The sequence below is a fragment of the Oncorhynchus gorbuscha genome, linkage group LG03 (genome assembly GCF_021184085.1).
Source record: "Oncorhynchus gorbuscha isolate QuinsamMale2020 ecotype Even-year linkage group LG03, OgorEven_v1.0, whole genome shotgun sequence".
In the NCBI taxonomy this organism is placed as follows: Eukaryota; Metazoa; Chordata; class Actinopteri; order Salmoniformes; family Salmonidae; genus Oncorhynchus; species Oncorhynchus gorbuscha.
In genome coordinates this window covers 99,089,472-99,230,628 of record NC_060175.1, presented here as the reverse complement: position 1 = coordinate 99,230,628, position 141,157 = coordinate 99,089,472, and the positions used below count along the sequence as shown (strand labels likewise).

The following is a 141,157-nucleotide window of genomic DNA, read 5'->3' as shown; positions in this document are numbered from 1 at the left end:
ATCCTTCTCACCCCCCTTAAAAGATTTAGATGCACTATTGTAAAGTGGCTGTTCCACTGGATGTCATAAGGTGAATGCACCAATTTGTAAGTCGCTCTGGATAAGAGCGTCTGCTAAATGACTTAAATGTAAATGTAATCGAGGCAAAGGGTGGCTACTTCAAAGAATATGAAATAAAATCTATTCGATTTATATAACACTTTTTTGGTTACTACATGATTCCATGTGTTATTTCATAGTTTTGATGTCTTCACTATTATTCTACAATCTAGAAAATGGTAAAAATAAAGAAAAACCCTTGAATGAGTAGGTATGTCCAAACCTTTGACTGGTACTGTAGGTATTCAGACCCTTTACTCAGTACTTTGTTGAAGCACCTTTGACAGTGATTACAGCCTCGAGTCTTCTTGGGTATGAAGCAACTACTCCTGGAATGTTCAGCCTAAGATATTGACATAGCCAATCAGTGTCTTTGTCCTGCTACTGTATGGAGTAGCCTAGTAACATGTTCCTAGGTAACAGCTGAAGACCAATCATAATAAATAGGGAGCAAATGTCTCTTACAAAATTGGATCAATATAACTTTGGAAAATGTTATTCAAAGAAATTCATTGAAAAATGTAACATGTCAAAAGCGAGAGTATGCATTAACTGGTTTCATTCAAGGCTACAGACATGTATTCAACAGTGAAGCCTGAATCTTCTCCATTTATCTAACCGAGGAAGCTCAGTCATCACATTTTAGGGTTAATTTGCATAAATGTCATGTTCCCAGTCATTTTCATCACAGAGCAGTAATACAACTAGCTAGCAGGTACAACTCTTCAAAAATATTAGAAACCGATTACAAAAGCTGATACAGTAATCATTTACATACGTACATTAGAAAAATGTAGGAGGACTGTCAACCTCCCCTTTATAACTAGTATCTGCAGGATCAGTTACTACACTCCTGAGAGGGATATTTCCCACCCTCATCCACCAGGTCACCTTTACATCGTATTAAAGAAGGATAGGAGGGAGGGAGAGCAACACGTAAGAGCTGGATCACAGGATCAGACAGGGACATTACACTGGAAGTCTTACCCACCCAGGGTCCTACAGGGTGATCTGAGCTCCTGCTAACTTGGTTGCTATGCAAATTGAGACATATGTAGCTGTGGCTATAGAACGTATTGTGTAAATTGAACACCCTCTTGATGCTCTGAAGAGTTATGTAATAGTGTAACTGATTGTTTAATAGCAGTGGTGTACTAGAGGCTAAACCCAAGGAAACGCAGTTTACGCAACTTTTTTATTTTTTACCTACCTTTTGCAGGAAACATGCATTGAAAGTGTTACTTTATTCACAGCGAACGGCGATCTGAGCCCCCCCCCCCCCCCTAAAAAAGTAAGTATTACAACACCACTGTGTAATATGAGGATGGAGTAGATCACATTCCCACAATGCACTGTCCAAGTCCTCATCCAAGATTGAAAAGCCATTTGTCATCTTTCTTCAGAATGGACGACCCAGAAACGGAAAATCTTCACAGCTCCTGTTTCTTGTACATTTTTCCAGCGTGGTCCATTCCGAAGAAAGACGACGGACGGGAATGGACATCCCGGTCTCGTTTGACAAAAGCAGAGAACGAGGACACACAATTCCCAACGAAGTGGTCAGCTTGGCTTAGGATGTACAGGTCCAACTGGGCAGAGTCCGGCTTGAGGCTCACCACCTTCACCTGGGCATGGACAGACAAACAGACGACACACTGAACATGCAGTAGACAAACAAAGCATGTTTACCAACAGTGTAACACGTGCAAAAACAGATGTCCTGTGTGCATCCGGAAAGTACTCAGAAGCCTTGACTTTTACCAGTTACGTTACAGCCTTATTCTAAAATTGATTACATAGTTACCTACACACAATACCCCATATTGACAAAGCAAAAACAGTTGGTTTTTTTTGCACATAAAAAATAAATAAAAAATACTGAAATATTACATTTACATACATGTTAATTGAAATGCATTCCAGGTGACTACCTCATGAAGCTAGTTGAGAGAATGTATGTATGTATGTATGTATGTATGTATGTATGTATGTATGTATGTATGTATGTATGTATGTATGTATGTATGTATGTATGATTGCATGTATGTATGATTGCATGTATGTATGTATGTATGATTGCATGTATGTATGTATGTATGATTGCATGTATGTATGATTGCATGTATGTATGTATGTATGTATGTATGTATGTATGTATGTATGTATGTATGTATGTATGTATGTATGTATGCATGCATGCATGTATGATTGCATGTATGTATGTATGTATGTATGTATGTATGTATGTATGTATGTATGTATGTATGTATGTATGTATGTATGTATGTATGTATGTATGTATGTATGTATGTATGATTGTATGTATGTATGTATGTATGTATGTATGTATGTATGTATGTATGTATGTATGTATGTATGTATGTACGTATGTATGCATGTATGTATGTATGTATGATTGCATGTATGATTGCATGTATGTATGTATGTATGTATGTATGTATGTATGTATGTATGTATGTATGTATGTATGTATGTATGTATGTATGTATGTATGTATGTATGTATGTATGTATGCATGCATGCATGCATGCATGCATGTATGTATGTATGTATGTATGTATGTATGTATGTATGTATGTATGCATGCATGTATGTATGTATGTATGTATGTATGTATGTATGTATGTATGTATGTATGTATGTATGTATGTATGTATGTATGTATGTATGTACGTATGTATGCATATATATATATATATAAATATATAAAACTGACAAATAAAATCAATAAATCAAACAAAGCTCACCTTATCCTTGAAGAGTTTTTGGATCTCAGCGAGGTGGGACTCTGAGTCTGTGGCGATGTAAACAGAACGGGCAGAGGTTTTCTTGACCCAGAGCTTGAGGGCCCGGCGGATCTCAGCCAGGTCAGGGAGGCACATGGTCATGGTGAGGGGCAGAGCGGTGTGACGGTTATAACCCACACACTGAGGAGAGGCCATGAAGTGAGGCCCAGTATCCCCACTCTGGAGCAGCTTACAGGCATTAACCTACAAGGACAATTAAATCAGGGAATAGAACAGGGAAACAGAATGGGTCTGGGCAGCCAAAAAAAAGTATTGAAAATGTCAATAAATAATCATTTTTTATTCTGTCGACTATGTGTGTGTGTGGCTCTATCCATGTGTGTATGTGTGTGTTCCCTGCTCACCCAATCAGAGCCGATCCTCAGATGTATGGCCACGTATGGCCTGGGCAGCAGAGCAGCAATGTGTTCCTGTCCCTCCTGCACCATCCTCTCCGTCCAAACTACATACCGCTGTAGACCCACATATTCCTCTATGACAGGGAACTGGGCCGGGGCACCAGGCAGGGCCAGGACAGGGTGCTCTGACGGAGGAAACCTGCACAGGGGAAACCACAGAGCCAAGGAATTTGGGACTGCAGATTCAAATTAGCTGGCTGGCTAAAACTTGCACTTCTACAGTGATGTTCATTAATGGGCACTGTTCCTGCAAAACTACATTCAATGTAATAGATTGGTTATGGTAATATGAGGTGTAATTATTCTGTTATATCACCAGTAAGTTGAGCAAAAAAACATGCTTATGTTTCACTCCCAGTAAAACACAAAGACTTACTTGTTGAGCCAATGAGGTTGGTGGTAGGAACTGAAGGACAGGCCGTCAAACAGGACAGACCTGTCAAACTCCACTCCTACGTGGTCCCAAAACGGACCAAAAGGATTCCCGTCCTGATAATGACAGCATGTGATGGTTCATAACACCCCATGAGCAAGGCTTGACATGACATTTATACCAGATCTTATGATTTTTCACCACTAAGGTGGTAAACATGAGAAATAGATGATATGGAAGAGATTTTAATGTAAAATACAGATATATAGTAATATTCCAGCAGGGGGCAGTGTTCTGCTCTGCCATGGCATTCTTTTCATTAACATTAACAACACTAAATCAATTAATTTCTTATAAGTAATTTAACTATATAAAAGACAATAGAGCCAAAGCTATGGCCTCTGTTCCAGGACCTGGCTTTTATATAATCTTTCTTGACTAGTTTCAACATTTTTTTTCTTCTTTCACTAACCAGGCTCAATACCTGAGCAACTGGCTCAGTTATCTCTGACTCTCTGAACCTCAATCACAACACTCACCTTCATGGGGCAGGACTTCTTGTCCACGCTCCTCTGGGCAGCTGACTCAAAGCAGTAGGCTGCCCTCTGTCCCTTAGGCCAGTGTGTTGGGGCAAGCTGCTCAATGAAATCCTCCAGGCTTACCACACGGTGGTAGTGGGTCAGGGCTTCCAGCTGGAAGAACTCACTGTAGGGGACATGTACCTGTTGAGGGGGAGACACAGCTGTGAGTGTGAGATGTGATCATCTCTGCATCACAATTCTCTGTCCTTTCTCCCAAAGTGTGCTCGTGTTCACTTCGTGGATTTAAAAAAGGGACTGGTGAGATCAACACCAGGAAACATGATTCATACACTTACATTTGAGTATGGTGGCGCGTGGTGCCGGTACACTATGAAGGGGGGAACTGCCAGTGTGCGATTCAGGATTTTTGCAAATGCCAAAGAACCCAGAAAGTGGTCGGCTTGGTTTCCAAATCGACCTGAGTAACGAAAATTGGTCCCATTAGCAACGAACTTTAAACACTACATTTATATTTGGAAAATACAAATCTAGATAGATAAATACATAACACCTGCGTTAATAAATTAACTGCAAGGAAAACAAAGCCGGGCTAGTTACACATCAGACATCAAGGACACCAGAGTATCTAACGTTACAATGTTTCCGATTAAAGTTGATCAAATTACCCATGCAAGGACAATATAAAATGTAGCCATTGTCGTCCCACGTTAACTCTGTAGCACACGTTAGACTAATTTGTAGCAATATTGCTATAAGCGAATAATAAACCACAAAAAGTTGCAAATGATTGAGTTTCGCCGCCATTGTGTTTCATGCTACATCCCAGAATGCATTGGATGTTGAAAAACGTTTAACCCCCGAGGTGCTGCTTCCGCTTGTATACGCGGGTCTGCTACATCACTCTGAAACCTCCAAGGAATTTGGAAATGGAACTTCATATGATCTTGGAAAATGTATGGAATATTTAGACATAAATCTATTTCATTGAATCTTTAGACATGTGTTTGAGGAAAGTGAGGGGGTTGGGAGAGAGAGAGAGAGAGAGAGAGAGAGAGAGAGAGAGAGAGAGAGAGAGAGAGAGAGAGAGAGAGAGAGAGAGAGAGAGAGAAAGAGAGAGAGAGAGAGGAGAGAAAGAGAGAGAGAGAAATAAAATAATATATGATCTGTTCTTTTAATTTCAGATTCATATGTGAGGCAATTAGTCTTCATGAAATGTGAATTTATTAGCCAAAGAAATGTGTGGTTCTCTATTTTTAGTAGTCACAGAATTGACTCATTTGTCTGGCATGAACTGCTTTTATCCTAAAACTTTTGGGAATAGACTATATCACAAAACTGCGATGTGTAAACGACAGACAGAAGCTGATGACAGAAGTATTGTACTTTTTTCTTTTTAAATCAGAGTATTCTGATGAAAAGTTAAATGAAAGAGTGTGAACAGATTCAAATAGTCATCCAATATGCCTATACAAATCCCACAAATCAAATCCCACAAATCAAATCTCACAAATCAAATCTCACAAATCAAATCCCACAAATCAAATCTCACAAATCAAATCTCACAAATCAAATCTCACAAATCAAATCCCACAAATCAAATCCCACAAATCAAATCCCACAAATCAAATCTCACAAATCAAATCCCACAAATCAAATCTCACAAATCAAATCCCACAAATCAAATCCCACAAATCAAATCCCACAAATCAAATCCCACAAATCAAATCCCACAAATCAAATCTCACAAAACCCACGCATATTGCTCACACACATCTTGTAGTTTAGTTTGGGGGGGGAAAAAACAACAACATCATGCTTCTAAACCAAACCGCAAGTGATTTCATCATCATAGATGTAGTAGTATTTGATTGTGTTTCTTCATTAATTAACAACAGGGTCCTCATGAAATCTTCAGCCGTGCAGAGAGGACCATGAGTATCTGGCTTCCTGACCATAGTGCCTTGAACTGGAATGGAGTCAATCAAAATGGAGTCAATGTTATTTTCACTGATAAAGACCCAGAAGAAACAAGTACTAAGATTGAACCCAGAGTTCTGTGATTAAACTCTTCAATAAAAGCTAAATCTGTGTGCAACATGCCTCAACCCAAAAAACACTTTATTTGGGTGTGGCCTCACCCCATATAAACACTTGGTTTGGGTGTGACCTCACCCCATATAAACACTTGGTTTGGGTGTGGCCTCAACCCATATTAACACTGGGTTTAGGTGTGGCCTCAACCCATATAAACACTGGGTTTAGGTGTGGCCTCACCCCATATAAACACTTGGTTTGGCCTCAACCCATATAAACACTTGGTTTGGGTGTGGCCTCACCCCATATAAACACTTGGTTTAGGTGTGGCCTCAACCCATATAAACACTGGGTTTGGGTGTGGCCTCACCCCATATAAACACTTGGTTTGGCCTCAACCCATATAAACACTTGGTTTGGGTGTGGCCTCAACCCATATAAACACTTGGTTTGACCTCAGCCCATATAAACACTGGGTTTGGGTGTGGCCTCAACCCATATAAACACTTGGTTTGACCTCAGCCCATATAAACACTGGGTTTGGGTGTGGCCTCAACCCATATAAACACTTGGTTTGGGTGTGGCCTCAACCCATATAAACACTGGGTTTGGGTGTGGCTTGAACCCATATAGGTGTGGCCTTAACCCATATAAACACTTGCTTTGGGTGTGGCTTGAACTCATATAGGTGTGGCCTCAACCCATATAAACAGTTGGTTTGGGTGTGGCCTCAACCCATATAAACACTTGGTTTGACCTCAGCCCATATAAACACTAGGTTTGGGTGTGGCCTCAACCCATATAAACACTGGGCTTGGGTGTGGCCTCAACCCATATAAACACTGGGCTTGGGTGTGGCCTCAACCCATATAAACACTGGGTTTGGGTGTGGCCTCAACCCATATAAACACTGGGTTTAGGTGTGGCCTCAACCCATATAAACACTGGGTTTGGGTGTGGCCTCAACCCATATAAACACTGGGTTTAGGTGTGGCCTCAACCCATATAAACACTGGGTTTGGGTGTGGCCTCAACCCATATAAACACTGGGTTTAGGTGTGGCCTCAACCCATATAAACACTGGGTTTGGGTGTGGCCTCACCCCATATAAACACTTGGTTTGGCCTCAACCCATATAAACACTTGGTTTGGCCTCAACCCATATAAACACTTGGTTTGGCCTCAACCCATATAAACACTGGGTTTGGGTGTGGCCTCAACCCATATAAACACTTGGTTTGGCCTCAACCCATATAAACACTTGGTTTGGCCTCAACCCATATAAACACTGGGTTTGGCCTCAACCCAATTTGTCATAATTAATTGATAGGTCATTTTATCATGTCTTATAACAATTTTAGTTTAGACAGCAGAAAGGTCGATTGGGCAAGTTCCTGAGGTGGCTTGAGCTTCCTGGCTTGAGGTTCCTGAGGTGGCTTGAGCTTTAGAATGCTAATTGTAGGTTGACAGACCCATCATGAGCGGTTGATATCTTCATAGGGTAACTCTCCCATTCCCCTCCTCCCATAACCACGTACTGGCACACACACACACACACACACACACACACACACACGCACGCACGCACGCACACACACACACACACACGCACGCACGCACGCACGCACGCACGCACGCACGCACGCACGCACGCACACACACACACACACACACACACACACACGCACGCACGCACGCACGCACGCACGCACGCACACACACACACACACACACACACACACACACACACACACACACACACAAGTACAGACATTCCTCAAAATACTACCCCTGTTCTATGTGTGTGTGAACCTTTCTTACTCTGAATGTAGTTCATTCATAGAGGTCCATGACATGCATGTGACTGTGCAGAATACCTCGTGAAGTATGTGCTGTAATGAGCTCTGGTCAGTTACTAGCAGGTTATGGAACTTGATGGATTGGCTGTTCATCCCATTGCCTGAGAGGAAAAGCCCACCGCTCACAGGTTCAAATTCAGTCAATGTAATTTAAGGTGTTTTCTCAGTCTTTATTTCATGTGTTTTCTTCTGTCTCTGCTCAGGCCTCTCTTTCCCTCTTTTCCTGTCTGGCTCTGCTCCGCCCCCATTCACTGTTTTTCATTGTCAGAGGTGACAGCGATGATAACGAAGCAGAGATGACAGCGATGATAACGAAGCAGAGGTGACAGCGATGATAACGAAGCAGAGATGACAGCGATGATAACGAAGCAGAGATGACAGCGATGATAACGAAGCAGAGATGAAGCGATGAAGAGAGAGGTGACAGAGATGACGATGATAACGAAGCAGAGATGACGGCGATGAAGCAGAGATGACAGCGATGATAACGAAGCAGAGGTGACAGCGATGATAACGAAGCAGAGATGACAGCGATGATAACGAAGCAGAGATGACAGCGATGATAACGAAGCAGAGATGACAGCGATGATAACGAAGCAGAGATGACAGCGATGATAACGAAGCAGAGATGACAGCGATGATAACGAAGCAGAGATGACAGCGATGATAACGAAGCAGAGATGACAGCGATGATAACGAAGCAGAGATGACAGCGATGATAACGAAGCAGAGATGACAGCGATGATAACGAAGCAGAGATGACAGCGATGATAACGAAGCAGAGATGACAGCGATGATAGCGATGATAACGAAGCAGAGATGACAGCGATGATAACGAAGCAGAGATGACAGCGATGATAACAGAGATGACAAGCAGAGGTGACAGCGATGATAACGAAGCAGAGGTGACAGCGATGATAACGAAGCAGAGGTGACAGCGATGATAACGAAGCAGAGGTGACAGCGATGATAACGAAGCAGAGATGACAGCGATGATAACGAAGCAGAGGTGACAGCGATGATAACGACAGCGGAGAGCCACAGCTCACCACCCTGAGACTTCCTCCAGGTGGATAACTGAAATAGATTAAGAAAAAGGCGGGTGTAAACAAAAACTAACTGTTCAATATAGTAGGTGAACTTAAAAATAAAGGTGCTTTCTAGAACCTAAAAGGTTTATTTAGCTGTTCTTATATGAGAACCCTTGGAAAACCTATTTTTGGTTCCAAAGTAGAACCCTTTACCCTTCCATGTAGAACTTTTCGGAGTTACGTTGAGAACCCTTTCCATAGTGGGTTCTACATGGAACCCAAAAGAGTTCTACATGGAACCAATAAGGGTTCTACCTGGAACCAAGAAGGGTTCTTCTATGGGGACAGCCAAATAAGCCTTTTGGAACCCTTTTTTCTAAGAGTGTGTATGAGTGTTCCACAGATGAATGTTTTTATATTTATCTCTATTTCCCTGTCTCTTTCCCTCCTTCAGCCTCACTGTTTCTCTCCTTCAGCCTCACTGTATCTCTCTTTCCCTCCTTCAGCCTCACTGTTTCTCTCCTTCAGCCTCACTGTATCTCTCTTTCTCTCCTTCAGCCTCACTGTTTCCCTCCTTCAGCCTCACTGTTTCTCTCCTTCAGCCTCACTGTATCTCTCTTTCTCTCCTTCAGCCTCACTGTTTCTCTCCTTCAGCCTCACTGTTTCTCTCCTTCAGCCTCACTGTTTCTCTCCTTCAGCCTCACTGTTTCTCTCCTTCAGCCTCACTGTATCTCTCTTTCTCTCCTTCAGCCTCACTGTTTCTCTCCTTCAGCCTCACTGTTTCTCTCCTTCAGCCTTAATGTTTCTCTCATTCAGCCTCACTGTATCTCTCTTTCAGCCTCACTGTTTCTCTCCTTCAGCCTTCAGCCTCACTGTATCTCTCTTTCAGTCTCACGGTTTCTCTCTTTTAGCCTTCAGCCTCGCTGTTTCTCCCCTTCAGCCTTCAGCCTCACTGTTTCCTTCCTGCAGTCTCACTGTTTCTCTCCTTCAGCCTCACTGTTTCTCTCCTTCAGCCTCACTGTTTCTCTCCTTCAGCCTCACTGTTTCTCTCTTTCAGCCTCACTGTTTCTCTCCTTCAGCCTCACTGTTTCTCTCCTTCAGCCTTCGGCCTTCAGCCTCACGGTTTCTCTCTTTCAGCCTTCACCCTCGCTGTTTCTATCCTTCAGCCTTCAGCCTCACTGTTTCTCTCCTTCAGCCTCACCGTTTCTCTCTTTCAGCTTCACTGTTTGCCTCCTTCAGCCTTCAGCCTCACGGTTTCTCTCTTTCAGCCTCACTGTTTCTCTCCTTCAGCCTCACTGTTTCTCTCTTTCAGCCTTCAGCCTCACTGTTTCTCTCCTTCAGCCTCACTGTATCTCTCTTTCAGCCTCACTGTTTCTCTCTTTCAGCCTCACTGTTTCTCTCTTTCAGCCTTCAGCCCCACTGTTTCTCTCTTTCAGCCTTCAGCCCCACTGTTTCTCTCTTTCAGCCTTCAGCCTCACTGTTTCTCTCCTTCAGCCTCACTGTTTCTCTCCTTCAGCCTCACTGTTTCTCTCTTTCAGCCTTCAGCCTCACTGTTTCTCTCCTTCAGCCTCACTGTTTCTCTCCTTCAGCCTCACTGTTTCTCTCCTTCAGCCTCACTGTTTCTCTCCTTCAGCCTCACTGTTTCTCTCCTTCAGCCTCACTGTTTTCTCTTTCAGCCTTCAGCCTCACTGTTTCTCTCTTTCAGCCTTCAGCCCCACTGTTTCTCTCTTTCAGTCTTCAGCCTCACTGTTTCTCTCCTTCAGCCTCACTGTTTCTCTCCTTCAGCCTCACTGTTTCTCTCTTTCAGCCTTCAGCCTCACTGTTTCTCTCTTTCAGCCTTCAGCCTCACTGTTTCTCTCTTTCAGCCTTCAGTCTCACTGTTTCTCTCCTTCAGCCTTCAGCCTCACTGTTTCTCTCTTTCAGCCTCACTGTCCTCTCTTTCAGCCTCACTGTTTCTCTCTTTCAGCCTCACTGTTTCTCTCTTTTAGCTTCATCAAAAGAGATTCACAAATGTTAGGTGCAGGAACTACATTTTTTTGAGGCACAGGAGAGATTGCAGGGCACCAATAAGACAAAAACAATTCCATGAACTGCAAACCTCTATGTATCTATTTACATAGAAACTACACTGTTTATGAGCTCTGTGCATGTTTTGATGTCTTCTCTCTACCTTCTCTTAATGAACCCCCTCTCTCTCTACCTTCTCTTCTTCTAGAAACTACACTGTTTATGAGCTCTGTGCATGTTTTGATGTCTTGTCTTCCCTTTCTATGCTCACAATCGTCTTATCTACCTGCCCCCCTCTACTTTCTCTTAATAAACCCCCCCTCTACTTTCTCTTAATAAACCCCCTCTCTCTCTATCTTCTCTTAATGATACACCCTCTCTCTATCTTCTCTTAATGAGACGCCCTCTCTCTACCTTCTCTTAATGAACCCCCCTCTCTCTACTTTCTAATAATGAAACCCCCTCTCTCTACCTTCTCTTAATGAAACGCCCTCTCTCTACCATCCCTTAATGAAACCCCCTCTCTCTCTACCTTCTCTTAATGAGACGCCCTCTCGCTACCTTCTCTTAATGAAACCCCCTCTCTCTATCTTCTCTTAATGAAACCCCTCTCTCTACCTTCTCTTAATGAAACACCCTCTCTCTACCTTCTCTTAATGAAACCCCCTCCCTCTCTACCTTCTCTTAATGAAACCCCTCTCTCTACCTTCTTTTAATGAAACCCCCCTCTCTCTATCTTCTCTTAATGAAACCCCCTCTCTCTACCTTCTCTTAATGAAACGCCCTCTCTCTACCTTCTCTTAATGAAACCCCTCTCTCTACCTTCTCTTAATGAGACGCCCTCTCTCTACCTTCTCTTAATGAAACCCCCTCTCTCTACCTTCTCGTAATGAAACGCCCTCTCTCTACCTTCTCTTAATGAAACCCCTCTCTCTCTACCTTCTCTTAATGAAACCCCCTCTCTCTCTACCTTCTCTTAATGAACCCCCCTCTCTCTATCTTCTCTTAATGAAACCCCCTCTCTCTACCTTCTCTTAATGAAACGCCCTCTCTCTACCTTCTCTTAATGAAACCCCCCTCTCTCTACCTTCTCTTAATGAACCCCCCTCTCTCTACCTTCTCTCTTAATGAGACGCCCTCTCTCGACCTTCCCTTAATGAGATGCCCTCTCTCTACCTTCTCTTAATGAAACCCCCTCTCTCTACCTTCTCTTAATGAGACGCCCTCTCTCTACCTTCTCTTAATGAAACCCCCTCTCTCTACCTTCTCTTAATGAGACGCCCTCTCTCTACCTTCTCTTAATGAACCCCCCTCTCTCTACCTTCTCTTAATGAAACACCCTCTCTCTACCTTCTCTTAATGAAACCCCTCCCTCTCTACCTTCTCTTAATGAAACCCCCTCTCTCTCTACCTTCTTTTAATGAAACCCCCCTCTCTCTATATTCTCTTAATGAAACCCCTCTCTCTACCTTCTCTTAATGAAACGCCCTCTCTCTACCTTCTCTTAATGAAACCCCCTCTATCTACCTTCTCTTAATGAAACTCCCCCTCTCTCTACCTTCTCTTAATGAGACACCCCCTCTCTCTACCTTCTCTTAATGAACCCCCCTCTCTCTACCTTCTCTTAATGAGACGCCCTCTCTCGACCTTCTCTTAATGAGACGCCCTCTCTCTACCTTCTCTTAATGAGACGCCCTCTCTCTACCTTCTCTTAATGAAACCCCCTCTCTCTACCTTCTCTTAATGAACCCCCTCTCTCTACCTTCTCTTAATGAGACACCCCCTCTCTCTATCTTCTCTTAATGAAACCCCCTCTCTCTACCTTCTCTTAATGAGACGCCCTCTCTCTATCTTCTCTTAATGAAACCCCCTCTCTCTACCTTCTCTTAATGAGACACCCCCTCTCTCTACCTTCTCTTAATGAAACCCCCCTCTCTACCTTCTCTTAATGAGACGCCCCTCTCTCTACCTTCTCTTAATGAGACGCCCTCTCTCTACCTTCTCTTAATGAGACGCCCTCTCTCTACCTTCTCTTAATGAGACGCCCTCTCTCTACCTTCTCTTAACGAGACGCCCTCTCTCTACCTTCTCTTAATGAGACGCCCTCTCTCTACCTTCTCTTAATGAGACGCCCTCTCTCTACCTTCTCTTAATGAGACGCCCTCTCTCTACCTTCTCTTAATGAGACGCCCTCTCTCTACCTTCTCTTAATGAGACGCCCTCTCTCTACCTTCTCTTAATGAGACGCCGTCTCTCTACCTTCTCTTAATGAGACGCCCTCTCTCTACCTTCTCTTAATGAGACGCCCTCTCTCTACCTTCTCTTAATGAGACACCCTCTCTCTACCTTCTCTTAATGAGACGCCCTCTCTCTACCTTCTCTTAATGAGACGCCCTCTCTCTACCTTCTCTTAATGAGACGCCCTCTCTCTACCTTCTCTTAATGAGACACCCTCTCTCTACCTTCCCTTAATGAGACGCCCTTTCTCTACCTTCTCTTAATGAACCCCCCCTCTCTCTACCTTCTCTTAATGAGACGCCCTCTCTCTACCTTCTCTTAATGAAACCTCTCTCTATCCTTTGGTTGAGACAAGAACAGCTCAAGGACTGAACTGCCTATATTTAAAACAAGAACAGCTCAAGGACTGAACTGCCTATATTTAAAACAAGAACAGCACTACCTACTGTCACGGCTGGCTGAAGGACTGGACAAAGGTGCAGCATGGTAAGCGTACATTTTTTAAAATTTTTATTAAAAATGACGCCGACAAAACCCAAACCCAAACCCAAACCCAAACCCAAACCCAAACCCAAACCCAAACCGTGAAGCTTTGGGCTATGTGCCCTGAACAAAGACAAAGTTAACTTCCCACAAAACAGGTAGGGGAAAAGGGTACCTAAGTATGGTTCTCAATCAGAGACAACGATAGACAGCTGCCTCTGATTGAGAACAACACCCGGCCAAACACATAGAAATAGAAAATCATAGAACATAGACTGCCCACCCAAATCACACCTTGACCAAACCAAAATAGAGACATAAAACGCTCTCTACGGTCAGGGCGTGACACCTACATTTAAAACAAGAACAGTAGAACCATTAATGATTCTACACACCTACCTACTGTACGTTGGTACTTACACACATACCTATGAGTTATTTAGGTCAGATAGGGGAGAGGGGTTGTGTTGTGAGGTGTTGTTTTATTTATTTATTTTTTAAAGCAAATTTGACTGCTTGCATTATTTGAGATGGAAGGGAGTGCCGTGTGATCATGGCTCTGTATAATACTGGGATTGTGAAGAGACCCCTGGTGGCATGTCTGGTGGGGTAAAGTATGTCTGTCAGAGCTATGTGTACGTTGATTATACAGACAATTTGAACATTTCAATGCATCAATATTTCTCACAAAAACAAGAATCGATGCAGTTAAGAGAAAGACATTCTGCTCTTTTCTTGACCAGCTGCACCTTTACTAGTGCCTGTGAGGTACACTGTCAGAGGACCAGAAAGGACCACATGTAGACTGAATAAATGTTAAAAGCTATACTTGTGCTCAACAAACGACAAACTACATTATTAGCATGGAAAGAGATCGAGGGACACGGAAACAGAGGAAATCAAAGGTATTTAAGAGAATGTTATTTCAGTGTTGTTCTCTACTGACTGTCAGGGCTGGTATCCCCTCTGGCAACATGACAAGGTTATGATGTATGTCTGGTTTGACGTGCAATACTGTGTCCACCCTTCTGCCTTATCAACCTACTGCAGACTGCTGGTGTCGACTGTCTATTGCTGATACCACACCTCATCAAAAGTACTCAGTCACTGCTAACCTCTCTCAGGACACCTCCCTACCTATGTTAATACCAGCCCAACTCAACAAATAAACGGGTATCTAGGCAGGATTCTGTTTTTATTGCGACTAACTATAACTTGTCACCATACTACCACTATGTTATTAAATCTCCATTCGGTGCTGTCATTTAACGTGCTACACTTCCACAGTGTGTAACATTCATTCAATCTATCATCAAAACAATGTCTCAAAACCTGTTTAAAATTTTTAAATAATAATCCTTTGTTTTATATCTAAATAAACAGGGTCAGTTATGAACATGTGTATCCTGAGTTTAAATGAAGAGACCCTATGATGACAGCACATAATACATGGAACATCCTTGAGTATCAGAAAACCTCCACGGGATTAGAAATTACATCAGAATTTGTACATTTCCATTGAAGCTCTCCTATTTGGGGCATTTGCATTCATTTACAATAGCAGAAAGGCTGTGTTTTAATAGCACCTATTGAAACGTATAGGAAACAGCAAGCTCACGTAGAAAACATCAGACAAGCAGACAGAGTAATGAATACATGTGCTGTAAAACAACATATGGGGGCGTCTCCCACATCGCACCCTATTCCCTCATATAGCGCACTACGCTTGACCATAGCCCTATGGGTCCCGGTCCAAAGTAGTGCAGTGCATAGGGATCATAGGGAGCCATTCAGGACACGCCGTCTTGGGTTAGGAAATTAAAGCTGTATAGTCACACGTATCAAGAGAGGACTGCATCTCAGTCTTAATACGTTTGCTTTTTTAAAATGTGCTGAGAACACACATAACGGTGCTGACGCTCGGCAGTAGCAACACAAACTTCAGGAAGTCTCCACAGAACATGACCGACTGGTTGATGGCTGCCATCATCTTTAATATAGTACTCTAATGGTAAAATGGCATTACTTTCACACACTGTCTGTGAGAAAACTAAATTGGTTAGAAAAATATGATTATAAATGTATATCGTTTAAGCAGGAAATAAAATGTACATGAAATGCCAGAAGAGACCGTTTCCATCAACCGTTGGGTAAAACAGGTCCAGACTGTCTGAGACAGGTCCCAAATGACACCCTATTCTCTATGTAGTGTTCCAAATGACACCCTATTCCCTATGTAGTGTTCCAAATGACACCCTATTCTCTATGTAGTGTTCCAAATGACACCCTATTCTCTATGTAGTGTTCCAAATGACACCCTATTCCCTATGTAGTGTTCCAAATGACACCCTATTCTCTATGTAGTGTTCCAAATGACACCCTATTCTATATCCAGCGCACTACTTTTGACCAGATCCCACTACTTTTGACCAGATCCCATTACTTTTTACCAGATCCAGATACTTTTGACCAGATCCCACTACTTTTGACCAGATCCCACTACTCTTTACCAGATCCCACTACTTTTGACCAGATCCCACTACTTTTGACCAGATCCCACTACTTTTGACCAGATCCCTACAGACACTATAAAGGGTATAAGGTGCTATTTGAGACAGTGTCCCTGTAGAACACAGACAGGTATTCCACAGACAGGTGTCCCACAGACAGGTGTCCCACAGACAGTTGACCAGGTTGTCCCTCTCCTCTATCTGCTTGTCCACTGCTAGGTCCATCAAAACCTGTTTTTTTTAACAGTCACTCCTAAAAGTGACTGAGTAGGTCATTTCACCACCTCTCCTGAGTGTGACCAAGAGGTGCTGTGGAGAGACCTGTAGCTGGGCTGTTATCATTTCAAACGGGTCTTCCCTTTAGCGACTTGCAATGTTTATGTGTCTCTGCTGTATTGGGTAGTGTCACTCAAAGGAGCTGTGTTTGAAGGGAAGGATAAATCCATACGCAAAGCAAAGTTGCTGGCGTTCCACTGCTGGTATTTATAGCTTTTTAACCTAAGTTGTGTGTATGTTGTATATTGTTAAGACTGGGAATTAAAGTGATTTTTGAGCCTGACTTGTTCCCTATAAAATCACAGCCAACATGCTGTCATTCTGCCAATGGAAAACCATTGTCTAAACACGAAGCTGATACTAATGTGTTGATTGGTGGAGGGATGGGAGAGAAGGTTGAAGGGGAAAAGAAACTGCATCAATATCATTCTAAAAGTGTAACACTATGTCTTAATACTTACTGTACATGGTGCAGTGTACATTATCTTACTGTACATTATGTTGTGTACATTATCCTCCTGTACATCACACAGTGTACAATATCTTACTGTACATGGTGCAGTGTACATTATCTTACTGTACATGATGTCGTGTACATTATCCTCCTGTACATGACACAGTGTACATTATCTTACTGTACATGACACAGTGTACATTATCTTCCTGTACATGATCATAAACATGATTATCAAGCACTAGAATTCTACAACCACATCTCTCTCCTAGACGATCAAGTGAAATGTCTTACCAAAACATAGAAATCAAACATACTAATATGAGCTGAGGAAATACATTTCTCCCATCCCGACTAGCAGAAGCAGGGATGGGAACACAGTTACTCAAACTGTGGGATAGAAAAACCAGGGCAATTAGCAGATGATCGGAGCATCCAAACACTTCCCCTCTCACAGTATCCCTCCCAACATCTCTGGCGCTGGCAGGCTGTGATGGCTCTGTTGGGTGGTTTTGCATCTACGTTGTTTATCGCCAGCCTCTGGTAGCATTAACCAGCCATCTGTTTTAAACCAAACACATACAAACTCTATAATCTGTGCCTGGAAGAAGGGATTTCTGAGTGTCCTAGTGGTGAGGAAATACTCTCCAGATGTGAACAAATCGTCCAGTTGTAGTTTATCGTCTGTAACCTGCCCTCCATCAAGGACCTGCACACCTCCAGGACAAGGAAGCAGGTAAGATCATCGCCAACCCCTGCCCACTCTGGACACCCAGCCCACCCAGCCCACTCTGGACACCCTGCTCACTCTGGACACCCAGCCCACTCTGGACACCCTGCCCAGTCTGGACACCCAGCCCACTCTGGACAACCAGCCCACTCTGGATACCCTGCCCACTCTGGACACCCTGCCCACTCTGGACACCCTGCCCACTCTGGACACCCTGCCCACTCTGGACACCCTGCCCACTCTGGACACCTTGCCCACTCTGGACACCCCATATTTTAGAGATCCCATTCCACTGATTCTGCTCCAGTCATTGCCATGAGTCCGTTCTCGTCAATTAAAGTGCCACCAACCTTCTGTGATGTACACCTCCACAAAACACTGTTGATGCCAGTGCTCTCCAACCCTGTTCCTGGAGAGCTACTGTGCTGTAGGTTTTCACTCCAACCCTGTTCCTGGAGAGCTACTGTGCTGTAGGTTTTCACTCCAACCCTGTTCCTGGAGAGCTACTGTGCTGTAGGTTTTCACTCCAACCCTGTTCCTGGAGAGCTACTGTGCTGTAGGTTTTCACTCCAACCCTGTTCCTGGAGAGCTACTGTGCTGTAGGTTTTCACTCCAACCCTGTTCCTGGAGAGCTACTGTGCTGTAGGTTTTCACTCCAACCCTGTTCCTGGAGAGGTACTGTGCTGTAGGTTTTCACTCCGATCCCAATCTAGTGCACCTGATTCTAATAACTAGCTGGTTGAAAAGATTCATCTGGTTAGTTACAACTGCATTTGAAGAGAAATATACAGGAGGGTAGCTCTTAGGAACAGGGTTGGAGAGAGAACCTACAGGAGGGTAACTCTCATGAACAGGGTTGGAGACAGAACCTACAGGAGGGTAGTTCTCAGGAACAGGGTTGGAGACAGAATCTACAGGAGGGTAGCTCTCAGGAACAGGGTTGGAGACAGAACCTACAGGAGGGTAGCTCTCAGGAACAGGGTTGGAGACAGAACCTACAGGAGGGTAGCTCTCAGGAACAGGGTTGGAGACAGAACCTACAGGAGGGTAGCTCTCAGGAACAGGGTTGGAGACAGAATCTACAGGAGGGTAGCTCTCAGGAACAGGGTTGGAGACAGAACCTACAGGAGGGTAGCTCTCAGAACAGGGTTGGAGAGGTGTATCCATTGTATATATTCACCACGGCAGCATCCCTCCCTCTGCTTATATAGCTATAGCTCCTCTGTAAATTGTATATCCTCTCTGTAATCAGCCTATACTCTGTATGGTGTATATGTGGACTGTCTGTATTCTGTTTGTATTGTCTATTGTTGGCAGCACCTTCTCACTGTGGCAAATTCTGGGCATGTGTAAATGTGCTTGGTGAAAAAAAGGTGGTTGGTTTTCTGGCTTTTTAATCTGAGTTGGCAGGGGGAGTGGGTAGAAGGAACTCAAAGTAGAAGGTGAGGAAGAGGTAAAATGAAAATAGAACCAGTTTGGAATTAGAACACTGCATGGCTTCTTATCCATAAACAGACGCAGAGGTTCTCGATGCCCCACAACTCTATTGGGTTTATTTAGGCAAGTCCCTTTCTTCTTTCGTGTCATCATTGCATTTGAAAGCCTAAACTGCTGGCATCCCAGCCCCCAACTTGAATCAGAGTTTTAATTGTGGTATAGGCTGAAACTGGACTGAGACTGGGTTGAGACTGGGCTTAAACTGGGCTGAGACTGGACTGAGACTGGGTTGAGACTGGGCATAAACTGGTCTTAAACTGGGCTGAGACTGGGCTTAAACTGGGCTGAGACTGGGTTGAGACTGGGCTTAAACTGGGCTGAGACTGGGCTGAGACTGGGTTGAGACTGGGCATAAACTGGTCTTAAACTGGGCTGAGACTGGGCTTAAACTGGGCTGAGACTGGGTTGAGACTGGGCTGAAACTGGGCAGAGACTGGATTGAGACTGGGCTTAAACTGGGCTGAGACTGGATTGAGACTGGGCTTAAACTGGGCTGAGACTGAGTTGAGACTGGGCTTAAACTGGGCTGAGACTGGGTTGAGACTTTGCTTAAACTGGGTTGTGACTGGGCTTAAACTGGGCTGAGACTGGGTTGAGACTGGGCTTAAACTGGGCTGAGACTGGGTTGAGACTGGGCTTAAACTGGGTTGAGACTTGGCCTTTCTAGGGAGTTTTTCCTAGCCACCGTGCTTCTACACCTGCATTGCTTGCTGTTTGGGGTTTTAGCCTGGGTTTCTGTACAGCACTTTGAGATATCAGCTGATGTACGAAGGGCTATACAAATCAATTTGATTTGATTTGATTTAAACTGGGGAGTGTCTGCCTGGCTTTGAAACTCACTCTACTCTTGCTGTTCATGGTGGTTTGTATGAGCAGTTTTGGAATGGAGAAAGGAGGGAGGAAGAGGAGCTAGCTACCATGCCAGGCACTATGTGGCGTTCCATAGGGTACTTTAAAATCGATCTACAACTCTAAATGACAGGCCACAACTGCAATCAACCTGAATGTGGCCCAACCACACAGTAATCCAAATAAATAAACAGTTGGCTAATGAAAGTAGACCATTCTGCTGGGAAATCGTTTCCCTCTTCCTCCTTACCCACACTCTCTCGTGTATTCTTGTAGGCTACACTTTCTATTCGGTCTTTAGATTTTTGAAGGGGAAAGTAGCACAAACATTTTCACTAAGTGATGTGGGGATCTTTATATAACACAGCAGCAGCAGCAGCAGATGTTTGATGCAGACCACAGGAGGCTGTTGAGGGGAGGACGGCTCATAATAATGGATGGAAAGGAGCAAATAGAATGGCATCAAACACATGGGAACCATACGTTTGTCGTATTTCATACCATTCCACTCACTCTGCTCCAGCCATTACCACCAGCCCGTCCTCCCCAATTAAGGTGTGCCACCAACCTCCTGTGATACACAGACATAAACTACTTGTTTCTGTCTACACTCTTAGAAAGAAAAGAGTGCTATGTGACAACATTTGTCCCTGTAGGAAAACCCCTGAAAATAAGCTCCAGATTAGAATCCTTTTCATGTCCAGATAGAACCCTTTTCATGTCCAGATAGAACCCTCTTCAGCTCCAGATAGAACCCTTTTCATGTCCAGATAGAACCCTTTTCAGCTCCAGATAGAATCCTTTTGGGTTCCAAATAAAACCCCTTTTGGTTCCACATAGTACCTGTTAAAGGAACTTTTTTTTACCAGAGGGTTCCCCCTTCAAGGACAAAATGAGAGTGTGTTGTGAGTGACACTTTCCCTGTCCTCACTCATCACCCATCGCCAGAACATGTCATTGTCACAGTTGATCAAAATCTAAAAATTGTGCTGAGGGGTTAGATGTGTATTGTCCTTTTTTCATCTACAGTTATCAGAATGTATGAAATGTTGAACCCCTTTAGGGAGATATTAATATCTATATTCATATATGTCTATGGTCCTGAAACAAATGTTTAGGATAAAACCATTTGTGGAATGGAGGAAACTTCCATATGTTTTCCGAACAGTTGCGGATTTCAACCTCTTATCATTTATTTGTTTACGAGACTTTTATTTGTTTTAATTAGAATTGTTTTGTAATAAAAAAAAATCTGTCTTGATGTGGTTTCATATACCATTCCATTACCTTTTTAAGGTTTAAATGGCTAATGGTAGGTTGTGAATTTCTTCATCCACACTATAATCTCACTTTATACTAATCCATAATATAATCTCACTTTATACTAATCCATAATATAATCTCACTTTATACTAATCCATAATATAATCTCACTTTATACTAATCCATAATATAATCTCACTTTAAACTAATTCATAATATAATCCCACTTTAAACTAATGCATAATATAATCTCACTTTAAACTAATCCATAATATAATACCACTTTATACTAATCCATAATATAATCCCACTTTAAACTAATCCATAATATAATCCCACTTTAAACTAATCCATAATATAATCTCACTTTAAAACTAATCCATAATATAATCTCACTTTATACTAATCCATAATATAATCTCACTTTATACTAATCCATAATATAATCTCACTTTAAACTAATTCATAATATAATCCCACTTTAAACTAATGCATAATATAATCTCACTTTATACTAATCCATAATATAATCCCACTTTATACTAATCCATAATATAATCTCACTTTAAACTAATCCATAATATAATCTCACTTTAAAACTAATCCATCATGTTGAAGTTGGTTAACCCCATTTTAAACATTTTATAAGAATCATTAATGACCTATAAGTGTCTGATTATCAAATAAAATCCAAAATGATCATGGGGAACCTCTTAAATGAAGAAAAACTCAATAAATAACCGAAACGTTGATTTTATGCTAATCAAAGTAATCATGCCCTTATGATATTGCAGTTGAATAAATTCACTGAATGACAGGGAATCATAAATAGTTTAAGATACATCCCATGTTTCCATTTTCCTGAAAACATTTAACTACAAATTCTATCCAAACAGTTGAAGCTGGATCCAAACTTTTCTGGGTTAGAAAATCCCAATATTTCAGGTCACGTGAACATATAAATAATAATAGTACTGTAAACACTACATTCCCTGGAGAACTAGATATCCAGCCACAGATCTTATTTCTTAATTTAATCGTCCTTCAAAATATTCACCTCGGTAAAACGTAAATTCTATAAAGACATGAGAAGGTGTGCAGATTGTGCGACACTATTGACTTTCTACTTGTTGAAAGATGATTTAGAATAGGCGATTAATGGGTAGGAAATAAGTAAACAATATTTACTTCAAAAATGTGAATAACAATTATGAGACCTATCAACACTACTCTTCAACAATAAGCATATTTCTCAAAATAACCCCATACTATTCCATGTCCAACTGGCCTACCTGATGTTTTTATCAGTCCAAATGATTAATAGTTTTCATGATACTTTCCATTTGTCTTTGTTACAAAACATTCCAATATATTATCTTACTATCCATATCAGTGAGCAATGTTGCAACAGGCCGGCTAATATGGTTCGGAGGTATTTCCTTAGTATGATACCAACAAAAACGTGTGCCCCCCCCCCCGCCCCACTCCATTGAACACGCCGAAAGGCTTATTTAAGACTCTTGCTCCCCACCCCCTACTCTTTCTCATACACAAACACTTCCATCCGCGGTTTGGAAGCGTATGGAAGGGATGGGGAGGGGGTTGGGGTGACGAGGAAACGGGTTGATACGCCCTGGAAGTAATTCTTTCGCCCAAAAAAACACAAGGTGAAATGGGACCACCAGAGCATCGCATTCGGACGTGGGACCCACAATGCTCCGCATTCCAGATCTGGTGGCGTTTGTGTGAAGAGCTGAATTTGTTGTACTATCAGGACCTCTGTGTGGTGATATTTTGTAACAGTTGAATTTTAAGTCCCCCTAAAATGGAGAGTAAGAGATGTGTTCATATGTAGAAACATTTCATAATTTAGCTACTCATTTTAGTAGAATGTGTTATGGTGTGCAGTTAATTAATAATAGGCAATTCCATAGTTTTCAACATTTTAGTAAGCTTACATTACCATTTAAAACATCTATTGGCCACATGAAAATTAGATTTCGAAGAGTTACCTATAAAATTACATGAATTATGAATAATTACTCAAACTTGAAACTCTATATATATTTCGAAAATATTCGTTCAGTATTATAAAACTCAAACATAAACGAATAAACAAACCAATATGAATAAAGTAATGAGTGGGATTACTTGCAAAAAGCACAAGTTATCAGTTAAACATGGGCTATCTATAGGCCTATAAAGTTACCTCTCAATATAATCAATGTAAAAGTGTTGATTAAGCAATGTAGTACAAATACATGAGATTGCCGTTTTGACATAAATAAACATTTTATTCAATAAATATGCCTCGATTATCATTTTCAGCAACAAACGATGCCAAATCAATAGGATATAATAAAATGTATATCGAAAATAACATTCATATTCTTCAAATATATAGATCTGTTGATCAGAAATATATATAGACTATAATGATTGTATATGTGAATTTGTAATATAAATGTTTATTTATCTGACTTTGTTTACCCTTCTTATTTATTGTTATATTAAATCTGTCTAAAGTTTAAATATCTCCGTTAGTTGTGTATACTGAGAGGGTAGACTGCAGTAGAATCAGTTATATATTGCCATAACCAGTACTGTGAAAACGTCAGTCTAGGCACGACAGAGTAAACTGCATGTCCCGAGTAGAAAAAAAAGTTGGTGAAAGTGGCCTGACGTCACATTCCCACAATGCTCGCGCCCCATAACTCGCTGCAGCCTGAGAGCGAGACAGAGACACGGTCAGGCCCCGAATATAGACACATTATAGAATATTTTAGATTATTATTATTTTTAAATCAAACAACAGATCGAGGGAAGAAAGACCGTGAAAGGTGGCGTGGAGTCTCTCCCACCGTATGTTTGCGAATAGTCGGTGATGGAATGTTACCGGGGTTCCATGAGAAATTGACAAATGCGGCGCTGGAAACTTTTTGGTGGGTAACTGCTCGTTTTTTTGTCAGATCTCATAATGTAGCTGCACGTTCTGATGTGTGCATGTTTAAAAAAAAAAAGATTCAGATTATTACAGCAACTTTCTTCAATGAGTATCGATAGATTGATGTTCACGACATGTCAATTATCAGTGATCTGTTGTAGTTCTGCATTCGGACACGGTTTAATTTATCTTATTTTGTAGAAGTATGTCAGCATCGAGCTATTTAAATCTTAATTACGCGATCGTTTCTTCGCTGGAATTTTTGTCGATAAATGTATCACACATTTAAATAATTGAAGTTGTAAACATTATGCATTGTGTTAATGATGGCTTTGGCAATGATGATTGATGTTCGGTGCGATTTTTCTACAAATTGCAGCATTTAAAATCATTTCCGAATATTTATCATGGTGAACATGCTACTGCAGAAGAGCGAGGGAGATAGAAGAAGGGACGTCCCTGTTGTATTTGAAATAGTAAACTACTCCGATGTTTTAAGTAGGTCTGCCAACTACACATGTGACATTCAATGTTTACATGCACCATATCCTAATTCATGGACGTTGTTGCTTGATTTTCAGGCGTTCAAAATCAGCACACCATAGAAGTGTAACTATTTGAGTGTTTTCCATCGACAGTTCGTCCATACTGTAATGGCTTGTGTCATGTGGTTGTCGCTGATTGAATGTTTCGGGCGGATTGAGAGGCTATGCGACTTTTGCGTCTCCTTGTGTGTGTGTGTGTGTGTGTGTCGTAATGGCTAAATAACACTATAGCAAGGTCATGTTATGGATGCGGGGGGGGGGGTCTCTGCTCATTGCACTGATACACCTTTGCTGTTGTTCCGTTGTTGAACTTTGTAATTTATTTTCATACTGTTTTGTCAAACAACATTTGGCTCTAAGAAACAGATTCTGAGAAGCAACATGTGATTCTGTTGTCTGCACTGGCTGATCTCAATTATTATCTTTAATCATATTTTAGGCATGGGCATCATTTTGTATTTTGCAGTGTTTAGTTTATTTTCATGTTATGATGTAGTCTACATTATACACGCAAAAAGACAACTTCCAATGGCGATCCACATCGTAGCCTAATAGTACGTGCATTTAGGCCTACATTGTAACAGAGGACTTGTGTGTGCAGATACGGCTGTATAGTTAGTCATCATCAATTGTACCAAACCCACATTGCAACGCTACTCCCATTATTGCACCAGAACGGAGCCTGAAACATTGAGCAACATGTCAAAACACCTGTGACGTATTGGCTGTTGGGAGGCTGCAATTGACTTGAAGTAGTTTCAATCTTTTCGTTTTACGTCACTAGACTATTATAGCCTACTCGGCTATCAATGCTATTGCTAAATACTTATTGAATGTTCCACGAAGTACAGGCTATGCTTTCAGTGTGAAAATATGGCTACTTGGCGTAAAGTAGGCCTATAGATACAACGATGCTTTATTTGGCAACAATGTTGCAGGATAAATAAACAATATGCATCACCGAAAAATTGAACCGCCTGTAGACACTCTAGACTACATGTATGAATAGTTGTCTAGGCTTGGCTACCTACTAATCACCACGACATGTTGTGAGGCAACAAATCGCCTCCTCGCCGTTATGGCAGGTCTGACACGAGCAATGCTCCCTCCATCAAGGCCTCATGTCCACTGCCTCGAGCCACATAATAAGGAAATGGAAGTTGAGAACGTCACAAAGACAATGCTTTTTGTTTTTTGACAATTGCAGTGCAAGTTGAGACGCAAATGTTGATGTTTGTTCTTTTCCCTCATTATTTCTGAGTGAGACTTAGGTCAAACTTAAGTTAAATAGAAACTTGACGCATTGTGTAGACTACAACGTCACATCTGGAATAAATAGGCAGTGGATATGGTCTGCTTCTGAAATAGTGGTAACCCCACAAGAAATTAACTGGTTTTATATTCAATATTCAATGAAACTTCTCAAAACAAACCTTTGACTAGGACAATTTAAGATATATATATTTTTTAAATTAACGTAAACATTTCAAAGTTGAATAGTTTTAGAAGCATGCTCTTTGTGGAAAAGACCGTTTGAATTACAAATAACCTGGTAATATCACATTAAACTTGACTAAATATATTTATTTTTCCTCATCCTTGTTTTTGTAGATAACTATGTTTTATTCAGCGGAAGGTACTTTTTCCATGGATAAACAGTTTGAATACTCTTGAAATACTTTTGAAATACTTATACAACATATTTTTATTACCTTATACATGAGCTCAGCCTGTGTGGTGGGGAGCCAACACGCTACATGTTTGCCTTTGATAGAGAAATGTTTTTGTGTGTGGTGGAGGGAGGTCCCCTTGCTTCCTCTGGAAATGTCCCACAATCCCCTTCACCTCCTTGGGTAGGAGGCTGATTTCCATGAGAAAAGAGCATCAGTTGGGTTAATGGGAAGGACAGCTCTCAGGAAGAACACATGGTAGCTAATAACCAGAGAAGAACAGGGACAGCTCTCAGGAAGAACACATGGTAGCTAATAACCAGAGAAGAACAGGGACAGCTCTCAGGAAGAACACATGGTAGCTAATAACCAGAGAAGAACAGGGACAGCTCTCAGGAAGAACACATGGTAGCTAATAACCAGAGAAGAACAGGGACAGCTCTCAGGAAGAACACATGGTAGCTAATAACCAGAGAAGAACAGGGACAGCTCTCAGGAAGAACACATGGTAGCTAATAACCAGAGAAGAACAGGGACAGCTCTAACCAGAGAAGAACAGGGACAGGAAGAACACATGGTAGCTAATAACCAGAGAAGAACAGGGACAGCTCTCAGGAAGAACACATGGTAGCTAATAACCAGAGAAGAACAGGGACAGCTCTCAGGAAGAACACATGGTAGCTAATAACCAGAGAAGAACAGGGACAGCTCTCAGGAAGAACACATGGTAGCTAATAACCAGAGAAGAACAGGGACAGCTCTCAGGAAGAACACATGGTAGCTAATAACCAGAGAAGAACAGGGACAGCTCTCAGGAAGAACACATGGTAGCTAATAACCAGAGAAGAACAGGGACAGCTCTCAGGAAGAACACATGGTAGCTAATAACCAGAGAAGAACAGGGACAGCTCTGATCCTATTTTTTTGTATTTATTCACCTTCTGGGGAGCACGGAGGAGTGGCGAGGCCCGGCGGGGACAGTGGGTTCGCGTAACAATGGATGTTAGCATCAAGGCGGCAACAAGATTGTTCTATTTAGTTATTTTCTCAAGAAAGCATGAGAAAAACAGGCCGATTGGGAGCCTGAGAACTGGATCATGGGCATCAGAGGACGTCTTGTCTCTCAAAGTGTGTGAACCGCACAAGGAGGTTGGTGGCACCTTAATTGGGGAGGACGAGCTCGTGGTAATGACTGGGGCAGAATCAGTGGAATGATATAAAATACATCAAACACATGGTTTCCATGGTTTCCACGTGTTTCCATGGTTTCCACGTGTTTCCATGGTTTCCACGTGTTTCCATGGTTTCCACGTGTTTCCATGGTTTCCACGTGTTTGATGCCATTCCATTTGCTCCGTTCCAGACATTAGTATGAGCCGTCCTCCCCTCAGCACCCTCGTGTGTGTGTGTGTGTGTGTGTGTGTGTGTGTGTGTGTGTGTGTGTGTGTGTGTGTGTGTGTGTGTGTGTGTGTGTGTGTGTGTGTGTGTGTGTGTGTGTGTGTGTGTGTGTGTGTGTGTGTGTGTGTGTGTGTGTGTGTGTGTGTGTGTGTGTGTGTGTGTGTGTGTGTGTGTGTGTGTGTGTGTGTGTGTGTGTGTGTGTGTGTGTGTGCGTGCGTGCGTCAACCGAGAAGGGAACAATTACTTATTTGAGTTATATGATGTAGTGTTTCACACACAGTAGCCCTGCTGACCGTTGAACCCTGTGGTTGCTTTGGTCACTCCAACTCAGAGAGATAACGTCAGAGCCAAGTTCACAGGCCTAATAGCACTCCCAAATCATCGTCATCGCTGCTGAACTGTCCAGCACCATAGAGATAAGTAGATGACTCTTCCAACGGTTGGCTAAGTGGTGATTCACCACACAAAGTTGTTCTGTTTATTTGATGAACATAGTTATCAATTAAACGAAGCAATGGAATTTCACTTATATCTATGGTTTGGTTAAAGTGTTTTTAATGTTTGTTCATTGTTCATCAATACTTATTATTTATATATTTATTTATCATTTTCATTATGGGTATATATTGGGTATATAATGGGTATATATATTTATATATACCAGTATGAAGATCTACCTGTATCCAAAATCCGAATGAATGCTGTTGCTTGCATGCAAACACACACACACACGCACGCACGAACACACACGCACGCACGCACGCACGCGCACGCACACACACACACACATAAGCACGCACGAACACGCACACGCACACAGTTGAACATATGACACACACATTTATGTAGATACATTCAGACTGGTAGACGTTGCACGTTCTGATGGTCCTTGCGGTGTGCAGGTCTGTAGTAGTGAGATGATGCTACATGCTTGAACCACATACTGACACCACTCCTTCTGGATTTTTTCCTGGGAAGAGCGGAGCAGCTGTGGCTTTTCAGGACCTAGTTCCATCCATCACGAAGCACCACTTACACCTCTCCCTCTGTCCCCCCTCCTTTCCCCCTGTCTCCCCCCTCTCTCTGTCTGTCTCCCCCTCTCTCTGTCCCCCCCTCTCTCTGTCCCCCCCCTCTCTCTGTCCCCCCCTCTCTCTGTCCTCCATCCATCTCATCCAAAGACTGGGGCTTACACCCCTCCTTTCCCCCTGTCTCTCTCTCTCTCTCTCTCTCCCTCTCTCTCTCTCTCTCTCTCTCTCTCTCTCTCTCTCTCTCTCTCTCTCTCTCTCTCTCTCTCTCTCTCTCTCTCTCTCTCTCTCTCTCTCTCTCTCCCCCTGTCTCTCTCTCTCCTCTCTCTCTCTCTCTCTCTCTCTCTCTCTCTCTCTCTCCCCTGTCTCTCTCCCCCTGTCTCTCTCTCTCCCCCCTCTCTCTCTCTCTCTCTCTCTCTCTCTCTCTCTCTCTCTCTCTCTCTCTCTCTCTCTCTCTCTCTCTCTCTCTCTCTCTCTCTCTCTCTCTCTCTCTCTCTCTCTCTCTCTCTCTCTCTCTCTCTCTCTCTCTCTCTCTCTCTCTCTCTCTCTCTCTGTCCTCATCCATCCATCTCATCCAGTTTGGTAAAAGATTAAGCTGATGTACAGGAGAAATTAAAACTGGAGGACTATGTGTATATAGATAGACATATGTCAAGGTATCTATCAGAAATGGAGAACTTTTCCCCCTGAAGTCAAATGCATCGATTTAAAAAAATATTTATTTATTTATTCCTGATGTGATTATTATTCAGAAAAACGACCAAGTCAGAGTCTAAATATAAAGGTCAGGTTAAATTGCTCACGCCAATGCTTATTTCGTGGTCCTTCTGTAGCTCAGTTGGTAGAGCATGGCGCTTGTAACGCCAGGGTAGTGGGTTCGATTCCCGGGACCACCCATACGTAGAATGTATGCACACATGACTGTAAGTCGCTTTGGATAAAAGCGTCTGCTAAATGGCATATATTATTATTATTATATTATTATTATATTATATCTTTGTTCATAAACTACTGCCTGCGGAAACACTTTGACCTGTGACATGAGCCTACCTGGCAGTTGTATCATGTTTTACAGTACCCAAAGGGATTCTGTGAGTTTATGACTGTGGGAAATATATTTACTGTGTAAGAACTGCAACGTAGATTCCGTTACGTTGAAGCCTTGAGACAGACTGACAGTTTGTGTATCTTGAACTCCACTAAGCAAAACCTCACCTCGGATCATTCTCTACCATTATTTCTAAAGATGCTACGTTTAGGTAAGTGGCAGGAGAACATGTAGGTTTGCATTAAAGGGTTTGGAAATAATGAAAATAAGATATACCTAAACGTGAGTCATATCCCTGCCTAGGGAGGGAGTTATTCATCTTAGCCCTGTAATGCCTTAAATATGCACCGATCCAGTTATGCCATTTTATGTGTCAGTGAATCAGAGGGGATCTGAGGGGAACTGAGAGGAACTGTAGTACTGAGAGGATCAGAGGGGAACTGTAGTACTGAGAGGAACTGTAGTACTGAGAGGAACTGTAGTACTGAGAGGAACTGTAGTACTGAGAGGATCAGAGGGGAACTGTAGTACTGAGAGGATCAGAGAGGAACTGTAGTACTGAGAGGAACTGTAGTACTGAGAGGAACTGTAGTACTGAGAGGAACTGTAGTACTGAGAGGAACTGTAGTACTGAGAGGATCAGAGGGGAACTGTAGTACTGAGAGGATCAGAGAGGAACTGTAGTACTGAGAGGAACTGTAGTACTGAGAGGAACTGTAGTACTGAGAGGAACTGTAGTACTGAGAGGATCAGAGGGGAACTGTAGTACTGAGAGGATCAGAGGGGAACTGTAGTACTGAGAGGAACTGTAGTACTGAGAGGAACTGTAGTACTGAGAGGAACTGTAGTACTGAGAGGATCAGAGGGGAACTGTAGTACTGAGAGGATCAGAGAGGAACTGTAGTACTGAGAGGAACTGTAGTACTGAGAGAGTACTGAGAGGAACTAGTACTGAGAGGAACTGTAGTACTGAGAGGATCAGAGGGGAACTGTAGTACTGAGAGGATCAGAGAGGAACTGTAGTACTGAGAGGAACTGTAGTACTGAGAGGAACTGTAGTACTGAGAGGAACTGTAGTACTGAGAGGAGAGGAACTGTAGTACTGAGAGGATCAGAGAGGAACTGTAGTACTGAGAGGAACTGTAGTACTGAGAGGAACTGTAGTACTGAGAGGAACTGTAGTACTGAGAGGAACTGTAGTACTGAGAGGAACTGTAGTACTGAGAGGGAGGGGAACTGTAGTACGGAGAGGATCAGAGAGGAACTGTAGTACTGAGAGGATCAGAGAGGAACTGTAGTACTGAGAGGAACTGTAGTACTGAGAGGATCAGAGGGGAACTGTAGTACTGAGAGGATCAGAGGGGAACTGAGAGGAACTGTAGTACTGAGAGGATCAGAGAGGAACTGTAGTACTGAGAGGATCAGAGAGGAACTGTAGTACTGAGAGGATCAGAGAGGAACTGTAGTACTGAGAGGATCAGAGAGGAACTGTAGTACTGAGAGGATCAGAGAGGAACTGTAGTACTGAGAGGATCAGAGAGGAACTGTAGTACTGAGAGGAACTGTAGTACTGAGAGGAACTGTAGTACTGAGAGGAACTGTAGTACTGAGAGGATCAGAGGGGAACTGTAGTACTGAGAGGATCAGAGAGGAACTGTAGTACTGAGAGGAACTGTAGTACTGAGAGGAACTGTAGTACTGAGAGGAACTGTAGTACTGAGAGGATCAGAGGGGAACTGTAGTACTGAGAGGATCAGAGAGGAACTGTAGTACTGAGAGGAACTGTAGTACTGAGAGGAACTGTAGTACTGAGAGGAACTGTAGTACTGAGAGGAACTGTAGTACTGAGAGGAACTGTAGTACTGAGAGGATCAGAGGGGAACTGTAGTACGGAGAGGATCAGAGAGGAACTGTAGTACTGAGAGGATCAGAGAGGAACTGTAGTACTGAGAGGAACTGTAGTACTGAGAGGATCAGAGGGGAACTGTAGTACTGAGAGGATCAGAGGGGAACTGAGAGGAACTGTAGTACTGAGAGGATCAGAGAGGAACTGTAGTACTGAGAGGATCAGAGAGGAACTGTAGTACTGAGAGGATCAGAGAGGAACTGTAGTACTGAGAGGATCAGAGAGGAACTGTAGTACTGAGAGGATCAGAGAGGAACTGTAGTACTGAGAGGATCAGAGAGGAACTGTAGTACTGAGAGGATCAGAGAGGAACTGTAGTACTGAGAGGATCTGAGAGGAACTGAGAGGAACTGTAGTACTGAGAGGATCAGAGAGGAACTGTAGTACTGAGAGGATCAGAGAGGAACTGTAGTACTGAGAGGATCAGAGGGGAACTGAGAGGAACTGAGAGGAACTGTAGTACTGAGAGGAACTGTAGTACTGAGAGGATCAGAGGGGAACTGTAGTACTGAGAGGATCAGAGAGGAACTGTAGTACTGAGAGGAACTGTAGTACTGAGAGGATCAGAGGGGAACTGTAGTACTGAGAGGATCAGAGAGGATCAGAGAGGAACTGTAGTACTGAGAGGAGAGGAACTGTAGTACTGAGAGGATCAGAGGGGGGGAACTGTAGTACTGAGAGGATCAGAGAGGAACTGGAACTGAGAGGATCAGGAACTGTAGTACTGAGAGGATCAGAGAGGAACTGTAGTACTGAGAGGATCAGAGAGGAACTGAGAGGATCAGAGAGGAACTGAGTACTGAGAGGATCAGAGAGGAACTGTAGTACTGAGAGGATCAGAGAGGAACTGAGAGGACTGAGAGGAACTGTAGTACTGAGAGGATCAGAGAGGAACTGTAGTACTGAGAGGATCAGAGAGGAACTGTAGTACTGAGAGGATCAGAGGGGAACTGAGAGGAACTGAGAGGAACTGTAGTACTGAGAGGATCAGAGAGGAACTGTAGTACTGAGAGGATCAGAGAGGAACTGTAGTACTGAGAGGATCCGAGGGGAACTGTAGTACTGAGAGGATCAGAGAGGAACTGTATTACTGAGAGGATCAGAGAGGAACTGTAGTACTGAGAGGAACTGTATTACTGAGAGGATCAGAGAGGAACTGTAGTACTGAGAGGAACTGTAGTACTGAGAGGATCAGAGGGGAACTGTAGTACTGAGAGGATCAGAGGGGAACTGTAGTACTGAGAGGATCAGAGGGGAACTGTAGTACTGAGAGGATCAGAGAGGAACTGTAGTACTGAGAGGATCAGAGGGGAACTGTAGTACTGAGAGGATCAGAGAGGAACTGAGAGGATCAGAGAGGAACTGTAGTACTGAGAGGATCAGAGAGGAACTGTAGTACTGAGAGGATCAGAGAGGAACTGAGAGGAACTGTAGTACTGAGAGAATCAGAGAGGAACTGAGAGGAACTGTAGTACTGAGAGGATCAGAGAGGAACTGTAGTACTGAGAGGATCAGATTGTTCCACAATCCCACCCTGCTCCAGAATCCCACCCTGCTCCACAACCCCACCCTGCTCCACAACCCCGCCCTGCTCCAGAATCCCACCCTGCTCCACAACCCCACCCTGCTCCACAACCCCACCCTGCTCCACAACCCCGCCCTGCTCCACAACCCCACCCTGCTCCACAACCCCACCCTGCTCCACAACCCCACCCTGCTCCACAACCCCGCCCTGCTCCACAACCCCACCCTGCTCCACAACCCCGCCCTGCTCCACAACCCCACCCTGCTCCACAATCCCAACACCTCAAAAATTATGCCAACGAAAGCATCTCTCCCTCCTTAGACGATAAGAAAGCATCTCTCCCTCCTTAGATGACAAGAAAGCATCTCTCCCTCCTTAGATGACAAGAAAGCATCTCTCCATCCTTAGACGATAAGAAAGCATCTCTCCCTCCTTAGATGACAAGAAAGCATCTCTCCATCCTTAGACGATAAGAAAGCATCTCTCCCTCCTTAGATGACAATAAAGCATCTCTCCCTCCTTAGATGACAAGAAAGCATCTCTCCATCCTTAGATGACAAGAAAGCATCTCTCCATCCTTAGATGACAAGAAAGCATCTCTCCCTCCTTAGATGACAAGAAGCATCTCTCCCTCCTTAGACGAAAAGAAGCATCTCTCCCTCCTTAGACAATAAGAAGCATCTCTCCCTCCTTAGACGACAAGAAGCACCTCTCCCTCCTTAGACGACAAGAAAGCATCTCTCCATCCTTAGATGACAAGAAAGCATCTCTCCCTCCTTAGACGACAAGAAGCATCTCTCCCTCCTTAGACGATAAGAAGCATCTCTCCCTCCTTAGACGATAAGAAGCATCTCCCCCTCCTTAGACGACAAGAAAGCATCTCTCCCTCCTTAGACGATAAGAAGCATCTCTCCCTCCTTAGACGATAAGAAGCATCTCTCCCTCCTTAGACGATAAGAAGCATCTCTCCCTCCTTAGACGATAAGAAGCATCTCTCCCTCCTTAGATGACAAGAAATCATCTCTCCATCCTTAGATGACAAGAAAGCATCTCTCCATCCTTAGATGACAAGAAAGCATCTCTCCCTCCTTAGATGACAAGAAAGCATCTCTCCATCCTTAGATGACAAGAAAGCATCTCTCCCTCCTTAGATGACAAGAAAGCATCTCTCCCTCCTTAGACGACAAGAAAGCATCTCTCCCTATTAGAAAGAAGTAGAAAAACATGAAGTTGAGACTGTGTGAAATGATTCCCACTTATTTTGGTAACATTCAAAGCTCACAACATTTGTCCAAAACATTTGAAGAGGGTGGTGAAGGTAAGGATGCATACATTTAGAGATGAGGGAATATGAACATTGTCTGAACATTGGATTTCTGTCACCTTCTGACCTTAGTTCCTTTGTTATGTCTTTGTTTCAGTAGGGTCAGGGCGTGAGTAGGGGTGGGTTGTCTATGTTCAATTTCTATGTTGTGTTTTGCGTTTGGCCTGGTATGGTTCTCAATCAGAGGCAGGTGTCGTTAGTTGTCTCTGATTGAGAATCATACTTAGGCAGCCTTTTCCCTCTTGTGTTTGGTGGGTGTGTATTTTCTGTGTCTGTGTTTGTTCCACACTGAACTGTTTCGGTTGGTTATTTCACGTGTCCTTTATTGTTTAGTTTCAGTTTCACATACTAAATGAACCTACGTTAATCAGTGGCTCATAGTTACAACAGTTTTTCTATAACTGAGAGAGGAAAGAAATGTAGCGCTGTGTGCAGTGATGCTGTTAACTCTGTTAATGCTGTTAACTCTGTTAATGCTGTTAACTCTGTTAATGCTGTTAACTCTGTTAATGCTCTTAACTCTGTTAATACTGTTAACTCTGTTAATGCTGTTAACTCTGTTAATGCTCTTAACTCTGTTAATACTGTTAACTCTGTTAATGCTGTCAACTCTGTTAATGCTGTCAACTCTGTTAATGCTGTTAACCCTGTTAATGCTGTTAACTCTGTTAATGCTGTTAACTCTGTTAATGCTGTCAACTCTGTTAATGCTGTTAACCCTGTTAATGCTGTCAACTCTGTTAATGCTGTCAACTCTGTTAATGCTGTTAACTTTGTTAATGCTGTTAACTCAGCCTAGCTCCTTTCTGGACCAGGAGTCCCGATTGGCTGCTTTATTTCTTCTCTTTATCTCTTGTCTGTTCTCTATTCATCTCTTGTTTGTTACCTTTCTCTCTGACATCCTCCCACGTCTCTCTCATCCTCCCACGTCTCTCTCATCCTCCCACCTCTCTGAAATCCTCCCTCCTCTCTCATCCTCCCTCCACTCTGACATCCTCCCACCTCTCTGACATCCTCCCACGTCTCTGACATCCTCCCACCTCTCTGACATCCTCCCACCTCTCTGACATCCTCCCACCTCTCTCTCATCCTCCCTCCTCTCTGACATCCTCCCACCTCTGACATCCTCCCACCTCTCTGACATCCTCCCACCTCTCTCTCATCCTCCCTCCACTCTGACATCCTCCCACGTCTCTGACATCCTCCCACGTCTCTGACATCCTCCCACCTCTCTGACGTCTCTCTCATCCTCCCACCTCTCTGACATCCATTACATTACATTTACATTTAAGTCATTTAGCAGACACTCTTATCCAGAGCGACTTACAAATTGGTGCATTCACCTTATGACATCCAGTGGAACAGTCACTTTACAATAGTGCATCTAAATCTTAAAGGGGGGGGGTGAGAGGGATTACTTATCCTATCCTAGGTATTCCTTAAAGAGGTGGGGTTTCAGGTGTCTCCGGAAGGTGGTGATTGACTCCGCTGTCCTGGCGTCGTGAGGGAGTTTGTTCCACCATTGGGGGGCCAGAGCAGCGAACAGTTTTGACTGGGCTGAGCGGGAGCTGTACTTCCTCAGTGGTAGGGAGGCGAGCAGGCCAGAGGTGGATGAACGCAGTGCCCTTGTTTGGGTGTAGGGCCTGATCAGAGCCTGGAGGTACTGAGGTGCCGTTCCCCTCACAGCTCCGTAGGCAAGCACCATGGTCTTGTAGCGGATGCGAACTTCAACTGGAAGCCAGTGGAGATCCTCCCACCTCTCTCTCATCCTCCCTCCTCTCTGACATCCTCCCACCTCTCTGACATCCTCCCTCCTCTCTCTCATCCTCCCTCCCCTCTGACATCCTCCCACCTCTCTCTCATCCTCCCTCCCCTCTGACATCCTCCCACCTCTCTGACATCCTCCCACCTCTCTGACATCCTCCCACCTCTCTGACATCCTCCCACCTCTCTCTCATCCTCCCTCCTCTCTGACATCCTCCCACCTCTCTGACATCCTCCCTCCTCTCTGACATCCTCCCACCTCTCTGACATCCTCCCACCTCTCTGACATCCTCCCACCTCTCTGACATCCTCCCACCTCTCTCTCATCCTCCCTCCTCTCTGACATCCTCCCTCCTCTCTGACATCCTCCCACCTCTCTGACATCCTCCCACCTCTCTGACATCCTCCCACCTCTCTCTCATCCTCCCTCCTTTCTGACATCCTCCCTCCTCTCTGACATCCTCCCTCCTCTCTGACATCCTCCCACCTCTCTGACATCCTACCACCTCTGACATCCTCCCACGTCTCTGACATCCTCCCACCACTCTGACATCCTCCCACCTCTCTGACATCCTCCCTCCTCTCTGACATCCTCCCACCCCTCTGACATCCTCCCTCCCCTCTGACATCCTCCCACCTCTCTGACATCCTCCCACCTCTCTGACATCCTCCCACCTCTCTGACATCCTCCCACCTCTCTGACATCCTCCCTCCTCTCTGACATCCTCCCACCTCTCTGACATCCTCCCACCTCTCTGACATCCTCCTCCTCTCTGACATCCTCCCACCTCTCTGACATCCTCCCACCTCTCTGACATCCTCCCACCTCTCTGACATCCTCCCTTCTCTCTGACATCCTCCCACCTCTCTGACATCCTCCCACCTCTCTCTCATCCTCCCTCCTCTCTGACATCCTCTCTCTCTGACATCCTCCCACCTCTCTGACATCCTCCCACCTCTCTGACATCCTCCCACCTCTCTCTCATCCTCCCTCCTCTCTGACATCCTCCCACCTCTCTGACATCTTCCCACCTCTCTGACATCCTCCCACCTTTCTCTCTTCCTCCCTCCTCTCTGACATCCTCCCACCTCTCTGACATCCTCCCACCTCTCTGACATCCTCCCACCTCTCTGACATCCTCCCACCTCTCTGACATCTTCCCACCTCTCTGACATCCTCCCACCTCTCTGACATCCTACCACCTCTGACATCCTCCCACGTCTCTGACATCCTCCCACCTCTCTGACATCCTCCCACCTCTCTGACATCCTCCTCCTCTCTGACATCCTCCCACCCCTCTGACATCCTCCCACCTCTCTGACATCCTCCCACCTCTCTGACATCCTCCCACCTCTGACATCCTCCCACCTCTCTCTCATCCTCCCTCCTCTCTGACATCCTCCCTCCTCTCTGACATCCTCCCACCTCTCTGACATCCTCCCACCTCTCTGACATCCTCCCTCCTCTCTGACATCCTCCCACCTCTCTGACATCCTCCCTCCTCTCTGACATCCTCCCACCCTCTGACATCCTCCCACCTCTCTGACATCCTCCCACCTCTGACATCCTCCCACCCTCTCTCATCCTCCCTCCTCTCTGACATCCTCCCTCCTCTCTGACATCCTCCCTCCTCTCTGACATCCTCCCACCTCTCTGACATCCTCCCACCTCTCTGACATCCTCCCACCTCTCTGACATCCTCCCACCCTCTCTCATCCTCCCCCTCTCTGACATCCTCCCTCCTCTCTGACATCCTCCCACCTCTCTGACATCCTCCCACCTCTCTGACATCCTCCCACCTCTCTCTCATCCTCCCTCCTCTCTGACATCCTCCCTCCTCTCTGACATCCTCCCTCCTCTCTGACATCCTCCCACCTCTCTGACATCCTACCACCTCTGACATCCTCCCACGTCTCTGACATCCTCCCACCTCTCTGACATCCTCCCACCTCTCTGACATCCTCCCTCCTCTCTGACATCCTCCCACCCCTCTGACATCCTCCCTCCCCTCTGACATCCTCCCACCTCTCTGACATCCTCCCACCTCTCTGACATCCTCCCACCTCTCTGACATCCTCCCTCCTCTCTGACATCCTCCCACCTCTCTGACATCCTCCCACCTCTCTCTCATCCTCCCTCCCCTCTGACATCCTCCCACCTCTCTCTCATCCTCCCTCCTCTCTGACATCCTCTCTCTCTGACATCCTCCCACCTCTCTGACATCCTCCCACCTCTCTGACATCCTCCCACCTCTCTCTCATCCTCCCTCCTCTCTGACATCCTCCCACCTCTCTGACATCTTCCCACCTCTCTGACATCCTCCCACCTCTCTCTCTTCCTCCCTCCTCTCTGACATCCTCCCACCTCTCTGACATCCTCCCACCTCTCTGACATCCTCCCACCTCTCTGACATCCTCCCACCTCTCTGACATCTTCCCACCTCTCTGACATCCTCCCACCTCTCTGACATCCTACCACCTCTGACATCCTCCCACGTCTCTGACATCCTCCCACCTCTCTGACATCCTCCCACCTCTCTGACATCCTCCCTCCTCTCTGACATCCTCCCACCCCTCTGACATCCTCCCACCTCTCTGACATCCTCCCACCTCTCTGACATCCTCCCACCTCTGACATCCTCCCACCTCTCTCTCATCCTCCCTCCTCTCTGACATCCTCCCTCCTCTCTGACATCCTCCCACCTCTCTGACATCCTCCCACCTCTCTGACATCCTCCCTCCTCTCTGACATCCTCCCACCTCTCTGACATCCTCCCACCTCTCTGACATCCTCCCTTCTCTCTGACATCCTCCCACCTCTCTGACATCCTCCCACCTCTCTCTCATCCTCCCTCCTCTCTGACATCCTCTCTCTCTGACATCCTCCCACCTCTCTGACATCCTCCCACCTCTCTGACATCCTCCCACCTCTTTCTCATCCTCCCTCCTCTCTGACATCCTCCCACCTCTCTGACATCTTCCCACCTCTCTGACATCCTCCCACCTCTCTCTCTTCCTCCCTCCTCTCTGACATCCTCCCACCTCTCTGACATCCTCCCACCTCTCTGACATCCTCCCACCTCTCTGACATCTTCCCACCTCTCTGACATCCTCCCACCTCTCTGACATCCTACCACCTCTGACATCCTCCCACGTCTCTGACATCCTCCCACCTCTCTGACATCCTCCCACCTCTCTGACATCCTCCCTCCTCTCTGACATCCTCCCACCCCTCTGACATCCTCCCACCTCTCTGACATCCTCCCACCTCTGACATCCTCCCACCTCTCTCTCATCCTCCCTCCTCTCTGACATCCTCCCTCCTCTCTGACATCCTCCCTCCTCTCTGACATCCTCCCTCCTCTCTGACATCCTCCCTCCTCTCTGACATCCTCCCACCTCTCTGACATCCTCCCACCTCTCTGACATCCTCCCACCTCTCTGACATCCTCCCACCTAAATCTCCATGAACATGTGGTTGACTGCCTGTTGTCCCGCCTAAATACTTCCCCTCTCGTTTCCTTCCTGCCACATTTCTTCCTCTTCCTCTCTCTTCCTCTCTCCTCAAAGTCTTGGATGACAACACACCACAGAAAAACATGTAAGTGGAGTGACTTTGAGTCCCTTTCCTGTGTCCACTCCAGCTTTAGTGTGAGTTTTTAGAGTTTGATTGAAGGTCCCCTTTCTCTGGTGTCTGGTGTGAAAGCTGTCCTAATTGAATGATAAAGTGCCCCCTGAGATGGAGTCTGGTGAACAGGCAACAATGCCCAGCCTGTGTGTGGTAGAGGGATTTTGGTTCACATCCAGCCTTTGCCTCTCTTCTCCGAGAGAGGGCCTATTATACAGCTCTCTGCTGGACTCGGTCACGTGACCGTATCTCCCTCTCTCTCTCTCTCTCTCCCCTTCCTCTCTGTATGGTGTCCTCCCCTTCCCCAGTGTGGGCTGGCCAATCACAGGCCAGTGGGTCCTCTTCACACTGGCCATGTGGTTGAATGGCCTCATTTTGCCAGCGAGTGACTTTCTGCACATATCTCTGTGCTCACCGTCTCCGCTGCCTGTTGGACGCCCCAGTGACAGGGGGGGGGGGGGATGGGGGGGGCAGATCTGTATCCAGACATGTTCAGCTCATAGAGATACAGTGTCTTCATCAATGGATGTGACTTTGAAGAGGTAGAGAGCTTTTGAGAGAGACAGTTGGAACTTGGTGTCTATCTAACGTTCCATATGTCTCTGCTGACTTTGACTGTTTTGCTGTTGTGTTGTAGGGCTGCATTCCATTAGCCTATTAGCTATTCTGAGTACATCTGGAATTAGATTTGTCGTATCAGTTTAGTTATTTTTGTCCATATTCACCAAAACAGGAGATACTTCCATACGTGAATATGCTTTGATCGAAACACCAAACCTGTGACGAGAGAGAGAGAGAGAGAGATGTTTATTCAAGGCTCTTCTGTTTAGCACCTTTTAGTACACATATTGAAGGACAGTACTTGCCAGTTTGCTCAGTTGTGCTCTGTGTTTTTGTGGAGAAACACTACAAAAGTATGCAGACACCTTTTCAGATGTAGTGGATTCGTCTGTTTAAACCCGTTGCTGACAGGGGTATAAAATCGAGCACACCGCCATGCAATCTCCATAGACAAACACTGGCAGTAGAATGGCCCGAACTGAACAGCTTGGTGACTTTCAACGTGGCACCGTCATGGGATGCCACCTTTCCAACAAGTCAGTTTGTCAAATATCTGCCCTGCTAGAGCTGCCCTGGTCAACTGTATGTCAAATCTAATCCAATTTTATTGGTCACATGCACATGTTTAGCAGATGGTATTGGTCACATACACATATTTAATAGATGTTATTGGTCACATACACATGTTTAGCAGATGTTATTGCGGGTGTAACAAAATGCTTGTGTTTCTAGCTCCAACAGTGCAGTAATATCTAACAAGTAATATCTAACATTTCACAACAATATACACAATACACACAAATGTAAAGGAATGGAATTAAGAATATAGAAATATTTGGATGAGAAACATTTTAGAATACAGTGTACATATGAGATGAGTAATGCAAAATATGTCAACATTATTAGTGACCTGTGTTCCATTGTTAAAGTGACCAGTGATTCCATGTCTATGTATAAGGGGCAGCAGCCTCTAAGGTGCAGGGTTACGTACCCGGGTTGTAGCCGGCTAGTGATGGCTATTTAACAGTCTGATGGCCTTGAGATAGAAGCTTGTCAGGACCCGGTTACGAACCCGGGTCTCCGGAGTGAGAAAAAGTCACTTAACCAACTGAGCCACGAATAGTTGGCAGAACCCAGAAGATGAGGCAGACACAGCAGTACTTGAGACGGTGTATTTAATGAAGTAAAAAGTGAAGTTCTTCAGGAAAACATGTAACTCCACAACCTCAAAAGGAATTCCACAAGAACAAAGGTAATCCTCCAAGACAAAAAGGTAAATCCACAAGGTGGAAGGTAAAGCACAAAAAGCCTCAAAAGATACTCAAAAACAAACAAGAACAAAAAAACAGAACTCCACAAGAGAGTCCACCGGGATCAACACGAGTTCACAGAGTACTAGGGCTGGGTGCTAACATACAAACACAGAGCAAAGAACAGAGGAAAACAAAGGGTTTAAATACAATCAGGGGAAACGAGGCACAGGTGCAAATAATAATGGGGATCAAGGGAAAACAAAAGGTCAAAAGGCACAATGGGGGCATCTAGTGACCAAAAACCGGAACAACCCTGGCCAAATCCTGACAGAAGCTGTTTTCAGTCTCTCGGTCCCAGCTTTGATGCACCTGTACTGACCTCGTCTTCTGGATGGTAGCGGGGTGAACAGGCAGTGGCTCGGGTGGTTGATGTCCTTGATAAATATTTTGTCCTTCCTGTGTCATCGGGTGCTGTAGGTTTCCTGGAGGGCAGGTAGTTTGCCCCCGGTGATACGTTGGGCAGACCTCACTACCCTCGAGAGAGCTGTTATTGTGAAGTGGAAAAGTCTAGGAGAAACAACGGTAGGTGGTAGGCCACACAAGCTCACCGAACGGGATCCCTGAAATACATAATGCCTCTGGAAGCAACATCAGCACTGTTCACCAGGGGCTTTATGAAATTAAGTTTCCATGGCCAAGGAGCCGCACACAAGCCTAAGATCACCATGTGCAATGTGTCGGCTGGATTGGTGTAGAGCTCACCAGCGTTGGACTCTGGCGCAGTGGAAACACGTTCTCTGGAGTGATGTAGAGCTTGCCACCGTTGGACTCTGGAGCAGTGGAAACACGTTCTCTGGAGTGATGAATCACGCTTCAACATCTGGCCGTTGGACTCTGGCGCAGTGGAAACACGTTCTCTGGAGTGGTGTAGAGCTCGCCACCGTTGGACTCTGGCGCAGTGGAAACACGTTCTCTGGAGTGATGAATCACGCTTCAACATCTGGCCATTGGACTCTGGAGCAGTGGAAACACGTTCTCTGGAGTGATGAATCACGCTTCAACATCTGGCCATTGGACTCTGGAGCAGTGGAAACACGTTCTCTGGAGTGATGAATCACGCTTCAACATCTGGCCGTTGGACTCTGGTGCAGTGGAAACACGTTCTCTGGAGTGATGAATCACGCTTCAACATCTGGCCATTGGACTCTGGAGCAGTGGAAACACGTTCTCTGGAGTGATGAATCACGCTTCAACATCTGGCCATTGGACTCTGGAGCAGTGGAAACACGTTCTCTGGAGTGATGAATCACGCTTCAACATCTGGCCATTGGACTCTGGAGCAGTGGAAACACGTTCTCTGGAGTGATGATGAATGAAGTCTGGAGTCTGATGAATGAATCTGGGTGTTTGGCGGATGCCAGGATAAGGTCATGTCCCATGATTTTGGGATGATGTGTTCAAGGAGCCGGTGTCCACATACCTTTGGCCATGTAGTTTAAGTGACCAGTTGATCTCCCATAGGCCTCAGCTAGATGGCAGCACGCTCACCACTGTGGTGGATGAAGACTCAAAATCAGTCAATCCTTCATTTGTTATTTGTGAAGTGAACTGATCAGTCGTACCGTTTCCTAAATGATTGTTATTGTAATGAATAGTATGGAATGGGGATAATCAATCTTTGGTACGTGTATATGATGATATTATCCTGGCGCTTACTGTGTGTACTATTATGGTAATTACTGAAAACCACATATGTATGTTTAGGGTATAGTGACAAAGAGATGTACTGTAGACTGAGGCTCATCTGGTACTGAGATGTACTGTAGACTGAGGCTCATCTGGTACTGAGATGTACTGTAGACTGAGGCTCATCTGGTACTGAGATGTACTGTAGACTGAGGCTCATCTGGTACTGAGATGTACTGTAGACTGAGGCTCATCTGGTACTGAGATGTACTGTAGACTGAGGCTCATCTGGTACTGAGATGTACTGTAGACTGAGGCTCATCTGGTACTGAGATGTACTGTAGACTGAGGCTCATCTGGTACTGAGATGTACTGTAGACTGAGGCTCATCTGGTACTGAGATGTACTATAGACTGAGGCTCATCTGGTACTGAGATGTACTGTAGACTGAGGCTCATCTGGTACTGAGATGTACTGTAGACTGAGGCTCATCTGGTACTGAGCAGGACCTCTGGTACTGAGATGTACTGTAGACTGAGGCTCATCTGGTACTGAGCAGGACCTCTGGTACTGAGATGTACTGTAGACTGAGGCTCATCTGGTACAGAGCAGGACCTCTGGTACTGAAATGTACTGTAGACTGAGGCTCATCTGGTACTGAGCAGGACCTCTGGTACTGAGATGTACTGTAGACTGAGGCTCATCTGGTACTGAGATGTACTGTAGACTGAGGCTCATCTGGTACTGAGCAGGACCTCTGGTACTGAAATGTACTGTAGACTGGGGCCCATCTGGTACTGAGATGTACTGTAGACTGAGGCTCATCTGGTACTGAGCGGTACTGTAGACTGAGGTTCATCTGGTACTGAGCAGGACCTCTGGTACTGAAATGTACTGTAGACTGAGGATCATCTGGTACTGAGCAGGACCTCTGGTATTGAGATGCACTGTAGACTGAGGAACATCTGGTACTGAGCAGGACCTCTGGTACTGAAATGTACAGTAGACTGAGGCTCATCTGGTACTGAGCGGTACTGTAGACTGAGGCTCATCTGGTACTGAGCAGGACCTCTGGTACTGAGATGTACTGTAGACTGAGGATCATCTGGCACTGAGCAGGACCTCTGGTACTGAGATGTACTGTAGACTGGGGCTCATCTGGTACTGAGCAGGACCTCTGGTACTGAGATGTACTGTAGACTGAGGCTCATCTGGTACTGAGCGGTACTGTAGACTGAGGCTCATCTGGCACTGAGCAGGACCTCTGGTACTGAGATGTACTGTAGACTGAGGCTCATCTGGTACTGAGCAGGACCTCTGGTACTGAGATGTACTGTAGACTGAGGCTCATCTGGTACTGAGCAGGACCTCTGGTACTGAAATGTACTGTAGACTGAGGCTCATCTGGTACTGAGCAGGACCTCTGGTTCTGAGATGTACTGTAGACTGAGGCTCATCTGGTACTGAGCAGGACCTCTGGTACTGAAATGTACTGTAGACTGAGGCTCATCTGGAACTGAAGAGGACCTCTGGTACTGAGATGTACTGTAGACTGAGGCTCATCTGGTACTGAGATGTACTGTAGACTGAGGCCCATCTGGTACTGAGCAGGACCTCTGGTACTGAGATGTACTGTAGACTGAGGCTCATCTGGTACTGAGCAGGACCTCTGGTACTGAGATGTACTGTAGACTGAGGCTCATCTGGTACTGAGATGTACTGTAGACTGAGGCTCATCTGGTACTGAGCAGGACCTCTGGTACTGAGATGTACTGTAGACTGAGGCTCATCTGGTACTGAGCAGGACCTCTGGTACTGAGATGTACTGTAGACTGAGGCTCATCTGGTACTGAGCAGCACCTCTGGTACTGAGATGTACTGTAGACTGAGGCTCATCTGGTACTGAGCAGCACCTCTGGTCCTGAGATGTACTGTGGACTGAGGCTCATCTGGTACTGAGCGGTACTGTAGACTGAGGCTCATCTGGTACTGAGCAGGACCTCTGGTACTGAGATGTACTGTAGACTGAGGCTCATCTGGTACTGAGCAGGACCTCTGGTACTGAGATGTACTGTAGACTGAGGCTCATCTGGTACTGAGCAGGACCTCTGGTACTGAGATGTACTGTAGACTGAGGCTCATCTGGTACTGAGCAGGACCTCTGGTACTGAGATGTACTGTAGACTGAGGCTCATCTGGTACTGAGCAGGACCTCTGGTACTGAGATGTACTGTAGACTGAGGCTCATCTGGTACTGAGCAGGACCTCTGGTACTGAGATGTACTGTAGACTGAGGCTCATCTGGTACTGAGCAGGACCTCTGGTACTGAGATGTACTGTAGACTGAGGCTCATCTGGTACTGAGCAGGACCTCTGGTACTGAAATGTACTGTAGACTGAGGCTCATCTTGTACTGAGCAGGACCTCTGGTACTGAGATGTACTGTAGACTGAGGCTCATCTGGCACTGAGCAGGACCTCTGGTACTGAGATGTACTGTAGACTGGGGCTCATCTGGTACTGAGCAGGACCTCTGGTACTGAAATGTACTGTAGACTGAGGCTCATCTGGTACTGAGTGGTACTGTAGACTGAGGCTCATCTGGTACTGAGATGTACTGTAGACTGAGGCTCATCTGGCACCGAGCAGGACCTCTGGTACTGAGATGTACTGTAGACTGAGGCTCATCTGGTACTGAGATGTACTGTAGACTGAGGCTCATCTGGTACTGAGGCTCATCTGGCACTGAGCAGGACCTCTGGTACTGAGATGTACTGTAGACTGAGGCTCATCTGGTACTGAGCAGGACCTCTGGTACTGAGATGTACTGTAGACTGAGGCTCATCTGGTACTGAGCAGGACCTCTGGTACTGAGATGTACTGTAGACTGAGGCTCATCTGGTACTGAGATGTACTGTAGACTGAGGCTCATCTGGTACTGAGGCTCATCTGGCACTGAGCAGGACCTCTGGTACTGAGATGTACTGTAGACTGAGACTCATCTGGTACTGAGCGGTACTGTAGACTGAGGCTCAGCTGCCACTGAGCAGGACCTCTGGTACTGAGATGTACTGTAGACTGAGGCTCATCTGGTACTGAGCAGGACCTCTGGTACTGAGATATACTGTAGACTGAGGCTCATCTGGTACTGAGCAGGCTCATCTGGAGGCTCATCTGAGCAGGACCTCTGGTACTGAGATGTACTGTAGACTGAGGCTCATCTGGTACTGAGCAGGACCTCTGGTACTGAGATGTACTGTAGACTGGGGCTCATCTGGTACTGAGCAGGACCTCTGGTACTGAAATGTACTGTAGACTGAGGCTCATCTGGTACTGAGCAGGACCTCTGGTACTGAGATGTACTGTAGACTGAGGCTCATCTGGTACTGAGCGGGACCTCTGGTACTGAGATGTACTGTAGACTGAGGCTCATCTGGTACTGAGCAGGACCTCTGGTACTGAGATGTACTGTAGACTGGGGCTCATCTGGTACTGAGCAGGACCTCTGGTACTGAAATGTACTGTAGACTGAGGCTCATCTGGTACTGAGCGGTACTGTAGACTGAGGCTCATCTGGCACTGAGCAGGACCTCTGGTACTGAGATGTACTGTAGACTGAGGCTCATCTGGTACTGAGCGGTACTGTAGACTGAGGCTCATCTGGTACTGAGCAGGACCTCTCGTACTGAGATGTACTGTAGACTGAGGCTCATCTGGTACTGAGCAGGACCTCTGGTACTGAGATGTACTGTAGACTGAGGCTCATCTGGTACTGAGCAGGACCTCTGGTACTGAGATGTACTGTAGACTGAGGCTCATCTGGTACTGAGCAGGACCTCTCGTACTGAGATGTACTGTAGACTGAGGCTCATCTGGTACTGAGCAGGACCTCTCGTACTGAGATGTACTGTAGACTGAGGCTCATCTGGTATTGAGCAGGACCTCTGGTACTGAAATGTACCGTAGACTGAGGCTCATCTGGTACTGAGCAGGACCTCTGGTACTGAAATGTACTGTAGACTGGGGCTCATCTGGTACTGAGCAGGACCTCTGGTACTGAAATGTACTGTAGACTGAGGCTCATCTGGTACTGAGATGTACTGTAGACTGAGGCTCATCTGGTACTGAGCAGGACCTCTGGTACTGAAATGTACTGTAGACTGAGGCTCATCTAGTACTGAGCGGTACTGTAGACTGAGGCTCATCTGGTACTGAGCAGGACTTCTGGTACTGAGATGTACTGTAGACTGAGGCTCATCTGGCACTGAGCAGGACCTCTGGTACTGAGATGTACTGTAGACTGAGGCTCATCTGGTACTGAGATGTACTGTAGACTGAGGCTCATCTGGTACTGAGCAGGACCTCTGGTTCTGAGATGTACTGTAGACTGAGGCTCATCTGGTACTGAGCAGGACCTCTGGTACTGAGATGTACTGTAGACTGAGGCTCATCTGGTACTGAGCAGCACCTCTGGTACTGAGATGTACTGTAGACTGAGGATCATCTGGTACTGAGCAGGACCTCTGGTACTGAGATGTACTGTAGACTGAGGCTCATCTGGTACTGAGCAGGACCTCTGGTACTGAGATGTACTGTAGACTGAGGCTCATCAAATCAAATCGAATCAAATCAAATCAAATTTTATTTGTCACATACACATGGTTAGCAGATGTTAATGCGAGTGTAGCGAAATGCTTGTGCTTCTAGTTCCGACAATGCAGTGATAACCAACAAGTAATCTAACTAACAATTCCAAAACTACTGTCTTATACACAGTGTAAGGGGATAAGGAACATGTACATAAGGATATATGAATGAGTGATGGTACAGAGCAGCATACAGTAGATGGTATCGAGTACAGTATATACATATGAGATGAGTGTGTAGACAAAGTAAACAAAGTGGCATAGTTAAAGTGGCTAGTGATACATGTGTTACATAAGGATGCAGTCGATGATGTAGAGTACAGTATATACATATGCATATGAGATGAATAATGTAGGGTAAGTAACATTATATAAGGTAGCATTGTTTAAAGTGGCTAGTGATATATTTACATCATTTCCCATCAATTCCCATTATTAAAATGGCTGGAGTTGGGTCAGTGTCAATGACAGTGTGTTGGCAGCAGCCACTCAATGTTAGTGGTGGCTGTTTAACAGTCTGATGGCCTTGGGATAGAAGCTGTTTTTCAGTCTCTCGGTCCCAGCTTTGATGCACCTGTACTGACCTCGCCTTCTGGATGATAGCGGGGTGAACAGGCAGTGGTTCGGGTGGTTGATGTCCTTGATGATCTTTATGGCCTTCCTGTAACAACGGGTGGTGTAGGTGTCCTGGAGGGCAGGTAGTTTGCCCCCGGTGATGCGTTGTGCAGTCCTCACTACCCTCTGGAGAGCCTTACGGTTGAGGGCGGAGCAGTTGCCGTACCAGGCGGTGATACAGCCCGCCAGGATGCTCTCGATTGTGCATCTGTAGAAGTTTGTGAGTGCTTTTGGTGACAAGCCGAATTTCTTCAGCCTCCTGAGGTTGAATAGGCGCTGCTGCGCCTTCTTCACGACGCTGTCAGTGTGAGTGGACCAATTCAGTTTGTCTGTGATGTGTATGCCGAGGAACTTAAAACTAGCTACCCTCTCCACTACTGTTCCATCGATGTGGATAGGGGGTGTTCCCTCTGCTGTTTCCTGAAGTCCACAATCATCTCCTTAGATTTGTTGACGTTGAGTGTGAGGTTATTTTCCTGACACCACACTCCGAGGGCCCTCACCTCCTCCCTGTAGGCCGTCTCGTCGTTGTTGGTAATCAAGCCTACCACTGTTGTGTCGTCCGCAAACTTGATGATTGAGTTGGAGGCGTGCGTGGCCACGCAGTCGTGGGTGAACAGGGAGTACAGGAGAGGGCTCAGAACGCACCCTTGTGGGGCCCCCGTGTTGAGGATCAGCGAGGTGGAGATGTTGTTGCCTACCCTCACCACCTGGGGGCGGCCCGTCAGGAAGTCCAGTACCCAGTTGCACAGGGCGGGGTCGAGACCCAGGGTCTCGAGCTTGATGACGAGCTTGGAGCAGGACCTCTGGTACTGAGATGTACTGTAGACTGAGGCTCATCTGGTACTGAGCAGGACCTCTGGTACTGAGATGTACTATAGACTGAGGCTCATCTGGTACTGAGCAGGACCTCTGGTACTGAGATGTACTGTAGACTGAGGCTCATATGGTACTGAGCAGGACCTCTGGTACTGAAATGTACTGTAGACTGAGGCTCATCTGGCACTGAGCAGGACCTCTGGTGATGAGATCTGTTAACTATTTTACCCCTCATATGAAATCTGAACCTCCCTTTCCCTGAGTAGTCCAGGGCGCACACACACACACACACACACACACACACACACACACACACACACACACACACACACACACACACACACACACACACACACACACACACACACACACACACACACACACACACACACACACACACACACACAGTATACACACACAAGTATACACAAGTTGTACTTGCAGTGTACTGGATGTGGTGAGGTGGAAGGCCAGTCATTCTAATGAGAGTGTGTGTTTTTATATCTGAGGCGGAGAAGAACAGAGGAGGAAACTCCCTCCTGAGCAGGGAGTCCCCCGGACCTAATACTCTCCTTTTTCTCTCCTTCTCCTTTCTCTCTTTCTTTCTTTCTCTCTCTCTCCCTTCACCTTTCTTCCTCTCTCTTTCTCTCTCTCTGTCCCTCTCTCTGTCCCCCTCTCTCTCTGACCCTCTCTCTCTCTGTCCCTCTCTCTCTCAGTCCCTCTCTCTCTCTGTCCCTCTCTCTGTCCCTCTCTCTGTCCCTCTGTCTCTCTCTCTGTCCCTCTCTCTCTGTCCCTCTCTCTCTGTCCCTCTCTCTGACCCTCTCTCTCTGTCCTCTCTCTCTGTCTCTCTCTCTGTCCTCTCTCTCTGTCCCTCTCTCTCTTCCCTCTCTCTCTGTCCTCTCTCTCTCTCTCTCTCTCTGTCTCTCTCTCTGTCTCTCTCTCTCTGTCCTCTCTCTCTCTGTCTCTGTCTCTGTCTCTCTGTCCCTCTCTCTCTCTCTCTCCCTCTCTCTCTCTGTCCCTCTCTGTCCCTCTCTCTGTCTCTGTCTCTGTCTATGTCTCTGTCTATGTCTCTGTCTCTGTCTCTGTCTCTGTCTCTGTCTCTCTCTCTCTCTCTGTCTCTGTCTCTCTCTCTGTCTCTGTCTCTCTCTCTGCCTCTCTCTCTCTCTGTCTCTGTCTATGTCTCTGTCTATGTCTCTGTCTATGTCTCTCTCTCTGTCCCTCTCTCTCTGTCCCTCTCTCTCTCTCTCTCTCTGTCTCTGTCTCTGTCCCTCTCTCTCTCTCTCTGTCTCTGTCTATGTCTCTGTCTCTGTCTCTGTCTCTCTCTGCCCCTCTCTCTCTCTGTCTCTGTCTCTCTCTCTGTCTCTGTCTCTGTCTCTGTCTCTGTCCCCTCTCTCTCTCTCTGTCCCCTCTCTCTCTCTCTGTCTCTGTCTATGTCTCTCTCTCTGTCTCTCTCTCTGTCTGTCTCTCTCTGTCTCTCTCTCTCTCTCTCTCTCTCTCTCTCTCTCTCTCTCTCTCTCTCTCTCTCTCTCTCTCTCTCTCTCTCTCTCTCTGTCTCTGTCTCTGTCTGTCTCTGTCTATGTCTCTGTCTCTGTCTATGTCTCTCTCTCTGTCCCTCTCCCTCTCTCTCTCTCTCTCTCTCTCTCTCTCTCTCTCTGTCTATGTCCCTCTCTCTCTGTCTCTCTCTCTGTCTCGCTCTCTGTCTCGCTCTCTCTCTCTCTCTCTGATACTGAAGAGAAATTCACCTGTAGAGTTGTCCCGTGCAGGATGAGGGGGGAAGGGGGGGGGGGGGGGGGTAGCCTGCCTCTGGTATTCCTTATGGAGGAATGGCCCCTACACTGCTCGATAGAGGTATTACCTCTCCCCATGTCTACATCCTCTGATCTGGTTTCCAATATCTCTCGCCCTGATACAAAGACTCATCTATGTCCTGTGACTGACCAGTGAGCCAGCTGCATGTCACAGTACACACACATAGTGACAGTAACAGTAACAGCCAGAGGAACCTACAGGACCAGAAGAGTTTACCTCAAACTACCAGAAATAACTAACCATTAAGAAAGTTTAAATTTGATAAGTGTTTTTGGTTGTTGAGTTAGTCTTGAATACAAAAATATATAATTTTTTCATAACATTTAGGGAAGTTGGCTCGCTGTCTCATTGATCCTGCTTTGTCGGCACCAGAGATTTAACAATGAAAAGTCTCAATTCTCTCTTTCAGTTTCACTATTGCTGACTCCGTCTTGCTCTTGCTTAGATAAACATACACAAAGGGCATTAGGGCGTCTGAACCCAATCCCCTCATAAACTCCCTTTCTGTGGTACTCTCCCCTTTCTCTCCCCTTTCTCTCCCCTCTTCTCTCTCGCTCCTTGCCCCTCCCCCCTTCCCCCTCTGTCTCTCTCTCTCTCTCTCTCTCTCTCTCTCTCTCTCTCTCTCTCTCTCTCTCTCTCTCTCTCTCTCTCTCTCTCTCTGTCTCTGTCTCTGTCTCTCTCTGTCTCTTTCTCTCTCTCTCTTTCTCTCTCCTCTCCTCTCCTCTCCTCTCCTCTCTCCTCTCCTCTCCTCTCCTCTCCTCTCCTCTCCTCTCCTCTCCTCTCCTCTCCTCTCCTCTCCTCTCCTCTCCTTGTCATCCTCTCTGTATCTCTGGCAGTGCCTGTAGCCTCTGATTCAGAAAGTGATTCAGGCAATGCAAGCTGCCCATTTTCCAGGTTTTTGCAGGAATGAACTTTTTAAAACATGTTTTAAAACGTCTCCACCTTTGTGCCCCTCCCCTGCGCATATTGAAAAAGTCAAAGGAAATGACATGAGGGGACATCTTCAAACAGCAAACTAAAAAATGGGGAAATGAGGAGTTGATTGACAGGATCAAGGAAAAAGCTGTCTGTTGAAACCTGTAGATTTCTGTAAACAAAGCCTGGTGAACAATGCCTGTTGTTTTAAGCACAGCTGACGTTGCCAAACTTAGATTGTTTGTTGCTGACCCCGTATGAAAAGTCCCTGCGCCCGGCGGCCTGTTGCTGTGGTTGTGGATATATTAGCTCTCAGACAAAAAACACAATCCTGTTGTTTCTGTGGGCTTGTCTCCTCAACTAGTTGTTTCTGTGGGCTTGTCTCCTCAACTAGTTGTTTCTGTGGGCTTGTCTCCCCAACTAGTTGTTTCTGTGGGCTTGTCTCCCCAACTAGTTGTTTCTGTGGGCTTGTCTCCTCAACTAGTTGTTTCTGTGGGCTTGTCTCCCCAACTAGTTGTTTCTGTGGGCTTGTCTCCCCAACTAGTTGTTTCTGTGGGCTTGTCTCCCAAACTAGTTGTTTCTGTGGGCTTGTCTCCTCAACTAGTTGTTTCTGTGGGCTTGTCTCCTCAACTAGTTGTTTAAATTGAAACAAATGTCAGCTTGTTGATAACACTTTGCATTAGCTTACCAGTTATGCAGGGTTTGTAAGTGACCTTAATGAATTAGGTTACCAGTTATGTTAATGAATTAGGTTACCAGTTATGTTAATGAATTAGGTTACCAGTTATGTTAATGAATTAGGTTACCAGTTATGTTAATGAATTAGGTTACCAGTTATGTTAATGAATTAGGTTACCAGTTATGCAGGGTTTATAAGTGACCTTAATGAATCAGGTTACCAGTTATGTTAATGAATTAGGTTACCAGTTATGTTAATGAATTAGGTTACCAGTTATGTTAATGAATTAGGTTACCAGTTATGTTTAATTGTTAATTATGGTTATGTTAATGAATTAGGTTACCAGTTATGTTAATAATTGAATTATGGTTACCAGTTATGTTAATGAATTAGGTTACCAGTTATGCAGGGTTTTAATGAATTAGGTTACCAGTTATGTTAATGAATTAGGTTACCAGTTATGTTTGAATTAGGTTACCAGTTATGTTAATGGGTTACCAGTTATGTTAATGAATTAGGTTACCAGTTATGTTAATGAATTAGGATACCAGTTATGTTAATGAATTAGGTTACCAGTTATGTTAATGAATACCAGTTATGTTAATGAATTAGGTTACCAGTTATGTTAATGAATCAGGTTACCAGTTATGTTAATGAATTAGGTTACCAGTTATGTTAATGAATCAGGTTACCAGTTATGTTAATGAATTAGGATACCAGTTATGTTAATGAATTAGGTTACCAGTTATGTTAATGAATTAGGTTACCAGTTATGTTAATGAATTAGGATACCAGTTATGTTAATGAATTAGGTTACCAGTTATGCAGGGTTTATAAGTGACCTTAATGAATTAGGTTACCAGTTATGTTAATGAATTAGGTTACCAGTTATGTTAATGAATTAGGTTACCAGTTATGTTAATGAATTAGGTTACCAGTTATGTTAATGAATTAGGTTACCAGTTATGTTAATGAATTAGGTTACCAGTTATGTTAATGAATTAGGTTACCAGTTATGTTAATGAATTAGGTTACCAGTTATGTTAATGAATTAGGTTACCAGTTATGTTAATGAATTAGGTTACCAGTTATGCAGGGTTTATAAGTGACCTTAATGAATCAGGTTCGTTTTGGACAAACAGAGGTAGGACAGGTGGACTAGCGGTTGCTAGGTCGGATCACCTAACATCTTGGCCATGTTCTGTTATAATCTCCACCCGGCACAGCCAGAAGAGGACTGGCCACCCCACATAGCCTGGTTCCTCTCTAGGTTTCTTCCTAGGTTTTGGCCTTTCTAGGGAGTTTTTCCTAGCCACCGTGCTTCTACATCTGCATTGCTTGCTGTTTGGGGTTTTAGGCTGGGTTTCTGTACAGCACTTAGAGATATCAGCTGATGTACGAAGGGCTATATAAATAAATTCGATTTGATTTGATCACCGAGCCGACTAGGTGAAAAATCCTTGAGCAAAGCAGTTAACCCCCAACAACATCAGCTCTCTCAGGTACCCGATGTGGCAGCCCTTCGCACCCCTCCCATTCAGAGGGCTGGAGCTAAGGTACCCGATGTGGCAGCCCTTCGCACCCCTCCCATTCAGAGGGCTCTCTCAGGTACCCAATGTGGCAGCCCCTCTCACCCCTCCCATTCAGAGGGCTCTCTCAGGTACCCAATGTGGCAGCCCCTCTCCCCCCTCCCATTCAGAGGGCTTGAACTAAGGTACCTAATGTGGCAGCCCCACGCACCCCTCCCATTCAGAGGGCTTGAGCTAAGGTACCCAATGTGGCAGCCCCTCGCACCGCTCCCATTCAGAGGGCTTGAGCTAAGGTACCCAATGTGGCAGCCCCTCTCACCCCTCCTATTCAGAGGGCTTGAGCTAAGGTACCCAATGTGGCAGCCCCTCTCACCCCTCCCATTCAGAGGGCTTGAGCTAATAGCCGGAAGTCAAGTTTCGGTTGGACCTTGTGTGTAACTGATAATAAAAGTAAATGTAATTTGTCACCCCCTCCCCCAGCACCAACGAAAACAACAACAACCCCCCAGAACAATGTAGATGATCATTAGGAATCACAACATCGTTGGGTATCTTGGATTGACCAATCAGCACACCCTGCCACAAATATAGACTGTTATTGGAACCCGGCTGACAGGTTTGACTAAACACTCATTTCATTATTGATTATTGATTGATTTGAGGCTTTATGCCCAGTATTGTACACTATATAATGTCAAAATAGTCCAGATCATACATGGAGTTGTTGATTAGTACCTTTTCATCCTCTAATAATAATAATAATAATATATGCCATTTAGCAGACGCTTTTATCCAAAGCGATCTAAAATGCACAGTTACTATATGGCCATCTTGTAGCTGGACAACCAATCAGTTCATAGTTTAGAAATACTGATAGATAAAAATAGACCATTTCCAAACCTGACATTTTTGGAGGGATAATATTTCCTTTAGGATACAGTAATGTGTAGATCTACTCTTGTGAGATCTGTCAGTTATAACCACAGTAATGTGTAGATCTACTCTTGTGAGATCTCTGTCAGTTATAACCACAGTAATGAGTAGATCTACTCTTGTGAGATCTCTGTCAGTTATAACCACAGTAATGAGTAGATCTACTCTTGTGAGATCTGTCAGTTATAACCACAGTAATGTGTAGATCTACTCTTGTGAGATCTGTCAGTTATAACCACAGTAATGAGTAGATCTACTCTTGTGAGATCTGTCAGTTATAACCACAGTAATGTGTAGATCTACCCTTGTGAGATCTCTGTCAGTTATAACCACAGTAATGAGTAGATCTACCCTTGTGAGATCTCTGTCAGTTATAACAACAGTAATGTGTAGATCTACTCTTGTGAGAGGTAGAGAGGGAGAGGGGGGAGGGAGGAAGAGGTAAGGAGGGAGAGGTAGGGAGGGAGGGAGGTGTTTTCCATGCCAATAAAGCTCTTGAATTGAAATGAGAGGTAGAGGGAGAGAGAGGTAGGTAGAGAGAGCAAGAGAGAGATGTTTCCCATGCCAATAAAGCTCTTGAATTGAATTGAGAGGTGTAGGGAGGTAGAGAGTGGTAGAGGGAGGTAGAGAGAGGTGTAGGGAGGTAGAGGGAGAGAGAGTTGTAGGGAGGGAGAGAGAGGTGTAGGGAGGTAGAGAGATGTGTAGGGAGGTAGAGAGAGGTGTAGGGAGGTAGAGAGTGGTAGAGGGAGGTAGAGAGAGGTGTAGGGAGTTAGAGGGAGAGAGAGTTGTAGGGAGGTGTAGGGAGGTAGAGAGAGGTGTAGGGAGGTAGAGAGAGTTGTAGGGAGGTGGAGAGCGGTAGAGGGAGAGAGAGTTGTAGGGAGGTGTAGGGAGGTAGAGAGAGGTATAGGGAGGTAGAGAGCTGTAGAGGGAGAGAGAGGTGTAGGGAGGTAGAGAGAGGTGTAGGGAGGTAGAGAGAGGTAGAGGTAGAGAGAGGTGTAGGGGGGTAGAGAGAGGTGTAGGGGGTAGAGAGAGGTGTAGGGAGGTAGAGAGAGGTGTAGGGAGGTAGAGAGGTGTAGGGAGGTAGAGAGAGGTGTAGGGAGGTAGAGAGGTGTAGGGAGGTAGAGAGGTGTAGGGAGGTAGAGAGGTGTAGGGAGGTAGAGAGAGGTGTAGGGAGGTAGAGAGAGGTGTAGGGAGGTAGAGAGAGGTGTAGGGAGGTAGAGAGAGGTGTAGGGAGGTAGAGAGAGGTGTAGGGAGGTAGAGAGAGGTGTAGGGAGGTAGAGAGAGGTGTAGGGAGGTAGAGAGCGGTAGAGCGAGGTGTAGGGAGGTAGAGAGAGGTGTAGGGAGGTAGAGCGAGGTGTATGGAGGTAGAGCAAGGTGTATGGAGGTAGAGCGAGGTGTAGGGAGGTAGAGAGAGGTGTAGGGAGGTAGAGCGAGGTGTAGGGAGGTAGAGCGAGGTGTAGGGAGGTAGAGAGGTGTAGGGAGGTAGAGAGGTGTAGGGAGGTAGAGAGCGGTAGAGAAAGGTGTAGGGAGGTAGAGAGAGATGTAGGGAGGTAGAGCGAGGTGTAGGGAGGTAGAGCGAGGTGTAGGGAGGTAGAGCGAGGTGTAGGGAGGTAGAGAGGTGTAGGGAGGTAGAGAGGTGTAGGGAGGTAGAGAGCGGTAGAGAAAGGTGTAGGGAGGTAGAGAGAGATGTAGGGAGGTAGGGCGAGGTGTAGGGAGGTAGAGAGAGGTGTAGGGTGGTAGAGCGAGGTGTAGGGAGGTAGAGCGAGATGTAGGGAGGTAGAGAGAGGTGTAGGGAGGTAGAGCGAGGTGTAGGGAGGTAGAGAGGTGTAGGGAGGTAGAGAGCGGTAGAGAAAGGTGTAGGGAGGTAGAGAGAGATGTAGGGAGATAGAGTGAGGTGTAGAGAGAGGTGTAGGGAGGTAGAGAGAGATGTAGGGAGGTAGAGAGAGATGTAGGGAGGTAGAGTGAGGTGTAGGGAGGTAGAGAGAGGTGTAGGGAGGTAGAGAGAGGTGTAGGGAGGTAGAGAGAGGGAGGTAGAGGAGGTAGAGAGGTAGAGAGAGGTGTACGGAGGTAGAGAGAGGTGTACGGAGGTAGAGAGAGGTGTACGGAGGTAGAGAGAGGTGTAGGGAGGTAGAGAGAGGTGTAGGGAGGTAGAGAGAGGTGTAGGGAGGTAGAGAGAGGTGTAGGGAGGTAGAGAGAGGTGTACGGAGGTAGAGAGAGGTGTAGGGAGGTAGAGAGAGGTGTAGGGAGGTAGAGAGAGGTGTAGGGAGGTAGAGAGAGGTGTAGGGAGGTAGAGAGAGGTGTAGGGACGTAGAGAGAGATGTAGGGAGGTAGAGAGGTGTAGGGAGGTAGAGAGCGGTAGAGAAAGGTGTAGGGAGGTAGAGAGAGGTGTAGGGAGGTAGAGCGAGGTGTAGAGAGAGATGTAGGGAGGTAGAGAGCGGTAGAGTGAGGTGTAGGGAGGTAGAGAGAGGTGTAGGGAGGTAGAGCGAGGTGTAGAGAGAGGTGTAGGGAGGTAGAGAGCGGTAGAGTGAGGTGTAGGGAGGTAGAGAGAGATGTAGGGAGGTAGAGCGAGGTGTAGGGAGGTAGAGAGAGGTGTAGGGAGGTAGAGAGGTGTAGGGAGGTAGAGAGAGGTGTACAGAGGTAGAGAGAGGTGTACAGAGGTAGAGAGCGGTGTAGGGAGGTAGAGTGAGATGTAGGGATGTAGAGAGAGGTGTAGGGATGTAGAGAGAGGTGTAGGGATGTAGGGTGTAGGGAGGTAGAGAGAGGTGTAGGGAGGTAGAGAGAGGTGTAGGGAGGTAGAGAGAGGTGTACGGAGGTAGAGAGAGGTGTCCGGAGGTAGAGAGAGGTGTAGAGATGTAGAAAGAGGTGTAGGGAGGTAGAGAGCGGTAGAAGGAGTGAGAGGTGTAGGGAGGTAGAGAGAGGTGTAGGGAGGTAGAGAGCGGTAGAGAGAGGTGTAGGGAGGTGGAGAGAGGTGCAGGGAGATAGAGAGCGGTAGAGAGAGGTGTAGGGAGGTAGAGAGAGGTGTAGGGAGGTAGAGAGAGGTGTACGGAGGTAGAGAGAGGTGTCCGGAGGTAGAGAGAGGTGTAGGGATGTAGAAAGAGGTGTAGGGAGGTAGAGAGCGGTAGAAGGAGTGAGAGGTGTAGGGAGGTAGAGAGAGGTGTAGAGAGCGGTAGAGAGAGGTGTAGGGAGGTAGAGAGAGGTGTAGGGAGGTAGAGAGCGGTAGAGAGAGGTGTAGGGAGGTAGAGAGAGGTGTAGGGAGGTAGAGAGAGGTGTAGAGGTAGAGAGAGTTGTAGGGAGGTAGAGAGAGGTGTAGGGAGGTAGAGAGCGGTGTAGGGAGGTAGAGAGAGAGGTAGTGAGGTAGAGAGAGGTGTAGGGAGGTAGAGAGAGAGGTAGTGAGGTAGAGAGAGGTGTAGGGAGGTAGAGAGCAGTAGAGGGAGAGAGGTGTAGGGAGGTAGAGCGAGAGATACAGAGGGAGAGAGGTGGGGGGGCTGTTGGCGGAGCGCCCCCTGGCAGCACACAGCTTTATTTTCGTGAAATGTCATGACTTTGGGGAGTAGAAATGTTTGACCATTAAAAATCCTATTTTCCTTAACCTCAACGCTAAGCGTAACCACAAAACCCTAAACCTGAAGCTTGTTTCCTGACCTTGTCAGGACATTCAAGTGAATTAGTAGGACATCAAATCAAATCAAATTGTATTTGTCACATACACATGGTTAGCAGATGTTAATGCGAGTGTAGGAAAACAAGCACACACACTGTTCAATCTCTACATTTGGATAGTTCCTCAAAACATATAGTCAACTTCTTGGAAATAGTTAAACACGATTTGATGAAGTGTTGGAAAGTGACACATAATTTGGGTCAAACAATGAATATTGAATAAAAAGCTAAACAAATTGTCTGTATCTTCATGACAGAGTACGATTGAGATACAGGCAGGTATGTACCCCCAAACATCCCTCTTTCCTGTTGGTGTGACTGATAGCACTGCTGGAGGTTGGTAGAGAGACATTGAGCAGAGGCAGACCCACCCTCTTCCTCTCCCCCTCCCCTTCCTCTCCACACTCTCCTCTTCCTCTCCACACTCTCCCCTTCCCTCTCCCCTCCTCTTCCTCTCCACTCTCCCCTTCCCTCTCCCCTCCTCTTCCTCTCCACACTCTCCCCTTCCCTCTCCCCTCTTCCTCTCCACACTCTCCCCTTCCCTCTCCCCTCCTCTTCCTCTCCACACTCTCCACTTCCCTCTCCCTCCTCTTCCTCTCCACTCTCCCCTCCTCCTCTCCACACTCTCCCCTTCCCTCTCCCCCTCTTCCTCTCCCCTTCCCTCTCCTCCCTCTTCCTCTCCACACTCTCCACTTCCCTCTCCCTCCTCTTCCTCTCCACTCTCCCCTCCTCTCCACACCCTCCCCTTCCCTCTCCCCCTTCTCCTTTCCACACTCTCCCCTTCCCTCTCCCCCTCTTCCTCTCCACACTCTCCCCTTCCCTCTCCCCCTCTTCCTCTCCACACTCTCCCTTCCCTCTCCCCCTCTTCCTCTCCACACTCTCCCCTTCCCTCTCCCCCTCTTCCTCTCCACACTCTCCCCTTCCCTCTCCTCCCTCTTCCTCTCCACACTCTCCACTTCCCTCTCCCTCCTCTTCCTCTCCACTCTCCCCTCCTCCTCTCCACACTCTCCCCTTCCCTCTCCCCCTCCTCCTCTCCCCTTACCTCTCCTTCCCTCTCCCCCTCTTCCTCTCCACACTCTCCCCTTCCCTCTCCTCCCTCTTCCTCTCCACACTCTCTATTTCCCTCTTCCTCTCCACACTCTCCCCTCCCTCTTCCCTCCCCTCTTCCCTCTTCCTCTCCACACTCTCCCCTCCCTCTTCCTCTCCACACTCTCCCCTCCCTCTTCCTCTCCACACTCTCCCCTCCCTCTTCCTCTCCACACTCTCCCCTCCCTCTTCCTCTCCACACTCTCCCCTCCCTCTTCCTCTCCACACTCTCCCCTCCCTCTTCCTCTCCACACTCTCCCCTCCCTCTTCCTCTCCACACTCTCCCCTCCCTCTTCCTCTCCACACTCTCCCCTCCCTCTTCCTCTGCACACTCTCCCCTTCCCTCTTCTTCTCCACACTCTCCCTTCCCTCTTCCTCTGCACACTCTCCCTTCCCTCTTCCTCTCCACACTCTCCCCTCCCTCTTCCTCTCCACACTCTCCCCTCCCTCTTCCTCTCCACCCTCTCCCCTCCCTCTTCCTCTCCACACTCTCCCCTTCCCTCTTCCTCTCCACACTCTCCCCTTCCCTCTTCCTCTCCACACTCTCCCCTTCCCTCTTCCTCTCCACACTCTCCCCTTCCCTCTCCCTCCCTCTTCCTCTCCACACTCTCCCCTCCCTCTTCCTCTCCACACTCTTCCATTTACATTACCATTTTCCCTCTTATTCTTACAAATTGGTGCAATCACCTTATGACATCTTCCCTTCCCTCTTCCTCTGCACACTCTCCCCTTCCCTCTTCCTCTCCACACTCTCCCCTCCCTCTTCCTCTCCACACTCTCCCTTCCCTCTTCCTCTCCACACTCTCCCCTCCCTCTTCCTCTCCACACTCTCCCCTCCCTCTTCCTCTCCACACTCTCCCTTCCCTCTTCCTCTCCACACTCTCCCCTTCCCTCTTCCTCTCCACACTCTCCCCTTCCCTCTTCCTCTCCCTCTCCCCTTCCCTCTCCCTCCCTCTTCCTCTCCACACTCTCCCCTCCCTCTTCCTCTCCACACTCTTCCCTTCCCTCTTCCTCTGCACACTCTCCCCTTCCCTCTTCCTCTCCACACTCTCCCCTCCCTCTTCCTCTCCACACTCTCCCCTTCCCTCTTCTTCTCCACACTCTCCCTTCCCTCTTCCTCTGCACACTCTCCCCTCCCTCTTCCTCTCCACACTCTCCCCTCCCTCTTCCTCTCCACACTCTCCCCTCCCTCTTCCTCTCCACACTCTCCCCTCCCTCTTCCTCTCCACACTCTCCCCTCCCTCTTCCTCTCCACACTCTCCCCTCCCTATTCCTCTCCACACTCTCCCCTTCCCTCTTCCTCTCCACACTCTCCCCTCCCTCTTCCTCTCCACACTCTCCCCTTCCCTCTTCCTCTCCACACTCTCCCCTCCCTCTTCCTCTCCACACTCTCCCCTTCCCTCTTCCTCTCCACACTCTCCCCTTCCCTCTTCCTCTCCACACTCTCCCCTTCCCTCTCCCTCCCTCTTCCTATCCACACTCTCCCCTCCCTCTTCCTCTCCACACTCTTCCCTTCCCTCTTCCTCTCCACACTCTCCCCTTCCCTCTCCCTCCCTCTTCCTCTCCACACTCTCCCCTCCTTCCTTCACTATCGTTCCCCACAGATGAGTGTTAGTTCTGGGTGGGATGGAGGGAAGCCCTGTTTCATTTGTCTTTGTTTGTAGAGCCTGTTCATTTTCTAATTAGTCCTGTTTCATCCCGTGCCATCGCTAAGAGGACGCCTTGTGTCGTCCAGATGTCTCTACCCAGTGCTTTCTGAATAGACTACAGCACATTGAGCGTTCTCAGCAGACAATACAGCACATTGAGCGTTCTCAGCAGACTATACAGCACATTGAGAGTTCTCAGCAGACTATACAGCACATTGAGAGTTCTCAGCAGACTATACAGCACATTGAGCGTTCTCAGTAGACTATACAGCACATTGAGCGTTCTCAGCAGACAATACAGCACATTGAGCGTTCTCAGCAGACTATACAGCACATTGAGAGTTCTCAGTAGACTATACAGCACATTGAGAGTTCTCAGCAGACTATACAGCACATTGAGCGTTCTCAGCAGACTATACAGCACATTGAGCGTTCTCAGCAGACTATACAGCACATTGAGAGTGTTGTTGTTTGAGAGAATCAGTCATAACGTCCATTGTGTGGCTTCAATAGGATAGTTATTAGGTGTGTGTTTAGTGTCTTTCTCTGATAGATAGCTCTACGAAAGAGCCTCGTTTTAGAGTCTCAATCAGAGCGTGAACACAGCAGGGTTGTGTATATACTCCCGGTGTATTTCCTTTCTCCACTTGTTGTAATGCATGGAATGAATATAGGGTGTGTTAAAGGCGTTTGATCACGGATAATTGCAGTCAGGTTAGTGACGGGCTGTGGGACTACACATGAAGAAGACAGAGGTTACAGTACTGTTTCTCCAGTTAAGGTACAGTGTCATGGGTTGGTGAGTAGTGGGTGGTGCTCCTCCCAATCGCTCCCCATGCATGATGTACTGTAATCTGGACTGTTTATTTTGGGAGGTGCCCCTCAAACGCATCTGCCCAATACACAATAGTGCCCCTCACACAACAGTGCCCCTCACACAACAGTGCCCCTCACACAACAGTGCCCCTCACACAACAGTGCCCCTCACACAACAGTACCCCAACAGTACCCCATACACAACAGTGCCCCATACACAACAGTGCCCCATACACAACAGTTCCCCTCACACAACAGTTCCCCATACACAACAGTGCCCCATACACAACAGTGCCCCATACACAACAGTGCCCCATACACAACAGTACCCCATACACAACAGTACCCCATACACAACAGTGCCCCATACACAACAGTGCCCCATACACAACAGTGCCCCTCACACAACAGTGCCCCTCACACAACAGTGCCCCTCACACAACAGTGCCCATACACAACAGTGCCCCATACACAACAGTGCCCCATACACAACAGTGCCCCATACACAACAGTGCCCCTCACACAACAGTGCCCCATACACAACAGTGCCCCATACACAACAGTGCCCCATACACAACAGTGCCCCATATTCCACTGGATGTCATAAGGTGAATGCACCAATTTGTAAGTCGCTCTGGATAAGAGCGTCTGCTAAATGACTTAAATGTAAATGTACACAACAGTGCCCCATACACAACAGTGGCCCATACACAACAGTGCCCCATACACAACAGTGCCCCATACACAACAGTGGCCCATACACAACAGTACCCCATACACAACAGTTCCCCATACACAACAGTCTCTGCAGGGTATGTGGTGTAACAGAACTGAGTAAAGGAAGCAGCATGAACTCAGACTTAACCCAAAAACCCAGTTGACCTCCCGCTATCATTACTGTCGCAGGATGTATCCATAGACACACACAAGAGTAGTAGATACAACACAGAAAGGGACCAGAGTGCCAATCTCTTTGGTTACCACAGATTTGTCAATTATTTTTTTTATTGTTGGCTGACAGATGAAAAAGCTGTTTTAGTAAATAATAATACAAAATAAATACTTCCCCTGGGTTTCAATCACTCATAATCTGTGCTGGATTTACAAAAGTCAACAAAAAAAAGAAAGACAAAACTGACTTGGAAGATCCAACAGTGAAAAGTGAACACAGAGAGAGAGAGAGAGAGAGAGAGAGAGAGAGAGAGAGAGAGAGAGAGAGAGAGAGAGAAGAGAGAGAGAGAGAGAGAGAGAGAGAGAGAGAGAGAGAGAGAGAGAGAGAGAGAGAGAGAGAGAGAGAGAGAGAGAGAGAGAGAGAGAGAGAGAGAGAGAGAGAGAGAGAGAGAGAGAGAGAGAGAGAGAGAGAGAGAGAGAGAGAGAGAGAGAGAGAGAGACCTCATGAAGGTGTTCCTCTGTAACTGTCAGATGAGTCCCCACAACCACAGGGGCTATCTTTAGCCCGGGTTGTTTGGCCACATCCCGAACCCACTGCTTGCTGCCTGTCCAGGCCTACTGGCTCCAACTGCCGGGAATGTGCGGGTTTGGCACAGAGTCTTCTTCAGGCGTGCCAGGGAGGGGTTCCTCTTCTGTCCCCTCTCCCCACCGCCACCAACTCTACAAAATCCTCCACACAAGGAGGTCAAAACCAACCTGGACTCAGGGGTAGACGTACCATACCAAACGTAAAATATCGTACTAATTGGGGTGTCCTGGATTTACTTTTAATGTGGTATGTATTAATTTGTGTATGTCCATCATCCATTTGTATTTGTTGTGGCTAACGTTAGGTAGGTGCCTAATGCTAACGTTAGCTGGGTGGCTAACGTTAGGTAGGTGGCTAATGCTAACTTTAGCTCGGTGGCTTACGTTAGGTAGGTGGCTAATGCTAACGTTGGCTAGATGGCTAACGTTAACTAGGTGGCTAATGTTAGGTAGGTTGGGGTTAAGGGTTCAGGTAAGGAGTTAAGGTCAGTGGAAGGATGAGATTCGAACACACAACCTTTGGGTTGCTAGATGTTTGGGTTATATGCCTACCTAGACACCCCAACCAACCACCTTACTTTAGTTTTTGTCTTCTGTCTTATGTGACCATACCAAAAGTAACATACACTAATTTGAGTCTCCCGAATTTCAAGTAAAATCAAATAAAATGTTCTTTGTCACATGCGCCGAGTACAACAGGTGTAGGTAGACCTTACAGTGAAATGCAAACTTACAAGCCCTTAAACCAACAATGCAGTTTAAAAAAAGAAAGTGCTAAAATCAACTGAAGTTAAAAAAAAATATATAAAAAAAAAAAGAAGTGAAATAACACATTTACATATACTATGTTACGTAATAATAATAATAATATATGCCATTTAGCAGACTCTTTTATCCAAAGCGACTTACAAGATTCCGTATGGGTGGGAATCTTCTAGTCATAAGACCGGGCTGTCAAAGCCAACAGCCATTAGAGGAACCGAAACCTGCCCATTTATGTGAATGGTGGGAGAGAGGAAAGGAGGGAGGGGAGAGACAACCGAGGGGTTGACTTGTTCAGAGAGAGACTTGACTGCAGCCTCATAAAAGCCCACTTTCAGAACTTGTTGATCACTGTGTTGATCGTTGTTGTCGGTCACCATACATAGTCCTCTCTGAGCAGTCTGCGATGCAAGGAGCTATGCTATTCAACGGAACACCTCCCACCTCACTCTCCTTTCTACTCTCCTATCTGGTCCTGCCTGTAGGAGTGTCTCCACTTCCTCCCCTGTCACTCTTTTGTCCATGTGGTTGGTAAAGCATGACTTGCCAACCTCCACTGTGGAGTCACTACACTATTGCTAAAGGCGAATTCCACTGTTGCAAGTGACTCCCCCCCACCCCTCCCTCCCTCCAGACCTGCAGTCTCTCTCTGTTTTTCTATTCGTCCTCCCTCTCAGTCCCTCACTCAGTTTCTCAGTCCTTCGTTCACCGTCTCTCTCTCATTCCCTATCTTTCACTCACTCACTTGCAGAAGCTCTCCCCCACACCCTCTCTTACGATATCTCGATAGCATCGATCTGTCCAATTCTCTCTGGAAACTCCCTTTCTCACACATCCTCTTGTACTTTCAAACTAGTCAGACATGCTATACTGGCATGAACTATCATAATAGTCTCAGATAAAGCAAAAAGAGGTTACACTACCAAAATATTCATGCAAGGTGACACGGATATAACCAGCGAGTTTGTTTGTGTATTTATGTATATTTGTCACAATGTTTTGCCCCTCCTCTCCCCTGGTGAGTGCGGCTGTTGTCACCTAAGCTCAGGAAGCTGAACTCAGTTTCTATATTCTATATTTATCTCAGTGGTTTAGTTGAACAGGTTCTGTAGCCTCAGGCCCTCTGCTGTCACAGCTCTCACTGCCCTGACTACTCTGTGCCTACCTTCTGCCGAGCGCCCCTCATTTCAGCGGTGTGACTGTGGGTTAAAACAACTCCACATGCAGGAGCCAGAGAGAAGTGTACGAGATGACCCCTGACCCCAAAGGAAAGGAATGTGGAAGCTCTTTCATCTTGGACAAAACCAAAGACACTTGGAACAGTTGGAAAGTAGAGGGGAATTTCTGTTCCAGGTTTTAGATTAGAGTTAGACTACGTTCTAGGTTTTAGACTATGGTTAGACCAGGTTCTAGGTTTTAGACTACAGTTAGACTAGGTTCTAGGTTTTAGACTAGACAGTTATACTAGGTTCTAGGTTTTAGACTAGACAGTTATACTAGGTTCTAGAGTAGACAGTTAGACTAGGTTCTAGGTTTTAGACGAGACAGTTAGACTAGGTTCTAGGTTTTAGACTACAGTTAGACTAGGTTCTAGGTTTTAGACTAGACAGTTAGACTAGGTACTAGGTATTTAGACTACAGTTAGACTAGGTTCTAGGTTCTAGACTACAGTTAGACTAGGTTCTAGGTTTTAGACTAGACAGACTAGGTTCTAGGTTTTAGACTACAGTTAGACTAGGTACTAGGTTTTAGACTAGACAGTTGGACTAGGTTCTAGGTTCTAGACTACAGTTAGACTAGGTTCTAGGTTTTAGACTAGACAGACTAGGTTCTAGGTTTTAGACTAGACAGTTGCATGTGGAAGGGTTTTCTCATAGAGAAACCTTTTTATACATGCTAGTCTTGTTAAACAACATCCTACTGTCCATGTTTGTGATGGACCTGTGATGAGATACTCTTCCTGGATGTTGATTTGCTATCTCAGTATATTCTATTTTTGTCTGCAATGCATGGAAACACTCAGCACTGACAATTGTTAGCGTGGACAGTAGATTACTCTGCCCCTGGGTAGACAATGCCTTTCTCTTTCCTGGGGTAGACAATGCTCTACTCTGTCCTGGGGTAGACAATGCTTTACTCTGTCCTGGGTAGACAATGCTTTACTCTGTCCTGGGTAGACAATGCTCTTCTCTGTCCTGGGTAGACAATGTTCTTCTCTGTCCTGTGTAGACAATGTTCTTCTCTGTCCTGGGTAGACAATGTTCTTCTCTGTCCTGGGTAGACAATGCTCTACTCTGTCCTGGGTAGACAATGCTCTACTCTGTCCTGGGTAGACAATGCTTTTCTCTTTCCTGGGTAGACAATCCTTTACTCTGTCCTAGGCAGACAATGCTCTTCTCTGTCCTGGGTAGACAATGCTCTTCTCTGTCCTGGGTAGACAATGCTCTACTCTTTCCTGGGGTAGACAATGCTCTACTCTGTCCTGGGGTAGACAATGCTTTACTCTGTCCTGGGTAGACAATGCTCTTCTCTGTCCTGGGTAGACAATGTTCTTCTCTGTCCTGGGTAGCAATGTTCTTCTCTGTCCTGGGTAGACAATGCTCTACTCTGTCCTGGGTAGACAATGCTTTTCTCTTTCCTGGGGTAGACAATGCTCTACTCTGTCCTGGGTAGACAATGCTTTTCTCTTTCCTGGGTAGACAATGCTTTACTCTGTCCTGGGGTAGACAATGCTTTACTCTGTCCTGGGGTAGACAATGCTTTACTCTGTCCTGGGGTAGACAATGCTCTACTCTGTCCTGGGTAGACAATGCTCTACTCTGTCCTGGGGTAGACAATGCTCTACTCTGTCCTGGGGTAGACAATACTTTACTCTGTCCTGGGGTAGACAATGCTCTACTCTGTCCTGGGTAGACAATGCTCTACTCTGTCCTGGGGTAGACAATGCTTTTCTCCCTTCCTGGGTAGACAATGCTTTACTCTTTCCTGGGGTAGACAATACTTTTCTCTTTCCTGGGGTAGACAATGCTTTTCTCCCTTCCTGGGGTAGACAATACTTTTCTCTTTCCTGGGGTAGACAATGCTTTACAATGCTACATGATGAAATCATTGTGCATAGGTTTATTATTTATAGACATTCACAGTGAATATACAGTACCGTTTGGGCGAAGGCTACCATTTCCATCCGCAGACGTCAATTCAGCGTTGCTTCATCGTAATTTAATTGAAATGACGGGAAACAGCGTTGATTCAACCAGTGTGCGCCCAGTGGGAAAGCATTGCGTGCGGTGCTTTGCTATGGATATCCTGACTACCCTCCTGACTACCTCCCGACTACGGCCCTGACTACCCTCCTGACTACCCTCCTGACTACCCTCCTGACCACTCTCCTGACTACCCTCCTGACTACCCTCCTGACCACTCTCCTGACTACCCTCCTGACTACCCTCCTGACTACCCTCCTGACTACCCTCCTGACTACCCTCCTGACTTCCTCCCTGACTACCCTCCTGACTACCCTCCTGACTTCCTCCCTGTCTTCCTCCCTGACTACCACCCTGACTACCCTCCTGACTACCCTCCTTACTTCCTCCCTGACTACCCTCCTGACTACCCTCCTGACTACCCTCCTGACTTCCTCCCTGACTACCCTCCTGACTACCCTCCCGACTACCACCCTGACTACCTCCCGACTACCACCCTGACTACCCTCCTGACTACCCTCCCGACTAACCTCCTGACTACCCTCCTGACTTCCTCCCTGACTACCCTCCTGACTACCCTCCATGACTACCCTCCTGACTTCCTCCCTGTCTTCCTCCCTGACTACCACCCTGACTACCCTCCTGACTACCCTCCTGACTTCTCCCTGACTACCTCCATGACTACCCTCCTGACTTCCTCCCTGTCTTCCTCCCTGACTACCACCCTGACTAACCTCCTGACTACTCTCCCGACTAACCTCCTGACTAACCTCCTGACTACCCTCCTGACTTCCTCCCTGACTACCCTCCTGACTACCCTCCTGACTACCCTCCTGACTTCCTCCCTGACTACCTCCCGACTTCCTCCCTGACTACCCTCCTGACTACCCTCCCGACTACCACCCTGACTACCTCCTGACTACCCTCCTGACTTCCTCCCTGACTACCCTCCTGACTACCCTCCTGACTTCCTCCCTGTCTTCCTCCCTGACTACCCTCCTGACTACCCTCCTGACTACCCTCCTGACTACCCTCCTGACTACCCTCCTGACTACCCTCCTGACTTCCTCCCTGACTACCCTCCTGACTACCCTCCTGACTACCCTCCTGACTTCCTCCCTGTCTTCCTCCCTGACTACCACCCTGACTACCCTCCTGACTACCCTCCTGACTTCCCCCCTGACTTCCCCCCTGACTACTCTCCCAACTACCTCCCTGACTACCCTCCATGACTACCCTCCCGACTTCCTCCCTGACTACCCTCCTGACTACCCTCCTGACTACCTCCTGACTACCTCCCGACTACCACCCTGACTACCCTCCTGACTACCCTCCTGACTACCCTCCTGACTACCTCCTGACTACCTCCCGACTACCACCCTGACTACAGTCAAAACTGTTCGCTGCCCTGGCCCCCCAATGGTGGAACAAACTCCCTCACGACGCCAGGACAGCGGAGTCAATCACCACCTTCCGGAGACACCTGAAACCCCACCTCTTTAAGGAATACCTAGGATAGGTTAAGTAATCCCTCTCACCCCACCCCCCCTAAGTTTTAGATGCACTATTGTTAAGTGACTGTCCCACTGGATGTCATAAGGTGAATGCACCAATTTGTAAGTCGCTCTGGATAAGAGCGTCTGCTAAATGACTTAAATGTAAATGTAAATGTACCCTCCTGACTACCCTCCTGACTTCCTCCCTGTCTTCCTCCCTGACTACCCTCCTGACTACCCTCCTGACTACCCTCCTGACTTCCTCCCTTCCTCCCTGACTACCCTCCTGACTACCTTCCTGACTACCTCCCTGACTACCACCCTGACTACCTCCCTGACTACCACCCTGACTACCCTCCTGACTTCTCCCTGACTACCCTCATGACTACCTTCCTGACTACCCTCCTGACTTCTCCCTGTCTTCCTCCCTGACTTCCTCCCTGACTACCTCCCTGACTACCACCCTGACTACCCTCTCCACTGCCTCCCACTCTCCTGACTACCCTCCTGACTTCTCCCTGTCTTCCTCCCTGACTACCACCCTGACTACCCTCTCCACTGCCTCCCACTCTCCTGACTACCCTCCTGACTTCCCCCCTGACTTCCCCCCTGACTACTCTCCCAACTACCTCCCTGACTACCCTCTCCACTACCACACATACTGTGGTCCCTGCAGGGGAGGGCGAGGGGCGGGGCCTGATGGGTCAGGGGAAACGAACAAAGACAAATAAAGAACGAAGTAAAGGACATTTAAATCATCAGAGGAAAATAGCGTGTATAGCTCATACACATATCAAAGAGCAGAAGGGCCACACACAGTATGAAGCTGTTAGTGGTTGATAAATGACAGAAGACGACTGTACTGATGTGTGGGCAGGTTTTTACAATGGGACTTGTTCATTTTATTCTAATGTAATGGAATGAAGAGGTGTAGCTTTGTCACGGCAGAGATGGAGAGAGTATGGGGATTTCAGGAGGTCATTATGTTAGATGGTAAGATAGTTATAGGTAGGGATTGATGGAGGTGTTGGTTACCACTATATATTACGGGGCTGATGAAGAGGTCTTATGTGGAGCTCAGTTGTGTGTTGTTGGTGGTGTGTTATTCGTCCTGAAATGATTACATGACATAGCAGAAACAAGTCTTGTTGTTGAGTCCTGTTGTAGATGCTAGGTGTTTTTATGTAGGAAACGTTAGTTATTGGATGTGATGCCTAGGACCGGCGGGTCAGGGGTCACGGTGTGAGGTGTAGTGTACTCCGTGTGATGCAGGACTAGAACTGGCAGGGGTCACGGTGTGAGGTGTAGTGTACTCCGTGTGATGCAGGACTAGAACTGTCAGGGGTCACGGTGTGAGGTGTAGTGTACGCCATGTGATGCAGGGCTAGAACTGGCAGGGGTCAGGGGTCACGGTGTGAGGTGTAGTGTACGCCATGTGATGCAGGACTAGAACTGGCAGGGGTCACGGTGTGAGGTGTAGTGTACTCCGTGTGATGCAAGACTAGAACTGTCAGGGGTCACGGTGTGAGGTGTAGTGTACGCCATGTGATGCAGGGCTAGAACTGGCAGGGGTCAGGGGTCACGGTGTGAGGTGTAGTGTACGCCATGTGATGCAGGACTAGAACTGGCAGGGGTCACGGTGTGAGGTGTAGTGTACTCCGTGTGATGCAAGACTAGAACTGTCAGGGGTCACGGTGTGAGGTGTAGTGTACTCCGTGTGATGCAGGACTAGATCTGGCAGGGGTCACGGTGTGAGGTGTAGTAGTGTACTCCGTGTGATGCAGGACTAGAACTGTCAGGGGTCACGGTGTGAGGTGTAGTATACTCTATGTGATGCAGGACTAGAACTGGCAGGGGTCACGGTGTGAGGTGTAGTGGACGCCATGTGATGCAGGGCTAGAACTGGCAGGGGTCAGGGGTCACGGTGTGAGGTGTAGTGTACTCCATGTGATGCAGGACTAGAACTGGCAGGGGTCACGGTGTGAGGTGTAGTAGTGTACTCCGTGTGATGCAGGACTAGAACTGTCAGGGGTCAGGGGTCACGGTGTGAGGTGTAGTGTACTCCGTGTGATGCAGGACTAGAACTGGCAGGGGTCACGGTGTGAGGTGTGAGGTGTAGTGGACGCCGTGTGATGCAGGACTAGAACTGTCAGGGGTCAGGGGTCATGGTGTGAGGTGTAGTGTACACCGTGTAATGAGCTCCCCAACACAGCTGTCAGCTACTCTTAACCACATCTATATACACACACGCACTGATGTCTCTCATTAATTAATACCATTCAGACCTGTACCCTCTCTGTCTCAGAGAATCCCAGAGATCACACTGCACCTATCAACAGAGATGGGGTAGTGGGAACTGGGTTGGTGTCTGTGTGTGTGTGTGTGTCATGTGTGTGTCGTGTGTGTGTGTTGTGTGTGTCATGTGTTGTGTTGTGTTGTGTTGTGTGACCAGTCCGTTGTGTTGTGTTTGTGTTTGTGTTTGTGTTTGTGTTTGTGTGTGTGTGTGTGTGTGTGTGTGTGTGTGTGTGTGTGCGCACACACTTATTTAGACAGAGTGTACAAAACATTCTGAACATGACAGACTGACCAGGTGAATCCAGGTGAAAGCTATGGTCCCTTATTGATGTCTCTTGTTAAATCCACTTTAATCAGTGTAGATGAAGGGGAGGAGACATGTTAAAGAACCATTTTTTTAGGCCTTGTGACAATCGAAACATGGATTATGTATGCGTGCCATTCAGAGGGTGAATGGGCAAGACAAAATATTTAAGTGCCTTTGAACAGGGTATGGTAGTAGGTGCCAGGTGCACCAGTTTGTGTCAAGAACTGCAACGCTGCTGGGTTTTTCCACTCTCAACAGTTTCCTGTGTGTATATCAAGTGTGGGGGCACAGGTGTGGTTAGTAGGAGCCAGACCAGGGTGACCTTGGACTTGACCATGTGACTTAGCTGTGTGGGAGGAGAGGGGTCGGAGGTGACAGCAGAGGTGACTTAAAGACATGGTGCAACAGTGTTACTTGGAAGGTGTAAGAAATGTACGCTTGACATGACTGTAAGTGGCTTTGGATAAAAGTGTCTGTTTAAATGTCTTATTATTATTATTATTATTATTATATGAAATATCACTCAGGAATGAACCTGTATCCAGACATGTAGTTACAGTATCACTCTGCAACGGTTGGATTTTCATTTTAATCTGACCAAACTAGACAAGTGTTGTTCTTATTTAAAGGTAGGGATTTATACATTAGAGGAATCGGATGAATTTAAGCAGATAGACTGGTACCGGTTAATTTATGGTAACCCCCCCACCCCATACCCTGGGGCTGAGTGTGATTCATCGTTTTCTGTAGGATTGTGTGAGCCTTATCCAGCTTCATAACATGTACATGCATGTACACACACACACACACACACACACACACACACACACACACACACACACACACACACACACACACACACACACACACACACACACACACACACACACACACACACACACACACACACACACACACACTGCCTGCTTTGTGAATCCATGTTTTTTTGGAGGGGACGTCACACAACATGATGAGGACATGTATGAAGCCAAGCACACAACATGTATGTGCTAAACATCGGTAACATGTAGCTAACGTTCATTGGATAAGACGTTGACATTTTACATAGATTAATACTGTGACGAGTGGGAATTAACTGTCTCAGACATTCCTATTTGTCACTTTTCATTTGTGTACCACTATGCCACATTGTCCTTTAGTGCCCCCTAGTGTCCAATGGGTGTTTGGACTGGAACTCTGCCCTGTCCAAGTCACAAGTCAAGTCTGTTTGTCCATTTTCATAGCAGAAAAACAATCAGTCCTTAGGCTCAGATTTGGGGGTGGATTCAATTTACATTCTTATTTTTAAACATTTGAGTCATTTAGCAGTTGTTCTTGTCCAGAGCGACTCACAATAGAGAGTTCATACATTTTCATACTGGTCTTCTGTGGGAAACGCTGCGTATGTCTGCTCCATGGGAAATTGCCTTTACATTTTATCGCAGATCTTCAGCGACACTGATTGAATCATTTCCTACTCACCCTCAACCATAGCTTTTGGGACCGACCGAGTGAGTGAGTGAGTGAGTGAGTGAGTGAGTGAGTGAGTGAGTGAGTGAGTGAGTGAGTGAGTGAGTGAGTGAGTGAGTGAGTGAGTGAGTGAGTGAGTGAGTGAGTGAGTGAGTGAGGGAGTGAGTGAGTGAGTGAGTGAGGGAGTGAGTGAGTGAGTGAGGGAATTTGAAAATGTTCACAGTTGCACTCTCACATCATAGTGCAACAACAAGTACACAAATACTTTTGTTTTTTCAGCAGACATTGACAACAGCAGCACTATCTGAGACCCAGACCGTAGCCCTCCTAAGCCCTACCCTCCTGCCTGGAGCCACGCCCTACACTGCCCTCCACCGCTCCCCACGTAGAGCCTGGAAGGCAGGGAAGCCACGGCCGGGATTTCATGGCAACAGCACCCTAGGGCTGCCATGGCAGCTGGTGCCGCCGAGGCTCCACGCCATGTTACAGCACTGACGCCGGAGGACGAGGAACGACTAGCCGCTGCCGAGCTGTACAGCGACACTACCCTGCCACGGACAGAGAGAGAGAGAGAGAGGGAAGACCGAGCCAGCGGCAACGAGTGTTTGGTGTGTGGGACTTGGTTTGGTTCGCAGGATAAGCTCCGGCTTCACTCTTTCTGTCACACGGGAGAGAAACCCTTCCACTGCTCCCAGCCACACTGTCCTAAGGCCTTCAGCTCCAAATATAAACTGTTCAGGTAAAACATCACTCCACCAAGAGTTTTTCAACTGTTCCTCTAAAACACTTTCACTGACTAACTTTTTTCTCATACTGTACTCTCTTCGTTATCCAGGCATATGGCCACACACTCTCCACAGAAAACTCACCAGTGCTCGTTCTGCGAGAAAATGTTTCACCGCAAAGATCACCTGAAGAACCACCTGCAGACCCATGACCCCAACAAAGAGGCCTTCAAGTGTGAGGAATGTGGCAAGCACTACAACACCAAGCTGGGCTACAAGCGTCATGTGGCCATGCATTCAGCCACGGCTGGGGACCTCACCTGTAAGGTGTGTCTGCAGAGCTACGAGAGTACCCCTGCCCTGATGGAGCATCTCAAGAGCCACTCGAGCAAGTCCCCCGGAGGTGCCAAGGAGAAGAAGCATCCGTGTGACCACTGTGACCGCCGCTTCTACACACGGAAGGACGTGCGTCGCCACATGGTGGTCCACACCGGCAGAAAGGACTTCCTGTGTCAGTACTGCGCCCAGCGCTTCGGCAGGAAGGACCACCTGACGCGGCATATGAAGAAGAGCCACTCTCAGGAGCTGCTGAAGATAAAGACTGAGCCTCCGGACATGCAAGGCATGCTGGGCTCTGGCTCCTCCCCCTGCACTGTCAAAGAGGAGCTCAGCCCTATGATGTGCAGTATGGGTTCCAGCAAAGACCACATGCTGGCCAAGACGTTCCCCAGCGGCACCCCCTTTCCCATGGGCATGTACAACCCCCACCACCTCCAGGCCATGTCCAACCCTGAGGTGGGCCACCACCACTCTCTGATGCCCGGCTCCCTGTCCGCTGCCATGGCGATTGGCTGCCACATGGAGCCCCCCCTCCATCCCCCGCACCACCACCACCACCACCACCATCACCACCACATCCAAAACTCCCCCCCGCTGCCCCACCTGCAGCAGCCCCAACAGCACCAGCAGCAACAGCACGCCCAGCCGCCGCCCAAATACCAGCTGGGATCTACCTCATACCTGCTGGACAAGCCCCTCAAAGTGGAGATGGAGAGCTTTCTCATGGATTTGCAGAGTGGGCTGCCGGGCCACCACTCAGGCGATCATCACCATGCTGCTGCCTCGCCCCCCAAGGAGGGACTAGAGCACCCCTTAGGCCTGACAGACGAGCTGTGTGGTGACCCCCTCCTGTCTAAGAGCCCTGCTGTCATCGCTGAGTCTCTGTGCACAGCTAACATGGACTTCTCTCACCTACTGGGCTTCCTGCCTCTCAACCTGCCCCCCTACAATGCCCCCATCAGCACAGCAGGACTAGTCATGGGGTACACCTCATCTGCTGCCTCCTCCTCTTCCTCCTCTTCGTCATCCTTGCGTGGCACTGAGCCCCACGCCGCTGCCACAGCCACACCTCTTACCTCTTTGCAACCTCAACCTCAGGAGCAGCATGGCTCCAGCAGGGGCCTGGGTCTAGGGCCCCTGCACCCTCTCCCGCCAGTGTTTAGCTCCAGCCTCAGCATGAACACCCTGCCTCGCTTTCACCAGGCCTTCCAATGAGGGGCCCCCAGGCCATCATCCTCAGCTCACTGCCTCACACCCAGGGGCCAAGGGGCCTCCTGGGCTGCCAGGGTGGACATAAAAACACTTGAACACTTAGAAGCCTTAATTGAAGTGCACAAAAGCTTTTGATTGAGCTCCAGAGGAAACTAAACCCCTTTGTTGAAACAAAAAGGAAAAGACGAGAAACTTTCAAACTAAGGAGCTTTTGTTTGGCCTTTCTTTAGCTGTGATGATTGAATCCCTCTCGCTTTGTTGATGTTTGTTTAGTTGGATCCCCATTTAGCTTTTGTAGAATCAGCAGCTACTCTTCCTGGGGTCCACAACAAACACGACAAGTAACAAAACACTGATACACAAGGACAGTCACACAAATAAAATACAGGGATGTACAAACAATACATCTCAAATATGTGTGTGTGTGTTAGAGTGTGTGTCTCTTAGTGCGTCTGTGTGCTAGTGTGTCTGTGTGTTAGAGTGTGTGTCTCTGTGTGCTAGTGTCTGTTAGTGTGTCTGTGTGCTAGTGTGTCTGTGTGTTAGAGTGTGTGTCTCTTAGTGAGTCTGTGTGCTAGTGTGTCTGTGTGTTAGAGTGTGTGTCTCTGTGTGCTAGTGTCTGTTAGTGTGTCTGTGTGCTAGTGTGTCTGTGTGTTAGAGTGTGTGTCTCTTAGTGAGTCTGTGTGCTAGTGTGTCTGTGTGCTAGTGTGTCTGTGTGTTAGAGTGTGTGTCTCTGTGTGCTAGTGTCTGTTAGTGTGTCTGTGTGCTAGTGTATCTGTGTGTTAGAGTGTGTGTCTCTTAGTGCGTCTGTGTGCTAGTGTGTCTGTGTGCTAGTGTGTCTGTGTGTTAGAGTGTGTGTCTCTGTGTGCTGTCTGTGTGTTAGAGTGTGTGTCTCTGTGTGCTAGTGTCTGTTAGTGTGTCTGTGTGCTAGTGTGTCTGTGTGTTAGTGTGTCTGTGTGTTAAGAGTGTGTCTGTGTTAGTGTGTCTGTGTTAGTGTGTCTGTGTGCTAGTGTGTCTGTGTGCTAGTGTGTCTGTGTGCTAGTGTGTCTGTGTGTTAGTGTTAATGTGTGTGTGTGTGTGTGTGTGTGTGTCTGTGTGTCTGTGTGTTAGTGTGTCTGTGTGTTAGTGTTAATGTGTGTGTGTGTGTGTGTGTGTGTGTGTCTGTGTGTCTGTGTGTTAGTGTGTCTGTGTTAGTGTGTCTGTGTGTTAGTGTTAATGTGTGTGTGTGTGTGTCACCTCACAGTCCCCTCTGTTCCATAAGATGCTGTTTATTCTGTTTCTGTTAACTGTAATTCTTCTGTTTGCTGAGTAACTGTAAATGGAAGGGAGTTCCATGGGACCACGGCTCTGTATAATACTGTGAGTTGCCGTGAATGAGTTCTTTAACCTCGACCACTAGCCTATTCCCCCTCGTCACTTCCCTCCCTCTACTCTGTAGTCAGGAGGCAGCATCTGCAGGCCTGAAGGCCTGGTACTTTACAAAGTCAGAATATTAAGAAAAAAATATTCATTTTAGAGAAAATTGTTTAAAAAAAAAAAAAAAAATACATATATATATATATTGTTACCCAGAAGCCTAGTGACCCAGAAGTATAGTTTTGAAGTGGGTGAAATATAATTTTCTTGCTTTTTCAAATGTGACTGAACATGCTGGGTTGTCTCTCCCGTGAGTTTAAAAGTCTGAATCACCTACCCAGAAACACACCCTGTCATCATCATCATCGTCAGGGGGGAAGATTAGTGAAGAACTAAAGTGATACTGCTCCACGGACATTACCCTCCTCTAATATAGGCTACAACCACACAACAAAATATAAAATAAAATATCTGTCTTGAAAAAGTGCTCTTAAAAAAAAAAAAAAATTGGAATAACTGATTACTGTTCAGACTCATCAGTTGTGCAGAAAGTAAAACAAAAGTGAAAACAGAGAGTTGATTTTAACGTTGATAACCAAACACAGCGACCACTGGTGCCCACATATTTAATGAAAAGCAGATGTGAAAATAGCTGAGTCAGTAGGGAACATGCCAAGTCATGCATGTTTTGTGTTGTTCCTCAAGAGCAGCACTTTTCTTTAGCAGAAGTGTCTTTACCTTTAGGAATCTCTTTGGCTAACCAGCGTGACCTGCTCAACCAGGACCAGGCCAGTGAGGATGACCCCATGTGGAGGATATACCCCTCCTATAAAAGCTGCTCTTGAAAACAGGTCATTATTTGACTCATGATGATTTTCATTCCTTCGACTGTCATTCTTCCAGCATTGGCTTTTCAGCGTTGCCTTTTCTGCTAAATGGCATATATTATATATTATTGGTTTTTAACAAGTCAATATGGCACATCCTTTGCCCACCTTTCATATAATTAATGATTTGTATTTTTATGAAAACAAATATATATCCAGTCTGTTAGATACATGGTAATAATAACCCTGACACATGTGAATAGAGAACAAAAATAACAACAACGACAGTTAAGGAAAACGTGTAAAAGAATGTTATTTGCAGTGTATTAAATATCTCGTCAAAAATGAACATTAGAATTGCTTTTATGTCAGTAAGGTTTATTTAGGCGTATTAAAACAAAGTGGGTTTTTTTTATGTGGCAGGTTTACATGTGTCTGTATCTGGCATTTTATTGATAAGAAATGGGATGAAGTATTTAGCTTTGCCCTTGTAGCTTTTCTCCTCTGGATGTATCGTTTATCTGTTCATGTACTACTAAAACAAACAAATGTGTAGTTAGTAGGCTGTTAGTGGCACAATAATCCAGTAGGATTTTACATAGACGTCTTTGATCGTCTCGTACGACAGTCTATTTTTCTCAGTTTGAAACCTGATTAAGAGGTCTGGTTTTAAAGATGCCTTTTCATATACACTAGCCTGTTGAAAACTAGCGCCCAAAGTTGTAAAACTATAATACGTGCTCTGTATCACGTAAGTGATATTTGTATGATGGAAAATATGAATAATGTCCTGTCTTTGGCCAACAAATGAATGATATGTTTCACTTTCCTACAGACGTCCTGATAGATAGATGGAGAGATAGGCTTTGGAACACCCAGGGGTATATAAAGGCTTTGGCACACCCAGGGGTATATAAAGGCTTTGGAACACCCAGGGGTATATAAAGGCTTTGGAACACCCAGGGGTATATAAAGGCTTTGGAACACCCAGGGGTATATAAAGGCTTTGGAACACCCAGGGGTATATAAAGGCTTTGGAACACCCAGGGGTATATAAAGGCTTTGGAACACCCAGGGGTATATAAAGGCTTTGGAACACCCAGGGGTATATAAAGGCTTTGGAAACCCAGGGGTATATAAAGGCTTTGGAACACCCAGGGGTATATAAAGGCTTTGGAACACCCAGGGGTATATAAAGGCTTTGGAACACCCAGGGGTATATAAAGGCTTTTGGAACACCCAGGGGTATATAAAGGCTTTGGAACACCCAGGGGTATATAAAGGCTTTGGAACACCCAGGGGTATATAAAGGCTTTGGAACACCCAGGGGTATATAAAGGCTTTGGAACACCCAGGGGTATATAAAGGCTTTGGAACACCCAGGGGTATATAAAGGCTTTGGAACACCCAGGGGTATATAAAGGCTTTGGAACACCCAGGGGTATATAAAGGCTTTGGAACACCCAGGGGTATATAAAGGCTTTGGAACACCCAGGGGTATATAAAGGCTTTGGAACACCCAGGGGTATATAAAGGCTTTGGAACACCCAGGGGTATATAAAGGCTTTGGAACACCCAGGGGTATATAAAGGCTTTGGAACATCCAGGGGTATATAAAGGCTTTGGAACACCCAGGGGTATATAAAGGCTTTGGAACACCCAGGGGTATATAAAGGCTTTGGAACACCCAGGGGTATATAAAGGCTTTGGAACACCCAGGGGTATATAAAGTCCATTAGTCAAAAGAAAGTCAAAGTGCATCTTGAGCGTACAAGGACTGATATTAACAGTATTCATATATTATCCTCTTGGTTTGCAACTTTCTCAACTCTCTTTTGACTTTGTCTGTTTGAGTACTCAGCCCAGAGTCCATATGCAACTATTAGTAAACATGTAGTTTCAAGTAGACGCCAAGTATAAAGAAAATAAAAACTACAACTACATAACATAAAGAAAACAAAACAAATTGCTGCTTTTAGCTACAGTTGCTGGGAACAGAGAACATTTCAACATTGCAAGATGTAAACATGCACAGTGGTAGTGGTTTCCTTTCCTGTCTGTACTCCTCACTCAGCTGCTTCCTGGTTTCAGGAGGAAAGGATCTTAAAGAAAAACACAATATCCAGAACAGACAAGTCACCGGACTGCTCTTTGACATTCACAGCATATGGGACGACTGACTGGGATATTTCTTAGTCACTTTTTTGTTGTTGTTATATGATATTTGTATTTTCTGTTTGTTAAAACAGGACCTTGAAACAACACAACACATCACCTCATTTTATTTTAGATGTTTTTTTCTTCCCAAAACCTGGGGAGAGGAAACAAAATCTTGCACAATTGCTCATTAAAATAAATATGTTATTATTTCATTTTAATAATGGTAGAATTGTTATTCAAATTGACCAACCGATCAGAGCCTACTATTGCCTCTTCAGTCAGCTAATTAGACTGACCTATAAAAGTAGTTGACAAATATGTGAAAAGAAACATGTGTTTGGTTGTGACAAAGCGCCACTACCAGCCAATACTTGTGAAGTGATACGTTCAGGTATGAATCCCCAAAGTTCATGTTGACACTTCCAATAGGCTGGGAAATGATCTAAATTAGGAACATTTAATGATTGATCGTGAAGAAATGTGGTTCGCATCTTTGAAAGAATTTGCCTCTTTCTTATAGTGGAAATTGAATATAAATATGTATATAATTGTTTAAAAGCTATGCTTAAAACATATATATTTTTTGTGTACATCAAGTTTACATTTTGAAAGACCATGGCTATATCCAATTCCAGACAAAATTGTAGCACTCAAATTTAGCATTTATATTTTTATTCATTTATTGAGCATTTATTGATTAAAAAAGAAACGTCAATTGGCATTGAGTTTGTCCTCCCTGGGTTTCTGTGAGCTAATCTGAATTCTAGCACTTTCAATCTTTAAAAAATAAGAAGTCTTTTTTTTCTTTTAAAATTTCAGCTTATATGTTCCTATGTTTAGAATGTTGTATTTGATCGTGTGTATGTACGTGCCATTAGTTTGATGTGTAGATTTGATCAGTATTTGTCTATTTTTCTCCTCCAAAAGAAACAGTATTTTTTTAATAGACTTTTCACTAATACCTTCTTTCATGTGCCCCCCCCCCCCCCCCCCACTCCCCTCTCAGGCCCGTTGGGCAACCAGCGTTGCCTTCTCTCTCTATTGGGCAACCAGCGTTGCAACCAGCGTTGCCTTCTCTCTCTATTGGGCAACCAGCGTTGCCTTCTCTCTCTATTGGGCAACCAGTGTTTCCTTCTCTCTCTATTGGGCAACCAGTGTTGCCTTCTCTCTCTATTGGGCAACCAGCGTTGCAACCAGCGTTGCCTTCTCTCTCTATTGGGCAACCAGCGTTGCCTTCTCTCTCTATTGGGCAACCAGCGTTGCCTTCTCTCTCTATTGGGCAACCAGCGTTGCAACCAGCGTTGCCTTCTCTCTCTATTGGGCAACCAGCGTTGCCTTCTCTCTCTATTGGGCAACCAGTGTTGCCTTCTCTCTCTATTGGGCAACCAGTGTTGCAACCAGTGTTGCCTTCTCTCTCTATTGGGCAACCAGCGTTGCAACCAGTGTTTCCTTCTCTCTCTATTGGGCAACCAGTGTTGCCTTCTCTCTCTATTGGGCAACCAGTGTTGCCTTCTCTCTCTATTGGGCAACCAGTGTTGCCTTCTCCCTCTATTGGGCAACCAGCGTTGCAACCAGTGTTTCCTTCTCTCTCTATTGGGCAACCAGCGTTGCCTTCTCTCGAATATTGGGCAACTAGCGTTGCCTTCTCTCGAATATTGGGCAACCAGCGTTGCCTTCTCTCTCTATTGGGCAACCAGCGTTGCCTTCTCTCTCTATTGGGCAACCAGCGTTGCCTTCTCTCTCTATTGGGCAACCAGCGTTGCCTTCTCTCTCTATTGGGCAACCAGCGTTGCCTTCTCTCTCTATTGGGCAACCAGCGTTGCCTTCTCTATCTATTGGGCAACCAGTGATGCCTTCTCTCTCTATTGGGCAACCAGTGTTGCCTTCTCTCTCTATTGGGCAACCAGCGTTGCCTTCTCTCTCTATTGGGCAACCAGTGTTGCAACAAGCGTTGCAACAAGCGTTGCCTTCTCTCTCTATTGGGCAACCAGCGTTGCCTTCTCTCTCTATTGGGCAACCTGTGATGCCTTCTCTCTCTATTGGGCAACCAGTGTTGCCTTCTCTCTCTATTGGGCAACCAGCGTTGCCTTCTCTCTCTATTGGGCAACCAGCGTTGCCTTCTCTCTCTTTTGGGCAACCAGCGTTGCCTTCTCTCTCTATTGGGCAACAAGCGTTGCCTTCTCTCTCTATTGGGCAACAAGCGTTGCAACCAGCGTTGCCTTCTCTCTCTATTGGGCAACAAGCGTTGCCTTCTCTCTCTATTGGGCAACAAGCGTTGCAACCAGCGTTGCCTTCTCTCTCTATTGGGCAACCAGCGTTGCAACCAGCGTTTCCTTCTCTCTCTATTGGGCAACCAGCGTTTCCTTCTCTCTCTATTGGGCAACCAGTGTTTCCTTCTCTCTCTATTGGGCAACCAGTGTTTCCTTCTCTCTCTATTGGGCAACAAGCGTTGCAACCAGCGTTGCCTTCTCTCTCTATTGGGCAACCAGCGTTGCAACCAGCGTTTCCTTCTCTCTCTATTGGGCAACCAGCGTTTCCTTCTCTCTCTATTGGGCAACCAGTGTTTCCTTCTCTCTCTATTGGGCAACCAGTGTTTCCTTCTCTCTCTATTGGGCAACAAGCGTTGCAACCAGCGTTGCCTTCTCTCTCTATTGGGCAACAAGCGTTGCCTTCTCTCGATATTGGGCAACCAGCGTTGCCTTCTCTCTCTATTGGGCAACAAGCGTTGCAACCAGTGTTTCCTTCTCTCTCTATTGGGCAACCAGCGTTGCCTTCTCTCGAATATTGGGCAACTAGCGTTGCCTTCTCTCTCTATTGGGCAACCAGCGTTGCCTTCTCTCTCTATTGGGCAACCAGCGTTGCCTTCTCTCTCTATTGGGCAACCAGCGTTGCCTTTTCTCTCTATTGGGCAACCAGCGTTGCCTTCTCTCTCTATTGGGCAACCAGCGTTGCCTTCTCTCTCTATTGGGCAACCAGCGTTGCCTTCTCTCTCTATTGGGCAACCAGCGTTGCCTTCTCTCTCTATTGGGCAACCAGCGTTGCCTTCTCTCTCTATTGGGCAACCAGTGTTGCCTTCTCTCTCTATTGGGCAACCAGTGTTGCCTTCTCTCTCTATTGGGCAACCAGTGTTGCCTTCTCTCTCTATTGGGCAACCAGTGTTGCCTTCTCTCTCTATTGGGCAACCAGTGTTGCCTTCTCTCTCTATTGGGCAACCAGCGTTGCAACCAGTGTTCCCTTCTCTCTCTATTGGGCAACCAGCGTTGCCTTCTCTCTCTATTGGGCAACCAGTGTTGCCTTCTCTCTCTATTGGGCAACCAGTGTTGCAACCAGTGTTTCCTTCTCTCTCTATTGGGCAACCAGCGTTGCCTTCTCTCTCTATTGGGCAACCAGTGTTGCCTTCTCTCTCTATTGGGCAACCAGTGTTTCCTTCTCTCTCTATTGGGCAACCAGCGTTGCCTTCTCTCTCTATTGGGCAACCAGCGTTGCCTTTTCTCTCTATTGGGCAACCAGTGTTGCCTTCTCTCTCTATTGGGCAACCAGCGTTGCCTTCTCTCTCTATTGGGCAACCAGCGTTGCCTTTTCTCTCTATTGGGCAACCAGCGTTGCCTTCTGTCTCTATTGGGCAACCAGCGTTGCCTTTTCTCTCTATTGGGCAACCAGCGTTGCCTTTTCTCTCTATTGGGCAACCAGCGTTGCCTTCTCTCTCTATTGGGCAACCAGTGTTGCAACCAGCGTTGCCTTCTCTCTCTATTGGGCAACAAGCGTTGCAACCAGTGTTGCCTTCTCTCTCTATTGGGCAACAAGCGTTGCAACCAGTGTTTCCTTCTCTCTCTATTGGGCAACCAGTGTTGCAACCAGCGTTGCCTTCTCTCTCTATTGGGCAACCAGTGTTGCAACCAGCGTTGCCTTCTCTCTCTATTGGGCAACCAGCGTTGCCTTCTCTCTCTATTGGGCAACCAGTGTTGCCTTCTCTCTCTATTGGGCAACCAGCATTGCCTTCTCTCTCTATTGGGCAACCAGCATTGCCTTCTCTCTCTATTGGGCAACCAGCGTTGCCTTCTCTCTCTATTGGGCAACCAGTGTTGCCTTCTCTCTCTATTGGGCAACCAGTGTTGCCTTCTCTCTCTATTGGGCAACCAGTGTTGCCTTCTCTCTCTATTGGGCAACCAGTGTTGCCTTCTCTCTCTATTGGGCAACCAGTGTTGCCTTCTCTCTCTATTGGGCAACCAGTGTTGCCTTCTCTCTCTATTGGGCAACCAGCGTTGCCTTCTCTCTCTATTGGGCAACCAGCGTTGCCTTCTCTCTCCATTGAAATTGTATATAATTAACACAACAACAACAAAATATTCCACAACCAAGTATTTGTAACAGATTTGTAATCGAATTGCCTTTCAGAGAGCATGGTGAGCATGGAGAGCATGGTGAGCATGGTGAGCATGGAGAGCATGGTGAGCATGGTGAGCATGGAGAGCATGGAGAGCATGGTGAGCATGGAGAGCATGGTGAGCATGGAGAGCATGGTGAGCATGGAGAGCATGGAGAGCATGGTGAGCATGACACATCATCGTCCCTAGGACGTCACATCCACCATCTGGAATAGAGAAACTACCAGATTGACCTCTTCTTCAAGGTCAAAAAGACGAGGTCCTGTTTTTTCCACACATAGTTCCATTTAACAGCACATTATCTGGGGAACCCAGTTTTTAAAGCACTTTTATTTTGCAACCTTAACTATCTGACACATGATAAATAAAGGTGAAATAATACAAACTAATTACGGAAAAGGACTGTACTGTTGCCTAGTAACTACAGAATACATGTTGTCTCTAGACAGGAAAAGGACTGTACTGCTGCCTAGTAACTACAGAATACATGTTGTCTTTAGACAGGAAAAGGACTGTACTGTTGCCTAGTAACTACAGAATACATGTTGTCTCTAGACAGGAAAAGGACTGTACTGCTGCCTAGTAACTACAGAATACATGTTGTCTCTGGACAGGAAAAGGCTGGTACTGCTGCCTAGTAACTACAGAATACATGTTGTCTCTAGACAGGAAAAGGACTGTACTGCTGCCTAGTAGCTACAGAATACATGTTGTCTCTAGACAGGAAAAGGACTGTACTGTTGCCTAGTAACTACAGAATACATGAAAAGGACTGTACTGTTGCCTAGTAACTACAGAATACATGAAAAGGACTGTACTGTTGCCTAGTAACTACAGAATACATGAAAAGGACTGTACTGTTGCCTAGTAACTACAGAATACATGTTGTATCTAGACAGGAAAAGGACTGTACTGTTGCCTAGTAACTACAGAATACATGAAAAGGACTGTACTGCTGCCTAGTAGCTACAGAATACATGTTGTCTCTAGACAGGAAAAGGACTGTACTGTTGCCTGGTAACTACAGAATACATATTGTCTTTAGACAGGAAAAGGACTGTACTGCTGCCTAGTAACTACAGAATACATGTTGTCTCTAGACAGGAAAAGGACTGTACTGCTGCCTAGTAGCTACAGAATACATGTTGTCTCTAGACAGGAAAAGGACTGTACTGTTGCCTAGTAACTACAGAATACATGTTGTCTCTAGACAGGAAAAGGACTGTACTGTTGCCTAGTAACTACAGAATACATATTGTCTCTAGACAGGAAAAGGACTATACTGCTGCCTAGTAGCTACAGAATACATGTTGTCTCTAGACAGGAAAAGGACTGTACTGCTGCCTAGTAGCTACAGAATACATGTTGTCTCTAGACAGGAAAAGGACTGTACTGTTGCCTAGTAACTACAGAATACATGTTGTCTCTAGACAGGAAAAGGACTGTACTGCTGCCTAGTAACTACAGAATACATGTTGTCTCTAGACAGGAAAAGGCTGGTACTGCTGCCTAGTAACTACAGAATACATGTTGTCTCTAGACAGGAAAAGGACTGTACTGCTGCCTAGTAGCTACAGAATACATGTTGTCTCTAGACAGGAAAAGGACTGTACTGTTGCCTAGTAACTACAGAATACATGAAAAGGACTGTACTGTTGCCTAGTAACTACAGAATACATGAAAAGGACTGTACTGTTGCCTAGTAACTACAGAATACATGAAAAGGACTGTACTGTTGCCTAGTAACTACAGAATACATGTTGTCTCTAGACAGGAAAAGGACTGTACTGTTGCCTAGTAACTACAGAATACATGAAAAGGACTGTACTGCTGCCTAGTAGCTACAGAATACATGTTGTCTCTAGACAGGAAAAGGCTGGTACTGCTGCCTAGTAACTACAGAATACATGTTGTCTCTAGACAGGAAAAGGACTGTACTGCTGCCTAGTAGCTACAGAATACATGTTGTCTCTAGACAGGAAAAGGACTGTACTGTTGCCTAGTAACTACAGAATACATGAAAAGGACTGTACTGTTGCCTAGTAACTACAGAATACATGAAAAGGACTGTACTGTTGCCTAGTAACTACAGAATACATGAAAAGGACTGTACTGTTGCCTAGTAACTACAGAATACATGTTGTCTCTAGACAGGAAAAGGACTGTACTGTTGCCTAGTAACTACAGAATACATGAAAAGGACTGTACTGCTGCCTAGTAGCTACAGAATACATGTTGTCTCTAGACAGGAAAAGGACTGTACTGTTGCCTGGTAACTACAGAATACATATTGTCTTTAGACAGGAAAAGGACTGTACTGCTGCCTAGTAACTACAGAATACATGTTGTCTCTAGACAGGAAAAGGACTGTACTGCTGCCTAGTAGCTACAGAATACATGTTGTCTCTAGACAGGAAAAGGACTGTACTGTTGCCTAGTAACTACAGAATACATGTTGTCTCTAGACAGGAAAAGGACTGTACTGTTGCCTAGTAACTACAGAATACATATTGTCTCTAGACAGGAAAAGGACTGTACTGCTGCCTAGTAGCCACAGAATACATGTTGTCTCTAGACAGGAAAAGGACTGTACTGCTGCCTAGTAGCTACAGAATACATGTTGTCTCTAGACAGGAAAAGGACTGTACTGCTGCCTAGTAGCTACAGAATACATGTTGTCTCTAGACAGGAAAAGGACTGTACTGTTGCCTAGTAACTACAGAATACATGTTGTCTCTAGACAGGAAAAGGACTGTACTGCTGCCTAGTAACTACAGAATACATGTTGTCTCTAGACAGGAAAAGGACTGTACTGCTGCCTAGTAGCTACAGAATACATGTTGTCTCTAGACAGGAAAAGGACTGTACTGTTGCCTAGTAACTACAGAATACATGAAAAGGACTGTACTGTTGCCTAGTAACTACAGAATACATGAAAAGGACTGTACTGTTGCCTAGTAACTACAGAATACATGAAAAGGACTGTACTGTTGCCTAGTAACTACAGAATACATGTTGTCTCTAGACAGGAAAAGGACTGTACTGTTGCCTAGTAACTACAGAATACATGAAAAGGACTGTACTGCTGCCTAGTAGCTACAGAATACATGTTGTCTCTAGACAGGAAAAGGCTGGTACTGCTGCCTAGTAACTACAGAATACATGTTGTCTCTAGACAGGAAAAGGACTGTACTGCTGCCTAGTAGCTACAGAATACATGTTGTCTCTAGACAGGAAAAGGACTGTACTGTTGCCTAGTAACTACAGAATACATGAAAAGGACTGTACTGTTGCCTAGTAACTACAGAATACATGAAAAGGACTGTACTGTTGCCTAGTAACTACAGAATACATGAAAAGGACTGTACTGTTGCCTAGTAACTACAGAATACATGTTGTCTCTAGACAGGAAAAGGACTGTACTGTTGCCTAGTAACTACAGAATACATGAAAAGGACTGTACTGCTGCCTAGTAGCTACAGAATACATGTTGTCTCTAGACAGGAAAAGGACTGTACTGTTGCCTGGTAACTACAGAATACATATTGTCTTTAGACAGGAAAAGGACTGTACTGCTGCCTAGTAACTACAGAATACATGTTGTCTCTAGACAGGAAAAGGACTGTACTGCTGCCTAGTAGCTACAGAATACATGTTGTCTCTAGACAGGAAAAGGACTGTACTGTTGCCTAGTAACTACAGAATACATGTTGTCTCTAGACAGGAAAAGGACTGTACTGTTGCCTAGTAACTACAGAATACATATTGTCTCTAGACAGGAAAAGGACTGTACTGCTGCCTAGTAGCCACAGAATACATGTTGTCTCTAGACAGGAAAAGGACTGTACTGCTGCCTAGTAGCTACAGAATACATGTTGTCTCTAGACAGGAAAAGGACTGTACTGCTGCCTAGTAGCTACAGAATACATGTTGTCTCTAGACAGGAAAAGGACTGTACTGTTGCCTAGTAACTACAGAATACATGTTGTCTCTAGACAGGAAAAGGACTGTACTGCTGCCTAGTAACTACAGAATACATGTTGTCTCTAGACAGGAAAAGGACTGTACTGTTGCCTAGTAACTACAGAATACATGAAAAGGACTGTACTGCTGCCTAGTAGCTACAGAATACATGTTGTCTCTAGACAGGAAAAGGACTGTACTGCTGCCTAGTAACTACAGAATACATGTTGTCTCTAGACAGGAAAAGGCTGGCACTGCTGCCTAGTAGCTACAGAATACATGCTGTCACTAGACAGGAAAAGGACTGTACTGCTGCCTAGTAACTACAGAATACATGTTGTCTCTAGACAGGAAAAGGACTGTACTGCTGCCTAGTAGCTACAGAATACATGTTGTCTCTAGACAGGAAAAGGACTGTACTGCTGCCTAGTAGCTACAGAATACATGTTGTCTCTAGACAAGAAAAGGCTGGTACTGCTGCCAGGCTGTGCCAAGACAGGGCTTGCTACAGAGAAGGCAAGTCTCCATCTGTTCCAGTTTACAGTAGACCTCACCCCACACGTGACAGTTTACAGTAGACCTCACCCCACACATGACAATTTACAGTAGACCTCACCCCACACGTGACAATTTACAGTAGACCTCACCCCACACGTGACAGTTTACAGTAGACCTCACCCCACACGTGACAGTTTACAGTAGACCTCACCCCACACGTGACAGTTTACAGTAGACCTCACCCCACACATGACAGTTTACAGTAGACCTCACCCCACACTTGACAGTTTACAGTAGACCTCACCCCACACGTGACAGTTTACAGTAGACCTCACCCCACACGTGACAGTTGACAGTAGACCTCACCCCACACGTGACAGTTTACAGTAGACCTCACCCCACACTTGACAGTTTACAGTAGACCTCACCCCACACGTGACAGTTTACAGTAGACCTCACCCTACACGTGACTGTTTACAGTAGACCTCACCCCACACTTGACAGTTTACAGTAGACCTCACCCCACACGTGACAGTTTACAGTAGACCTCACCCCACACGTGACTGTTTACAGTAGACCTCACCCCACACGTGACTGTTTACAGTAGACCTCACCCCACACGTGACAGTTTACAGTAGACCTCACCCCACACGTGACAGTTTACAGTAGACCTCACCCCACACGTGACAGTTTACAGTAGACCTCACCCCACACGTGACTGTTTACAGTAGACCTCACCCCACACGTGACTGTTTACAGTAGACCTCACCCCACACGTGACTGTTTACAGTAGACCTCACCCCACACGTGACTGTTTACAGTAGACCTCACCCCACACGTGACTGTTTACAGTAGACCTCACCCCACACGTGACAGTTTACAGTAGACCTCACCCCACACGTGACAGTTTACAGTAGACCTCACCCCACACGTGACAGTTTACAGTAGACCTCACCCCACACGTGACAGTTTACAGTAGACCTCACCCCACACGTGACAGTTTACAGTAGACCTCACCCCACACGTGACTGTTTACAGTAGACCTCACCCCACACGTGACTGTTTACAGTAGACCTCACCCCACACGTGACAGTTTACAGTAGACCTCACCCCACACTTGACAGTTTACAGTAGACCTCACCCCACACTTGACAGTTTACAGTAGACCTCACCCCACACTTGACAGTTTACAGTAGACCTCACCCCACACGTGACAGTTTACAGTAGACCTCACCCCACACGTGACTGTTTACAGTAGACCTCACCCCACACGTGACTGTTTACAGTAGACCTCACCCCACACGTGACTGTTTACAGTAGACCTCACCCCACACGTGACTGTTTACAGTAGACCTCACCCCACACGTGACAGTTTACAGTAGACCTCACCCCACACGTGACAGTTTACAGTAGACCTCACCCCACACGTGACAGTTTACAGTAGACCTCACCCCACACGTGACAGTTTACAGTAGACCTCACCCCACACGTGACAGTTTACAGTAGACCTCACCCCACACGTGACAGTTTACAGTAGACCTCACCCCACACGTGACAGTTTACAGTAGACCTCACCCCACACGTGACAGTTTACAGTAGACCTCACCCCACACGTGACAGTTTACAGTAGACCTCACCCCACACGTGACAGTTTACAGTAGACCTCACCCCACACGTGACAGTTTACAGTAGACCTCACCCCACACGTGACAGTTTACAGTAGACCTCACCCCACACGTGACAGTTTACAGTAGACCTCACCCCACACGTGACAGTTTACAGTAGACCTCACCCCACACGTGACAGTTTACAGTAGACCTCACCCCACACTTGACAGTTTACAGTAGACCTCACCCCACACATGACAGTTTACAGTAGACCTCACCCCACACGTGACAGTTTACAGTAGACCTCACCCCACACGTGACTGTTTACAGTAGACCTCACCCCACACGTGACAGCAGAGAAGATGGATATGCTAATAATTCATTAGCGGAAGAAAGCTAAAACTAAAGTACTTGTTGGAGGCAGCTGTAAATGCTACGTTTTGCACAGCTAGCCTTGGGAAGTGGCCTTTTCAGGAGTATTTCAGCAGTTCTTCAGTCTCATCGGGATGACATAATCATTTTATCCATCCCACCTGTTTAGGAGAGACAAACTCTGCTAAACCTCTGCTGAGATACTCCTGAGAAGGCCTACCTCTGACGGTGGTATTACACCATGATTCAAACCATCAAATAGTTCATTAGCATCGTTAAAGGAAAGGGTGTGGAAGTAATATCTCACCTTAAACTTTGACTGAGTGCCGAGCGGATGTTTTCGCTACAGCGTCTTGTTGTTGGTTCATTACCTCGACTGCGCCTACTAGAGATGCATTTGTCTTCACCTTTCCTCAGTACTAGTAGGTGCAGAACACACAATTTAAGGGAATTCTTTAATCCATTTTTCAGTCAGAAAACCTGTTTTGGGATTTCATTAATGCTTTCATTTGTTGTTGTTGTTGTTGTAGTGAGAAACTGGGTACTGTCTGGTGAAGACAAGATTCACATGTAGTTTTACATGTTCTTTTTTTAGCTTAATGTATGTCTTCCAAGCTCTTTGTTGTTGTTTAGCAACATCTACTTTATGTTTCGTACTTTATTACAGCCACCTCTGGGGGGGAAAGGTCATCCTTACACTATTTTATATAGCATGGAGTTTATCAACTACAGGGAGAATTGTATAAAAAAAATATTATTCAATATTATTCATTTCATATCTCACATGCAATCAGTTGCTGCAAAGTCACAGATTTTGTATTTTGGTTGATCCAAAGAGATGACATAACAACACACCTATTTACTGATTGTATCTTTGAACTGTCATGTGTTATGTTATTAAAATACAAACCCACAGTTTCATACTTTGGTTGTAAGTTTGACTCCTTTTTGTCTTCTGAAAGGAGGATGTTTCGAACACAGAACATTGGAAATGGACTCAACAGACTCATGTTGAAAAAGGCACTGAACATTCCTAGAGAGCCCTACACCACATTGCTCTACACAGATGATTTGACACACTGAACATTCCTAGAGAGCCCTACACCACATTGCTCTACACAGATGATTTGACACACTGAACATTCCTAGAGAGCCCTACACCACATTGCTCTACACAGATGATTTGACACACTGAACATTCCTAGAGAGCCCTACACCACATTGCTCTACACAGATGATTTGACACACTGAACATTCCTAGAGAGCCCTACACCACATTGCTCTACACAGATGATTTGACACACTGAACATTCCTAGAGAGCCCTACACCACATTGCTCTACACAGATGATTTGACACACTGAACATTCCTAGAGAGCCCTACACCACATTGCTCTACACAGATGATTTGACACACTGAACATTCCTAGAGAGCCCTACACCACATTGCTCTACACAGATGATTTGACACACTGGACGTTGCTAAGGGTCTTGTTGCTAGAGCTGAGCTAAGGCCATTGGACAACTGTAATTCCAGTATGATGTCATACAGGATGATGCAGCTAACCTATAGCTACACAGACAGCAACACTCACAAATACACTTCCAGGTTTCAGACTGCGCTATACACACTTAAAAATGCTTTTAAAGATTTTTTGCTGGGCAGCCACAAGGTTGTTAAAATGTGTAGGAGGGTAGCGTACTGTGATCCCACAATGTGTAATCTGATCCCTACCCCTCAAGACCCACAACATACAGAAGAGGAACATGTGTAATCTGATCCCTACCCCTCAGGTTTGGGATACACAGTCTAATGAAATGCTCCCTTGCAACAACAATAAATAATTAAAGATAAGAATATAAACAAAGTAAATGTCTCAGTAGAATAGAATAAACGTTTTAGCTTAATTATAATACAGGAATGGACAATTTATAGTCTGATATTTACACATGTTTTGGGTAAGGGGGGATTGGAGGGAAAATGTTTAAATGAGAGCGAGAGAGAGAGAGAGTCAGTGCAGGTGGTCAGTTCAAGTGTTCCAGCAGTCTGATGGCTTGTAGATAGAAACTGTCTCTGAGCCTGTAGGTATCAGACCTCATGCTCCGATAGCATCTACCCGACGATAAGACGAACAGCTCGTGGCTGAGGTGTGTAGGGGCCTTGATGATGCTGCGTGCCTTCCTCAGGCACCGTTTCCAGTAGATGTCCTGGCTGGGTTGGAGCACGGTCCCAGTCATGCTACTGGGTCGTCTTCACCACCTGCTGGAGGGACTTGCGGTCGTGGATGTAGCCATTTCCGTAGCCGGCCGTGATGCAACTGGTCAGGACACTGGAGATAAGGCAGTGGTAGCATTTGAGGACTGAATTTCTTCAGTCGCCTTTAGGAAGTAGAAACGCTGTTGCGCCCTCTTGACAAGAGTGGTGGTGTTATAAGTCCATGTTATAAGTCCTTTTGTGAATTGGACACTGAGGAACATTAAAAACGGCTGACTCTCTCTACTGCCGTCCCGTGGACCAGGGCATGTTTCCTCCTCTTCTTCCTGAAGTCAACAATCAACTCCTTTGTATAGCTGAGGTTGTTCCAGTTCCAGCCAATATCCAGCAACATCCCACCGCCATTGGAAGAGGAGTGGGGCAACATTCCACAGCCATTGGAAGAGGAGTGGGGCAACATCCCACAGCCATTGGAAGAGGAGTGGGGCAACATCCCACAGCCATTGGAAGAGGAGTGGGGCAACTTCCCACAGCCATTGGAAGAGGAGTGGGGCAACTTCCCACAGCCATTGGAAGAGGAGTGGGGCAACTTCCCACAGCCATTGGAAGAGGAGTGGGGCAACTTCCCACAGCCATTGGAAGAGTGGGGCAACTTCCCACAGCCATTGGAAGAGTGGGGCAACTTCCCACCGCCATTGGAAGAGGAGTGGGGCAACTTCCCACCGCCATTGGAAGAGGAGTGGGGCAACTTCCCACAGCCATTGGAAGAGGAGTGGGGCAACTTCCCACCGCCATTGGAAGAGTGGGGCAACTTCCCACCGCCATTGGAAGAGGAGTGGGGCAACTTCCCACCGCCATTGGAAGAGGAGTGGGGCAACTTCCCACCGCCATTGGAAGAGGAGTGGGGCAACTTCCCACAGCCATTGGAAGAGGAGTGGGGCAACTTCCCACAGCCATTGGAAGAGGAGTGGGGCAACATTCTACAGGCCACAATTAACAGCCTGATCAACTCTATGCGAGGGGACATGTCACTCGTGCTGCATGAGGCAAATGGTGGTCACACCAGATACAGACTGGTTTTCTGATCCACGCCCCCCGACCTTTTGGTTTTACGTATCTGTCACCAACAGAAGCATATCTATATTCCCATTCATGTGAAGTCAATAGATTAGTGCCTAATGAATGTAATTAAAAAGACTGATTTCCTTATATGAACTGTAAATCAGTCAAAATTGTTTCGTTTTATTCATTATTTATTTAAAAAAAAACATTTTTGGGGACAGAGCGAACAGGACGACTACGGAACTTCAGAAAGCATTACTTTGGTTTTTCTATATGAAAATTACAGACAATCTCTGCCGATCAAACATTTGTCTTAAATTAATAGTCTACTTTAAAGAGACGCATTCAAATTCCAACATCGCATCAGTACTTTATTAGTTTGATAAATTATATCACTGGGCATTCTGTAAAGAATAGGGGACAAGAAACAGGTTCTTAAAAATCATGCTTTTGGCTAAAACAATGACATGATATTTATATAGTCAAGAGTCCCCACTACAGCAAACCTCAGCAATACAACGTGTTGTATTTACACAGTCAACACTCATTCACACGCATACATACAACAGCTCTGGTCAGTCAAATGTACATCTGCAGGAAATCTCTCCAGAAATCTGTTTGTTGGGCCCAGGGGAGGAAGTCTGTCCGTCTCTGAATCAGAGAGCAGTGAGAGCTGGCAGCTCAGGAACACTTTGACACTAAAGCCTGGTTCACACTGGCAGTTTGAAGTGACTCATATCCAATTCAAATCTGTTCTTTTTCCTGCAGTCTAAACAGCCAAAAAGTACATGGACTCTGATATTTCAAGCCATCTTCCCAGCCATGGCTTTTTCATTTGCCCTCAATTGGTTTTTAAGACTGTTTGGCATATCTTGATGCTTGCTAGCTACTCTGTTGACAGTTTGACAAGAACATGTGGTAACTAATTAGGTTGTTTACAAAACAAATTAGTGAATGTTCTAAAAAGCTAAACAGCTACCTAGCTAGCTAGTTAACTGCTGTGGATAACCAAAAAGGATTTGTTTTGAAAGTTGAATCATCTTTGTCCTTTTGAGGCTTTAAAAGTGTTTTTACACGATGATTTTGAACATTCAAAGCAACTGAAACTTCCTGTCGTTACTATGACAACTAGCGTAGCCGTGTCAGCAAATGACTGTCTGAACACACACACACCTAATTTGGTCATTTGTAGCAAGTTGTTGTTGGAAAAAACCCAAACTGATTTGAGCACGAAGGCCTGCCGTGTGAACAAGGCTTTACAAAGGGAAGGAAAAGACCGATGCAATACTGACTGTGGAGGTGAATGTGTGAGAGTGTGTGAGAGTGGAGCAGTATGATTCATTCAGTGATACACTACATGGTGAATGGAGTAATTCCCCCTCTGCACCAGTTCGATCCCTCTCTCTTCCAGTGCAGCTCTATCCCAACACCATCTGCTGGGCAAGACCACCAGACTGTCCTATGGTTGGTTGCTATGCTCTTCATCAAGGAAAAACGGGCAGGGTAATAACGTTGACCTAAAAGGTTGCATTCCTGAAAGCTCAGCTCTCAAACATAAAAGACCCAGTTTCCTGGACTCGAATTGACCTTTCAATGGTAATTCTCCATAGAGAATGATGTTTAATCCAGGACCGGGCTTAATCTGGGTCTGAGGAACTGGCCCATGGAATAACATAAAATGGTAGTAAAAATATGACCATGATAGAAAAGGTCTGGAATATTCTGAATCTCATTCACCCCACTTCCATTCAGTTGTGTAGTTCCCGTGTTATAGTTTACAGGATCTTCTGCATTTCAGACTCCACAATCAAGAGGAACTCCATCTACAAGACGACGAGAACCACTAGTGGGGAATTCTAGCTGGGTAACAGAGTAAACCCAGTGAAGGATCTGCCCATTAATACAATAGATTGACATGTAGTACCTTGTTGAACCTATCGACAATCTAAACCACATTGTCGATATCACACAGCACCGACTTGGCACGTGGTTTATGGGGAATAACTGTACTCCACTTAGATGCTCAATGACAGAATCATGTTTAAGGTAATCCGAGAAGACATTGATGCTCAGGGACAACCGACAACGATAGTTAGAATAGCAGTGTCTCACTGACAACTCAAAACATGTAACGTGACCTTCATTAAACCAAACAGTCATACTTAAAGAAATAATGCATAGTTCAGTGGGACCATGGAGCGGATTACCTCACCTCGTAATGCAATGTGTCCAACCATTTTAAACACATTGACCCAGGAGAAACAAAGCCCAGAAATTATATAGGTGATTTGAAGGATTACTACTTTTCATCAAAACTGACATTTCATTCCATAACATTTCATATGTCAACAGTCTTAAGCCCAAGTGGCTTCCCTGCAAGTAGTATTTAAAGAGAAAATTAAATTTATGCTTCTCCACATTGAAATCTGGTCACTTTAAAAGATACATTTTTAGACAATCTGTTACCTTAAATGTGAGAGACAATTGTTTTCAGGGAGTCAAATTGAGAATGATTATAGTTGTGGCTGATATGGTCCCATTTAAGTAAAAAATAAGGAATATTTTCATATCCATGCCTGTTCCAATGTTAGACATCCATTTCCCAGCATATTTTCAGACAAAAATAATACTTATTAGCGACGTTACAAGTGTGACCTCTGATCATAAACATATCTGGAATAAAGATAAATAAACTAACTTCACAGAGAGAGAGAGAGGGTGTGTGAAAGAACTTACGACTAAAATATCTTACTGATTTTAAAACAATAAAGTTCAATTCTGAACCAATGCACTTGAGTAGTCCTGTGGAACCCAGGCTTGCTCCAAAAGCAGACAGTAAAACATACAGAGACTGTTTCATTTGACATGCTTTGGCCCATGTTGTGTGTACAAGGTGAAACACAGTAGAAAACATTGACTGTCCAATAGGAAATCTCTGTGTCTCTGGACATCCAATCACAGGGAGGAAGATCGTTGAGTTTGCAGGCTGCGCGCCATCTTACTGTCGTCTCTCCATGCCTATTGGGGGGGGGGGGGGGGGGGGTCTCTGTTCCACAAACACCACCTCAAACGCCCATGTGTCACACACACACACACACACACACACACACACACACACACACACACACACACACACACACCAGTGATTGCTGGACATAAAGAATACAAATGTAAAAAAATGAAAAATAATGTGACAAAAAACAAATAAAAAAACAGCAGAAACACAAACTCAGTCGATTTTGACGGCAGCGTAGATCTTCCGTATGAACATGTACGCTGCGTAAAAGCCGATTGTCCCTGTAAGGAGCCAGAAGGACAGGACCATGAGAGCCGTGTAGCCAAAGTACAACAGGGAAGGAATAAACTCCACGATGTCCAGCTGGAAGAGAAACACAACGGCAACGTGTTGTTAGACAGCTACCAGCCATTCTAGACAGCTACCAGCCATTCTAGACAGCTACCAGCCATTCTAGACAGCTACCAGCCATTCTAGACAGCTACCAGCCATTCTAATATATGCCATTTAGCAGACGCTTTTATCCAAAGCGACTTACAGTCATGTGTGTATACAGACAGCTACCAGCCATTCTAGACAGCTACCAGCCATTCTAGACAGCTACCAGCCATTCTAGACAGCTACCAGCCATTCTAGACAGCTACCAGCCATTCTAGACAGCTACCAGCCATTCTAGACAGCTACCAGCCACAGCTACCAGCCATTCTAGACAGCTACCAGCCATTCTAGACAGCTACCAGCCATTCTAGACAGCTACCAGCCATTCTAGACAGCTACCAGCCATTCTAAACAGCTACCAGCCATTCTAAACAGCTACCAGCCAATCTAAGCTTGCTTAAACAACCTCATTCAAAAGTTAATCTCAAAACCTCTTCGATAGTTACCTTGTTGACGAAGTAGAAAACAGCGTAAACAAGGACGTAGAAGGCCGAGCCCCCTGATACCAGGAAGGTCCTCCACCACCACCGGTAGTCCTGCAGGAGATCGACCACACAGTTGGGCACATGCATGTGACATCATACCTCCCCAATCATACCTCCCCAATCATACCTCCCCAATCATACCTCCCCAATCATACCTCCTGTCTCTATCAACTTCTACTGTGGTTGAGAACTGAACTTCTGTTCACACTCAATGCTTTCACTATGCAATGCCCCATACACACACAGCAGCCAAACAGCAGGGCACCGCCTCACCTCTGCACAGAGCTGGAAGTAGACCATGACGATACTAATCTGGGAGCAGGACACCACCAGGATGATGAACACCAGGAAGAGGAAACCAAACAGGTAGTAGAACTGGTTCTCCCAGATGGCCTGCAGAGGGAGGATTTACAGTCAGACAACACCTATTAGACCAGTGCCACGCGCGGCAGAGACACGGGCTTAGACTCCGAACACGCGCGGCAGAGACACGGGCTTAGACTCCGAACACGCGCGGCAGAGACACGGGCTTAGACTCCGAACACGCGCGGCAGAGACACGGGCTTACACGGCAGAGACTCCGAACACGCGCGGCAGAGACACGGGCTTAGACTCCGAACACGCGCGGCAGAGACACGGGCTTAGACTCCGAACACGCGCGGCAGAGACACGGGCTTAGACTCCGAACACGCGAGGCAGAGACACGGGCTTAGACTCCGAACACGCACGGCAGAGACACGGGCTTAGACCAATACTGGGCTGTTTTAGACATTCACAAGGGTGAAGAATAAAAATCCCTGCTGAGGACAAATAGAGACACTGTACAAATGATCACTAACCCAAAACAGGTCTAAAATAGACCAAAACTCTGAATATTACAACTTCCCCTGGTGTCCTTACTAATAGTGAGCGCACAACTTCTTCCCTACAAACGAAATAAGGAAATTCTGACGAGTGCGACAAAGTTGAGGATATTTTTCAATGAAAGGACAGTAAAGTAGGAAGCCCATGTTTTAAATTAAGCAATGTGGCGCGAGGAGGTGTGGTATATGGCAAATATACCACGGCTAAGGGCTGTTCTTAGCCATGACTTAAAGCATCCGACACCGAGAAAAGACGACACACAATATGTGGTCTCTAAACAGAGACCAGTAATACAGCAGAAACTGTAGCAGCTGGCTGTCACTGCTTTTTTGGTTTGGTGTTTACAGAACAGTTGTGGCTTTTCGAATAATATCAGCTAGTCGAAATGCCCCAAAAGTTAAAAAAAAAATATATATATTTTTTGCTCTACTCTCTTGACCAATCAGAGTGAAGCAAAATGCCACCACAGCAGATAGTGGGTAATGTGTCTAGGCCATGTGACATCTGAAGTAGCTCCAATGTGCGGTACATAAAAACTACATTCTAAAGTTTGTTGTTTTATTAAATTATTTAGACTGTCACGGTATATCCTTGCGTGTAACAATGTAACATGTACAATTAAAAATGTATACAAAAGCTTTTTCCATAGTTAAAAAATAAGCCTAATTTAAAAATAAATAATAAAACACTCAAAGGTGTTAATTCCTAAGTCCGTTGGGATATCCGATTAACTGTAACCATCCCCTAGTGGTGTCTCCCTGTTGTAACTTGTAATAAACCAGACCCATTTGAAGGACTTCACCTCCGCTTCCCCTCTACACTCCTATTTCAACAGGCTACAATAGAACAAGGCTACAATAGAACAAGGCTACAATAGAACAAGGCTACAATAGAACAAGGCTACAATAGAACAAGGCTAGAGGAAAGGACTTCTACTCACACTGAAGATGAAGAAGAGCTCTATGAACATGGCACCAAACGGTAGAATCCCAGCCATCAGGATGCTTTAAAAAGAAGAGAGAATGTTATGACACTGCATTAGGATTAACAGTGATTTAATGACAAGTTGTGTGACTGGATATGAGGAAAGGTTTTGCTCCCTAGCAGGTATTCCCAAACTGGGGTACACCAAATACAAATGTGATTCACATTAAAATACAAATATTTTTTTTCACATTTTCAAACAGTCCATTTATATTTTCCAACGGGGCTAGACATTTGAGTTCAGGTGAGTTTTGGGTGAGTTACCCCACTCTTCCACCAAGGCACCTGCAAGTTCCCGGACATTTCAGGGGGGGCCCTAGATCAGGGCTCTTCGCTGGCCATGCAGGAAATCACGCACAGAACGAGCAGTATGGCTGGTGGCATTGTCATGCTGGAGGGACATGTCATGATGAGCCTGCAGTAAGGTTCCCACATGAGGGTGGAGGATGTCTTCCCTGTAACTCACAGCGTTGCGATTGCTTGCAATGACAACAAGCTCAGTCTGATGATGCTGTGACACCCCAGACCATGACAAACCCTCCACCTCCAAATTGATCCCGCTCCAGAGTACAGGCCTCAGTGTAACGCTCATTCCTTCGACGATAAACGGGAATTTGACCATCATCCCTGGTGAGATAAAACCACGACGCGTCAGTGAAAAGCACTTTGACAGTCCTGTCTGGTCCAGCAACGGTGGGTTTGTTCCCACAGGCGACATTGTTGTCGGTGATGTCTGGTGAGGACCTGCCTTACAACAGGCCGACAAGCCCTCAGTCCAGCCTCTCTCTGCCTATTGTGGACAGTCTGAGCACTGATGGAGGGATTGTGTATTCCTGGTGTAACTCAGGCAGTTGTTGTTGCCATCCTGTACAGTCTGTCCTGTCTCCCTGTAGCGCTGTCTTAGGCGTCTCACAGTACGGACGTTGCAATTTAGTGCCCTGGCTACATCTGCAGTCCTCATGCCTCCCTGCAGCATGCCTAAGGCACGTTCACGCAGATGAGCAGGGACCCTGGGCATCTTTCTTTTGGTGTTTTTCAGAGTCAGTAGAAATGTCCTAAGTTTTCATAACTGTGACCTTAATTGCCTACCGTGGCGGCAGGTAGCCTAGTGGTTAGAGCATTGGACTAGTAACCGAAAGGTTGCAAGATCGAATCCCTGAACTGACACAGTAAAAATTCCATCGTTCTACCCCTGAACAGGCAGTTAACCCACTGTGTTCCTAGGCAGTCATTGAAAATAAGAATTTGTTCTTAACTGACTTGCCTGGTTAAATAAAGGTTAACAAAAAAAAATAAAACAGTCTGTAAGCCTGTGTCTTAACAACCGTTCCACAGGTGCATGTTCATTAATTGTTTATGGTTCATTGAACAAGCATGCAGCTGGTGGCCACACCAGATACTGACTGTTACTTTTGATTTTGACCCCCCCCCTTTGTTCATGGACACATTATTCCATGTCTGTTAGTCACATGTCTGTGGAACTTCTTCAGTGTTTGAACCCTTTTACAATGTACATCTGAAGTGATTTGGATTTTTAAGAATTATCTTTGAAAGACAGGGTCCTGTAAAAAGGGATGTTTCTTTTTTTGCTGAGTTTATATTCAATGTGCGGGACAAAAATTGAGGCTGATTAAGAAGTTGGAGCTCTTCTCTGTTTGCATTAACAAAGACAACACACAGGTCTTTCCATATGATTGATTTTTTGTGTGCAAATAAACTCAAGCTTACGGACTATGTCAAATGTGATATAGCGAAGCACATGGGTGAGCTGGGTGCGCAATTACACAGGTACTCTCCTGAAGCCGAAGACAAACAGCTGGATTCGTTATCCCTTTCATGCCCTGCCTCCAGTCCACTTACCCATATCTGAACAAGAGAGCCTAATGTTATTTAATCTGAAGCCACTGCCAGTATCCTGCCTTGGCAAATTGCGCTGTTAAGGCACTGATTGCAACCACGTACCTATGTAACTAAATACAGGCACAGACTGTTTGGAAAATTATTTAAGACTGAGACTCTCTCCAGTACAACCCAACATTGCAGTTATGTGCATCCCTTTCAAGCACACCCTTCTCATTAACCTGTGGTGAGTTATTCACAATTTTTGATGAACAAAAGGTTTTATATGTAAGATGGTTAAATAAAGAACAAAATTGATTATTATTATATTATTATTTGTTCCCTGGTCCTATAAGAGTTCTTTGTCACTTCCCACGAGCCAGGTTGTGACAAAAACTCACACTCATTCTTATGTTTAATAAATGTATCGTATAGTGTGTGTGTGGCAGGCTTACAATGATGACTAAAACAACATTTGAGAGTGCGCTGACCTTGGCGCTAGAGGGGGTACAGCTGACCCTGGCGCTAGAGGGGGTACAGCTGACCCTGGCGCTAGAGGGGGTACAGCTGACCCTGGCGCTAGAGGGGGTACAGCTGACCCTGGCGCTAGAGGGGGTACAGCTGACCCTGGCGCTAGAGGGGGTACAGCTGACCCTGGCGCTAGAGGGGGTACAGCTGACCCTGGCGCTAGAGGGGGTACAGCTGACCCTGGCGCTAGAGGGGGTACAGCTGACCCTGGCGCTAGAGGGGGTACAGCTGACCTTGGCGCTAGAGGGGGTACAGCTGACCTTGGCGCTAGAGGGGGTACAGCTGACCTTGGCGCTAGAGGGGGTACAGCTGACCTTGGCGCTAGAGGGGGTACAGCTGACCTTGGCGCTAGAGGGGGTACAGCTGACCTTGGCGCTAGAGGGGGTACAGCTGACCTTGGCGCTAGAGGGGGTACAGCTGACCTTGGTGCTAGAGGGGGTACAGCTGGAGGTTGAATGTTTGGAGTACAGGACTATAAAACGTTCAGGAACCACTGCTCTAGAACATAGCAGTAGGCAGGCTTGACAAGGACACTCACCCCACAAACTTGTTCATGTACCAGCGCTGCTCAGGCACCTGGCGAGGGATCTGATTGGTGCGGACGGGGTTATCGAACGGCTGCTTGCGGAAGCCAAAGTAGTAGCCCAAGTAGACCAGCGGCATGGAGATACCGAACCACATGCAGAGTAGAGCCAGCATGGTGGTGAAGGGGACCTGAGGAGGGAGATGTCTTGTGTTGGCATCAATCACACCATCACAGTCATATTTCAACTAAGAGATATAGTCCTTACTATGCTGTGAGGTAGACACCAACACCTGTCCTAGTTATGGCAGTGAGTGAATGTGTTGTTGATATATAGTGAATGTGTTGTTGATATACAGTGGGCCTATATATAGTGAATGTGTTGTTGATATACAGTGGGCCTATATATAGTGAATGTGTTGTTGATATATAGTGAATGTGTTGTTGATATATAGTGAATGTGTTGTTGCTATATAGTGGGCCTATATATAGTGAATGTGTTGTTGCTATATAGTGAATGTGTTGTTGCTATATAGTGAATGTGTTGTTGCTATATAGTGAATGTGTTGTTGCTATATAGTGAATGTGTTGTTGCTATATAGTGAATGTGTTGTTGCTATATAGTGAATGTGTTGTTGCTATATAGTGAATGTGTTGTTGCTATATAGTGAATGGTTGTTGCTATATAGTGAATGTGTTGTTGCTATATAGTGAATGTGTTGTTGCTATATAGTGAATGTGTTGTTGCTATATAGTGAATGTGTTGTTGCTATATAGTGAATGTGTTGTTGCTATATAGTGAATGTGTTGTTGCTATATAGTGAATGTGTTGTTGCTATATAGTGAATGTGTTGTTGATATATAGTGAATGTGTTGATGCTATACAGTGGGCCTATATATAGTGAATGTGTTGTTGATATATAATGAATGTGTTGCTGTTAAACAGTGGGCCTGTAATGGTGGGAGACTAGCTAGCTCACGGCTCCAGACGAGTGCTCTCCCCAGATGAAACAGTTGAGAACGAAGCAGATGCAGAAGACCACGGCAGGGTACAGAGTGGCCGTCTGCAGGCAGAGCGGAGGAGAAACAGTCCCACGTGAACAGTAGGCAACAGGACACTATAAGTTTCCTTAAACATACAGCATTAGCCATTGATAGCGATCATTTGTAGTACTCACACAGAACGCTCCCTTCTTCCACCGATGGCCTTTCAGCGTGCGGTAGAGTCTGCCAGCAAAGTATCCACCGAACACACTAGGAGGAGAAAACAGTCATACGGATGGCTCTCCCACAGCCAGAGGCCCCAGTCAGAGGCCCCAGTCCCAAATGGACCCCTATGGAGCTCTATACTACACTCAATTTCTGTGTGGATAGGGGCGGCAGCGTAGCCTAGTGGTTAGAGTGTTGGACTAGTAGCCAAATCTGTCGTTCTGCCCCTGAACTGGCAGTTAACCCACTGTTCCTAGGCAGTCATTGAAAATAAGAATTTGTTCTTAACTGACTTGCCTAGTAAAATAAAGGTAACATAAAAAATTTGGAGAGGATTTGATAGGTGTAAGCAACATCTAAAATCACTCGCTCCACAACACCCTCTGACAAGCTAGGTGGAAGTCCCCCCCTCATACTGCTTATACTTATCAAAAATGTCCACAAGTGGGATTGGGCGAGAGAAATAAGGAGGGCAACTCTCGTGTCTTACCCCATGAACATAAACAGGAAGCAGGAAGTGGTCATCAGGGCCCCTCTACTGGAAGGCGACAGCATCCCCAACATGGCCACGACTACAGGACAGATAGCACAGCAGCTTCAGCCCCATGTCACAGAGACAAACACGACCACGCTTTCATCTCCAGTTGTAATGTCTGGATATGGGTCATCCATCACAATGCACGTCCTTGATGGAAATGCCAGTTGGTAAGATAAGAGTACTATTGAAGAGGTTTTAGGAGTCCCGGTTTTTTACAGCCCACTTACAGATAACGATGAGGATCATGCAGAAGAGCTGTATGCCCGAGCCCAGCAGAGAGCTGAGGATCATGGGATACTGTGGAGGTCTGAACACGTCTCCATGGACATTCTTCCAGCCCGACTCCTCCATGGTGTCCTCCTAACGAAGACAGACATGGGTATTTTACAGACACTACCCACATTCATTCACACAACATGAAGAAGCAAATACTTTTCTTGAGAGGGTGAACACAACACGTCACATTTTGAAATCTCCGCAGTCTCACACTTAACTGAGTCTCTCTCTCTGCAGCTACAGACACAAAGTGTCGTCAGAAGCCAAAAGCCATGTCATGTTTAGCAGAGTGAGTGGGGTCTCTTACTATGTCATCCTCTCTGTTGTAGTTGGCGATGTCCTTCCTCAGGGTCCTGATGATGATCATACTGAGGATCCCAGAGAGGAAGAAGACCACCACCACTGAGTTGACGATGGAGAACCAGTGGATCTGCACGTCGCTCATTGTCAGGTAGGTGTCCCAGCGAGATGCCCACTTCACCTGGCTCTCCTACAGGGCAGACAAACGGGCTCCATTTCTATTTCTTTAGGAAGGGGAGTCCTTAATGACACCCAAGGGGTCTTTATCTAGAGAACCTTACAAGACAACCAATTACACAATCAAGGAGCCTAGCAAACAAAGAAAAATATATTTAACAAAAACAAATAACCCCATTCCTCAGTGAAGAGGTCCATTAACAACGTAGCCAGCTAAGTCAAGTGACATTCTATTGAAGTGCATCACAACATTTCACATTTTACAGAGGAAAATCTCAACTCTTTGCCGTTTCTAAAAACCTAAAGATGGAACATGAAGAGAAGGGCCGTGCCTCTTACCTCCCAGCGGACAGAGTAGGTGAAGAGAACGTCATTGTCGTTGGAGGGGTCAATCTCCTGAGGAGCTGAGTTAGTGGCCTCGGGCAGGGTACACGACCCCTTATCAGCCGCCTTCAGGTCTGCAGAGGGATCCATACAGAGAATTAACATAGAGAAGGGGGAGAATATAAAAACACACTGTATTTCACAGGAGGTTGGTGGCACCTTAATTGGGGAGGAAGGGCACATGGTAATAACTGGAGTGGAATAGGTGGAACGGTATCAACATGGTTTCCATGTGTTTGAAGCCATTCGCGCCGTCCCAGACCTTATTATGAGCCGACCTCCACTCCTGTATTTTTTTTTAATGCTTGAATTCACTGTGTACCCTCAGGAAGGACACTGTGTAACTTACCCTCCACCTTGACACTCTGGGGAACCACCTCAAAACGAACAACTCTGTAGTTGTGCTCTTCCCCCTCCTCCAGCTTCTCCTTGTGGTAGTAGATGATGAAGGACAGGTGGTTGTGGAGGTAGAACTATAGTAGAGACAACATACTGTAGGACAGGTAGAACTATAGTAGAGACAACATACTGTAGGACAGGTAGAACTATAGTAGAGACACAATATACTGTAAGACAGGTAGAACTATAGTAGAGACAACATATACTGTAAGACAGGTAGAACTATAGTAGAGACAATATACTGTAGGACAGGTAGAACTATAGTAGAGACAATATACTGTAGGACAGGTAGAACTATAGTAGAGACAATATACTGTAGGACAGGTAGAACTATAGTAGAGACACAACACTGTAGGACAGGTAGAACTATAGTAGAGACAACATACTGTAGGACAGGTAGAACTATAGTAGAGACACAACATACTGTAAGACAGGTAGAACTATAGTAGAGACACAACATACTGTAGGACAGGTAGAACTATAGTAGAGACACAACATACTGTAGGACAGGTAGAACTATAGTAGAGACACAACATACTGTAGGACAGGTAGAACTATAGTAGAGACAACATACTGTAGGACAGGTAGAACTATAGTAGAGACACTATACTGTAGGACAGGTAGAACTATAGTAGAGACAATATACTGTAGGACAGGTAGAACTATAGTAGAGACACAACATACTGTAGGACAGGTACCAGAGAGAACAGAACACAAAACACCCTAAAGCAGGGTTTCTTAAACTATGGTTTGACTTGGGACCCAAAGTAGGCCCTGGGTATGTGAGAGGATTGTGAGTCATCTATAATCACACACTATTTTTTTTCAATTTGGGTCGTTGAAGGACGAGTTTGGTCTCGGGTGGACGGTCAAGTTGTCATTTGGGCCTCAAGCTGAAAAAATGTTAAGATCCCCTGCCCAACAAGATCTGTTGTATAAAAACAAATGGTACATCTAGAAAAAACCCTGCTGTCTTCACATCTGAAAAGTGTAGGGGTTCAAATAGAAGGATTCAGCATTCCACTCCCCTAATCTCATTCAGATGTGTCCATGCTCTCTCTCCACCCTTTAGTTATGCCCTTGTAAAGAGGTTCAGTACCTTGCTGTTGTCAGTGAAGCCCAACCTGTAGCCGTGTTCAAACTGAACATCCTTCACCACCTCCTTGTCCTCAGCCCCTGCCTCTATGTTGGTGTTGAACTCCAGCCGCGTAGCCACTGGGAGGTTGTCTGCAATGCTGTGGGCGTTTATAGACAGGATTAACATGGACCATACAGCAGCATTTCACACAGTTACCTGATAAATGCGCTGCCTAATTGTATTGATCCAATGGTAGATGATTCACAGGCATGCTGACTGTTTCTTCAAAAAGGTGAGAAAGAGTCATGAGGCAAGGGAACTCACAGGTGAACATAGTACTCCTCCTGAATTCGCTCAGCCACCAGCTTACTCTGCTGCACGTTTAGTTTCAGCTTGGCACAAACCACCTCACACTTCCTGTCCTGGGTCATGAGTACGGAGTACAGGGTGTTGACAATACGGTCCCCGCGTAACACCTCCCCTGCACACACGCAGAATAACACGTCAATAGGACTTCTTGGTGAGGACCTTGAGGTGCAACGGATGATAATATATCACATGCAAAGACTAATCATCAGCAAATACACACAGTACACAAGCAAAGAGTAAACCTGCCAAACAGCGACACAAGACGCTTGGAACAACACATCTGCATGAGAGGCGAGCAGAGAGAGATGCTTACTTACCCAGGTTCTCTGCTTTGTAGACCACTTTATCAGGCTGACAGAAGGGCAAGGAGTAGTATTCATAGGGAAGCTGAGTCCGGGAGCTGGTCAGCTTCACAGCCTGGTGGGGGGGGGGATCAATATGCACATTCATTTGAGTGACTGACCTGACCTGCCAACTGCATGCAAATAGGCTACACAACCAATACCTAGTTTTCACCTCAGTCTGCCTTGGAAAAGCATTTGAGCTAAACAGGCTTTTGTCTCTGTATCAAAATGAGGTTATGATAACGTACATCATACTTAGAAAACCAAACAACGGCAACTTAGTAAATCCATAAGAAACCAAGGCAGAAACAAACACAGCCAAAAACCCATCAGAGTATTATGCTGATTAGACATAAAAAGGCTAGGAGGAGTAGGACACGTTTCTGCTTAGTTTACCTTGATGTCTACAGCACTGTTCTGGTGGAAGTTCATAGGAGCAACTCCAGGCACGTAAAAGGCCTGGACTCCTCCAGGCAACAAGGACAACAGCAGAAGGGCCAACCACGTCGCCTGCAACACACAAACGGACTAGTTGCCACATACCCACAATGGAAATTGAGCAATCAATGGAGAGTGGAGGCGCCGTCGGGACATGTAAGGTGAGAAACATTTTTCAACCTGAGATGATGGTTATCAGATTCAAATGTAGTAGGTTTATTGGTGCACAGTATCAAGCAAAATCCAAGATGTCTCAATGACTTACAGAAAACGTTGAGAGTGTACTTGGCATGGACCTACAGTGTGGCGCATCTAACCAGTTACAGTGGCTAGACCGCAGGCCTACACAGCCCACTGATAGTATAGAAACACCTTAATATATCAACATGATCTTGTGGATTATCTACTGTATGCTTAAGGGTGTTACAATAACACTGCATGACAAAGAACAATACATCATTTTAAAGCTGGGGTGAGAGGTCACCTTAACCAGGGTTCCCAGATCCAGGTTAAACCTAGTACTGGACAACAGAAAATGTACAGATGGGAAATTGCATTGAATGTGCAGGCTATATAAATCCCTTTCACTCAGATTGAGAGAGCTCAAGATTTAGCAGGCAAACATAGGCCTTCTACTAAAACTAAATGTCACACCAGTCAAACTGGATTTTCCTTTCCTGTCTGGAGTGCTTGAAAAACTACCGTATCCATGACTCTAATCAGACAGTAACGATTCTGCATTGGTTCTGGGGATGGGCAGGGGACAAGCATGAACATTCTGTGTTAGTAGTGAAACGTTAAAACACTGAAAAGATACATGTTGATAAAAACACTAACAAACCAAACAACCCAATGTAGCCAAAGTTATCGTATTAATCTCGTTTCAAATGATTAATTTGCTAGGCAGCTACAGGTGTTTGTTAGCTCCCTCTCTGTATGAAAATGAGTATGACAATATCCACACTCACAATAGCACACTTAACTAGCTAACGTTAACTAAATAGCTAGGTGACATTATTAGTAAATTGTTTTGATGTGAATGTCAACTAAATACGCCACATAGAATCTCATCAAGGAGATCGCCTTTGGCTACATTTATAGAATACACACAATGCGAAAGAAAATGCATAGCTAGTCAGCATTCGCCACGTAACGTCAGCATTCGCCACGTAACGTCAGCATTCGCCACGTAACGTCAGCATTCGCCACGTAACGTCAGCTAACTAAACTGGCTATGGTGCTCGAACTAGGCAATTACCACATGAAAACGACCTGCTTTGCATTCCCAGTTGCTACAAACGTTTAGAAAGCGTATGCGTAGCTAATGTTAGATTATGATTGAAACTAATTCACTAGCCAAGTTAGCTAACCTTACATTTCTGTAGGAGCTTGTTGGCTAGACAGACAACAGCCCAGCTACGCAAAAGCCAAGGGCTACGAAGTCAAGTATTACTGTTAACTGTCAACCGTAACGGTAACCGAAATACATGTCCTTTCTGGTCAACATACAGTAAGAATTAAGGAACAGTATTGTGGATTTACGCTTGATAACACATTTGACAAGTTAGCTGGTTAGCGTCGTCAACACCAGCCTACTACTAGCACTTCTGCACCATTGACAAACCAACAATGTAGAAGGACACCACATTTAAATACCGTTAAATCATAACTTTTTATTTCACTTGATAAAGTAAACTCGGATATGAATAATAACACAACAATATGCTTGTAGTTGAAGGTAGACAGTGAAATCTGACAGATGTTTGAAGAACAAAATTGTATTGCTTCCCACTTACCATCGCCGCGGCCGCCATCTTGAATACACGTGTCATTCGTGACGTGAAAGGAACCAAAATCCTGTCGTCATACTGAGGAGGCTGGCGAATCAGTGATGCCAATTTAGCAATTATGTTGCTAGATTTGGCAACTTTTCAGACTACCCTGGCAAACTTTTTTTTTCTCAAACAGCACCTAACAACAAATTTAGACACTTTTAAAAAATGTATTTGGAACTTTTAAAAAGTGACTCAAATGTTTAAAATGCACGCATTTTCCCTCTAAATGACACAAAACCGATTTTTCTCTATCACACACTCAGTCACAACACACGTGCCTGGCTGCAAAAGTGCATCGGCAGCAGGCGCTCAGCTCGTGCACAGGCAACAGAAGGCCTGCTGCAATTTCAGCAAATTTCAAATCATTGTTGGCTGACTGCAGCAGCAGTAGTAGACAAACCCAATGAATATATTTGGTCACAAATGTTTGATCTTGAACAGAACTTAAAACAAAAATCAACATGTATCAATCAAAATTGTACAGCCAGAAGTTCAGAAAAGAGTGGGAGTCTGTACCTGAATTTAAAGGTTGGCTGAAGCCAGTAATTGGGGATGATTGTCAGGCATACTGAGCCTACTGCAAATCAGATATGCTTGCAACAATGTATGACATCAAAAAACATTGCATATAAATAAATCAAAACCGTACAACCCCACAACACAGTCTACATTACCACAGTTGGTTAAGAAAGTGGATAACTGCAAGAGCGCAGAAGCTCCTATGGCAATGGCCACTGCGGAGCATTGTTCGCTGCGACCATGCGACCATTTAAGTATGGCTTGCAAAGCTGCCTTTTCAGATTCTGTGGCAACAACACACTTCCAAGTGCACAGAAATGATTAGGGGAGTACTGGCTCCTTATTTTCTCCAAAGGGTATCATCAGATGTGGGGAGATGAGAAGTTCAGTCTCCTTTTGGATGAGTCCACTGATGTCAGTGTCTCGACATACCTGGGTGTGGTGATTCGGTATTTCAGTGCTAAAAAAAGAACTGGTGTGTCCACATTTCTCGGGCTGGTTGAATTGGAGGGGGGCGATGCCAGATCGATAGCAAAGGCGGTAGTTGAGTTTTAGTTGAGAGATTTAAAAAATAAAATCTTCAGAGTATTGGAACTGATAATGCGTCCATGATGACTGGGGTGAACAACAGGGTGAACAACAGGGTGAACAACAGGGTGAACAACAGGGTGAACAACAGGGTGCACAACAGGGTGAACAACAGGGTGAACAACAGGGTGAACAACAGGGTGAACAACAGGGTGAACAACAGGGTGAACAACAGGGTGAACAACAGGGTGAATAACAGGGTGAACAACAGGGTGCACAACAGGGTGAACAACAGGGTGAACAACAGGCACAACAGTGCACAACAGGGTGAACAACAGGGTGAACAACAGGGTGAACAACAGGGTGAACAACAGGGTGAACAACAGGGTGCACAACAGGGTGAACAACAGGGTGAACAACAGGCACAACAGGGTGAACAACAGGGTGCACAACAGAGTGAACAACAGGGTGAACAACAGGGTGAACAACAGGGTGAACAACAGGGTGAGCAACAGGGTGAACAACAGGGTGAACAACAGGGTGAACAACAGGCACAACAGGGTGAACAACAGGCACAACAGGGTGAACAACAGGGTGAACAACAGGGTGAACAACAGGGTGAACAACAGGGTGAACAACAGGGTGCACAACAGGGTGAACAACAGGGTGAACAACAGGGTGAACAACAGGGTGAGCAACAGGGTGAACAACAGGGTGAACAACAGGGTGAACAACAGGGTGCACAACAGAGTGAACAACAGGGTGAACAACAGGGTGAACAACAGGGTGCACAACAGGGTGAACAACAGGGTGCACAACAGGGTGCACAACAGGGTAGGGTGCACAACAGGGTGCACAACAGGGTGAACAACAGGGTGAACAACAGGGTGAACAACAGGGTGAACAACAGGGTGAACAACAGGCACAACAGGGTGAACAACAGGGTGCACAACAGGGTGAACAACAGGGTGAACAACAGGGTGAACAACAGGGTGAACAACAGGCACAACAGGGTGAACAACAGGGTGCACAACAGAGTGAACAACAGGGTGAACAACAGGGTGAACAACAGGGTGAACAACAGGGTGCACAACAGGGTGAACAACAGGGTGAACAACAGGCACAACAGGGTGAACAACAGGGTGCACAACAGAGTGAACAACAGGGTGAACAACAGGGTGAACAACAGGGTGAACAACAGGGTGCACAACAGGGTGAACAACAGGGTGCACAACAGGGTGCACAACAGGGTGCACAACAGGGTAGGGTGCAAAACAGGGTAGGGTGCACAACAGGGTGCACAACAGGGTGCACAACAGGGTGAACAACAGGGTGCACAACAGGGTGAACAACAGGGTGAACAACAGGGTGAACAACAGGCACAACAGGGTGAACAACAGGGTGAACAACAGGGTGAACAACAGGGTGCACAACAGGGTGAACAACAGGGTGAACAACAGGGTGCACAACAGGGTGAACAACAGGGTGCACAACAGGGTGCACAACAGGGTGAACAACAGGGTGAACAACAGGGTGCACAACAGGCACAACAGGGTGCACAACAGGGTGCACAGCAGGGTGCACAACAGGGTGCACAACAGGGTGCACAACAGGGTGCACAACAGGGTGAACAACAGGGTGAACAACAGGGTGCACAACAGGGTGCACAACAGGGTGAACAACAGGGTGAACAACAGGGTGCACAACAGGGTGAACAACAGGGTGCACAACAGGGTGAACAACAGGGTGCACAACAGGGTGAACAACAGGGTGCACAACAGGGTGAACAACAGGGTGCACAACAGGGTGCACAACAGGCACAACAGGGTGCACAACAAGGTGCACAACAGGCATAACAGGGTGCACAAGATTTGAAAGGAAGAATGTGCATTGCCCAATTTGGTACTCATCTGCTGTGTGTGCCAGTCTTTACAATTGGCTGTCAGTGCAGCATCCAAAGAAACCATCCCTAGGAGTGTTGAGTACTTAATCAGGGAAACCTACAACTGGTTTTCGATTTCCCCAAAATGGTGCGAGGTGTACAAAGCAGTGTATGACACCATTAATTGTGGCCAGAAACCCCTGCAGACTACCAGTGTGTGCCACACGTTGGCTATGGATTGAGCCTGCGGTCTCTCATATATTGAGCCAGTGGGAAGACCTGAACCTCCACTTTGAGTTGACCAAGGCCAGTGAGCATTGATACATGGTGGATGTGCTCCACTCCACGTACATGTACAAGACCAACTATGTCTACCTGACATTCTTGAAATTGTTCATTGTGTTAGAGAATGATACCAATCATGTTAAAAAGTCCCTCTGTTTGTGTTAGAAGATAATAAATTACCTATCATGTTAAACAGTCTCTCTGTTTGTGTTGGAGAATGATATCAATCATGTTAAACAGTCCCTCCGTTCATTGTGTTAGAGAATGATACCAAATATGTTGCTATCTTTGGTCCAGTGCCCCCAGGTTAGCAGTACTTCCCATGCCCCTCTCCTCTCTATCTCTGTACACACAGCATAGTGACTGCTCTGGATGTGTGTCCTCTCCCTCCACTGAAACAAACACACACTGGCTACTGACTGTTGGGAAAGTACAACACAGAGGAATGAGGCCCATTAGGTCATTTTCCTTTCAACCCAGGAAGATGTCACTGTGTTGATGTTCTTTTAGTTTCTACTAAATGTGTCCAGATGTAACCCCTAAACCGTGCCTATCCAATGTGCAGTCGTGTAGAACTGAAAGATTTGGATGAGTATGGTAGTACTGGAAGTAATTTACCTCTGAGAGGCTTGGTATGGCTAAGTATTTTTTTTTCCTCCATAGAAATAGAATGACAATCATTGATAATAAATTATAGAATGATATTAATCATCTAATTCAGTTTTTTTCTGCGACTTATTTGGGCCAAAGGGGTTTAAATAAAACTTTAGGATTGTGTCCAGGCTAGTGGGAACTGTGTGTAATGGGAAGGGATGCTGCAGCTGCCATTATTGCTCCTCTGTTGAGGTGTTTGAGCGCTGTGCGCCCTCTAGTGGCAGTTCTCCAGTGGTACATGGTGACAGCGGTGAGTTTAAGTGTCTGGTTCAGTCAACAAAAAAAAAAAAAAGATCTATTCACATTTTATTTGTCACATGCTCCGAAACAACAGGTGTAGCAGACCTTACAGTGAAATGCTTACTTACAAGCCCTTAACCAACAATGCAGTTAAGAAAAATAAGTTAAGAAAGTATTTACTAAAATAAACTGAAGTTAAAATGATAAATAATTAAAGAGCAACAATCAAACAACAGTAGCGAGGCTATATACAGGGGGTACCGGTACAGAATCAATCTGCGGGGGCACCGGTTAGTCGAGGTAATTGAGGTAATATGTGCATGTTGGTAGAGTACATCTCTGCTCCAGGACCTGCTGTCTGTTTCAAGCCCGGTCCAGCTCGCTCTTCCAGTGGGTAAAACACAGGGCCATCATCCTCATGGCTCTGCCAAGCTGGAAACTGGCACCACTGTGCCTACTTGCCAAGCTGTGCCAGGGCAGGGCCGGCGTAGGCTTTCTAGCTCTGGAAAACCCAGCATGGGAGAAAGAGAAGTGAAATGGTGAGAATGAATCTTAAATGTTGCACAGAATTACTTGTCCAATCCACTCAAAAGTTATTTTTGGAGGAATGTCCCATGTTAATATACAGTAGTTCTGGAGACACCTGAAACCCCACCTCTTTAAGGAATACCTAGAATAGGATAAGTAATCCTCTCACCCCCCCCCCCCCTTTAAGATTTAGATGCACTATTGTAAAGTGACTGTTCCACTGGATGTCATAAGGTGAATGCACCAATTTGTGAAGTTAGAAAACAGAGACGCTCTGGATAAGAGTACACTGATTCGTCTGCTGATTAAATGACTTAAATGTAATGTAAATGGAGGTCTGAGTTTTAACATTTGAGTCATTTAGCAGACACTTATCCAGAGCAACCTTACAGTAGTGAATGCATACAAGTTCATATTATGATCTTTTCATCGTGGGGAAACAGAGACTTGGGACTGATTCATCATGTGATAGGAATGGTACACTGATTCAATCCACTACCCTGCAAGCACCATGGTACACTGATTCATCTACCAACTGAGCTAAATGTGGGATGCATGGTACACTGATTCATCAGAAAACAGAGACAGATAGTGGGATGCATGGTACACTGATTCATCATCGTGAGGAAACAGAGACAGATAGTGGGATGCATGGTACACTGATTCATCATCGTGGGGAAACAGAGACAGATAGTGGGATGCATGGTACACTGATTCATCATCGTGGGGAAACAGAGACAGATAGTGGGATGCATGGTACACTGATTCATCATCGTGGGGAAACAGAGACAGATTTGGGATGCATGGTACACTGATTGGGGAAACAGAGACAGATAGTGGGATGCATACACTGATTCATCATCGTGGGGAAACAGAGACAGATAGTGGGATGCATGGTACACTGATTCATCATCGTGGGGAAACAGAGACAGATAGGATGCATGGTACACTGATTCATCATCGTGGGGAAACAGAGACAGATAGTGGGATGCATGGTACACTGATTCATCAACGATTCATCATGGGGAAACAGAGACAGATAGTGGGATGCACAAAACAGAGACAGATAGTGGGATGCATGGTACACTGATTCATCATCGTGGGGAAACAGAGACAGATAGTGGGATGCATGGTAACTGATTCATCATGGGATGCATGGTACACTGATTCATCATTGGGGAAACAGAGACAGATAGTGGGATGCATGGTACACTGATTCATCATCGTGGGGAAACAGAGACAGATAGTGGGATGCATGGTACACTGATTCATCATCATGAGGGTGAACAGATCATCATCGTGGGGAAACAGAGACAGATAGTGGGATGCATGGTACACTGATTCATCATCGTGGAGAGACAGATAGTGGGATGCATGGTACACTGATTCATCATCGTGGGGAAACAGAGACAGATAGTGGGATGAGTGGGATGCATGGTACACTGATTCATCATCGTGGGGAAACAGAGACAGATAGTGGGATGCATGGTACACTGATTCATCATCGTGGGGAAACAGAGACAGATAGTGGGATGCATGGTACACTGATTCATCATCGTGGGGAAACAGAGACAGATAGTGGGATGCATGGTACACTGATTCATCATCGTGGGGAAACAGAGACAGATAGTGGGATGCATGGTACACTGATTCATCATCGTGGGGAAACAGAGACAGATAGTGGGATGCATGGTACACTGATTCATCATCGTGGGGAAACAGAGACAGATAGTGGGATGCATGGTACACTGATTCATCATCGTGGGGAAACAGAGACAGATAGTGGGATGCATGGATTCATCACTGATGGGATGCATGGTACACTGATTCATCATCGTGGGGAAACAGAGACAGATAGTGGGATGCATGGTACACTGATTCATCATCGTGGGGAAACAGAGACAGATAGTGGGATGCATGGTACACTGATATGGCACACTGATTCATCATCGTGGGGAAACAGAGACAGATAGTGGGATGCATGGTACACTGATTCATCATCGTGGGGAAACAGAGACAGATAGTGGGATGCAAATGTTCATATTCATGGGCACACTGAAATGATTATGGTTGATTCATCATTGGGGAAACAGAGACAGATAGTTTTCTCTGATTCATTATGGGGAAACAGAGACAGATAGTGGGATGCATGGTACACTGATTCATCATCGTGGGGCAAATGTTCATATTCATGGGGAAATGATTAGTTACCTTCCTTTTCTCTTTATACACAGTTACAGTCTAACACACACACACACACACACACACACACACACACACACACACACACACACACACACACACACACACACACACACACACACACACACACACACACACACACACACACACACACACACACACACACACACACACACACACACACACACACACACACAGTCTGATTGTGAAAAGCCAAACTGGTCAGTGAGGACTGATGTGCTGTGACCAAAGATTTATATAATCACTTAGGTACTATCATCACAAGTATGTGGTAAACTTTCACAACTCTTAGTACAAAACTCAAAGCAGGTCATCAAAAGGCTGTTTTTTCCAAACTTGAAGCAGATTTTCTAATTTACTAATAAGTACAACACACAAAAACCACACAGTAACATTTTCACCAAACCTAATCAGTGTTTCATTTAGAAATACCTTTCATATTAAGTCATATGTTTCATAGGACTCTCTTCTCATTTGTTTAAATTACAATTGACCACCATTTAATCCAAATGTGCTTATTGGTACAACACTTAGCCATTTGGTTAACCTATAGATTTTAAACTGGTTTGTCTACTATATATTGGATTTTGAGAACTACAGAAAGAAAATATGTTTGTAAAGTATAACCCTACCCAGTCTGAACATTTCAACTGTGATTTCAATCATGAGAACACCCCCCCCCCCCCAAAAAAAAGGTATGTTTTGCCATTACATTTCCAGTAAATGACATATCGCAATGCATGTAAAGTCACAAAACATGTTACAGTATGATCTATAAATGGGGCAAGGGCAATTGAAATTATTAAAGAGTCCAACCCAAAACAATGCCGGTGAAGGAGAGGTACTCGGAGCGGTCTTCTATGTTTACGGACATATTCAATCTACCTGGAGGTGACAGCATTCCCTCCCCCATACACCCCCCAAGACACAACTATGACAAAACAACCAACAAAAATAGTACATAGTCAATGGTAGGCTTCGAGGGGAGGTACAGCACATCCCTTGGCAGTGGTACTGTAGGTTACTTAATCATTGACCTCAACCCAGTCTCTCCAAGCGTTAACAGTCAGTCCACAGACACACCTACCAGATCACAGCAAAATCACAGTCTACTTGTAAAGAACAATACTCAAATCGTGAGGCATTAAAGTCTAAGAAACTGCATATTATTAAGACATTTTATAGATGGAAGGAATGTAGTGTGGAAATATACCGCAAAACAATTAGGCAACAACAAATTCAATCCCTTTCAGACAACTTCCTGGACAAAACATTTCACTGTAATAGTGAAGGTGTAAACTTGGCAGCAGAAAACTGAAACAGTACATTTAACATCTCAGCTTCCCTATCAAATCTAAAAATGTCAATCAGACAACCTAAGAAACTGAATGACAAATGGTCTGAATGACAAATGGTTTGAATGACAAATGGTCTGAATGACAAATGGTTTGAATGACAAATGGTCTGAATGACAAATGGTTTGAATGACAAATGGTTTGAATGACAAATGGTTTGATGAAGAATGCAAAAACATATCCAACCAAAAAAGCATAGAGACAGTCAGGTCAGGGTTTTCTCCCTCGGGTGTACTACCTGAGGTTTTCTCCCTCGGGTGTACTACCTGAGGTTTTCTCCCTCGGGTGTACTACCTGAGGTTTTCTCCCTCGGGTGTACTACCTGAGGTTTTCTCCCTCGGGTGTACTACCTGAGGTTTTCTCCCTCGGGTGTACTACCTGAGGTTTTCTCCCTCGGGTGTACTACCTGAGGTGTACTTTTTCTCCCTCGGGTGTACTACCTGAGGTTTTCTCCCTACCTGAGGGGTGTACTACCTGAGGTTTTCTCCCTCGGGTGTACTACCTGAGGTTTTCTCCCTCGGGTGTACTACCTGAGGTTTTCTCCCTCGGGTGTACTACCTGAGGTTTTCTCCCTCGGGTGTACTACCTGAGGTTTTCTCCCCCTACCTGGGTGTACTACCTGAGGTTTTCTCCCTCGGGTGTACTACCTGAGGTTTTCTCCCTCGGGTGTTCTACCTGAGGTTTTCTCCCTCGGGTGTACTACCTGAGGTTTTCTCCCTCGGGTGTACTACCTGAGGTTGCCACTGGAGGGCACCGGTGGGTTACTCCTAGTATCCAGGTGACCCCGATTGGGCTTATTGGGATCACCTGCTGGATGACTATTTTAAGTTCCTCTGTGGGCTGGGTCAGTTGTTCAGGTCTTGTTCAGTGTTCTCGTGTGCCCTTGCGATGAGGACCTTAAGTAAATATTCTGGATTTACCCTTACCTCTGCGTTTCGCTGCACTCGGGTCCGAGTTTGTACTAGCACTAATGTCACAGTATACCCAGAATCCCTGAGCATACGCCTTCACTATGGTGATTCACTTAAACAATACAGAAAAAGACAGAACAGCGTGTCAGCAATCAGTTCAATGTAATTGTGGAATCCATAGAAGCCAACCACCTCTGGGAAAATGAGAACACACAACAACAAGTTATCTGTCCAAAACGGAGATGTACAAACCACTTCTCCGATCTTTCCGGCTCTATAACAAAAGAACAAACAGCAAAAACTTTTACATGATCAAATACAAGTCTTAAAATCAACTATTAAAGACTACCAGAACCCACTGGATTCTCCGATTACATTGAACTACAGCATAAAATACAAACCGAAAAAAGGTGTATTCACCCTGCACACCCTAATTGACAAACAAACAGAACAAAGGGAAAGTCTTATCATTCTTTGTTGATTTCAAAAAAGCATTTGACTCAATTTGGCATGAGGGTCTGCTATACAAACTGATGGAAAGTGGTGTTGGGGAAAAACATATGACATTATAAAATACATGTACACAAACAACAAGTGTGCGGTTAACATTGGCAAGAAACACTCATTTCTTTCCACAGGGCTGGGGGTGAGACAGGGATGCCACTTGAGCCCCACTCTCTTCAACACATATATATATATATATAACTAATTGGTACTAGAACAGTCTGCAGCACCCGGCCTCACCCTACTAGAATCTGATGTCACATCTGTTACACTTGTCTCCCATCTCCCCTCATTATCCCGTGTTTATTTATACCTGCGTTATCTGTTTGTCTGTTGCCAGTTCGTCTTGTCCTACCAGAAAGCTCCTATGCGCTAGTTTTTTCATTCTTAGTTGTCCCAGTTCTGCCCTTTCTACCCGTCCTGATCCTGCCTGCTGTTCTGTACCTGCCTGACTCTGACTTGGATTATGACTCTTTTCCTGCCTCGACTTACCTTTTGCCTGCCCCTTGTACTATAATAAACTCTGAGACTGGTACTATCCTCCTCATGTGTCTGTATCTGGGTCATATCCTGAGCCATGATATCTGAAGTTAAACGTCTACTGTTTGCCGACAATCTGGTGCTTCTGTCCCCAATCAAGAATGGCCTACAGCAGCACCTAGATCTTCTGCACAGATTATGTCAGACCTGGGCCCTGACAGTAAAAGGTCCAGTTGCAGGGACCACAAATTCCATCTAGACACCGTTGCCCTAGAGCTCTCTCTCGCTCTCTCTCTCTCTCTCACGCTCTCACGCTCGCTCTCTCTCGCTCTCTCTCCACACACACACACACTCTCTCTCTCACACACACACACACACACACACACACACACACACACACACACACACACACACACACACACACACACACACACACACACACACACACACACACACACACACACACACACACACACACACACACACACACACACACACACACACACACACACACACACACACACACACACACACACACACACACACACACACACACACCCCGGCCTAAACATCAGCGCAGAAGGTAACTTCCACAAAGCTGTGAACAATCTGGGAGTCAAGGCAACAAGGGCCTTCTACACCATCAAAAGGAACATAAAATTCAACATACTAGAATCGTATTAGAATCTGGCTAAAAATACTTGAATCAGTTATAAACCCATTGAACCCATTGCCCTTTATGGTTGTGGGGTCTGGGGTCCGCTCACCAACCAATAATTTACAAAATGGGACAAACGCCAAAGTGAGCCTGCATGTGGAATTCAGAAAAAATATTGTGTACAGAGCAGAATTAGTCCGATACCCGCTAAGTATCAAAATCCATAAAAGAGACGTTAAATTCTACAACCACCTAAAAGGAAGCAATTCCCAAACCTTCCATAACAAAACCATCCCCTACAGAGAGATGAACTTGGAGTCCCATAAGCAAGATGATCCTGGACAGCAACACAATTAGACCCAACCAAATCATGAGAAAACAAAAGGATAATTACTTGACACATTGGAAAGAATTAACAAAAAAACTGAGCAAACTAGAATGCTATTTCGCCGTACACTGTGGCAGAATACCTGAGCATTGGGACTGACCCAAAATTAAGGAAAGCTATGACTATGTACAGACTCAGTGAGCAGAACCTTGCTATTGAGAAAGGCTGCATAGGCAGACCTGGCTCTCGAGAAGACAGGCTATGTGCTCACTGCCCACAAAATGAGCTGGAAACTGAGCTGCACTTCCTAACCTCCTGCCCAATGTATGACCATATTAGAGAGACATATTTCCCTCAGATTACACAGATCCACAAAGAATTCGAAAACAAATCTAATTTTGATAAACTCACATATCTATTGGGTGAAATACCACAGTGTGACATCACAGCAGAAAGACGTGTGACCTGTTGCCCCAAGAAAAGGGCAACCAGTGAAGAATAAACACCATTGTAAATACAACCCATATGTTTATTTATTTACCCTTCTGTACTTTAACTGTTTGCACATCATTACAACAATGTATATAGACATAAATGTCTCTATTCCTTTGGAACTTTTGTGAGTGTAATGTTTACTGTTCATTTTTTCAATTTTTGTTTATTATCTATTTCACTTGTTTTGAAAATGTAAACATATGTTTCCCATGCCAATATAGCACTTAAATGTAACTTAGTGCGTGAGTGGTGGAGAGGGCCAGAGGGGTGTGTGTGTAGAGACCAGCGCTGCAGCAGGCAGCCGAGTCACGTGGGTGAGAGAAGACAGCAGCATGCGTGTGCAAGTCACTACAACTTTTTTTTTTACCAGTTGGAAGGTAGACTATTTTAAATTGTCATTATAGAGACACCTATTTCAAAATCTTTTTCCATCAAACATATTAACGCCCTAGAACTGATGGGCATCATGAAATATTATGACAAAGCACTGGAAAACGACTTTAAGGCGCTCTAGAGCGCATTAGATAAATTCGCTCAGAGGTGGTTTACCACATTTGAATTACATTTGAATTTCTGTTGACCATTAAGTAGCCTATTAATTAACATACCTATGTAGGCTACATTAGCCTACCATCTGAATCAATAAATATGTTGAAATGACGATATGGCTGGAGTCATTGCAAATCAATTTGTGCCACTTGTGTAGCCTGCCTGGAGCTGACAAACGGATGTAATAAATAGCTTATAACTTCACAGTGTATTGTTGTTGTAGCCTTGTGTTCTTATGCAGTCATGAATGGCCATGTTTAGTTAATGAAATTGGAAGTTATCAATTGTGATCATGGTCACAGTTCTATCGCAATTGCTGATCAGCTGTTAGAATACATTAGATTGACTGTAACAGTCAGTCAGATTAGGCTACAGGTAAAAATAAAAATAAAACACTAGCTGTAGGCCTATTCAGTTCCTATCCATATTATTAATATATTTTCAGTGATTGAATATAAACTATTCCAGCACGCTATTGGGCAACAGAAGCACTTCTTACCTCGAAATGGCCTCAATATTCATGTTGAATAAATTAGTCTGTCAATTTGAACAAAGCAAACGGCTAAATAGTTCATTTTACATCTTGCCAATTCAACTGTAAACTACCAGGGGCTATAGGCTACCTGCATCTAGCTAACAAAACAATGGCACAATTGAATTACAGTCATAAACCTAGATTTTAGTGAGAATGCCTAGCCTATGCCTGTTGAAATTACAAATCAATCGCACAATTAGGTTATTTATCACGGGTTGTAGTCGTAACATCTGACACACAATGGCACAATTAGGTTATTTATCACGGGTTGTAGTCGTAACATCTGACACACAATGGCACAATTGTCAGAAAATAGCAGGAGTTTATTTTTTTTCCGAACAAGTGTTTTTTTGCAGAGATTTTGACATCCTCTGTCCAACTCATCCTTCAAACCTTCCTGTTGGATGTATCTATAGTTATGCGCATAAGGGATTTATTTACAATAAAAGTTACACGAGTTAAATCGACATCCATTGATGAAAATGATCTGGCGAGTTTAATAAAGGCGAATTATATTTTCTCTTGCAACATATTAAAATGTCTTTATTGGTTACGTTAGCTTGCAATCATTATTATTTGGATGGAAAACCGAATTTTGCTTCTTACAAATTGTGTCGATATTCCTTCTTCATTTGCTCGATAACGTTATGATACAAGGGATAATTGGATAAATGTGTCACTTCTGGTTACTGTTAAACTGGGGGTAGTTGTCAGGGCTTGAGGGCGGGTTTTGAGTAGGCATGAGATCGACAGTTAAATTAGTCCACATTTTTGAGCTAAACCTGGCAACCCTCTTGTCCTGTGCGTTTGGTAGTCGAGCGAGTAGTAGTTTTAATTTAAGACCCAAAAGAGTTTTAATAAACTCACCCAACAGCTTAAAAAAAGAGTTAAATATGCCAAGGAAGTGTGTTGTTGCTGGGTGCAGTAATACCCACAAGGACGGGGTTAAGACTCATTTGTGGCCCAAAGATGAAAAGATAAGTGGGATCGGTTTGTCCGGTTGACGCGAGTGGATTGGATTAAGGGAACCACGGCCACTACTGTATGCGGTGCTCATTTCACCCCGGAGGACTTCGATGGCAATAACCAGTGGAAGGCAGGATTCAGAATGAGACTGCGACTGAAACCATGTGCTGTGCCGATGTGAAGCCTGACATTTCAACCTCTGTTTCTGAGCAAGCAAACATAACGTCAAGAACATCATCAGTGATGAAAATAAACCGGGTAAATTCAATGTGTTCAACTCTTTTTTTATATACTATAGCTAGTTACACTTGGCTAATTTAGTTATGTATTATGACAACCACCATTTTTAAAATTGTATTTTATTTTGTTAATTTATTCACGCCCGTCCTGTTGGTGGCGATAATACATTTTGCGTGTAGTTCGCCATAACATCACCGAAGAAGAACTGCGTTCAACTTCACTTTAGGCAACGACGAGCAAAAGCAAGAGATTGTGCAGTAGTTGGCTGCAAGGCAACACTTGTTTCTTTGCTCGCTCTTCCAAACGAACAGTCACTTCGTCGGATTTGGCTTCGATATATATATTTTTTTATAATGAAGTGCCAGAGAAGTTAAGTCCGAATCTGCGCATCAAAATGAACCTTTTTATAGTAAAGCATTCCGTGCATCACATTTGCATACTTATGAAAGGGAGCCGCCTATTTGTAATGTGATGAGTAGATTGGATAGTCATAATTTAGGCTAATCATATAACTCAATCACTGTTGGCAAAAAAAGACAGTTCAATGTATGTCTGAGGACGTATAGCATAGAGTAGGCCGAGGCTACATCAGATACGCGTCTTTATTCGCACAGGAAAAATCATTCAAACCTACCACACTTTATATGACTGGAGACATTAGCAGAATCTTTTTTTAATACGATAAATGACAGGGTAGCCTACTCTGCTGATACTGACAAACATATTATCAAAAACCTCCTCCTTTTCAGCTGGAATGAATTGGTGTTTTTACATGGTGTTGTATTGTGTCTGATTTTACAGCCGTCCAAGTCTGGCCAATCCGGAAGAATGTCTGAGTCAATACTTCCTTTATGGAGGACGTACCACGGAAGGAAGTGAACTGGTATATACAGTTGAAGTCAAGTTTAGGTTGGAGTCATTAAAACTCGTTTTTCAAACACTCCACACATTTCTTGTTAACAAACTATAGTTTTGGCAAGTCAGTTAGGACACCTACTTTGTGCATGACACAAGTCATTTTTCCAACAATTGTTTACAGACGGATTATTTCACTTATAATTCACTGTAATTGTATCACAAGTCCAGTGGGTCAGAAGTTTACATGCACTAAGTTGACAGTGCCTTTAAACAGCTTGGAAAATTCCAGAAAATTATGTCATGGCTTTAGAAGCTTCTGATAGGCTAACTGACATCATTTGAATCAATTTGAAGGTGTATCTGTGGATGTATTTCAAGGCCTACCTTCAAACTCAGTACTCTTTGCTTGACATCATGTGAAAATCAAAATAAATCAGCTAAGATCTCAGAAAAAAGATTGTAGACCTCCACATGTCTGTTTCATCCTTGGGGGCAATTTCCAAATGCCTGAAGGTGCCACGTTCATCTGTACAAACAATAGTACACAAGTATAAACACCATGTGGTCCACACAGCCGTCATGCCGCTCAGGAAGGAGACATGTTCTGTCTCCTGGAGATGAACGTCCTTTGGTGTGAAAAGTTCAAATCCATCCCAGAACAACAGCAAAGGACCTTGTGAAGATGCTAGAGGAAACGCGTACAAAATTATCTTTTGCCACAGTAAAACGAGTCCTATATCGACATAACCTTAAAGACCGCTCAACAAGGTAGAAGCCACTGCTCCAAAACCGCCATAAAAAAAAAATCCAGATTAGTTTGAAACAGCACATGGGGACAAAGATCATACTTTTTTTTTTTTTTTTTGAAATATCCTCTGGTTTGATGATACAAAAATAAAACTGTTTGGCCATAATGACCATCGTTGTGTTTGGAGGAAAACGGGGGAGGCTAGCAAGCTGAAGAACACCATCCCAACCATGAAGCACAGGGGTGGCAGCATCATGTTGTGGGGGTGCTTTGCTGCAGGAGGGACTGGTGCACTTCACAAAATAGATGGCATCATGAGGTAGGAAAATTATGTGGATATATTGAAGCAGCATGGAAGTTGAGGCTTGGTCGCATATGGGTCTTCCAAATGGACAATAACCCCAAGCATACTTCCAAAGTTGTGGCAAAATGGCTTAAGGACAACAAAGTTAAGGTATTGGAGTAGAGGTTGACCGATTTTATGATTTTTCAACGCCGATACTGATTTATTGGAGGACCAAAAAAAGGCGATACTGATTAATCGTTCGTAATTTAAAAAAAAAAATATATATATACACATATATTTATTTTATTTGTAATAATGACAATTACAACAATACTGAATGAACACTTATTTTAACTTTATAATACATCAATAAAATCAATTTAGCCTCAAATAATGAAACATGTTCAAGTTCCTTGCTCAGAACATATGAAAGCTGGTGGTTCCTTTTGACATGAGTCTTCAATATTCCCAGGTAAGACGTTTTAGGTTGTAGTTATTATAGGAATTATAGGGCTATTTACCTCTATAACATTTGTATTTCATTAACCTTTGACTATTGGATGTTCTTATAGGCACTTTAGTATTGCCAGTGTAACAGTATAGCTTCTATCCCTCACCTCGCCCCTACCTGGGCTCGAACCAGGAACACATCGACAACAGCCACCCTCGAAGCAGCGTTACCCATTGCTCCACAAAAGCCGTGGCCCTCGCAGAGAAAGGGGAACAACGACTTCAAGGTCTCAGAGCGATATTGACGTCACTGATTGAAACGCTATTAGCGCGCACCCCGCTAACTAGCTAGCCATTTCACATCATTTACACCAGCATAATCTCGGGAGTTGATAGGCTTGAAGTCATAAACAGCTCAATGCTTGATGCACAGGGAAGAGCTGCTGGCAAAAGCACGAAAGTTCTGTTTGAATGAATGCTTACGAGCCTGCTGCTGCCTACCATCGCTCAGTCAGACTGCTATATCAAATCATAGACTTAATTATAACAGTGATCCTAACTGTTCTAAGACAGGGAATTCTTACTAGGATTAAATGTCAGGAATTGTGAAAGACTGAGTTTAAATGTATTTGACTAAAGGTGTATGTAAACTTCCGACTTCAACTGTACATGTTATTTTTGTTAAAGTGGGAAACTTATTGTAAATTAATTGGCTAATGAATGTTGGGCCCATAGCCTAAGTAATACGAGCAACTATTCAGCTGAAAATTGTCATACAAATATGCATAACGACCTTTGACCTGTCTCATTGTGTGGCCTGCTTGCAAATCCTGATCTGTGATAGTTTGTGATTATTTATAAATACATAATTGTCTTCCTGTTTACACTCTGTTGCGGTGTACATGGCCAGGAAGTACGTGGTCTACGAAGACTGCCTTCTTCCGTTGTTTAAGACTTGTCCTGTCTGTCGCTTCTCCTGCAGCGTCGACAAGTTCATCCATGATACCCTGCTCACCATCAACCAGTTCTGCAACCACTGTGACCACCGGAGCCAATGGAAGAGCCAGCCCTTTAACCTCCCAGCTAGATACCTGTCCTCTTCAGCAGCTGCAGCATCGACTGGCACAACTGATGCTTCGATTGGCATAACAACTGGCACATCCACTGACACTCTGACTGACTCCTCAACTGGCCCAACTTGCACCTTCAATTCTCAGACCCTGAAGGTAGCCTATATCATTTTTCACTATACAATGCATGAATACAAATACACACAAGCCATTAGAAACCAGCCTATTCTTAATGATGAGGTGTTTGTCAAGTTAACCAATAACTACAATTGTCGTCAGCCATATGGCTACTTCATTTTAACTAAGTGAAATCGGGCGGTTGGTCAATGTCCCATTCTGCATTGGGATTCTGTCTAGCCAGTAGTTAAGTGTATATATTGGTAGAGGAGTTGCTCATTATTGTTCATTGTCCTTGTAGACAGCGGAGGACAGGGATCTTCTGTTGGAGAATTACGATGGCGATATTTGCAACAAGGGTCTGGAGGACATTCAGACCCTGGTGTTTGAGACAACCTTTCGTATGCATGATGACGACAAAGCCATGAAGAAGATATGTCAACGTCAGTCCTTGGAGGAGGAAGAGGAGGAGGAGACTCAGGAGAAGGAGGGCTCCGATGTGGAGTGGCAACCCGAGGTTGAGTTAAGTGCTCTTCTAGCCTCAGATTCCGAATGGGATTCCCGGGCGCTCTGCCCGGATTGTGGCACGTTTATCAAAGGCTCCAAGGCTCACGTCTGCGAGCATGCCAAGCCGTTTGTCTGCCAGGACTGTGGCAAGCGGTTTGTTAACGAGACCTCTCAACATTCACCAAAGAATCCACAAGCCAGGCTACGTGCACAAGTACTGCTTCAAGCCATTCCAGAGCAGGCCGGAGAAGCTGAGGCATGAGGAGAGTCACCCGCATGTAGAAAAGCCCTATGAATGTCCCGACTGCCCCATACGATTCACCGACATTAAAGCCCGGGACAGCCACCTTCAAAGCCACAAGAGGGCCCACATGGTACATTTGCGACATCGGCAAAATGGAGTTTACAAGGAGTAGCAACCTGGAAAGAAACATGCGAGTCCACAGCGGGGAGAAGCCCTACACATGCCCCGAGTGCCAGCGCTCCTTCAACCAGGCGAGCCACCTCAAGTCTCACATGCGCCTTCACACTGGCGAGCGGCCGTACAAGTGCCGGCATTGTGACAAGTACTTCAACCACAACGTGAGTCTGAAAAGTCACGTCCATCGCTCCCATCCGGACCCTGCCTCTGGGACCAAGGAGAAGAAACAGGAGCCAGTCTCTAACTCAGACACTCTGACTGAACAACAGCTAGTGATCCAGGAGAATCGAAAGACTAATGCAGGGTCTGGGCAGGAAAGAGTGAAGAGGGCAAGGAGGAAGAGGAAACGCCTGACTTTTGACCCTGAGGAGTTGGGGGAGAGTGAGCGCAACAGTGACTCAGACTTCAACCCAGGGGCAGAAGAGGGCGGTAGCAACAAGAAGACTACAGGCAGACCAAAAGGCAGGCCAGAGAGATGTATACAGGAAGTGTGACTAAAGAGCATGATGGATCCAACCTGAATGAACAGTGGGAGGAGGAAGAGGAGGACAGGGGTACCAAAAGGAAGGCCACAAGAAGGGGGAGAGGGACACCAAGAACCATTGAAGAGATGCATGAGGGAACTGCTTGCGACGAGCTTGATGAATCAAACCTGAATGAACAAGTGCCATCAATAGAGACTGCTCTTTCTGAACTTTTAGAGAGTTGTTGGCCGATTCAAAATGTAGATGGGCCTTTTGACCCAATGCTAAATTAACTGTTAGTTATTGAGGATTTGTCCCCCTCCCCCCCATATTTTCTATATATTTTTTTACACGTTGAAGAAAAATAGTTATGATTTGACAAATGTTCATAAAGTTCAAGATTCTACTCTAAAGCAGGGTCAACAACGAAACTGTCAACGCGTCCCAAATTGTACCCTAATTCCCTATACAGCGCACTAATTTTGAACAGCCTACATTGCGTTGGTTTCAGACACCGTTGCGTTGAGCCATAAGCCTACCGCCTGATTCCTTATGTTCAACATTTTGTGTTCTAGAGAACTTGATGAGTTGCTGTCTACATTATGATCAGGTAAGAAGAAAAATGACAAAGTGCCTCCTATACTTTGTCGTTGATAAGCGTATTTCCTATCATTTGCAGACAAGATTGTAATAAACGTCATTATAAACCGGGTGGTTCGCGCCCTGAATGCTGATTGACTGGCTGAAAGCCGTGGTATATCCGACCGTATACCACGGGTATGACCAAAAATGACTTTTTACTGTTCTAATTACGTTGGTAACCAGTTTATAACAGCACTAAGGCACCTCTGGGGTTTGTGTTATATGGCTGATATACCACGGCTAACGGCTGTATCCCGGCACTCCGAGTTACGTATAAGAACACTCCTTAGCCGTGGTATATTGACAAATAACACACCCCCTTGCTTAAAGCATGTTTATTTTACTTTTATTATTGAATAGTATTGCTGCTACATTTTCTAACATTTTTCCAACCCACCTCAAATATAGACTTTCATAAACCTTAAACCGTTAAAAGTAGATTGACCCTGGGGTGAGGTCAACAGTCTAGAGGTCGACTGATTAATCGGGAAGGCCCGATTTTTAAGTTTTCATAACAACCAGTAATCGGCATTTTTGGACACCGATTATGGCCGATTACATTGCACTCCACGAGGAGACTGCGTGGCAGGCTGACTACCTGTTATGTGAGTGCAGCAAGGAGCCAAGGTAAGGTGCTAGCTAGAATTAAACTTATCTTATAAAAAACAATCAATCTTAACATAATCACTAGTTAACTACACATGGTTGATGATATTACTAGTTTATCTAGCTTGTCCTGCTTTGCATATAATCGATGCGGTGCCTGTTAATGTATCATTGTATCACAGCCTACTTTGCCAAACAGGTGATTTATTAACAAGCACATTTTTGAAAATAGCACTGTTGTTGCACCAATGTGTACCTAACCATAAACATCAATGCCTTTCTTAAAATCAATACACATGTAGATATTTTTAAACCTGCATATTTAGTTAATATTGCCTGCTAACATGAATTTCTTTTAACTAGGGAAATTGTCACTTCTCTTGCGTTCTGTGCAACAGAGTCAGGGTACATGCAGCAGTTTGGGCCGCCTGGCTTATTGCGAACTGTGTGAAGAGCATTTATTCTTAACAAAGACCGTAATTAATTTGCCAGAATTGTACATAATTATAACATTACATGGAAGGTTGTGCAATGTAACAGCAATATTTAGACTTATGGATGCCACCTGTTAGAATACGGAACGGTTCCGTATTTCACTGAAGGAATAAACATTTTGTTTTCAAAATGACAGTTTCCGGATTTGACCATATTAATTACCAAAAGCTCGTATTTCTGTGTGTTATTATATTATAATTAAGTCTATTAAGAATTTGTCAGTTAAGCCAGTGAAGAATTTGTTCTTAACTGACTTACCTAGTTAAATAAAGGTAAAATAAAATAAAAATATGATTTGATAGAGCAGTCTGACTGAGCGGTGGTAGGCAGCAGCAGGCTCGTAAGTGTTCATTCAAACAGCACTTTCCTGCGTTTGCCAGCAGCTCTTCGCTGTGCTTCGAGCATTGCGCTGTTTATGACTTCAAGCCTATCAACTCCCGAAATTAGGCTGGCAATACTAAAGTGCCTATAAGAACATCCAATAGTCAAAGGTTAATGAAATACAAATGGTATTGAGAGAAATAGTCCTATAATAACTTCAACTGAAAACGTCTTACCTGGGAATATTGAAGACTCATGTTAAAAGGAACCACCAGCTTTCATATGTTCTGAGCAAGGAACTTAAACGTTAGCTTTTTTACATGGCACATATTGCACTTTTACTTTCTTCTCCAACACTTTGCATTTACATTATTTCAACCAAATTGAACATGTTTCATTATTTATTTGAGACTAAATAGATTTTATTGATGTATTATATTAAGTTAAAATAAGTGTTCATTCAGTATTGTTTTAATGAATAATATAGATATTGCAACAAAAAAAATCGGCCGATTAATCGGCCTCTATTTTTGATTTTTTTTGGGTCCTCCAATAATCGGTATCAGCGTTGAAAAATCACAATCGGTCGACCTCTACAACAGCCGGTTACATTGCAGATAGAACATGTCCCCAATTGTCACTGACCTGCTCATGAAAGTCCACTGGTGTAAGTCTTGTGCTTCCCTGATGTTCTCAGAGGACTGGACCCAGGTGCGTAGAGGCCTTGTCTTTGCTGCCCTTCTCTCACTCTCCAAATGCTGATCCAGGAGCTGTCGCAGCTTCCGTTTGGAGAAACCACACAGAAATGGGGTTAGCACACATGCTGGGTTCCCGTGTGAATCAAGAATGGTCCACCAGCCAAAAGACATACAGCTGACTTGCCATTACTGTGGGACGCATTGGAGTCAACATGGGCCAGCATTACATTTTACATTTAAGTCATCTAGCAGACGCTCTTATCCAGAGCGACTTACAAATTGGTGCATTCACCTTATGACATCCAGTAGAACAGTCACTTTACAATAGTGCATCTAAATCTTAAAGGGGGGGGTGAGAAGGATTACTTATGCTATCCTAGGTATTCCTTAAAGAGGTGGGGTTTCAGGTGTCTCCGGAAGGTGGTGATTGACTCCGCTGTCCTGGCGTCGTGAGGGAGTTTGTTCCACCATTGGGGGGCCAGAGCAGCGAACAGTTTTGACTGGGCTGAGCGGGAACTGTACTTCCTCAGTGGTAGGGAGGCGAGCAGGCCAGAGGTGGATGAACGCAGTGCCCTTGTTTGGGTGTAGGGCCTGATCAGAGCCTGGAGGTACTGAGGTGCCGTTCCCCTCACAGCTCCGTAGGCAAGCACCATGGTCTTGTAGCAGATGCGAGCTTCAACTGGAAGCCAGTGGAGAGAGCGGAGGAGCGGGGTGACGTGAGAGAACTTGGGAAGGTTGAACACCAGACGGGCTGCGGCGTTCTGGATGAGTTGTAGGGGTTTAATGGCACAGGCAGGGAGCCCAGCCAACAGCGAGTTGCAGTAATCCAGACGGGAGATGACAAGTGCCTGGATTAGGACCTGCACCGCTTCCTGTGTGAGGCAGGGTCGTACTCTGGGATGTTGTAGAGCATGAACCTACAGGAACGGGCCACCGCCTTGATGTTAGTTGAGAACGACAGGGTGTTGTCCAGGATCACGCCAAGGTTCTTAGCGCTCTGGGAGGAGGACACAATGGAGTTGTCAACCGTGATGGCGAGATCATGGAACGGGCAGTCCTTCCCCGGGAGGAAGAGCAGCTCCGTCTTGCCGAGGTTCAGCTTGAGGTGGTGATCCGTCATCCACACTGATATGTCTGCCAGACATGCAGAGATGCGATTCGCCACCTGGTCATCAGAAGGAGGAAAGGAGAAGATTAATTGTGTGTCGTCTGCATAGCAATGATAGGAGAGACCATGTGAGGTTATGACAGAGCCAAGTGACTTGGTGTATAGCGAGAATAGGAGAGGGCCTAGAACAGAGCCCTGGGGACACCAGTGGTGAGAGCGCGTGGTGAGGAGACAGATTCTCACCACGCCACCTGGTAGGAGCGACCTGTCAGGTAGGACGCAATCCAAGCGTGGGCCGCGCCGGAGATGCCCAACTCGGAGAGGGTGGAGAGGAGGATCTGATGGTTCACAGTATCGAAGGCAGCCGATAGGTCTAGAAGGATGAGAGCAGAGGAGAGAGAGTTAGCTTTAGCAGTGCGGAGCGCCTCCGTGATACAGAGAAGAGCAGTCTCAGTTGAATGACTAGTCTTGAAACCTGACTGATTTGGATCAAGAAGGTCATTCAGAGAGAGATAGCGGGAGAGCTGGCCAAGGACGGCACGTTCAAGAGTTTTGGAGAGAAAAGAAAGAAGGGATACTGGTCTGTAGTTGTTGACATCGGAGGGATCGAGTGTAGGTTTTTTCAGAAGGGGTGCAACTCTCGCTCTCTTGAAGACGGAAGGGACGTAGCCAGCGGTCAGGGATGAGTTGATGAGCGAGGTGAGGTAAGGGAGAAGGTCTCCGGAAATGGTCTGGAGAAGAGAGGAGGGTATAGGGTCAAGCGGGCAGGTTGTTGGGCGGCCGGCCGTCACAAGACGCAAGATTTCATCTGGAGAGAGAGGGGAGAAAGAGGTCAGAGCTCAGGGTAGGGCAGTGTGAGCAGAACCAGCGGTGCCGTTTGACTTAGCAAACGAGGATCGGATGTCGTCGACCTTCTTTTCAAAATGGTTGACGAAGTCATCTGCAGAGAGGGAGGAGGGGGGGGAGGATTCAGGAGGGGAGGAGAAGGTGGCAAAGAGCTTCCTAGGGTTAGAGGCAGATGCTTGGAATTTAGAGTGGTAGAAAATGGCTTTAGCAGCAGAGACAGAGGAGGAAAATGTAGAGAGGAGGGAGTGAAAGGATGCTAGGTCCGCAGGGAGGCGAGTTTTCCCCCATTTCCGCTCGGCTGCCCGGAGCCCTGTTCTGTGAGCTCGCAATGAGTCGTCGAGCCACGGAGTGGGAGGGGAGGACCGAGCCGGCCTGGAGGATAGGGGACATAGAGAGTCAAAGGATGCAGAAAGGGAGGAGAGGAGGGTTGAGGAGGCAGAATCAGGAGATAGGTTGGAGAAGGTTTGAGCAGAGGGAAGAGATGATAGGATGGAAGAGGAGAGAGTAGCGGGGGAGAGAGAGCGAAGGTTGGGACGGCGCGATACCATCCGAGTAGGGGCAGTGTGGGAGGTGTTGGATGAGAGCGAGAGGGAAAAGGATACAAGGTAGTGGTCGGAGACTTGGAGGGGAGTTGCAATGAGGTTAGTGGAAGAACAGCATCTAGTAAAGATGAGGTCGAGCGTATTGCCTGCCTTGTGAGTAGGGGGGGAAGGTGAGAGGGTGAGGTCAAAAGAGGAGAGGATTGGAAAGAAGGAGGCAGAGAGGAATGAGTCAAAGGTAGACGTGGGGAGGTTAAAGTCGCCCAGCACTGTGAGAGGTGAGCAGTCCTCAGGAAAGGAGCTTATCAAGCATCTCCGTGGAACGCTTTCGACACCTTGTAGACTCCAATGCTGTTGTAGCTGATACAACACACTCAGTGTTGAGGTCACACAGTTTTGTTTTAGCCCAGCTTTAACGTACATTTTTGTCATTTAGCACAGGGTTTTTCCCAACTCTGTCCAGGCACGTTTTGTTTTTTGACCTAGCACTACACAGCTGATAGGAGACTGCTATTTAGCAGAACAACCAGGACTTGATGCAGACATAGCTTGGGTAACATCAGGTGCACTCTGGGAAATGTAGAGCCGGTCCGGCCCGACCCCGCTGACTAAGCTGACCCGGCCTCTTAAGTTGCTTTTCATGGTTTGAGATGTTTCCTCTACCTTGTAGAGACAGTTCGGTATGGAAAGTCAATGCTGTCTCAGTCTGCCCTGCAAGATGGTCTGGAGTATCAATACACGTAATTGTGTCATTCAAAAGCTGTCACGTTCCTAGGAAATCTGGGCTGCGAAGTTATCCAAACAATAGCATTACTTGTTGAGGCAGCCGAGCATGAGCATCATTTCATTCAGAACTTTATTCTTACAGATGTATGGGTTGATCACGTCAGAGCCAAAGCAAAGGAGCAGTTACTGGAATTCTCGCTAAAGGATAATGTAAATCACAGATATTAAGCATTGGAAACATGAACTAATACATTGTCTTTCACCCCAGCTGACATAACTAACTCTCGTGATTGCCATAGCGAGAGTTTAGTGGAATTTATTTCAACACAGCTCATGCAAACATTAAAAAAAACATCCACTGTACCTATTAGTGACAACTGCTAACGAGAATAGTATTGTCCCCACTAAAATGCCTGTGAGAGGTGGCCCCCCCCATGGGTTGGCGGGAGACGAAGGGAGAGAAGTCCTGCGGGGGTGAACATGATGGCGTCACTCGCTTTTTTTAGTAACAGCAACTGCAGAAAGTCGGCCATCTTGGCTCAGAGATACGGGTGCTGCCATAGGTTACGAGGCTCCGCCTTTAACTCCTCCACATGTGTAACACGCACATACACGCGTCAGGTCATGTTGGAAACTTAGTGGTTAGCTGTTTGAGAGTAAAGGGGCCAGGGTGAGAGTAGGGGGTGAGGGGTAAGGAAAGGCTTAATGTCACCTTTCTGTCCAGGAAATTGGAGTCCATCTGCATGTTCTCCTAACACACCAGATGCCTCTTCTTAAACACTGACTTATCCCTCACCTCTGACACACACACACACACACACACACACACACACACACACACACACACACACACACACACACACACACACACACACACACACACACACACACACACACACACACACACACACACACACACACACACAAAAACATGGAAATAGGAGAATGTTCTTAATAGGGTGTGATGTCCTCGTCAGGTAGGATGTAGCAGTGACAACACAGGGTAATCTATTAACCTGAGCCACGGTTCGCCCGCTATGGCTCATGACGTGAGGGAGGAGCGCCCTTCTCAAACTCAAGTTATCTGAGCTGCTCTGTAAAGTTGTCAACAAGGCAGCGCTAGGCATCGTTCAGAAACATATGCAACATCTCTTTTCCATAAAATATACAGTGGGGCAAAAAAGTATTTAGTCAGCCACCAATTGTGCAAGTTCTCCAACTTAAAAAGATGAGAGGCCTGTAGTTTTCATCAGTTACACTTCAGCTATGACAGACAAAAAATCCAGAAAATCACTATGTAGGATTTTTTATGAATTTATTTGCAAATTATGGTGGAAAATAAGTATTTGGTCACCTACAAACAAGAAAGATTTCTGTCTCTCACAGAACTGTAACTTCTTCTTTAAGAGGCTCCTCTGTCCTCCACTCATTACCTGTATTAATGGCACCTGTTGGAACTAGTTATCATTATAAAAGACACCTGTCCACAACCTCAAACAGTCACACCCCAAAGCAATCAGTTTTGCATGTGAAAAAAAACAACCTTACTCATTATTCCATCTGCTTAACCTACGTCACTTTGATTTGAGCGACTTCACCGTTGGCCAGAGCGGGGCATCTGGCTCAAGCCCGGGAGGCAAGCCTGGTTCCAAATCGAATGAAATCAGCTCTTAGCCGGTGCAAAACATGCCTACACAGGTAACCGGCCGAGATCAATGGAACCCCTTCACTGCTAAGTGACTGGGATGTCCTCCACTGAGTCCACCGTCTGTTCCACTCTAAAACACCATCATTCGTGCCAGTTCTGTGCCAGTTCATGCTCGTGTCAGAGAGGTTTTAAACCCTGAGACTTGAGAAGGAAGACTGACCGACGGCAATTCAGTCAGTTGAGTCTCTTGGTTTGAAACTGTTCTGGCACTAACAGTACGGATCCACTGAAGACGATGAAGCAACAGAAGCTGTTCATTTCCAAATCGCTGACGCTAGCATGGCTAGATGAATTATCGCTGGCATGTGTGTGACCTCCACTGCTGGTCCCATGTCCTGAATCAGAACAACTCAGGGGCAAGTAAGAGGCACCCACACACACAATCACAATAACATCTCCCCGTCTAATACAATCACAATACCATCTCCCCACCTAATCACATACAGTCCATTCGGAAAGTATTCAGACCCCTTGACATTTTCCACATTTTGTTACATTACAGCCTTGTTCTAAAATGGATTCAATCGTTTCACAAACCATAATGACAAAGTAAAAACAGGTTTAGACATTTTTGCTAATTTATAAAAAATTAAACACTGAAATATAACATTTACATAAGTATTCAGACCTTTTACTCAGTACTTTCTTGAAGCATGTGTGGCAGCGATTACAGCCTCAAGTCTTCTTGAGTATGACACTACAAGCTTGGCAAACCTGTATTTGGGGAGTTTTTCCCATTATTCTCTGCAGATCCTCTCAAGCTCTGTCAGGTTCGATGGATAGGGTTGCTGCACTGCTATTTTCAGGTCTCCAGAGATGTTTGATCGGGTTCAAGTCCGGGCTCTGGCCGGGCCATTCAAGGACATTCAGAGACTTGTCGCGAAGCCACTCCTGCGTTGTCTTGGTTGTGTGCTTAGGGTCCTTGTCCTGTTGGAAGGTGAACCTTCACCCCAGACTGAGGTACTGAGCGCTCTGGAGCAGGTTTTCATCAAGGATCTCTCTCTCGATCCTAACTAGTCTCCCAGTCCCTACCGCTGAAAAACATCCCCACAGCTTGATGCTGCCACCATGCTTCACTGTAAGGATGGTGCCAGGTTTCCTCTAGATGTGATGCTTGGCATTCAGGCCAAAGAGTTCAATCTTGGTTTCATCAGACCAGAGAATCTTGTTTCTCATGGTCTTAGAGTCCTTTTATGTGCCTTTTGGCAAACTCCAAGTGGGCTATCATGTGGCTTTTACTGAGGAGTGGCTTCCATCTGGCCACTACCATAAAGGCCTGATTGGTTGAGTGCTGCAGAGATGGTTGTCTTTCTGGAAGGTTCTCCCATCTCCACAGAGGAACTCTGGAGCTCTGTCAGACTGGCCATCGGGTTCTTGGTCACCTCCCTGACGAAGACCCTTTCTCCCTTGATTGCTCAGTTTGGCCGGGCTGCCAGCTCTAGGAAGAGTCTTGGTGGTTCCAAACTTCTTCAATTTAAGACTGATGGAGGCCACTGTGTTCTTGGGAACCTTCAATGCCCCAGATCTGTAACCTCGACTCAATCCTGTCTCTGAGCTCTGCAGACAATTCCTTCGACCTCGTGGCTTGGTTTGTGCTCTGACATGCACTGTCAACTGTTATATAAGCAAGTGTTTGACTTTGTCCAATCAACAGAATTTACCACAGGTGGACTCCAATCAAGTTGTAGAAACATCAAGGATGATCAATGGAAACACGATGCACCCAAGCGCAATTTCGAGTCTCATAGCAAAGGGTCTGAATACTTATGTGAATAAGGTATTTCTGTTTAATACAACTGCAAAAATGTTTAAAAAACTGTTTTCGCTTTGTCATTATGTGTAATTAAACCCACAAGTAAGCATTTCCCTGTTAGTCTACACATCATGTGAAAAATACAATTGTATTTGATTTAATGACAACCATATTGGGGTTTACAGTGTAAGTATTTATTTTTTTAACCTTTATTTAACTAGGCAAGTCAGTTCAGAACAAATTATTATTTTCAATGACGGCCTAGGAACAGTGGGTTAACTGCCTGCTCAGGGGCAGAACGACAGATTTGTACCTTGTCAGCTCGGGGGTTTGAACTTGCAACCTTCTGGTTACTGCCGCCTCTACCCTCTAACCACTAGGCTACCCTGCCTCCGCAAATGAACCAGAAAAAACAAAAAAATTGATATTTTTGTTTGTTTATCAAAAATTGGCCGGCTAACTCATTGATCCTGCTTTGTAGTATACCCCTCTGTAGGCCAGAGCTAATACATCACTGATCCATGACAACAGCCTTAATGTAAACAACATACTAGTTGCCTTGTCAATAAAACACACGAGACGTAAATAATTCCACTGTTAGCGCAGTTGATTAGTCATTGTTTTAAATGTACACATTTAGATCGGTTACAGACTGATGCAATCCAACATGATTCATATGCAAACCATTGAAACATGTATGATGGTTCAATATAGTGCACTGCATTACGTATTCTCATAAAATGTAGAAACAGTACATTATCAAAGAAATTTAAAAAATATATAGCCATTACCGACAAATTATCCCAGTGTGTAGCCCTGACACAGAATGAAAGGGCTGAGGACAGTGTTGTACAGATCTTTACAATAATATTCTGTATACTGAAAGGTTTTTTTCTTCTACAAAAACAATTAAATGCTTCACGCACACATTTTCTTTCATACGGGACATAACTTGACACGGGCAATATCTGAATCAACGGCCCAAAATAAGATCTGGAGCCATTCTCTAAGTGAGATGCTATTCAGATGGGACCTCAACAAGGGATAGCTAAACTCTGATAGTAAACAGTTGTGTTTAACGATTCAACAGTCCGATGTGGCGATCCAGTCATGTAGGAAGTGAGCCATATAAGAACAGCCACGTCAGAGGTTCTGGCTCTTCGGCTAGTAGTTCCTCAGGTAGACTAGTCGATGAGGCTGGAACTTCTCACGACACAAAGGGCACTCCGTCTGTGGAGAGGAAGGAACAAATAGTCATGCACTGCATCTAGCTTCTTTTCACAGATAGGCTGGCTAGGTGGAACACTGACCCTCCGATAGGCTGGCTAGGTGGAACACTGACCCTCCGATAGGCGGAACACTGGCCCTCCGACAGGCGGAACACTGGCCCCCCGACAGGCGGAACACTGGCCCCCCGACAGGCGGAACACTGGCCCCCGACAGGCGGAACACTGGCCCCCCCGACAGGCGGAACACTGGCCCCCCGACAGGCGGAACACTGGCCCCCCCCGAACAGGCGGAACACTGGCCCCCCGACAGGCGGAACACTGGCCCCCCGACAGGCGGAACACTGGCCCCCCGACAGGCGGAACACTGGCCCCCCGACAGGCGGAACACTGGCCCCCCCGACAGGCGGAACACTGGCCCCCCGACAGGCGGAACACTGGCCCCCCCGACAGGCGGAACACTGGCCCCCTGACAGGCGGAACACTGGCCCCCCGACAGGCGGAACACTGGCCCCCCGACAGGCGGAACACTGACCCCCCCGACAGGCGGAACACTGGCCCCCCGACAGGCGGAACACTGGCCCCCCGACAGGCGGAACACTGGCCCCCCCCGGACAGGCGGAACACTGGCCCCCCGACAGGCGGAACACTGGCCCCCCGACAGGCGGAACACTGGCCCCCCGACAGGCGGAACACTGGCCTCCCCGACAGGCGGAACACTGACCCTCCGATAGGCGGAACACTGGCCCCCCCCGACAGGCGGAACACTGGCCCCCCGACAGGCGGAACACTGGCCTCCCCGACAGGCGGAACACTGGCCCCCCGACAGGCGGAACACTGACCCTCCGATAGGCCCGCTAGGTGGAACATTATACCTCTCCAGTCCTGTCAGACCTACAGGTTAGAGGTAGTTTCTGGACTGTGCCACTGTTATAGTACCCCTTAAAGAGCGTAGCGTTTCATTCACATAATTAAATAGGACATAGAACAGTAGTCACGCTCTCACCTTGGTGTTGCACCACTCTGTGATAC

At 45.6% G+C, this 141,157-nt stretch overlaps 5 protein-coding genes across 6 annotated transcripts in view; 2 read left to right on the top strand and 3 right to left on the bottom strand.

Annotated features, from left to right (window-relative positions):
- Positions 1–592: 592 nt before the first annotated feature.
- pofut1 (protein O-fucosyltransferase 1) lies at positions 593–5,076 on the bottom strand. The gene is made up of 7 exons (XM_046337834.1): positions 4,906–5,076; positions 4,576–4,697; positions 4,238–4,420; positions 3,702–3,814; positions 3,272–3,464; positions 2,868–3,110; positions 593–1,724 (listed from the first exon to the last, which is right to left on the bottom strand). The coding sequence occupies exons 1-7, from the start codon at positions 5,042–5,044 to the stop codon at positions 1,530–1,532; spliced, it is 1,188 nt and encodes a 395-aa protein (XP_046193790.1). The 5' UTR covers positions 5,045–5,076; the 3' UTR covers positions 593–1,529.
- Positions 5,077–24,186: 19,110 nt separating this feature from the next.
- LOC124023303 (zinc finger protein PLAGL2-like) lies at positions 24,187–76,709 on the top strand. Of its 2 annotated transcripts, none has more exons than XM_046337818.1 (3): positions 24,187–24,413; positions 74,198–74,654; positions 74,751–76,709. In XM_046337818.1, the coding sequence occupies exons 2-3, from the start codon at positions 74,365–74,367 to the stop codon at positions 76,192–76,194; spliced, it is 1,734 nt and encodes a 577-aa protein (XP_046193774.1). In that variant the 5' UTR covers positions 24,187–24,413; positions 74,198–74,364; the 3' UTR covers positions 76,195–76,709. The 2 variants fall into 2 exon arrangements, with proteins under 2 accessions (XP_046193774.1, XP_046193779.1); XM_046337823.1 differs by having other exon boundaries at positions 74,195–74,654.
- Positions 76,710–94,985: 18,276 nt separating this feature from the next.
- Positions 94,986–110,785, bottom strand: LOC124032353 (transmembrane 9 superfamily member 4-like). The gene is made up of 17 exons (XM_046344692.1): positions 110,618–110,785; positions 108,780–108,893; positions 108,357–108,456; positions 107,995–108,151; positions 107,692–107,827; positions 106,543–106,666; positions 106,149–106,267; positions 105,640–105,822; positions 105,284–105,416; positions 105,009–105,090; positions 104,488–104,563; positions 104,290–104,373; positions 103,325–103,500; positions 100,376–100,439; positions 98,845–98,964; positions 98,533–98,622; positions 94,986–98,011 (listed from the first exon to the last, which is right to left on the bottom strand). The coding sequence occupies exons 1-17, from the start codon at positions 110,651–110,653 to the stop codon at positions 97,862–97,864; spliced, it is 1,944 nt and encodes a 647-aa protein (XP_046200648.1). The 5' UTR covers positions 110,654–110,785; the 3' UTR covers positions 94,986–97,861.
- Positions 110,786–111,786: 1,001 nt separating this feature from the next.
- Positions 111,787–130,653, top strand: LOC124018007 (bromodomain-containing protein DDB_G0270170-like). The gene is made up of 4 exons (XM_046333262.1): positions 111,787–112,010; positions 125,338–125,445; positions 127,861–128,104; positions 128,367–130,653. Exons 1-4 carry the CDS (start codon positions 111,787–111,789, stop codon positions 128,832–128,834), a joined length of 1,044 nt encoding a protein of 347 aa, XP_046189218.1. The 3' UTR covers positions 128,835–130,653.
- An 8,847-nt stretch (positions 130,654–139,500) lies between these two features.
- The window catches only part of pex10 (peroxisomal biogenesis factor 10), a 12,910-nt gene continuing 11,253 nt past the window's right edge, over positions 139,501–141,157 (bottom strand). The window contains exons 5-6 of the mRNA XM_046337806.1: positions 141,132–141,157; positions 139,501–140,129 (exon numbers count right to left, since the gene is read on the bottom strand). The exon at positions 141,132–141,157 is cut by the window's right edge and continues 113 nt beyond it. Coding sequence (XP_046193762.1) covers positions 140,064–140,129; positions 141,132–141,157 — 92 coding nt within the window. The 3' untranslated portion in view covers positions 139,501–140,063. The remainder of the gene's footprint in view (positions 140,130–141,131) is intronic.

Coding starts and splice junctions, on each gene's coding strand:
- pofut1 (XM_046337834.1), bottom strand. CDS start 5,044: ATGGCGGCGAAACTCAATCATTTGCAACTTTTTGTGGTTTATTATTCG. Junction 3,465..3,701: donor CAACCTCATTGGCTCAACAA/GTAAGTCTTTGT, acceptor TCCCCTGTGCAG/GTTTCCTCCGTCAGAGCACC. Junction 1,725..2,867: donor AAAAACTCTTCAAGGATAAG/GTGAGCTTTGTT, acceptor GTCCATGCCCAG/GTGAAGGTGGTGAGCCTCAA.
- LOC124023303 (XM_046337818.1), top strand. CDS start 74,365: ATGGCAGCTGGTGCCGCCGAGGCTCCACGCCATGTTACAGCACTGACG. Junction 74,655..74,750: donor TCCAAATATAAACTGTTCAG/GTAAAACATCAC, acceptor TTCGTTATCCAG/GCATATGGCCACACACTCTC.
- LOC124032353 (XM_046344692.1), bottom strand. CDS start 110,653: ATGACACGTGTATTCAAGATGGCGGCCGCGGCGATG. Junction 105,823..106,148: donor CCTACTCTGTCCGCTGGGAG/GTAAGAGGCACG, acceptor TCTGCCCTGTAG/GAGAGCCAGGTGAAGTGGGC. Junction 104,374..104,487: donor GGAAGAAGGGAGCGTTCTGT/GTGAGTACTACA, acceptor CTCTGCCTGCAG/ACGGCCACTCTGTACCCTGC.
- LOC124018007 (XM_046333262.1), top strand. CDS start 111,787: ATGACTGGGGTGAACAACAGGGTGAACAACAGGGTGAACAACAGGGTG. Junction 112,011..125,337: donor AACAACAGGGTGAACAACAG/GCACAACAGTGC, acceptor CTGATTTTACAG/CCGTCCAAGTCTGGCCAATC. Junction 128,105..128,366: donor TCAATTCTCAGACCCTGAAG/GTAGCCTATATC, acceptor TTGTCCTTGTAG/ACAGCGGAGGACAGGGATCT.